The following is a 144,179-nucleotide window of genomic DNA, read 5'->3' on the forward strand; positions in this document are numbered from 1 at the left end:
TTACGGTTATCAATACTAACCCTAGCGGTTAACTACAGTGTCTGTTTGAAAAACGTTAAAGTGATTTAACCATTTAGACACCTCGACGTTCACACCTGTTGGTCCTTTCTTGTTTTTCTTATTTTACCTTTCTCACACTTTAAGTAAAAGGAAAATACTGGTTTATGATTATTAATTGTCAAATTTCGAATTTGTTTTAAAGAACAAGGAAATATTAAACAAAATTGAAATTCTACCTTTTCTAGACAGATCATTTCTAATGATTTCTAGATTTATTTTTGTAATAATTCTAATGACATAATTTTCATAATTTTTACATTTCTCGTTGAGATCTAGTCACTTTAGGTGAATAAGTCTTTGAAACTCAAGAATTCTGAAAGTAAAGTTTGAAAGTTTTTTTTTTTACTATTACAAAAATAGTGTTAGACTCAGACTTGCTCATTATTGTCATTGCGTTTTATCCTTTCGTCCTGTTGGTTATAAACTTAACCACTATATTTGATTAATTCATTTTCGGGACGCTTCAATAGGGGACATTACCATCTCCATACGAGTTTCAAATAAACCAGAGACAATCGTCTTTTACAAAAGTTTATTTGTGTGTTTAGTTGTTCCTCAACTATCAATTCTATACTCGTGGTAGACCTAAAGGTAGCGGGATCCAACCTCCTTGCTTCATTTCTTCCTCATCACGTCTTTCCTGTTCTGTCCTGCTTTATTCCATCTTATTCTTCACATTTGTAGGGAACAAACCTGAAAGAACCATTAATCGACTCTAAAAAGAGACAAAGATAATCTTTCCCAACAAACAGATTATTAGGTATTTGATTTTTAATCAAACCCTTTTGTGTCTTCATACTCTCCCTGCATTTGTAAACGCAATTTAAACTTTGACATCTTATCCAAGATCAAGTAACAGAGACAAGTGCTGAGCAAACTCCGCCTTCAAAGCATCCCTGCTGTAAACTCTGCTGTAAGCGGTCCAACTGAAGGTGTGTGTGTCAATCCTGTCAAACTCAGAAAAGAGGTATCCGCATTATTATTGTTGTATTTTTCATTGCAAACATAAGCAATAATATTGTTTACCTTTCTGGAAACAGATTTTTGTTTTTTGTTTTTCATTGATAAGAAACATCTATGAGAAATTAATACTTCCCCTATTTAATAATTTTCTTTTTGTTTTCCCCTCATTGAAATTGGTTAACTTTTCTCTCTTTTTCCCTTATTCAGTTGAGCGACGAAGTCCTCACATCACGAGTTGAAACCAGCTTTTCAGTGATAGGAAATATTTACAAAAATAATATTTTCCCCCTATAAAAAAAAGCTTTTTCCATTTGAGATTTGTTTTAACCTTTTTTCTTTTTCTTTACTTTACCCAGTTGAGTGACGAGATCTTCGCATCACTAGCCTCACTGTGTACACTTAGACCAACACTTAGTCATCACGACACCTCACTATTGATGTACAATTACTGAAACGACACTTAGCCGTTCAACCACATATAGGCTTATACACACAGATCTGTGTCAGTCTCTTCACCAAGCGTGCCAACATGTCGTGGACGACAAACCCCACTGCCCAACGGGAAGACGTGGACGCCTGGCTCAGAGGCATTACAGACTGCCTCACACCAAAGACAATTGAACTGTTATTATTTTTAATAATAATCATAATTCTGAGAAGATTCCTGACACACGATTCAAGCCAAAACCAAAACCATGTGGAACTAACCAAAATAACCTGTTCCCTAAGCAATGCCTTCACAGCCCAGCTAAACCTAAGCCACCAGCATGTCACCTACCTTCAGGAGGAGCTGACACGTGCCCAAAGCCGCATAGACAAGCTTGAAGTGAAAGTCCAGGATGACTCCAAGACCACCGAGTTCCTGAGAGAGCTGATGCACACTCAGCACTGCAAAGACCAGCTCAAAGGTGAAGCTCAAGACAAACTCAAAGTGTCCGACGAAGCGGAGCAAGAAACAAAGACACAAGTTGACAAGCTCCAAGAAGCCCTTGCAGTCACTGAACGTGACAAACAAGAGTTAAAGACTGTCCAGAAACACCTGGTAAACCAACTCCAGTCTGCTGAACATCAGTTAGAGAAAGCCAAAGCTGACATTGAAAGTAAGAACTCTAAAATCACTGCTCTGAAAGACCACCTGGAAAGGTGCAGCGCTGAAATGGACCATCTGACCCAACAGCGAGACGACGCCAACGATGAGCTCTACGCGGTCAGAGATGAACTCCAGCACATTTTCCAACAGAAACCAGAGCCAAGAAGGGAGAGACCTCCCTCAGCATCACCCCTGCTGAGCAGAACAGAGTCCTCCATCCAAGAACTGGCATACAGTGAAAGAAGTGAATGGCCACAACCCAAAACGTCACCGGCCTTCACCACAGAACTCTTCCCTGCTAACAAACGAAGAGAGCCCATCCAGGCAGACTCCAAAGCTGCACATGGGATGACCTTTAAAGATCTCAACCAGCTGGTTAAGAATATCACTCAGTTCAACCCGAACTCCACAGAGGGTCCCGACATCCAGGCCTACCTCCGAGATATCGACTTCCACCTAGAGGTGAGACCCCATATGACTGACAGAGACAGGTTCTACCTCCTCAGATCCACATCCAGTCCAGAGGTACGAAGCTTTCTAGACCGACAACCTGCTAATGTCATGTCAAACTACCAGCTACTACGTGAGACACTGATTAAAGAATTTACAGGTCCAGAGTCAGAACACGGTGTGTTAATCGCCTTGGAAACCAAACAATGTCGACAAGAGACTCCCCAAGCCTACTACCACCGCTTTCGACAAGCTTACTTAGGTGCACATAGCAAACCTGAACTTGAAGAGGATATGAACTTCAAAACCCTCTTCCTGAGAAACCTGCACCCCGGATTGAGTCATCATCTTGGCATCATGGCCTGCCCAGGCACAATGACAATTCAACAGCTACGTGACCTGACACACAAGGCCTACATCAAACAAAAGATGGCCTCAAAGAAAAGTTTGAAAACATCCACAGTGTTAAACTCCATCAGCCAAGACACAAGCCTTGCACTGGAAGACACCCAGTGGCATGACAACTCCCCAGTCCTTCATAAGGAGCACAGAGGACGTTACTCCCATGCCGATGACAGCTACCACTCCAACCACATGGAAAAGTCATGGGACCCACCAGAAGGAAACAACTGGAATCAACGAGTGCATCCAAAAGCATTCTATGAGGGTAAGCGACAACGAAACACACCTCCGCGCCACTCAGCCAAACACCACACTGAGTGTGCCCAAGAACACGACAGTCTCCCCTCAGAAGACATGGAGCAACTACTGAGGCAACTGCAAGTGTTCATCAAAGACAAGCTGAACACAGAAGACCAGTGATCACCTTGTACACCTTCCCGAGACGACCACCTGTTCTACAACAACCCAGAACAAAGTGGTCTCTCACAGTCAACCACTGACAAACACCCAGAGGTACCAGGAAACACCATCCTGGTTACCGATCACACCACAAGCTCCAAACTCAAGAACCATGTGTGTGCTACAGCAACGACAGTAAGCACAGAAGGTCAGAAATCTGTCACGACCAGAAGGCATCACAAGAGGAAGGCAACAAAGGAGACCACGTTTTGCACTACAGCTTCACGCATCCATGCTAAACCACCTCCCAATGTCTGCCAGAGAACTTCCTGCCTTACTGGACTGACCCCCAGCAGATCACAGAAGATCCCTTTCCAAGGCAAAGATGCAACAAGCCCATCAAAGCTAAGCCATCAAGCAAAGGGGGGAGCAAAACAGACTGAGACAGATCTGACATACATGCAGTACATGCACTACACTACACTGTACCACTAACATACACAAGTTAAACACAGCTACCGTGAAAAACATTCAACAAACATGTTCTTCCCACAGGTAGACACGGAAATCGCAACACTGACTTAGCTATCCTTTCCATAGGAAACATGTAGCAATACACCCAACAAGTATAACCCTCTCATTACATTGTGACACCTGACGCTGCACAACAGTAGCCATACAGGAGTCACTCAACTGCTTGGTTTTGTTTTACCTCTTCCTTTTCTTCTTCCTTTATTAGGTAAAATCCCTGTTACCCCATAAGGGTCAAGGTTACCATATAAGGATTGACGCACCACGCCTGACGAATGTTAGCCTAGAGAACTCCCTGCATCATTCGAATCAAAATGTGAAAGGTAAATTGGTCTAAACCTAGAACAATTTAGAAGAGAATAAAACAAACAAATCAAATTTAGTCACAAAGTTGATCAATCACCGTTTTAAAACAAACTAGAATAACGGTCCTAAAATTGAACTAAACTTTTTCCACATGATTGACTACATTGAGAGAGTGAACCTGTTTTAGGCCTAGATAATCTAATGCCCTGCACCAGTAAAGTGACCAGTCTTGGAGGTGGTTGCCGTGTTGTTTGCTGTGTGTGTTTGCTTCTTCTGTTTCTCCAGCGTTCAATGATGTCTTCTTCTCAACCCATCATCGATCGAAGGGGGGAATATGTAGAGACTTTAAGGATGAACCAAACACGAATTAATCTTTCTAATCTCTCATGGGATTTATTCAAATGTGATTCAGCATTTCGGATCTGAATACCACATTCCAAAGTCACAAGACTGGCTCCAAATTGTCTAGAAAACCCCCCAGAGAAGACTTTTATGGCCCAAGAGATAAGCCTAAACAGGAAGAACGTTGTCACTGTCTCATCCTTAAGCAAGACAAAGCTGCTCAAAAATGGTGAAACAGGCCTGACCACCAAGGGGCCTGACAACCTTTGACCTCCCTCAGCACCACCACTGCTGAGCAGGACAGCGATGTAAAACAGACCACGCTTTCACGGAACGTGAGAGACTTACAGACTTCACATATCAAACCAATTAAAACTCACGCAGAACAATGCTCCGTGGACTTAATCAAACATCATAATTCTTGTTGTTCCTACAATTCATGTTTGTATTATGCGTAGATCACATATAAATCATGTAATTGTGATATAACTGTGTGTATGGATGAAAGAGTATCGTGCTTCCAATCAAAAGAATCGTATGTCTTTAATTCAAAAGGTGGCTTGTTTGAAATCTGTGTAAAATGTTTTGTATGATTATAATAATCTATAATGTTTAAACTGGGGTCTCTTGTTCTCTGCTAAGTGCTGGAACCCAAGCAGATCCCAGATAACGATAACTAGGAACTCGATCCACCTCCCAAAATGATGCCATTGTCTCATTGGTCAGAATTCTCCAAAAGAGGTCGGACTAACTTTAAGTTAAAGACCCGAACAAAGGAGTTAGAGTAAGAGTTAGAAAAAGAAATTCGGTTCAGAGAGCAGTTCAGGGTTTTGAGTTCGGTTCGGTGTTGAACTAAGTTTGCGCCTCTCTCTAGCAACAGCAAGAGAGTGTTCCTGTTCGTGCTTCTCTCTGAAAACACCAAAGAGCGTGTTCGCACGCTTCTACATCGACCAGACCAAATTAGACCAGCAGACAAATAACCCATCAAGATCGGGGTTAAAACAGCTCATTCAAGCCATCTAACTCGTCTTACTTTCATTTCTTCCTTTATTTTCTTGTTTTCGTAAAAGTCTCGGTTCAAAGTTAAGTTGCTGCGAAGTTCGTTTAAACGTCTCTCCTGCAACGCGCTTCAAACTGTAAAGACTCTTATTCGCCTGCCAACCACACGTGACCGGCTGTTCAGAAACTTCCATCCAGGCACTTCAAAGACAACCAGCCACACGGACCCGGTCGGGAAACCCCTTCGACGAAGCACCGCAAAAACGGAACTCCCTGAGCAACACAAAGACAAGCAAGTAACTTACTCCAGACTCTAACTGACTGGTGCTTTAAATGTAAATTGAATAACCTGTCTAAGAAACGAAGGTTTAAATTAATGCTTGGTGGTTCGTTCAGGTCATGTCTTACAAAGTGCATCTCACGTGAAAACTCACTCTCTCTCTCTTCCTCTGCGCCTTGTATGAATGCGTGTGTGTGTGATTGTGTTTAGACCTTAGTTTTATGTGTTTAGAATAGTTAATAAAGTCGTCATTATATTTGAAAAGATATTTGCCTTGTGTTGTGCTTGCACATTTAATGTCTTGTACTGTCGATCTAAAGTTACCTTGCTAATACACAGTGTTTCACTATAGATTGGATATTCATATCTGTTGCCAAGGTTATAATTACGGCCCGTTCAAATGAACTCTAAACGAGTCATTTGCTCGGTTCCATAGTGATTCGGTCAAGATTCATTGCAAATCGATGAATCATTCCTTTTGAGCTAAATTGGCCTTCCGGCCCCCTTAAATACATTTTATGTATATTATTATTGTGTGATTCGTTACACATTATAATCATTTCTTTCTGCAGGACTCAACAACAACAGACAGGCAGCCGCATCATCAGTCAGGCACAGCGCTAACTGCAAGGCTTTATGATTTTCAGGCCAGCCTGCAGCAGTAGCTAACAGTTCAAACTGGGCTTTGAATGCATCCCAATCCGTCTTACCAGAGAACCGCGGTGTTTTAATAGCGATCGTGTTTGAGTCTCTGATGTATTCGCTGCTGGCCTGGGCGCTGCCATGTTTGTTTACATCCCGCGGCTTCACGTCATCGCGAGAGTGTGTCTTGCCGCGCCGCACATGCGCTGTCATGTCGGCGCCAATCTGCTGATGTGCAAACTCACTGTGCGGGGTAAAGGGAGGCGCGAAGCCAGCTTCAGCAGCTTGTAACATGATAGCCTCTCTCATCCTAGCCGCCTCGCTCGAAACCCAGCGCGGATCTGCCGGCGGCCCGTGTGTCCACAAGCACTCGCTTTTCCCCCTTACTGTCTCCTGCATCTCTTGCTTCACTTTCGGCCGCGCCCCGTAGTCCATCTCGGCGGCGAATGCTCAGCTCGTGCGTTGAAGTCCGTCACTTCTGACACCAAATGTAGCGTTTCGCTACTAAGAAGTAAACAGACGGATTCTTCCTCCTTCTAAGGCTTTATTCAAGAACTGCAGGATTACTGTTATGGCCGTAACCCACGCCGTACAACATGAAAGGAGAGATATAACGTGCTGTCTCTGCTCTGCTGTTAAACTCTGTCTGACTCCCCGCTTCCAGCTCTCACTCGCTCTAGTCACTCGACCCCGCTAAACCCCGCCCCTTAAAGAACCAGGGACTAACAGATAGAACCACTTATGAGTCTAACACTGTCGAACAACATAATACTAACTAGTGTCTTCTATTTATACTGACATTACACTGCCCCCCCTTTAATAAGAAGAACCCTCATCCACGAGGGGGCAAACAAAGTCTTTAAGGTGCCCAGGCCGACGTCTCTGCCTCCTTGGCCGCATAGCAGGTTGAATGTCTGAGCTTGCAAGGGAATGAGGGGTTGGGGCATGGGGATCAGCTGAAAGTCCCCGGAAAGTGGCTGCATGTGGGCTGTTTAGGGCAGGGGATTCAGGAGCCACTGGGGTGTGGGGCCCGGGCCTGGGGTCAATGTTGTTTTGAGAGGCAGGGGGGGTGGTCTTTCTCTTTTCAAAAGAGACGGCCAAGTTACCTCTGTACGGGGCCAGCCTGTCTCTATGCAAGGCTACCTTCCTGCCTCTAGGCGGCATCTGCACCCTATACACTACCTCTCCCACCTTCTCTAGAACCAAGCAGGGGCCCACCCAGTGGCAGTCAAGCTTCGGGGAGCGTCCTCTTTTCCTCCTCGGGCTGTACACCCAAACTGACTCATCAGCCTGGAAGTCTCTTCCCTTGCTCCTAACATCATAGTTCCTTTTCTGCCTCATGCCAGCCTTTTCCAATTGATCCCTGGCAAACACATGGGCTGTCTCCATTCGATCCTGCAACCTCCTTGCATACTCTGGTCCGGCAGGTATAGCCGGCATGTCCGGGGGCTTCCCGAACAACAACTCTGTGGGGGTCCGAAGCTCACGCCCCAACATAAGCAAAGCAGGGGTACACAGTGTGGAGTCCTGTACTGCAGATCTGTAGGCCATGAGAATGAAAGGGAGGTGAGTGTCCCAATCCCGCTGATGGTCAGCTGTAAGGATAGCTAGCTGTTGACCCAAGGTCCTATTAAATCTTTCAACCAGGCCATCGCTTTGGGGGTGCAGGGGAGTTGTGCGAGTTTTTTCCATGCCAAGCCGTTCACACAGGGCTGCAAACAGCTTGGATTCAAAATTTCTCCCCTGATCACTATGAATGACCTCTGCCACACCGAACCTGCTGAACATCCCCTCCACCAGTGCATCAGACACCGTCTCTGCTTCCTGGTTCGGTATTGCATAGGCCTCAGGCCATTTTGTGAAGTAGTCCATAGCAGTGAGGACGAACCGGTTACCTCTTACAGTGACAGGGAAGGGACCCATGATGTCCACAGCTACTCTTTCCATTGGTGCTCCTACAGCCTGCTGTTGAAGTCTGGCATGAGATTGATCGAGAGGGCCCTTATAAGCTGCACAGGCATCACATCTGCGGCAGAAATCCTCCACGTCCCTTCTATGCTGGCCCCAGTAGAACCCCTGGCGAAGGCGGCGGAGCGTTTTGGACACCCCGAAATGGCCAGACCCCGTACTCCCATGACAAGCGGTTAACACTGCTTCCCTCAGTGCTTTGGGCACTATTACTTGCCATCTGTCCTCCCCAGTGGCAGGCTCCTTCCATGCTCGCTGGAGCACCCCCTCACTCAGCCTCAGTGTGTTAAATTTGGACCACAGTCCTTTTGTGCCCAGCGAGCAGCCCGTAATATTCCCCCAATCGGGTCTCTGCTGTGCCTCCAACCAACGTAGAACAGGCCTCAGATCCTCATCTTTCTCCTGCTCCAACTTCCACTCTGGTGTATCAAACACCCTTAATGCTCCACATGCAGGCTGCGCTGGCTCGTTCCCCAGACACAGTTCCCTCTCCTGCGTCTCTCTCTTCTCACAGTGGCGGCAGCCCTCGGCGGCACAGGGGCGACGAGACAAGGCATCAGCGTTGGCGTGGTTAGACCCGGGTCTATGAACTACTGAGAAGTCGTATGACTGGAGTTCTTCCAGCCATCGGGCCACTTGACCTTCAGGCTCTTTGAAGGACATCAACCATTGAAGAGCAGCATGGTCTGTCCTTATCGTGAATGGCGTGCCACACAGGTAGTATTTGAAGTGTCTCACTGCCATTACCACTGCAAGGAGCTCGCGTCTGGTTACGCAATAGCGTTTCTCACACTTGTTAAAGACCCTGCTAAAGTATGCCACCACCTTCTCCCCATCTGGTCTGTTCTGTGATAACACTGCCCCCATGCCGACGTTGCTTGCGTCCGTGTCTAAAACAAAAGGCAGCGAGGTGTCAGGTGGAACAAGGACTGGAGCTTCAATCAATGCTTGCCGTAGGGTATCGAATGCCTTCTGGCACTCGTCAGTCCAGACGAAAACATGGTCTTTCTGTTGGAGGCGGAAGAGCGGCGCCCCTATGCATGAAAATCCCCTTACAAACCTCCTATAGTAAGAGGCGAGCCCCAGGAAACTCTTCAGTTGTCTCAGGTCTGTAGGGATTGGCCAGTCTCTAATGGTGTGTATTTTGTCCTCCAGGGTGCCTATGCCCTCCCTCCCCAACTTGTGTCCAAGGAACTCAACCTCCCGCCTCATAAAGTGGCATTTATCTGGATGCAGTTTCAGGCCTGCTGCTGCCACTCTTCCCAGCACCCGTCGGAGGGAATCGAGTGCTACCTCAAACGAATCACCATGGACTAAGAGATCATCCAGGTATACAAGACATTCATGGCGAGGCACTCCTGCTAATACTTTGTCCATGAGCCGTTCGAACGTGGCAGGAGCGTTGCAGAGTCCGAACGGAAGGACCTTGAACTGCCAGAGGCCTCCATTTGAGCGGAACGCGGTTTTGGGAGCAGACTCAGGGGATAATGGCACTTGCCAGTAGCCGCTCCTCAAGTCAAGGGTGGAGAACCACGATGAACCAGCTACCAAGTCGAGACACTCATCCACTCTAGGAAGGGGGTATGAATCCTTTTTCGTGACTTTGTTGAGCTGCCTATAGTCTATGCAGAACCGCCATCTGGAACTGTTTTTCCGTGGTACCATGACGACTGCTGAAGCCCATGGGCTCTCTGAGGGCTCAACTATACCCGCCTGCAGCATTTCTTCCAACTCCTTTTCCGCCGCTTCCTGTCGGGCCAGGGGGAGACGACGTGGCCTTACTCTTATCGGGCGGGCATCTGCAGTGTCAATAACATGGTGCATCAAGTGGGTTAGGCCCACTTCCTTCTCATTGAGAGCAAAAATGTCGATGAAGTCCTCCATGACTTCCCACAAGCACTCTTTTTGTTGCTCACTTAAGCCCTCACAGTTTCTGGACCAAATGTCTCTCACAGCCGATATCCGAGTCTCTCTCTCATCATCGCACACCCCATTGTTCACACAATAGCTATTCCGTGCTAACGGAAAAATGGGGGAAGGGGATGTGGCGTCACAATCGGGGCTGTAGCGTGTGTGACAATTTGAACTAATGGCAGGCGATTTCACTGAGTGAGGTGGTGCCCCAAGGGCTGGGCATTCTGCGCCAAGGGCATGCCTGGATGTGTCTGCTGAAAACACAGATAGGGAAACCTGTGTCAAGTTTGGAGTAGGATGGGTCAGTTGCACCGAACGTCCATCAGGGAGGGTAAGCGAGTCTCTACATAGGTCCAGCACACAGCCAACGGCCCTCAAGAAATCCAGTCCCAGGATGCATGGGTCCTGCACTTTAGCCACCCACGCCTGGAACGACACAGATAGACCCCCTATGTCAAACAGGAAGAGACCTTTCCCTTTTATTGGCGCAAAATCACCAGTCACGGTTTTCAGACGAGCAGACGTCGATTCCAAAGTTGTCCCCACTGGGACCAGATCAGGACGAACAAGGGTTGCATTCGATCCAGTGTCAACAAGGGCTGTGCAAGCGACTCCCGCCACTACAATGGGTATGTGGCAAAAATTTCCAACATAAGACCAGCCCACTACCATAACAGTCTCTTCAGGCTGCAGTTTAACCCCTTTTTCCACCCGCTGTTCCTCATCCTCAGCTTGGGGCGAGGTATGGGAAATGTTATCACGGGCCCGTGTCCCCCTGTCTACACGGGCCCCTGGGCGTTTCCCTGCATTTGACCGATCCTAGGGCAATGTCTGATCAGATGACCTGGCTGGCCACAGCCCCAGCAAACTGAAGGTCGGTGGCGTGGACGGGGCACTGAGGCGGAGCGGCCCGGGCGTATCGTCGCAGCATTTGCATAATTATCCACCCACATGGGTGTCCTGGGACACATTTCAGTCATTTCCACGGCCCTCACTATTGGAGTAACTTCAACTGCATCCATTTCAGTCCCCAGTATCTCCCTTTCAATAGCCAGTTCCAGCGCTTCACTCAGTGTGGTCGGGTGAGCTAGCTGCGTTTGTACACGGAGCTCTCTTGGGCTGAGCGCCTGGATAAATCTGTCTCTAGTGAGCTCATTCTGGACTGACGGTGGCATTTCAGCATAGGCGCGTTTACATAAGCATTCAATGTCATTGGCCAAAATGCGGAGCGGTTCACCTTGTCTTCTACGTCTGTTATGAAATTCTGTCCTTAAAAGGACAGGCTGGCTACAATGTCCAAACCGCCTATGAAGAGCCCCAACCAATGCATTATAATCATTTCTTTCTGCAGGACTCAACAACAACAGACAGGCAGCCGCATCATCAGTCAGGCACAGCGCTAACTGCAAGGCTTTATGATTTTCAGGCCAGCCTGCAGCAGTAGCTAACAGTTCAAACTGGGCTTTGAATGCATCCCAATCCGTCTTACCAGAGAACCGCGGTGTTTTAATAGCGATCGTGTTTGAGTCTCTGATGTATTCGCTGCTGGCCTGGGCGCTGCCATGTTTGTTTACATCCCGCGGCTTCACGTCATCGCGAGAGTGTGTCTTGCCGCGCCGCACATGCGCTGTCATGTCGGCGCCAATCTGCTGATGTGCAAACTCACTGTGCGGGGTAAAGGGAGGCGCGAAGCCAGCTTCAGCAGCTTGTAACATGATAGCCTCTCTCATCCTAGCCGCCTCGCTCGAAACCCAGCGCGGATCTGCCGGCGGCCCGTGTGTCCACAAGCACTCGCTTTTCCCCCTTACTGTCTCCTGCATCTCTTGCTTCACTTTCGGCCGCGCCCCGTAGTCCATCTCGGCGGCGAATGCTCAGCTCGTGCGTTGAAGTCCGTCACTTCTGACACCAAATGTAGCGTTTCGCTACTAAGAAGTAAACAGACGGATTCTTCCTCCTTCTAAGGCTTTATTCAAGAACTGCAGGATTACTGTTATGGCCGTAACCCACGCCGTACAACATGAAAGGAGAGATATAACGTGCTGTCTCTGCTCTGCTGTTAAACTCTGTCTGACTCCCCGCTTCCAGCTCTCACTCGCTCTAGTCACTCGACCCCGCTAAACCCCGCCCCTTAAAGAACCAGGGACTAACAGATAGAACCACTTATGAGTCTAACACTGTCGAACAACATAATACTAACTAGTGTCTTCTATTTATACTGACATTACAATACAATCACTGTAGTCCGATTACAGAAGTGATTATTTTTCAGTTGAACACAATAGTCGGTTTCGTGGATAAATGAATAAATTCAGAGTAAGCTAATTCAACGCTATCTCAAGACCAATTCGTACAAATTCATACGAGTGATTAAAAGGTGGCTAATTCGTATTAATTCATGCGACCTAGGGGTGTGACGAGACGCTTATCTCACGAGACGAGACTAGACACGAGATTGGGTTCACGAGAACGAGACGAGACGAGATTTTTGCACAATTTTTCAGAAATCCTCAATGACAAAATTCATGGCTGGAAAAATAGTATGCAGGTGCATTTTTCAATGTTTTAACTAATAATCTTCTAATGCATGTCATTTCAGGTCTACTTTATGAGTATGAATTATCAAATGCATTGAAAGAAAACAATATTCAAGCACTGTAAAAGGTTTTTATTGACTGGCTTTTCTCCTGTATAATTTCACATTAGTCTCTTCAGACCTTACTGTACATTTAAGAGCTTTCAGAACTTCTGATTGAGGCTGTGTGTGACCTCCTAACTGAACTCCTTTTAACACACATTTAACAGAGAAATAAAAACCGTATAAATAACAAAAATAAATAACTGTTTTCTCTTAGTCTTATTAAGTGCAAACAATAAGTGCGAGTGCAACCATAATCAAAGTTAGCACACAGACTCTTTATAATTGTTGTGAAATTGCGGTTTTATTTTGCACCGGCAGTTATAGGGTTAATGCGGTGAGTTGGGAAAAGGCCGAGAGAAACGAGGCTGTTTGTCTCTACAGTTGTTCTTGCGTTCCGATTATAAGTTCAGAAACGGAGCCTCCCTTGTCTGTTGTCCTTTGTACGTTACAGTGCTCTCTCAATATTCGCAGTGCCAACAGAGACCAGAGCCGCAAATAAACAGTCCAGAGATGGGTATTAGGAGACGGATTATTTTATGTATGCAGCCTAATTTGTGCGCAATGCACATCAGGGAGCTTGTGTTTTACTTTCACTTACAAATTCGTGACCGCGCGTATAGGGAGCAGCGGTGCTGAGCGCGCATTCTACAAGATAAGACATTTACCAGACGTTTAGTCTGTTGCGCAACGAATCCTCCGCCATCGTCACGCGATCAGTGAACTGTGATTCGTGCTGCACTGATTGCAACGGCAACTCGCGCTGGATGAGCAGAGCAGACTTTTGCATTAGTTTATAATGGTTTTTATTTTTTTATAAAAACAACAAAACGATAGTTTAGGCGAATGTGAGTGTAGCGGTGGAATATTAATGGGGATATCGCGAGACAGCTTTTTCACTCGACGAGAAATCTCGTCATATTTAGTCTCGCGAGATCTCGTGGCACGAGATCTCGTCACACCCCTAATGCGACCTCATTCGTACGAATTTGTACGATTTGTCTAAACCCACGTGATGGGTAGGTTTAGGGGCGGGGTCAGGGGTAGGTCATTCGTATTAATTCATACGAATTTGGTAGCTCGTAAAATATGTACGAATTAGCAAAAATTTTACCAATTTGCATGAGTGAGGTCGTATGAATTAGTGCGAATTAGCCACCTCGTAAAATTCGTACGAATTGCCGTGAGATCGGGCTGGCTAATTTTAATGTAAAACGGACCTTTCCAAAACTTGACTCCGGATTCACAAACACTTTATAAACATCAGATTTGATATTTAATGTGTGTATGTTAATGAATTACAAATCATTCGTAAATAGTGTGCACGTTCACTTTACAAATACTTCACAAACTACGCCAATTACATGTCCAGGAATGCTGTGGACTCTTCTGGACTCCCTTCTCGAGACTAATAGGCCATATTTCTAACATGAGTCCACCAAAGCGTTTTAGCCAACTGAAAAAAATCCCAGATGATATTCTGAAAACGGCCAGCTGGTGGCGCAGTGGTTGCTATGATAATGTGTTACTAGTACCTCATTTTGAAGAATATTACTGAATAAAAAAGTAACTAGCAATATTAACTTCTCAATTGTTGTTCAGTCATTGTACAAGAAGTATTGTTGTTGGTCGGTGAACTTGGTTTTGATATAACTATTAGGTCAGTCTCACCATTTTTTTATTTTTGTTTTTTCGATTCTTTTTAACTGTAAAAATAAATTAAAATAAATATACATTTATAAATTAAAGATGTCCTGTAAGCGCTCAGAAACACTTGACCAACTATCGGCTTGCCACTGGTGTTCCCACGGTAGCCCAGCCACGGCAAACCAATGGTGGAGTGCCACCCATAATTCGCTGGTAGACCGACCGCATTTTCAGATTGGTCGGCCGGAGCTCCAACCGTGTCAAGCCACTGACTTTGTGCCTTCCAAAAAAAACCCTGGCAGACCGCCAGGTCATTGTTAGCTGGGGTAGTATTTGTCCCGCCCCTCCTCCACTGTGATAGGACGGCTGGGTAAAAAGTGACAATGACGAGCACTGCGTTTTATGTTTTACCCAAAGTTGAACAGTTTTCAACTCTTAGCTAAAAAAAAAAGACTGGGCAAACAAGCTTGTGATTTATTATTATGTGACATAGTGCATCAAATTCAACACCATAAGTTTGCCTAAAAGAACAAGCGTTCGTCCTAAAAGAACGTTTGAATGTTTTACACACCATTTTCACGTGTATAAATTTATTTCGTACCAACAAACATTTTGAAAATATGAACATTTTCATGAATCCGAAAATTTACATCAGAACGACTTTACAAACGATTTACACAAAAATTTGTTCGGCACGTGAGTGCAATCAGTGTAAAAATGACTGTGATGAGTCAATTCTATTCTAACATAGGCTACAGAGCTACCTGGATAGTAGTAAATTTATCACACTTTGTGGTGGATCAAGCACATACAGTTATGTGTGAGACTTATATCATTGTAGTTACTAGTTGTTCATGTGACAATGTGTAAAGATGCACATTTAAAGGTTTGTTAGCACTATTTAATAAAATAAATAAATACAATTATTACCACATTTGTTTTTGTTCATAGTGTTGTTTAAAATAATTACGGCCAATTAACAGATTGTAAAAAGTATTTAAAAAGTATTTAAACACACCTGAAATAATTTTTAGGGGCCAAGCAACAAATGTGAGATGGCATCTATTGTATTCATTAGTTTTGCTTATTAATATTATCATTCTTTATTATTAATGTTATTAATATTATAATTCTATATGGCAGCCAATAGAACCACATGCAGGAAAGTTATGAAACTTGGCACACAGATAGAGGGCAGTCTCAACATTAAATACAGCAAATTTGGAGTCTCTAACTTAATCCCTCTACCACCACCACCCACTGTCCAAAATTCTACACGTTTATGCTAATGATTTTTAAACTTATGGCATTTTGAATAAAAAAACATTAAAAAAAAACATTTTACAAACTCATCCTAGATGGTTTGTCCGATTTTCACCAAACTGGCTTGCTTGGATCATCTTCAGGCCATATCTTCTTCTTCTTCTACGCCTTATCAGCACTCAGCTGGTGAGTCCGACGTGGGCTCCAATACGTTCACCTAGTTCTTTCCAAATATTTCTGTCCCGTGCCACAATTGATGCCTGATGTAAACTCATACTTGTCCGATATTCGATCGATCTTATCCATGTGGCCTTCGGTTTTCCTTGTTTTCGTTTACCATCTACTTTTACTTGTAGTACCGTTCTTGCTATACGGTCTTCGTTCATTCTCAGCACATGCCCTAGCCACCTATGCTGCCTCTCATGTACTACTTGTACAATCGTTTGATGGCACCCTGTACGCTGTCGTATTATCTCGTTATGGATTTTGTTTAATCTGCTAACTCTGAGTATCTTCCTTAGGGCAGCCATTTCGAATACAAGGAGTTTTTTCTCTTCTGCTTTTTAAGGGTCCAAGTTTCAAGGCCATATAGCGCTATCAGGCCATATATGCTGGCAAAAAGTTATTAAAAGCTCTTTATTAATATTTATATGTATCATTTGGCAATGGTATAGCATTTCTTTTTTGCCAGTTTCAATTTCTTAATTTTTTTTTAATTTAATTTCTAAAATAATTGTTAATGGTACCATTAAGGGACTGGCATTATTTAATTCTATAAAATTCCTGTCCCTACATATATTGATAGACGGATAACAAGGTAAGTAGAAAGACAGACGATCACTCTCACAGTTAATACTCAGAGCGTTCAATAGCTGACCAAAGGAGGGCTGGAAAACTCACTTTATAAACTCTAAATTTGCAAGTTCCATTGCAGACATCCTATATGGATGGAGGAAAATTTGCCTTTATATCCCCCAGACTTTAATCTTCTGTTTAAAGCAGCGTAATGCCATGTCTGTCTCCAGAATCCTTCGTCTTTCTTTCATGTTATCATGGCTGTGCGTAACGGGTGGATGAGTGCCAGAGGTTGAAGGATAGAGACAGAGGGCGCAACAGAACCGGAACAGGTCCCTTTCTCGCCAGTCGGCTGATCCCAATTAATATGTAAAAGGCATTTCCCAGTTTGAATACAGATATTCCACAAATCAAAGGCTTTCTTCTCTTTCGGAATGTTAATGTGGGATGTGCGTGTGAGAGAACAAAGGTGACAGAATTACCGTTATTGAACTTATCCACTCTGTGTCAAGCCAGACGCCCCCCCCCCCCCCCCCCCCACCCCCACACATTTTAAAGGGTAAATTAATACGACAGTTCTGTAGCCATTAGAGGATGGGGGAAAAGAGACCGAATAGATTTATGTTCAGAAAGGCTGAATACACACTATTCAAATTTGTCAGCGTTAATTAGGTGCAGAGACCTGTGCCTTGTGTGTTTTTTGAGTCCTTGTGTGCTAACTTGATTCCAATTTACTTTTGATGCTTTAATTAGATAGATTTGTAGTCCATTTAAATGTACAGATCATGGTTAAAGCATTTTCATTTGTAATTCATTTCTCACAATTCCACGCTGCCAAAAGTACTTCTGCTATTGTAGCAAATGTCTTTGCTTCAAATGAAACCAGGGTTCTGCAAACTTAAGCCCTATTCGGACAGGATTAGTTTTACGACATCTGTCAAAGTGCGCAGAAGTCGCCAACTCTCTGCAGCTACAGACCTCCAAACTTTGTGTGGCCTTCAGAATAGCTCAAGAACAGTGCGTAGAGCTTCATGGTATGGGTTTCCATGGCCGAGCAGCTGCATCCAAGCCTTACATCACCAAGTGCAATGCAAAGCATCGGATGCAGTGGTGTAAAGCACGCCGCCACTGGACTCTAGAGCAGTGGAGACGTGTTTTCTGGAGTTACGAATCACTCTTTTCTGTCTGGCAATCCGATGGACGAGTCTGGGTTTGGGCGGTGGCCAGGAGAAAGGTACTTGTCTGACTGCATTGTGCCAAGTGTAAAGTTTGGTGGAGGGGGGATTAATGCTTCGGTATACCAAGACATTTTGGACAATTTCATGCTCCCAACTTGGTGGGAACAGTTTGGGGATGGCCCCTTCCTGTTCCAACATGACTGCGCACCAGTGCACAAAGCAAGGTCCATAAAGACATGGATGAGCGAGTTTGGTGTGGAGGAACTTGACTGGCCTGCACAGAGTCCTGACCTCAACCCGATAGACCACCTTTGGGATGAATTAGAGCGAAGACTTTGAGCCAAGCCTTCTCGTCCAACATCAGTTCCTGAACTAACAAATGCGCTTAAAGAAGAATGGTAAAAAATTCCCATAAACACACTCCTAAACCTTGTGGAAAGTTTTCCCAGACGATTTGAAGCTGTTATAGCTGCAAAGGTTGGGCCAACTCCATATTAAACCCTACGGATAAGGAATGGGATGTCATTAAAGTTCATGTGCATATAAAGGCAGACGTCCCAAAACATTAGGCAATATAGTGTATATAAAACAGTTGTTAGCATTTCTGTTATTTCCTCTTAATTTTATTATAAATTATTTTCTAATCTTTATATATATATTTTTTTTTATTGTACATAACTTTGCTTCAACCTCTGTTGTTTTGAAATGTGCTAAATAATAAAACATATTTTGCTCCAAAATCAGAATGTTACTTTTTAATCCAATGGAAGTTAATTGCCACTAGGGGCTGACAATCTTGCGGAGCAGGTTAGTTTAGTCAACCTGTTTACTAAACTAGTTGTAACTAGTAAACTAGCCTTAGTTTAGTTAGTTTAATTGTCGACATTACTCATCTTAATAATAATACTGTCACAAGAAACAAGAAAATGCATAAAAAAAATCAGTTATTTACTCTCGTTCATGTGTTTCCAAACTTGTATGAATCTGTGGAACATGAATTAAGATATTTTCAAGAATATGCAGTCCAGTGTTGTTTGGACCCCATGGTTCTTACACATATCTTCAGTCATTCAAGTTTGGAATGACATAAGGGTGAGTAAATTACATAATTAAAAATTTTGGGTGATCTATCCCATGACCATACACTGGCAATTCTCTGTCCAAGCATTTGTATTTGCATTTGTACATTTGTGTAGAGTATGTTTCAATTAATCAATGATGTTTTTAGAGGTAGCCTACTTCACGTGCTGTCCCAAGGAATCTTATACTAAGCAATTTTACCTCGCCAGTATGATCATAATTTAGTCATAGAAAATAAGATGATGCTTTACAAAAGTAGCCCTCTGAAGAGCAGCTCAGAAAATCTACCTCCATTGGAAGCTCCATTGGGATGGGAAGTCATGGTGGGGGAAATTAAATTAATAGACGACACTAGTGAAACTAGAGTAGCCCACAGCTCAGCGGGGGCCCAGCACCATTTTATTGCTCATAAATAGCTACACTCTGCAAATGGTTCAATAAAAAGCAGGCCGGCCTCAGGGCTGTGTCAAATTAAAACATGGCTGCCATGCCATCAGCTTCAGGTAGGCCTATGCGTTCCGATTGCCCAATCAGCAAAGCCTTTCGTAGTTTTATAGTGGAGAAAAGGTAAACATAAAAGTAAGTTGACCATCAAACTCTTGGCCCCAGCCTCTGTGCACCATTTAAGAACTTTATAAAGCTTTGTTGGTTAATGGTGAACCCTCTCGTTCCTGTCAATGCACCCGCGATGATGAAAAACAACTTTAATCCACTTCAATTTATGCCCTTCCAGTTTGTCCAGCAGGCTCTGAGATTTACAGCACCGTGTCTTTCCTGCATGTATGTTCAACGAAGAAATGGTGTGGAGCAATTTGATAAGTTACGACATCGTACATCACTTCCCCGCGAACTGTTAGCTTCTGTTTCTTTAGCCAAGAGGCACCAGGGCATGCAGAATCTGATGTATAATTTCTGTATGCATACAATGTAAGTGGGCGGAACTCCTTCTTGCCTTTTATGGCTGATTGATGGCATGAAACGGCAAGTCATATGCTCAATTCTGCTTGCTCCTCCTCCACTTGAAAGCACATGTAATAGTTGTCCTCGTTTGATGCTTGCCATAAACCATCTTTACGTGTTGTGCGGACAGCATCCGGTAATAGCTTCAGAGTGGTGCTGTCATGTTCAGAGTGGTTTCTTCTTTAAATAGCAGAATTTAATTTACAGTGTAAACTGGGTTTGTGTACACATTATTCATATTAGAGCTTTTTGAGTTCATATGCAAAGCCTCTCTGGTTTTATAGACTTGGTAGTGGCTGAACACATAATATATTCACAATTGTGTAAGGTTTTGTTTATTATGCAGTCATGAACTGGTTCATAACTGCATATTATTTCCTTTTGTTGTGCCATTATTGAAATGGCATGTTGATTATGTGGAAACATGGTTGGTTACATGATATGAGATCACTTCCCTTTTATGGGCAAGTTAGATGAAGTGTAGTGTAGTAAGACGTTTGACTATAGCAGAAAGTCTAGTTCGTTTATTCTGGCCAATAACTGCTCACAATGGAAGAGATTGCTTGACTGATATGTAAAGCGACCAAACATAATTTGTTTTGTTTTACATGCTAATTTTTACATGCTTTTACAATTCAGCACAGAAAACTATGTAAAAAATTGTTGTGTATCAAATCAAGCTTAACATCTGCTAGTGGGGGTAAGAAAAATTCTTAGTTCAAAGGGATTTTTTTTAAGCGTAATCTAAATTTTTATACGTTTTTCAGAAAACAACACTTATTATCTTGAAATTTTGCTTCTCGATTTAAGAATGTTTTGTACTGGAAAGCAAGACATACTGAGTAAGAAAATCATTTTTTTAAGTGTTCTGATAATGTATATATGCAGTTTACTTGCTAATAAGTGCCTCAAACACAACCCTCTAAACATCATTTGATGCCAGTAACCAGGCAAACTTGTGACATAGGTTTATGGTTGCAAAACCAAAATTTGTATCATATTGTATCATAGTGCTTACTGGATTGCGTAAGTGCTTGCCTTTATTTTTTTTATTTTTTTTGCATTTTTGTCTCATATGGTTTGTGAACAGACTGGACCGTCTGGGTGTGTCTCTTTAAGGGTGAGACTTGTTGAAGTGATGAGATCAAATACAATTCCTTACCGAAACAAGTAAATAAATAACATGCCTTAAAGTACCTTCCTTACCAATTCCTGTGAAATAGTAAGCATAAAAATAGAACTATTATTTTATATTTACCTCTCTGATGATGGTTTAATTTTTAGGAATGTACAGGCTGTAATTTAGACACTTTGGAAAATCTTGCATGCTTTTTTGTATCTCTGAACTTGCTAATTTGCTTACACATAATTGGAGAGCTTAGGGAGGTAATATTTCTTTTTGAGAGTGCCATAATAGCAGTAGAACAACAAAAATATGTCATTGTTCAGTGTATGGGTGGATCATGATTATGTTTCTTCAGCAGAATATTCAGGAGGTGCAGCACAGGATATGGAGATGTGGCCACTCTCCAAAGGAGGCCTTTGAAATAATGGATCAATTTCCGCTTCTCTAATGACTGTGGTGGTAAGGATTTATTGAGTTGATGCAGGACCTTGAGTAACCCTATTAAAGAAAAAATAAATAAAACTAAATAAACATATCCTCTATTGGCAGACTTTGTTTGTTCCATCCAATAATGACTTCTCTTTCCTGAGCTGTCAAACCTCTCTCTGTTTGCAGTGTCTACTCTTTGTAGACTTTCTCTCTTCCTCTCTCTTTCTCTCTCTCTCTCTCTTTGAGGCATAGAGCAAAACATCCAGGGACATCACCCTAGTGAGTAATGGTGGAAGTGGACATGTAACAGAAACAGCCATCACTAATAATCATTTTCATTTTGGCTCCAAAAAATCTAAAACAGGTATGCATATGCATGAATATATGCATAATGTGGAACAATTCTCTCCCTTCCATATGATTGAAAATCTTTGGTCATTGCATCATGTCTCACTGTTTTTCCTGCACTCCATGAAAAGTTTAAGAATAAAAGATTGTCTCTTACAAGCTTGCAATTCCATTCATTACACTTCATCTAGCTGTTTTTAAATGCAAGAACCAATCCAGTATGTCCATCTCTCACGTTTTGTGCCGCTGCTCTCTTATTTGTCAAGTGACATTCTGTCCACTGGCTCTAACCTCTTTCAGACTGGCCTTAAGCCATTCTTGTCGTTGAAAGCTGCCATCTGACAAAAATGGCAATGTTTTGGCTTCCACATTAATAATATCTACCACTCTTCTATTTTTTTTTACAATTTTGCCAGTTTTCCTAGTCTCGATGAGATTTGTCTTAAATTGCCATTTGAATTTGAATGCAAGGACATATAATTTAAATAAACTGAAATTAATAAATGCTTAACTGTATGTCCATCCTGGCAATGCCTTGTTTGAAAGTTTAGAAAGCCTTGAAATTTGAAGGTTTATTGGCCATAGATAGAAAGATAGATTGATACATACATACATACGTACATGTCATGAACTTAACAATGATGAGAGAAGGCAATATGCAGGTAAAGAATGTTTATTCTATACATGGTCAGGTCCACACTAACACAACACACAGGGCGGGAGAGTGACGCATGGACTTTGATGGACAGCCAGGTTGATGGATGGTAGATGAATCCAGTGTCTGATATACAGAAGTGTGTATGATGAAGGCGAGAGACCAAGACACGACGAGAATCCAGCACGAACGAATATCACGGGAGAACACCAAACAGGACAGGAACCAACACAGGAAACATCACAACGATCTGACAAAGACAAGATGAAAACTGTGAATATAAATAGGCACCGCTGATCAGAAGCAGCTGCCCCCAAGCATAGACACAATAACAAACATACGAGACAAGGAAGAGACAGCGAATTCAGGAACCGTGACAGTACCCCCCCTCCTAGGAACGCCACCTGGCGTTCCCAGACACCCTTACCTGTCGATTGTAATCATCGATAAGGGTGATCCAGGATGTCCCTAGCAGGTACCCAACTTCTCTCCTCCAGACCGTAAGCTTCCCAGTCCAGCAGATACTGAAATCCGCATCCCCTCTGTCTCGAAAACAGAATCCAGTTGACCGAATATGTAGGTTCCCCATCTACGAGGGGGGGGGATTAATGCGAGAATAAAACACGGGTTTTAATTTGGATACATGAAAGACGGAATTAATTCTCCTGTACACAGGAGGAAGTTTGAGACGGACTTCCACCGTACTAAGGATCTTGGTGACAGTAAACGGGCCGATAAATTTGGGAGCTAGTTTGTTAGAGATGGAATGGAGTTGAATGTTCTTGGTTGAAAGCAACACTTTTTGACTAACGACGTATACGGGAGGCTTCGACCGGTGCCGATCGGCCTTAGCCTTGGTGCGTGCCCCCACCCGGAGCAGAGTCTCACAGGCTCTGGTCCACATGTGGTGACATCTCTGGACGAAGGCGTGGGTGAAGGGGCCCCCTACTTCGGATTCCAGGCTAGGAAAAACTGGTGGCTGATAACCTATGCTACACTCAAACAGAGACAGGCCTGTGGATGACACTGGTAACGAGTTATGAGCCTACTCAACCATTGAGAGCTGCTGACTCCAGGAGGAAGGATTCTTGGATACCAAACATCACAACACTCTTTCCAGATCCTGGTTGGCTCTCTCGGTTTTGCCATTGCTCTGGGGATGAAACCCAGTGGACAGACTGACAGTCGCTCCCAGTAATTTACAAAATTCTTGCCAAAATTTGGACACAAACTGGGGACCCCTGTCGGAAACCACATCTATCGGGAGGCCATGTAAGCGAAAAACGTGGTCTACTACAGTCACCGCTGTCTCCTTGGCAGAAGGTAATTTAGGCAAGGGAATAAAATGAGCCGTCTTCGAGAACCGGTCCACCATGGTCAAAACAACCGTCTTGCCCTGGGAGGGCGGTGATAAAATCTAGCGCAATGTGGGACTAGGGTCTCGAAGGGACAGACAGCGGTTGGAGTAACCCATCTGGGGGTCGATTGGAAGTCTTACCAGTGGCTCAAACCAAGCAAGCCAAAACAAAATTGCGAATGTCCCGAGCCATTAGTGGCCACCAGAATCGTTGCCTGACCAAAAAACTGGTGCGATTAACTCCTGGATGATAAGCCACGTTAGAACATTTCCCCGCCTGAATGACGTCAGACCATAATCCCTCCGGTACAAATAAACGGTTCGGTGGGCCACCGGGCGGAGGCGTTACCCCTTCTAAGGCCGTCTTGACCTTCGACTCGATCTCCCATGTGAGTGTGGAGACAAATAGGGTCTCTGGTAAAAAGCACTCGGAATGGTCAAAAATATGTGATAAAGAACCGGGTTTGATGTTCTTGGAACCCGGGCGGTACGAGAGAAAGGTCAAAACGACCGAAAAAAAGAGCCCACCGAGCCTGCCTGGAGTTGAGTCTTTTGGCGGTTCTGATATATTCTAAGTTCTTGTGATCGGTCCAGACGATAAAAGGTACCCCCGACCCTTCTAACCAATGATGCCATTCCTCTAACACTAACTTGACTGCCAACAACTCTCTGTTACCAATGTCAAAGTTTCGCTCGGAAGGAGATAGACGATGGGAGAAAAACGCGCACAGATGCATCTTGTTGTCTGTGGGAGAACGTTGGGAAAGCACTGCGCCTACCCCCACCTCTGACGCGTCGACCTCCACCACAAACTGACGTGAGGGATCAGGGGCTATCAAGATGGGAGCCAAAACAAAGCGACCTTTCAGTTTGGCAAATACAGCCTCAGCTGTATCGAACCACCTGAATGTAGTTCTGGGGGAGGTCAAGGCAGTCAGAGGACCGGCTAGTTGGCTGAAATTGCGAATGAAACGCGGATAGAAATTGGCGAAACCCAGAAACCTCTGTAGGGCCTTACGGGAATCTGGACTTGGCCAATCTACCACAGCCTTAACCTTATCAGGATCCATACATACTCCCTCAGATGAGACAATGTAACCTAGAAAAGAAACTGTGCATGAAAATCGCATTTATCCGCCATGACAAAAAGCCCATTCTCTAGCAACCGTTGAAGTACTCGTCGGACGTGCTGCACGTGTTCCTGGAGAGAAGATGAAAAAATCAATATGTCATCCAGGTAGACATATATGAACTGATCTACCATATCTCGCAGCACGTCGTTGATGAGTGCCTGGAAGACCGCTGGGGAGTTGGATAGACCGAAAGGCATGACCAAATATTCAAAGTTGCCCCCTGGGGGTGTTAAAAGCGATCTTCCATTCATCCCCCTTACTAACACTGCATGAAAAGACTCAAATCCGGCAATATCCGGGCATGGTAAACTCCTGTGTAATTTGATGTTTGCCGGATGTATGTGGGAAAAAGCGGATCAGAGTAACACGGAACAGTATATTTCCAGACAAACCCGGAAACCTCACCTATGCGGACATATACAGCTGAAACACTGCTGGGTGTGAGAGGTGTGAAGACCTTTCATATGTTAATGACTGACACTAAGGTGCTGGCTGTTCTCAGAGGGAGGGGTGGCAGGGGAGGACTTCAGGATTGAGAATTATCTCTGGTCTACTATAGTCTACAGCAAACAAGCTTTTTGTACAGAAAAATAAATACATTCGTAAGGCCCTGAAACACAAAACCGACGTCAAAGAACTAGCAATGACTAAAGCCGACTCTAGGGTTGGGTCACGTCGCCTGTGTCAGGGCCTTAAAACCACTGCATGAAAAAAAGTATCTAAAGCAAATATTTTTTATAAAAACAGGACAAAATAAACACCAAGTCTGAACATATGTCTTCACAAAAACGTCTGAATATTTAATGAAATAAACAAAGGAATTTAATGGAACAACTAAAGGAAAATAAACCAAACATTTCAGAATATCTCAAATTTTATTGTGAAGTTTTACAAATTGCAGACAACAACATTTGTCGCCTTTGCTTATTTGGGGACATTTAATTTAATATTCAACAATACTATTGATCTGCCTGCATTGACACCATTATAAATCTGAACTGAGATGGACAATGACATCCCGGTTTTCTCCAAAGTGACTAGCTATAAATATTTTTGTCGCAGCTTTAATCCATGCTTCATTGGAAAAAAAACTTTTTTTGTGACGATAAAAAATGCATGTGAAACGTTGCAGTGGTCGCAAAACCGCCGAGCTCTCTTTCTCGTGTTATTGTCAGCAGCTGGTTGTCCTTCCATGTTGAAAGGTAATATGTCCAGCTGCATCATATTTATTCACAAAATTAAATACACTTGCAACGCGTCATACCGAGGGCGTGGTTTGAGTGAAAAAGTAGCCTACTTCCGAAACCAAACAAGCTGCAAGAAAAGGGGGCGTTTTGAGGTTTGAAATTCACCACTCACAACAGATGTGGTGATGTAATGGAGGTGCAACCAATAACGTTAGTGTATTGCTTCAAGCACGCGAAAAATACAGTACTTTAAAATGACAGCATTCTTTCCGGAAGCACAGAGATATGGCCCAGAGATATAAGCACAGAGATATTTCCCCATTCATTTTAATGTATGTTTATAATGCTCTCTGGAATGTTCTATTTATTTATATTGTTTACTTGGAATATCTACGTATATTTTATATACACTAATTTTTTTCTATATTTCTTATACATTTATTGTTCTCATTTTATATTGTTTACTTTGTATATATATCTTTAGATGTTCCTTTTTTATATACACTGTGTACTTTATTCCTTTACATCTCTGTCCTTTAAATAAATTGTTAACTTTTTTTCTTTCAATTCTTTTACCCAATCATTTTAATGTATATTTATAATTTTCTTTGGAATGTCCATGATATATTTTTTCTTCCTTTGAGATGGCGTTGTTACTTCATAATTTTTTATTTTTATTTTTTTACTTTTCATCCCTTTTATGTACTTTTTTTCTTGTTTTTGTTCCCCCATTCCTTTTTAATGCTTGTTTATAATGCTATTTGGAATGTTTTATATACCTTAATAAAAATGTCAGACTTTCTCCCACTGTGTGTGTGTGTTTTTTTTTTTCATCAATTTTATTTTAATAAATGTATTAAAATTGGGGGAGAGAGGTTTGGTATATATTTGAGCAATATCTGCATTGCTGGTGTATAACCAATCAAATCACTATGCTATAAGGCCTAGGGTGGGCTATGTTTAAAAGTAACCAATAAAGTCCCTTTACTGGGTTTTCAATGTGTCTTGTCCTCCAATAGTGGTCTGGGTGTAGGGAGTGGTTTTAAAAGAACAACCAATGGTTGGAAGGCAAAAAGGTGTGAAAATGTCTCCTGCAAAAAACTTTAATGGGATTACTTGCCATAGCAACAATTGGCTCTAGCACGGAAGTATACGTCCACAACATACATCCGATTTGGTATCATTCTGGATGTATACGGATACGGACCCATGGAATTTGACCTATCCGGCAACTATACTCCTGGATTCTTCCGAATTTCAGCAGTGTATACAGGAGTATAATGGTCCGGATACACCTATTTTCATGCAGTGTAATGCGAACCAAATGATAGACATTACGTAAATCCAATTTTGTGAAGACTGATGCTCCCTGCAACCTCTCGAGAGCTGAAGACATCAACGGCAAAGGATAAGTATTCTTTACCGTGATGTTGTTCAACCCCCGGTAATCAATACAAGGTCGCAGAGAACCATCCATCTTGCCCACAAAAAAGAACCCCGCCCCCACAGGAGAAGAGGAAGGCTGGATGAAGCCTGTTGCTAGAGAATCAGAAATATATTTCTCCATGGCCTCCCTTTCTGGAACAGAAAGCGAGTATAATTTGCCCTTAGGCGGAGACTTACCTGGCAGTAAATCTGTAGCACAGTCATAGGGACGGTGTGGAGGACGAGAAGCAGCAAGACTTACTAAACACTTCCTTCAGGTCGAGGTACTCAACGGGCACGTTTGATAAATCCACTGCCTCCTCCTGAAACACAGAAACAGGTACAGACGGACAAGCAGATGCAAGACAAGAATTATAACACTGATTACTCCATGCGGAGATGGAGTGCTGGCTCCAGTCTACCCTGGGGTTGTGTGATGTGAGCCAGGGGTGACCAAGGACTACGGGTGCCAGGGGTGAGTCCATGAGGAGAAATGACAGAGTTTCTGTATGGTTGCCTGATGTGGTGAGTGTTATGGGTCCAGTAGTGAGTGCAATATTGGGGAGTCTTTGACCATTGAGAGCGTTGACAGGTATGTTATGAGTGAGTGAGGTGACAGGGATGTGAAGACTATGGGCGAGCTCACGGTCGATAAAGTTGCCCTCCGCTCCCGAGTCCAGTAAGGAGTGGCAGTCGTGAGTACCGGCTGCCCATCTCAGTCTTACCGGGAGGAGCGTGGATGATGATGATGAGGTCTTCTCTGCGGATCCCACCCGATAGTAGCCTCAGGTTTACTACCGGGCTTGGCCTTTTACTGGACAGGCGTGTAGGAAGTGGCCCGCTCCCCCACAGTAAAGGCAGAGTCCCTGGGACCTCCGCCTCTCCTTCTCCTTCCGGGAAAGCTGAGCTCTACCAACCTGCATGGGCTCGTGATCAATGACTGGGCTGACCATGTCACCGCCACTGGGCAGTGGACTCTCCGTGCCTCCTGGTGGTCGGTTCGGATAAACGCGACGCTCCATCCTGGAGAGCCGTGCGTCCACTCTGAGAGCCCGTTCAATGAGTCCATTCAAACTTGTGGGAAGGTCCAGCGCGTAGATCTCTCTCTGGACGCGGTCAGCCAGCCCACGCAGGAACATTGCACCTCCTCGTTCCAATGGCACTCGGCCGCCAGCGTGCGGAATTCGATGGAGTAGTCAGACATAGATTGATCTCCTTGTTGCAAGTCGGCGAGAATTCTGGCCGCTTCTCTACCTGCCATCGACCGGTCAAATACCATCTTCATCTCTTTTCAACGAGTGCCTGGAACGAGGCGCAGCATGGATCCTGGTTTTCCCACACCGCCGTTCCCCAAAACGCCGCTCTCCCTGTCAGCAGCGTCAAAACGAAGGCAACCTTGGACCTTTCGTTGTTGAAGGTTCGGGGCTGTAGTGAGAAATGCATAGAACACCTAGTCAGGAACACTCTGCAAAAACTAGGTTCACCTGAGTATGCCTCCGGAACAGGAAGACGAGGCTCTGACTGGAAGGGCGACTCCGGAGGTGTGGGCTGAACGGGCGGTGTGGGCGACACCTGCGCCACTAAAGCTTGTACCGCCCGCCCCGTGTTTGGGATACTCTCCTCTTCCGTGTCCATCCGAGTGATACTGCGAGCGATGAATTCCTCAAGGCTGATCGCAGAACCACCTGCTGCCTCCGTGAGATGGTCAGATCGTTCTGTCAAGAACTTGAGAGAAGGCAATATGCAGGTAAATGATGTATATTCTATATAAACAGAGAATGGTCAGGTCCACAATAACACAACCCACAGGGCGGGAGAGTGACGCAGAGACTTTGATGGACAGCTGGGTTGAAGGTGGATGGTATGAATCCAGTGTCCGATATCCAGAAGTGTGTATGATGAAGACGAGAGACCAAGACACGACGAGAATCTAGCACGAACGAAGATCACGAGAGAACACCAAACAGGACAGGAACCAACACAGGAAACATCACAACGATCTGACAAAGACAAGACGAAAACTGTGAATATAAATAGGCACCGCTGATCAGAAGCAGCTAACGCCGCTGATCTGCGGTAGTGATCAGTGACCACGCCCCCAAGCACAGACACAATAACAAACACACGAGACAAGGAAGAGACAGCGAATTCAGGAACCATGACAGTACATGCATGCATACCACCTATAGAATTAGGGGCCAAGCCCCGAAGGGGCTGAGGCACCTATTGTATCCGTTAGTTTTCTTATTAGGGGCCAAGCCCCGAAGGGGTTGAGGCACCTATTGTATCTGTTGGTTTTTAGGGGCCAAGCCCCAAAGGGGCTGAGGCACCTATTGTATCTGTTAGTTTTCTTATTATTAGGGGCCAAGCCCCAAAGGGGCTGAGGCACCTATTGTATCTGTTAGTTTTCTTATTATTATTCTTCCGCAAATGGGAATCTATGGCAGCCCTATGAACCGTACATAGGAAAATGATTCAATTTGGCACACTTCTAGTGATGGTCATGAATACCAATTTGACCAAATTTTAAATCTCTAGAACCAAATCTATAGCGCCACTTACAGTTCAAAAATTCAACATTGAAATGGTTATAACTTTTGAACCATTTGATCTAGAGACATGAAACTTAGTACACCTGATTCCACTCATCATGCTGATCACAACCAATACCAATTACATTAAGACCCCACCCATTACAGTAGTGGCCATTTTGAAATGTATAGTATTCAGTTTTTTCGCTACTCCTCCTTCAACTTTTATTCCAATTTTCTCCAAACATGTGTTCAAATGATCTTCGGACTGAGCTGCATAGAAATGACTGAACAGATCTTTTTTATTCATCTTTGTTAAAAAGTTATGATGTCGCAAACTTAACGAGGTCGACCCAAAATTGGTTCAGAAGTTATGGCTCGGCCAAAGTTTGATCAATCGAAACGAAAATTGGTACGCTTCATCGGAAGCATGGTCTGAGGGTCCATGCCAAAGTTGGGAACATAAATGTGGTATCTATGGATTTCTTGTGTCATGTCGATTCTGTGGATATCAATTTTGCCAGGATTGGATGTACCACGTGTCCGCCATTTTGAATTTTGTCATAATTTGCCATATCTTTTAAAATATTTGACATATCTTCACAAAATTTAGTATGGATCATCATTTGCATGGCCTTAAGGTACCTAAGAAGTTTGAACACAGCGCCACCTAGTGTTCCAGAGGTATAAGGTTTTTTGCAAAAATGCAACAATGTGACTGCCCGCGATATTGGGGCAAATGAAAAACTGTTTTTTCGCTACTCCTCCAAATTTTGCTCAATTTTGTCCAGAATTTTATCAGATGATCTCTGGACCGAGCCGCACAGAAATGACTGAACAGATTTTTGATATTCACTACCGTTTTTGAGATATTTGTCTCCAAAGTTGACCTAGCCTGTGTTTGTTGCCTTATGCTAGTTAGCTTAGCAAACTAAACGGTTAGCATGCTAACCAGTTGCCATTCTTTCTAATGTGGGTCTTCAGCTATCAAGTTAATCATAAGCTACATTAGCATAGCATGCTAATCCGGTTAACATGTTATAGAACTTTTTGTGAACTCATTCTCACACTGAAACCTCTCCTCAGCAGGCTGGTGGACATGCATGAGTGATTAGCTCAACGTGTTGCACCATGGATCCCGATGCTCAGCGTAGTGGGTTCGCCACTCAGTGTGACATGTGCCCAGACCGCATGAGGTACTGTGGCAGGAAAAGATGCAGAAGTTGCATCTGTTCCAGACATTGTGCCTAAGAATGATCTCATCTGAAGCTGTCACATACAACATGCAGTGCTTATACGTCAAATTAATTGTTCTTCTTCACCCAGAATGGTTGTCAGTGTCAGCCCTATGAACCACAAGTAGGAAAATTTGCACACATGTAATGGTAATGAGTAGTAATCTGACCAATTTTGGATGATTTAATCAAAGTTTTTAAATACAATATGCTCTGCATTTTCTTCAAAATTCTTCATTTTGACCTGATTCTCTCTTGAAACTATTGATTTTCGGCAGCTGTGTAGATGCGTGTCTGCCAAGTGGCGCAATGTGATGAGTGAGGGTTTGAGTCCCGAGTGGGACAACTTTACAAAATTGTATGTAATATTGTGTAATTTCAGTTCCTTTATTATCCAAGTAAGTGCTGTACCAATCTTTCTTCCTCTTGGATTACAAATAAGTATATTTTGTTCATACTGTGTTCATTTTCATCTAAAAAAAACATGCTGAGCCGGGGTCAAACCTGATCGCTGAACAGGGCGGGGGAGGGCAAGGGACGGAAGAGGAGGGCAAGGGACGGAAGAGGAGGGCAAGGGACAGAAGAGGAGGGCAAGGGACGGAAGAGGAGGGCAAGGGACAGAAGAGGAGGGCAAGGTAGAATTGCTGCTGCTTCAGGGCTTGGCCCCTGTATCGCTGCTTGCAGCTATATTTTGTATTGAGTTTATAAATTTCATCTTTAATAATTTAACTTTTGTGGATCCGGATGGAAGAACCCTCCATTTCCAAGATCGCATTACCTTTGAATTTCAGTTCAGTAAGTTCTCATCCTGTCATTCTAACAAGAATTCCAATTCAACTTCCTTAACTTTGCCCAGGATTTTGTGACCTCTTTGACGTGATCCATAAAATAATATGACAATATTGCCTATCAAAATGTAATTACTGCCCATGATTAATCTACACGGGTACAGTAGGAAAAAGGGAAATGTTGGAGTCATTATTGTCATTATCACTGGGCTCTGGGTCAGGTTTCAGCTGATAGGCACTTGAACCGCTTGATGTTTTCCGTTGATATGCGCTCTCATCTGAGGGCTTGAATCAATATCAACTCTTGCCCTCCAAATTGCGCAAATGACTGTTAGATAAAGGCAACTCATAGAACCCCCCACCCCACCTCTGCACCGCCAAAAGCCATAAGAGCAGAATAATCCATTATGTCTTCCCTTGTGGTGGTTATTATCCAGTGCTGTGCAATGTTAACAATCAGAATCCCATAACCACACACACGTAGACACACATTCATTCCCACTTACACAACACCGGCTTTTGTTCTGTGTACAAAGAAATAACAGGTAGTTGCAATTGACTCGAGAGATTACTGTAATGTGCATGTGTGTTTTTACTGCTGTGGTTTGTGATGTATAGGTATTAGGAAGCATCAAGGCGATAAATGTCATGCTGAGTTGCTTGCTGTCTTAGGATTGTCTTCAGGATACTTGCAGTACTCAGTTAAAAAAAGGGTCCAAATTGTCCCATTATTTGAAGGGATAGTGAAACCTCTATGTAGCTCTCAAATCTCAAAACTTCGGCATATTCAAACTTGCCATGCTCCATATTTTAGATTTGAAAGTGGAAACAGGGGAGAAAGATTTTACAGAAAATAATGACTTAAATTTGTGCCCTATTCCAATTGTATTCTTTCAGAAGACTTATAGCATAAAAGCTTTACAGACTACTTTTATGATGTTTTGTGGTGTTCTTTTGTCATTGTTGGAGCATAACAGCATCTGTTTCTCCTTTCTATTTTATTGAATGAAAAAGAGCACCATAAAAATAATATCTAACATCCACTTTTTTTGTGTCCCACAAAAAAAAAAAAAAGTGTGACAAGCAGAACGAGGACGAGGGCCATGAGAATAGGCAACGCATTCTCATCCTTTGACGTCATATAGGTGACGCCATATGACATTTCGTCGAAATCTTACGCACATGGCATCCTTTAGCGTCAATATAACACGCACTGTTATGGGTAGGTTTAGGTCTGGGGTAGGGTACGGTTATGACGCCTTGGGATCTGCGTCTCATATTCACGCTAAACGATGCCATGTGCGTTGGATTTAGACGAGCGTCACCTGTACGACGCCTTGGGTTCTGCGTCTCATATTGATGCTAAAGGATGCCATGTGCGTAAGATTTCAACGAAATGTCCAAAGCGTCACATGTATGACGCCAAAGGATGAGAACGGGCTGGAATAGGGCAAGGCTGGTGACGTGATTGACAACAAGTGTCACCTGCGCGCCACACCGTTCTTTCTTGAGTTTCTCACGGAGGAGCTTCGGAAGCATAAAAGGAGGAGCGACAACAGTGAAGGACAAGAGATGACCAGGCCTGGACTATTTTAAGTTATGTCTTGTTTATGTGTGTGCGGCAGTCGTCCGTGAGGGGCTGCCAATTTTACTTTTGTTTTGTGTTTGTTTATTTATTAAAGTGTGTTGACCGTTCTCCGGTTCCCGCCTCCTTCTACCCTTATCAACGGACTTTGTTCGTTACATTGGTGCCGAAACCCAGGAGGAAGGCGCTGTCATGGAGCTCTTGCCGCTTTTGGGAATCCGCTGTGCCATCGAGCATGGCTGAGCAGAGTCCAAGGCGGTGGGTTGGAGTGAGTTGCCGGGGGGACAGACGAACTCGCCGCCAACCGGCTGGGTTGTGGAGGGGCGGCTGCCTTCCGCGAGGGAGCGGAGGCGTCGCCGCCGTTTGCCTGAGGCCGGATCCTGCTGCCGTCCACCATTATGGGGAGGAGCAGGGAACGGGGAACTCCTGCCGACTGCTTCCACCTACCGAGGGTTATCCACCGCCAGGTATCGCAGAGAAGTTCACCCAGCTGGTGAGGGATCGGATGGCAGTGCGCTTTGGGAAATGCTTCCGTCTCCTTTTGTCTGCCTTGTAGACAGACAGCCACCAAGTTCCAAAAAACAACAACAGCTGCCTTTTAGGGGCTGTTTACACTGTTTACTGGCCACTTCATGCATTTTCTGTGATCGGATAGCTATCCGATCGTGAAAAGACCAGGGCCCGTATGTATAAAGCCACTCAGAGTAAAATTTTAGTCTCAAGTCTGTCAAAATTCTAAGAATTACATAATTTTACTCTTATTCCTAAACTTAAGAATAAGCGTGATTCATAAAGGTTCCTAAGTGTTAAGACTTGGTCTCAGCTCCTAAATTATTTAAGAGAGCTGGAGAGGTCTCCTAACCTAGTTAAGAGTAACACGATGGCAGCAGAGAGGACGCGGCCATGCAGTTTCAACGAAAATATGATGTATTGCAGTTAAATGAGTTGATCAAACGATAAAAAAGTTTAATCAGCAAGGTATTCTTTTTGTAACTTACCTTTAAGAAATTTTATAGCAATGAAATAAAAGTAATAATTATATTTTTGGCGACTGGAAAAATGCAGCAGTGCACCTGTGATGACTCGGGCCCTTCAGTCCACAGTTAGCAGGCTATTAAATAGCACTATTGTGACACTGACCACACCAAATATACAGTGGTGGCCAAAAACAGTGGTGGAGTTTTTTTTTTATTATTATTACCCTACAAGTTTGCTTAAACCATCAAATTATGAGGAAAATATTTTTATATTTATATATTTTAAATATTTTAAAATATGAGGGAAGAACAAAACACTAAACTTAGTGAAGGTATTAATCTGACAAAATTATTTGAATACAATACAGATTGTTTCAAAGCAGCTTTACAGAGATTAGGAAAATAATGCAACAAAGATAGTCTTGGCTGTACAGCAGCTCTAGAAGAAAATAGTGTCATTGCAGCTTAAGTAAGTTCAGTGTTGATTCATTTCTACCAGAAAGACTCGGGAGGCAAAATTACGTGACAAAGTATAGGCTACATTTATTAACAGCCCACCAAGAAAGTATTGTGTTATAAAGTTCTTTGGCGTAGGCCATCCAGGTGGTGGTGGGGAGGATGGAGGGGAATGAAAGCGCCAGGATCTGCGAACTCAGATGTGTCGTGTGTAAGTACCAATCTTTTATACTACAAGTATTAGAACACGATTAGATAGAGGTAAGTAATAACCCAGCAAACAAGGGACGTCCCCCGCACTTTTCGAACGTCCCCTTAGGTCCTCTCTTGTTTTTTCATGTGTTCATAATTTCTTTGTATGATAGCCTGGCTAAAAATTATGTCTGTACAATTTGGAATGTTTCATTGTGTTATCACAAATAAACAATGGACTCAGGCACAACTACACAATACGCTTACAAAATCTTTAACACATTTTTTATATTATTTGAATAAAGGGTGAATCTGACAATTTTCCTTTGCTTCACTTTTCCACAGGGGATTCCACAGCATCAGTACTAATTTGTGATCATTTTGCACAATGCAAAGCAATTAAATTTTTTTTTTTTAAATATTAAAGTTTCAGTGTCATAATTAAGTGATTTTATTATAATTACATTACATGATTGGTGTCATGCTGCTGTGACCTCACCATTGCAGGCTCACTATTGGCTGATTCAGAGGTTGAGGGCGGCCATTTTGGGTTAACATCATTGTAGTCCTTAGTTCACAGCACTGAAGTCCCACTTCAGTCAGCACTTAAGAATCAGTCTTATACTTTACTGAAAGTTGCTTTTAGCTGCTTTATAAAAGTATCCTACTCTTAGAGAAGACCTACTTTTTACTAAGTATTTTTTGACACTAAAGTCAAAGCTTAAGACTATTCTTAAGAGCATTTCTTAGAAGTTTTATACATACGGGCCCAGGTGCCCTCCGAAACGCCTTCGAGACAGATTTAAATCTGATTGCTCAAACCACATCAAGAAGTGGTCTGGGCCGCATTCCAGACAAAACTGGACAAGTCTAAATGCATCTGGTTGTTGAAACCACATATGTAAATTTTACTCCTCCCAACAATGCTAAAAAATTAACGTGTGAGAGGGTGTTATAGGTTATATGTCATGTTAAAGCCAGATATGACAGCGCTACGGCAGCAAGCATCACCGCAGATGAGCAGCTGAGCAGCTGAGCATCTATTCATCAAGCCAACGTGCAAATTATTGCAAATCAAAGTGAAAGTAAGTCGCAGACACAGCACAGTCGCAACACAGAACCATCTTCATTAAAAGTAAAGAAACGAAGTGATTTTATCAGTGTTGTTGCCGCTTTCTCCTATTGCAGTCTTTGATTTTGAAATTAGCTGATATCAATAAAATGCAGCTCATATCTGTTGCTTTCAGTGACGTGAACTCCATTAAATCTGCATATAGCACGGGAATTGAAAATCGGATTTACCCGTTTTGCAAAAACACATTTATGTGATCAGGTGTAAATGGAATCGTTTTGATAAATCAGATAGCTATCTGATCAGTAACAATGCATAAAGTGATCGGGTGTAAACAGGCCCTTACAGTTTCTCCTGCACCAAAACAATGAGCTTATGCTGCGTTCACGCCATGTAACCGTTATTGCGAGATGGCAACCTGTGATGTTCTGCAGCAGTCAAGTGGTACAACTAGAGCTCTGGAAGTTGTTTACGTTCATTATTATTATAATGTTAGTAATAAATAGGCCACCCTACCTTTAAGTTTTATTTTGAATTAAGGTTATTTGATTTACCCCATTGCCAGATTGTCTGATCTTTTTGTTAGATTATTGCTTAAAATATGTGAATGGTTTTAAACACAGGCCACATTAGGCCATTGCCACATAAACAATTAGTTTTTTCCCTAAAACGATTTGGGTGGTATTTTGCCATATATTTGCCTTATTTAGTCCCAATGTGATGATCTCATGTATATGTTTGGTTTCCTTTTATTCATTCAGTACGAGAATTTAGTTTAAAACTCATTACTACCGGTAAATGAGAACGCTGTGACCGTTTCACCAGTAATAAAATAAATGAGAAACTGAAGAGAAGTAAAATGCTCATGTGGATTGTTATTGGATTTGTAAACACAGAAAAATAAAACTACACTTACTGAACATCTTGCAGTCAAATACTATAAAAAATTATTTTTACAAGATTTAAGAGTAATTTTGTACAGTAAAATACTGTATTTGTTGACAATGGTTTAATGTATTGCAGCTCCTTAAGTGGCATCAGATGTAAGGCAGTGCCTTTGTGAGCAAGCTAATGAAATCCACAGAGGTCAGAGACAATATCTACCATTGATATTCTTCAAAGTTCTTTCATTTTGCCAGTTTTCCCAGTCTTTATGAGACCATTTTGTCTTAAAGTTCCCGAGGGTGAGTTAAACTCCAGCTGATGGAAGGCAGTCGTTTGGTTAAAGCATGAGGAAAGACATTGATTTTGACCTCTACTGCCGTACAGCTCTAGGTGTAATTAAGGCTCATTATGGTGCAGTGTTGTACACGCTGGCTGCTGCCGCTGCTGATGAGACAGATGGCATATTTCAGGCTCACAGTGGCATCGGGCTGAGCTGTGCCCACACACTGACTATTGAACCATTCATCTGAAACTCTGGAACTGTGAGCCACGGTCAGACCACCAGCTTACGTTAAGTTATTTGGCAGAGGCTTTTATAAAAAGTGACTTACAGTCTGCCCACAGTATGCATTTGCCGCATGAAGTACTTTTAGTTGTGCAAATTAAGATATATTCATGATTTCAGTGTTTTAATTTTGGATTGTTTTTCTTTGCCAGTTATTCCCGTAATATAATAACATTATAGAGCGCTAAACACTCAAATAATCTCCAATTCATAGTAATATGAGTGCACCGTCTTTCTTAAGTCTTTGACTTGATGTGGCGCTATGCAGACCGATCGGCAGCTTTGTATGAAAGCTGAAAAATGCTGGCTTCGGAGGATGCATTCAAAGGTAAGAAGGCATCAAGGCATAACCGAATCCAATTTTAACTTCGCTTCCTGTCTCCTGAGATACCTTCATCTGATCGATTTTCGAAGGCAGCAAATCAGTTTCGTGAGGAACTTTCGTGCGCAAACGCTGCCTGCAAAGTCAATAGGCGAGTTTGACTTAATGTAGTGCTGCTCAGACCAATTAGTGCCTGGCAAACGCAATGCATTCTGGTAAGAAAGTTTGTCCGACTTTGATCCACGCCACTGTTGCGTCATGATCATGTGAGCCATCAAAGTACCTCGAGAGCAAGACAAGACCAGCTGCCTGGATCAGGCGCTGCAGTTGACACTACTTACTCCTTATTGGCTAAACTCTCTGATGACAACGATGATGTGTGTTTCATGTTTATTCTGTTGTGAGCTCACACACAATAACAGCAACTCTATAGCGAGCAGTTGACAGAGCTGTATAGAACTAAAATGCTGCCCTTCTTCTGGGCCGGCCAAAACTAAACTGTCAATCATCAACATCAAATCACAAAATACTATGGACAATACTGTGCCTTTTAAAGACTTTTCAATGTTGATCTAAAAAAAGCCCCCCACATCCAAATCAACGCCTGTGCGTATAACTGTGCATATAAGCACACAACGCATTCTCATCCTTTGGCGTCATATACTGTAGGTGACGCCATATGACATTTCGTCGAAATCTTACGCACATGGCATCCTTTAGCGTCAATATAACACGCACTGTTATGGGTAGGTTTAGGTCTGGGGTAGGGTACGGTTATGACGCCTTGGGATCTGCGTCTCATATTCGCGCTAAACGATGCCATGTGCGTTGGATTTAGACGAGTGTCACCGGTATGACGCCTTGGGTTCTGCGTCTCATATTGATGCTAAAGGATGCCATGTGCGTAAGATTTCAACGAAATGTACAAAGCGTCACATGTATGACGCCAAAGGATGAGAACGGGCTGAAGCACACATGACAAGTGTTTGAATGTGTTTCTGAGCGCAGAGAACAGGTTTTTTTCCCCCCTGCTTTTGCCCGAGGTATCATGTCAGTCAAACTTAGAATCCAACTCCCACTGAATGTGTCTCAAATCTTCTGATGCAAATGAAGCCGCTTTATTTCACTAGCTCTCTCGCTCTTTTTTCCCTTTGTCTCAAGGTGGATGTGAGTATCAGAAATAACAATCTTCCAATTCATTAATAAAGTGCCTTGGAGAGAGTAGAAATGACAGAGGAAGCCAAAAAGAAAATAGAGCGTTTGAAAACAATGAACAAGACAGGACCGCGAGCGGCGAGGGCCGTGATCCCCCTGCGAGATCCGAGGAGAAAATAAATTTGCTCTAATTTCCTAATGGAGAACAAGCTTGTTAACTATCGTTCTGCTAATTTCCTTACCTCCCTTTTGCCTCACTCGGTGTGTGCTCTTTGTAATCTCTGAGGTCACTTGGCTTTACCCAGAATTCTTAGAATCTACACACCATGGGATCCATACTGCAGAGAAGAAACACACAAAGAGGTTGTGTGGCATTACAGGCAAATGAAAGTCTCGCACAGCAGTGGTACATAAAGAAACGAAGTACACAGTGCACTGGGTTTCGGCAGGGACTTAAAGAAAGTTTTTCAGGGTCAGACGCATTACTTGCCTCAGTAATTAATCAGTTTTTTGCAGCTTCTGTTCCATACTGAATATCAAATACAGAAGCGGTTATCCATTCTCTTTGCTCTCATTCAAGACACTTTTTTTTTGTTGAGTTTATCGTCTAAGCTGGACAGAATCTGATGTTGGCATGCAGAGAATAAAGCTATATCTAAAATTTGATCTTGGGACAATTGGATGAGAAAAGTTTATATTTAAAGGCCGTGTTGCAGGGTTACTTTTTCAACGAATTTGTGCAATTTGCTTGTTGGTAATAAACATTTAAACTGTTATCCATTGTATTTTATGTTGTTGGGTATCACAAAACGGAATATAATACGAAAAAGTAGGTACTATCTTACAGCGGTTTGCAACGATTCTCCTTTCCCCCACAATGCATTGCATTACGTCACCTTGGGGAGAGAATTTACCAAAGCCCGCCTTGAGAGCACTGAGAGTGACTAGAGAGACGAGTAGTAGACGAGAGTATTCAGATTATAGATAAATAGATACATACATAGATATAGATAGACTAGATAGGCCTATATAGATAGACAGACAGATAGATAGATATAGATAGATAGGCTAGTATAGAGAGAGATAGGCAGACAGCCAGATAGCATAACATTAGCATAGATAGCTAGCAGCTAGATATATAAATAGATAGAAATATATAGTAGTTAGATTGACAATGGTGAGGCCCGGGGTGAGCTCCTCGACCAGCGACCAAAACGCACTCACTTCCCTACAGCACAAGCTTTCCAACGCAGTTTCCATAGGACTGCACCGCCCACACAAGCACCTGTCAAACACAGTGACAGACACGCGGCGGCTACGTTTGCAACAACATTTTCACTGGAGGAAGAGATAAACGCTTAGAAACGCCCATATAGCTAGCATGATGCCTTCTATTTCAAGATGACAAAGACTAAGTTTACCAGTACTACGACACTATGACAAAGGTTACCGGTACTTATCTGAACTAATGTCATGATCACTGCCACTAGATATAAAGAAAACGTTGATTTTTTACTCGGTGCTATTCAATGTAAAAAAAAAAAAGTGTCGTTATTGTGCACTGCTGCTCGTAGACTAGCTCCAGTGCTCATTGCTGCGTTGCTAAATGATAGCAACTCACCAGGACACTTCACCATCTCTCCACTCATTCTCCTCGGACCATGCATTTAGTTGGATTTGACGGCCATCAGTTTTTGGCAATTCCTCATTTGCCCTCTCACGTCTGGCAGGTGCGAAATTATACGGCTGCGGGCCATATAATACGGCCCCTAACCCTCCTCATCTCAGTCAGTCGCCATAGTTCTAATACTAGGCTGAGGCTACCTTTCCTCCACTTCTCCCCAATGTGACGTCATCACGAATTGCGTAAAAACCCCCCAGTTAATACCAAAAACGTAAAAAAATGGTCTTTAAGACCATTTTTGAGACATTTTAAAAATGATATACATATCTTGAGTGATTTATGTACCCATTAATCGACAGTGGTGGTTAACCTGCAACACGGCCTTTAAGTTTATATTGAGATATTACATTTTTGATTGAAGACTATGGTGTCATGTCAAATCCGAGCACGGTTTGAGACATGTTTGATATCTTTTCAGAAGGAGATGAGAAAAATCTGCAAAGCAAAATTATTATTTGCTCTTTGTTTAATCTCATTGCTTTCTAAAATAAAATAATGAGATCTCCTTTGTGATTTTTTTTTTTCAGAGAGAAATTCATGTCTTTATTGTCATGTGTTATGCTTGAAGCCGAAAGAGCAGACATGAAGGGAACACAGAACATGGTGTTTAGACGCAGTGGGATGTCATGGCTTAAAGCTCCTCTGACCGCGGGTTAGTGATTCAGCTATGAAGTCTGTGCAGCAGGGGAATATCACTGTAAATGTAGAGCAGCTTTTAGTCACATATATAAATCCATGTTTGAGATTCAGAGGGATTAAAGTCTAACGAAAACTTCCACTGTTCCTCCCTGACCAGAACCAGCTCACTTTTGAAAGATACCATACATAATTTACCTTCTAAATGTACCTTTACAAGATGTACTTGAGGTAAATTAAATAGGTCATTGCAGAGAAATGATGTGTACAGGTGTAATAACCTCTTTTTATCTGGAAAATGGCCAAAAAAAGGTCACTTTACTTAAAAGCCTATATAGACTAGACTAATGTTCAAAAGTTTGTGGTCGGTACAATTTATTTGATGTTTTAAAAGAAGTCTCACAAAGGCTGCATTCATTTGATAAAAAAAAATAAAGTAAAAGCAGTATTGTGAAATATTTCATACATATTTTCTGGTTTAATATATTTTAAAATGTCATTTATTCTTTGACAGCAAAGCTGAATTTTCAGCATCATTACTCCAGTCTTCAGTCCACATGATCCTTCAGAAATCGTTCTAATTTGGTGCTCAAACAAATATGTCTTATTATTATCATTGAAAACAGTTTTGCAGCTAATATCAGTATATCAGTATCAATATAAATCTTTTATATTTTTCTTGCATCTTTGATGAATAAAATATTTTCTTAAAAAAACAAAAACAAATGGTATTCTTATGCATGCACTTTTTAAAATGTTTAAAATGGATTTAAAAAAAGAGATCTCTAAGGTATTCTGGTTGCTAAAAATGTCTTTAGTTCCTTCAGTGTAACTGTGTGGCAATTTGAATTACTAAAACAGTATGAGAATTTATCATTTATTTTACCTGTAAGTCAGGTTGCAAACATCTAAGATATAATGCATTCCAGTGCTTATTAAAAAGCATCGTCCTAATGCATGTACAGGCTTTAAGTACATCATGATTGAACAGGAATCATCAGAAATCATATCTTTGAAGGATGAACAATTTAGGACACTCTGTATTAGAGCAACAGCAAGTTTATTACGTCCGTGTCCTTTTGAAGTTGTTTTTAGCAGCTCGAGAGCAAAGTGTCAGCCTGATAACAGCAGCTGTCTCTCCCTGAGGGGTGTGATGCAGATTAAGGGTGGATTAGTTGCTCTGGGCCATGTTGCATGTGTTGTAATTGCAGGGATGATAGTGGCCAGGCACCAGAGGCGCCGTCCTGCTTGTTCAAAAGGGCCCTTGTGTCTCCAGAGTTCGGCCCTCTTAAGCACCTTGCAAATTAAATCGGCCTTTCTCGGCTACATGCAGCTTAGTTTGCTGCTGATTGCTTGAGGCTTCTTTTAAAGATTAAAAAAGAGAAACAGACAGTTCAGACTCTGAATTCTGATTGGATAAGCCACAATTGATATGTTGTAAAATAGGTGATATGTACTCTATACTGTTCAAAAGTTTGGAGTAGGTACTTTTTTTTCCTGAAAGAAGCCTCTTATGTTCACCAAAGCTATGTATGTATAGTATGGATACTATGGAAGTCAGTGGGTCCCATCAACTGTTTGGTTACCAACATTCTTCAAAATATCTTCTTTTGTGTTCAGCAGAATAAATCAATTTATACAGGTTTGGAACAACTTGAGGGTGAGTAAATGATGACAGAATTGTCGTTTTTGTGTGAACTATCCCAAGTCAAAATGTGTGTTTGACATCAGCTGTGGCTGGATGTAATCGATCGGAGAGAGTTGCCGCGTGTAGGCGAGGTGGAGCTGAAAACGGAGACGGACACTTTCTGCTTCCCATAGTGACTGTCGTGCTGCGTTTGCATACTTTACCACAGCTGAAATTAAATAAATGCAAAATTTGTCAAATACACAGACTTTTCAGAGACATTTTTATTCAATACTATATGCACTGCTGAATACAGTGTCTGTTTGTACAAGAATAAAGTTCAACATAAGCTTAGGCCTATACTATCAATAAAGTGGGGTCTACATTTTTTATCAGTTTTATTTTGATAAACATGACACAATATAACATCGCAACTACATGAGCATTTACTGTTATAAAAAAAGATTTGTGAGCTTTAATGGAACTTTTTTTTTTATATTTTTTTTTTTATTATTATTATATTTAAATTCATTTTACAAAGACGATACAAAGCACTGCATTACATTAACAACAACAAAACAAAAAAGACAAAACAACAAAAAAAAAATATTAAGAAAGAAACAAATAAAACAAACAAAAAAAGAGGTTCATCAACAAGTAAGAAAAAAACGTACATAGTTCTTAAGAAACGTATTGTTCTTGCTGTTATCAATGAGTTTAAGAGATTTAACTATAATGGAAATCTCAGCAACAAATACATCAAATCTAGGCAAAGTCTTGAGAAATTTGTTTTTGTGAATAAAAAATTTACAATGCAACACAAAGAAATTAACAACATTATCAATGGCATAGTCACTCCCAGAAAAATAAAAAAATATATCTTTCAATGAAAAGTTTAAATCACATTTGATAAAATAAGAAAGATAACAACCCAAGCGCTCCCAAAGAGGCTTAATCACATTGCAGTGGTAGAATAAATGAAGCAAAGTTTCTTTCTCAACCTTACAAAATACACACAGGTCAGAGATATCAACAAAAGAGGCAATTTGTGAGTTGGTTGGGTAAACATTATGAAGAATCTTAAAGTGAACCTCTCTAATTTTATTAGACATACAATATTTCTCTGGGAGTAACCACGCCCTTTTCCATTGAATACTGTCAAACAAATTATTCCAGAAAAATTTACATCGAGGGGATGTGTAAACTTTGTAATGTAACAATAGTTTTATAAGTTTACCATTACATTTTTTATCAATAAATCTAACTCCATCCAATAAAAGCTTGGGCATAATTATTTTTCTCTCATTAAAGAAAAGGTGTGTTTTAAATAAATGCACATAACTCGGAGACAAAGCTTTGATGACAGAGTTGAAAGTTCTAGCAGGGAGAGGAAAATTATACAAAGTCATAAATTCTTCATATTCCAGTATACTGCCATCATTTTTAAATAAATCCAAAACAAAAACAATACCTCTATCATACCACTTATCAATAAAAAATGATTTGTTTCGGATTAAAATGTTCAAATTATTCCACAGAATTTCCTTATGGGGAGAAAAGTTGTGCACATAACACAATTTCCAAGCAAGTAAAGCCTGTTGGTGAAATTTGGAGAGAGAAACAGGTAATTTAGAAGGGGCGAAATTACATTTCAACAGAAATTCTAGACCACCTGATCTACGAAATATGGCATTGGGGATATAGTACCAAATCGAGCCATTACTGCAAAGACATTTTTTCAACCAACTAATTCTAAAAGAGCTGACTAATTCTTTAAAGTTTAAAACTTCCAGTCCACCCTCAGAACGTCTATTAGACAAAACAGATTTCCTAACTTTGTGAAGTCTGTTCTTCCAAATAAAATTCAATAAGATTTTGTCAATATCATCACAGATTTTATCACTAACAAATAAAGATAAAGAAGGGTAAACACAACGAGACAAACCCTCTGCTTTAGAAATAAGTACTCTCCCATAGATTGACAGATCTCGTTGCAGCCAACAATTAAATATGGTTCTTGTTTTCTGTATTTTATGTGAGAAATTAAGTTGTTGGCGGAGCAATCTATCTTTAGTTAGGAAAATCCCCAGGTACTTGACACAGTCTTTTACCGGAATTTCATGCATCAATGGTTGTTGAGTGTCGTAAAGACAGAATAATTCACACTTTGAAACATTTAAATATAAGCCTGAGGCAGCAGAAAAAGAATTAATAATATTGATACACAAGGGAATTTGACTTTGATCTTTAAGAAATATGGTTGTATCATCAGCCAATTGAGATATTTTAAATTCTTTACCAAATAAAGAAATACCTTCTAAACTGGGATTTTGTAAAATTACAATTGATAACAGTTCAACAGCTAACAGAAAAAGAAATGGAGAAATGGGGCAACCTTGGCGCACTCCTCTATCGCAATTAAAACGTTTAGTAGTTTGAAAGCCAACCAGCACTGAAGAGTTAATGTCATTATAAAGCATGCTCACCATGTTGATAAAGTTACTTCCAAAACCAAAAAGGCTAAGAGATTTAAGCAAAAATTGGTGCTCTAAAGAGTCAAATGCTTTATAAAAATCCAAAAACATTATAATAGCTTCGGAATCAATATTCTCTGAATAATCAATAAGATCAAGAACTAATCTTATGTTGGAGCTAATATGCCTATTTTTCATAAATCCATTTTGTGTTTCGCCAATTATACTATTAAGGCCAGATTTTAAGCGAACTGCCAAAATTAAAGCAAGTAATTTATAATCAACATTTAACAGTGATATAGGTCTCCAGTTTTCAATTAAAAGTGGGTCTTTATCCGTTTTGGGGATCAAGGAAATAAGACCCTGCTTCATTGAGGGAGTCATCTCTCCTTTTTTAATACAGTCTTTAAACAAACTATGTAGAGGATGCTTTAAAATGTCCCAGAAATGTAAATAAAATTCAACAGACAAGCCATCAGTACCTGGAGATTTTCCCCTCTTCATAGATTTCAGTGCATCCTCCATTTCAACAATAGAAATATCAGAATCACAAAGTTGCTTAAAATCTTCCTTAATACCCGAAATCTTATGAATACTCAAAAGGAAGTCGTCCGATTTCCGATAAGAAAACTGAGAAGTATACAATTTTTTATAAAAGGAATATACAAAGGTTGAAATCAATCCTGGATCTGTACATACAACACTATCAATGTTTAAGGCAGAGAGGGATGTCTTTTTACGATTTCTTTTTTCAAGAGCAAAAAAGTAATTAGTGTTTTTTTCACCCTTCTCGATCCATTTTGCTCTAGAGCGTATAAAAGCACCTTTAACAATCTCTGTGTACATATCTTCAATTTGCAACTGACATGTGCTCAATTCTACCTCATCCTCTTCACTGGGCTTTTCCTTCTGCATTAACACACTTAATCTTTGAATCAGTTCTAATTCTTTAATGTTTTTTTCTCTTTTAATTTGCTTACTTCTATTAACAGCAATGGCTCTAACCCTAAATTTAAAAAACTCCCAGCTAGAGCCAGGGTCGCTTTCAGTATTAGGCTACTAAACATAGAGTTAGCTAGCTGAATTACACTTTCATTAAATTTGTCATCTTCCAAAAGACAACAGTTAAATTTCCAGTAACCCCTTGTTCTGTTTAACTTACTGCCTTGAGCAAGATTCAAAGAAATTAACATGTGGTCAGTAAACGGGGCAAATTGATGATTAACAGAATGTACATCTTTCAAAATAGCGTGAGAAATTAGAAAAAGATCAATTCTAGCTTTAAGCGATCCAGCTTTGTTGGACCAAGTAAAGCCTCTACAGCCATCGTTAAAGAAACGCCAAGCATCCGCCACTGAAAGATTTTCACACAACCATAAAATAATATTATCAGGTGAATTAGAAGTAGGCCTAGTTCTTATAGGAAATCTATCTTGCGCGTCGTCAGGGGTTTCATTAAAATCTCCGGCTATAATAAAATAAGCATTAATAAAACGATTTTGTATACTTGTAAGCTTAGCTCCCAATTCTTTAAACATGGATGCATTAGCATTTCGGGAATTGTGCCCATAAACATTACATAAAATAAATACCACATTTTCGATCTTGCATACCAAAATGATCCATCTACCCTCATCGGATGAAAAAGTTTCTAAAATGTCTCCCCTAAATTTATGCATCAAAATTAGAGTACCAGCAGAACGATTGGATCCGTGACTCATAAAGATTGAATTACCCCACTGAGTTTTCCAAAAATTGTTGTCTGATTCACAAGAATGACTTTCTTGAACAAAAATAAAATCGGCATTACAGCGTTTAGGCTACAATACAGAAATAACGCTTTCCTTTTCGAATGATCTCTTAAAGGGACACTGTGTAGGTTTTTAGGTATTTTATTATCTGAAATCAATATTTTTATTCTTAAATATGTCCTCAATGGTGTACAAATACCTCTGCAAATTATCTGACTTATCCTCGTAAATTAAGAATTTATTATCTTTATGTACATGGGACGGGTAGGTTCACGGAGGCTTCCATGTCGTTCCGCCATCTTGAAAAACTATAATAGCAGAGAGGGTCAAAAAGTACCAACCAAACGCGTTTCCACAACGCGTTTTCGTTCAGAGCCAGCGTCATGTAACTGAAAGCAGCAGAACCGGAGGAGCAGAGCTGAGAGGCGCTGGTCACTGCCCCGGCAAGTTTAAAAGGCTGCATTGCTTCTCTTCTCTGCCTTGGAAACTTTCAATTCTATCAAGATCGTCTCTTGTAGCTGCCGCGGGCATCTTTGTCGTCGTGGTATTGACTCTCGCTCTCCTCCTCTTCCTCGTCGTCCACCTCTACTAGACGACAGCGCCGGGTGATTCTGTCAGCAGTAAATAGGCTACTTTTAAAATAATGTAACTCACGTTTGAATGCCTTTTGTTTGTGATCCGATGTGGATTCTGATCACCATATAAGGTAGAAATATTTATACGCGAGTAAAATACTATATTGCACGCTAACCATTAACGTTACCATAGTAAACAAAATAAACGCTTGAAGATACGCATAGTAAAAAAAACATAGTGAACGTTTGAAGAAATCAGACCAATCATAAAGGTTATCACAATAATGTTTTTATTTTATCTGTCAGATAGCCTACGTCTCGTCTCTTTATACCGGACTATCATAAAATAAAGCACATTTTTTTTCCCGGGAGCTTCCTCTGTTTCTCTGACTGAAAATATCTGTAACGTTAGCCTACTGGGAGTCGAGAGAGTGCTAAAGCTCCTCAGGTCGTATTATTGGTGGCATATATTTGTAGAAATTATCATTCTTTTTAAATGTGATATATGTCCTGTTACTACCAAATAAACAGAAACAGACGCGATTGAAGTAAGTGTGTCCTATTTCTTTTGTGAAACCTAACGGTAATTTATTTCTGTGTGACTAATGTGCAATTTTGACATACATTAATTCATGATCAATGTATCGCCTTTTATTGTAGACCTGGTAAAACATCGATGCTTGGGTTTTAAATAGTCAAGTAAACAACAAAAATGCCAGCAAACGGTCGCTTTTATCATATTTGTTTTGCAATGCTGTTTCCATTTCTTTCTGATTAGTTTTCTGATAACACGGGCGTGTTTTATTGAAGCACCGCGGAGCTTCTGGCCTGACAGTGGAAACGTTCTTCTGATCCACTGCCTCTCTGTCCTCTCCCTCTACTGTTGAATCATCTGATGATGATGATGATGATGATATCTAATCTAACAATGCACGTACTTAAGAAAATATAACGAATAAATAAGCATAAATACTAATTACAATGGTTCATGTTTTTCACAGTCAGTAATTCATACTGTAAAGTTGCAGTTTGTTTGAAATAACAAACCTGTTCACCCAAAGGAAAACTCGACGAAGTGCTATTAGAAGACGTCCTGTCAATAGCTTTTTGGTACATAACGGCTACCGTAGATGCAATACACATTTGAAAAAGCGAGGCGCTGGAGAGCACAATTCGTTTGAATGCAAAATACAATTTCACCGCTAGATGGGAGTAATTCCTACACAATGTCCCTTTAAACCTCTAACATTAAGAGAGACTAAATTAAAAGAAGAAAACTCAAAAGAATGCATGAACACAGATTAAAACAAATGCAGTGCAACAAAACCAGCTAAACAGCTGGTAAACACAAGAACCTAACTTACTTTGGCTAAAGAAGTTGACTTCTTTCCCTTGAACAGGGTAGGTGGTGATCGATCAGAAATGTCTTCTATATGGCACCAAAAGAACATTCAAGGTGCATTATTGCGAAAGAGACACATAAAAAAAATAGTTTTTATGAATAATAATAAATAAAAATAGTTAGACTCAGAAGATCTGATTACACACACAAAAAAAAGAAAAAAAGTAATAATAATAATCAAATTAAATTTCCCTTTTCTTTTCTCTTCTCCTTCTCCATTTTTCCTTCCTTTTTCTCCCCTCCTTTTCTCAGAAGAATGTTAGGCCACAATTTTCCGACCATCAATGAACGCAAAGGGCCCCGAAAAGGATGCCTTCTTACCCTCCTCTCTTGCTTTTTTAACAAGCGGCCATAACTTTGCTCTCGCAGCAGCATCTGCAGGAATCAGAGCTTCCGAAATGCGCAGACGAGACTCCCTCAGGTATGGGTTATCCTTCGCCGCTTTCCAGACGAGGTCTCGGAATGACCGTGTAGAAAATCGTATGATGATGTTTCGATGAGCGTCATCCTGATCCCGTCTCCCGACTCGGTGCATCACGTCAAGAGCGTCGTTAAGCTTACCAGCGATGTCAGGTGCCACGTGTTCGATAATGCTCTTAACAACCGACCGTATATCCTCACTCTTGGTTTCAGGAACCCCGTGCAACTTTAAACACCAACGCCGACTATATCGCTCAAGCTGCTCAATCCGTGATTGGGCATCCTTGTCTGAAGATTGAAGCTCTGTAATATCTCTGGCCACTTTACACAACTTCTCCGAGTGCTCATTAACATCAGAGGCAAGCTTCTGCACTACCACAGACAAGTTGTCAACGGCTTTCGACGTAGCATCAGTCGAGTTCTCAATGGAGATTAGCTTTTGGAAAGTAGCATCTTGTTTTGCAGACAATGCTTGAATGGTAGCGTCTTGTTTCGCAGACAAAGCTTGAATAGCATTCAAAATGTCGACGAAATCCCCACTTGTTTCCGACTTCTTTTTCAATTTTTTAGAAGGAGGACTTTTTGCAGGAGACGCTGGAAAGGGTGCTGCTAAACAAAAATTTAAATCCTGTTTAGTATCACCCGACACAGGAGGATCAGAGAGCACAGCGAACCTATTACTCAGGCAAGCTGCATCAGAGATTAGCTCAACTTCGGCGCCAACCTCGACATCCATAGCTTTCGGAAGAATTCGTCTCCTTCTGCCCATTTAACGAATGCCAACACACAAAAAAAGTTCAAATAGAAGACCACAAAATATAAATGGAGAATAAAAATGATTGATCGATCACATTTCTACCGCAACCGCCAGAGCTCAACTTTACACGTCCACCAACCACGACGCCATCTTGGCCCCTCCTTTAATGGAACTAAAGGTGTGAGTTTAAACACGAAACACGTGTTAGCCGCCGATTGGTCTGCGCAGAGCTGCATGAAGTCGAACAAGCCTAAAAATACTAATGACTAACAAGATACACCTGAGAGTAATCAAGACAATAAACTCAAACCGGTGCGCAACGTTTTGCTACGGTTTCCGGGCTGAATGACATGTTTCCTGGAAACGGTGTGCAATGGGGTTTGAGATGTTTTTGCTTGTTTGGTGCGTGTGTCAAAAATGTCAGCCCAATCAGCAGCAACATTTATATAAACCACGCAGTATTAAAGAGACAGCTTGCACAATGGGTCCAAGTAAAGTTGTTTACAAATGTGTCCACTGCAGCTCGGTATACGCAACAATTGAAGATATTAGAAGACATGTTTGTCATAAGACTTTTATAGTAAAAATATAGCATATCAACAGTGATCAGCAATAATTATAAGCCTAATACTCCCAATAAAAATAATAAGGTCATATATTGTAGATCATAACAGTCTCGGAGGTAAGAAATAGATTATCCTTCACCTGAATTGTTTGTCTTTTCATCCTGAAATGCGAGGCAAATGTTGGATCACAATAATTAGGAACCACAGTTTCCACAAATCCCTTCACTCGATTGGGATGTTCTCTTTTATTCTGGACGGCAAGGGCAGTGACTGTAACATCGAGTGTATTTTGCAGTATTAAACACGTATTTATACCGATTTCATCAGGCTCCGAAAATTCTTCAAAAAGAACACAAAGAATGGCTTTTTCACCTGCCATAGTTGCAACTATTGCATCATCAGAACAGGGTGTTCAACACACCACCGTTTCCATTAAAAAAACGTTGTGTAACTTTTTGTCGGGGATCAACGCAGCCCAGATCACATGAAGGGGAATAGGAAATAACAGGAAACATGACAATATATATATTTTTATTATTATCAATATTGAAAACATTTATGCTGCTTAATAATTTTGCATAAACTCACATTTGTTTTTAGGACTTTCTATAAATAGAAAGTTCAAAGAACAATATTTCTTTGAAATAGAAATGTTTTGTAACATTATAATAGACTTTACTGTAACTTGCTGAATAAAAGTATTAATTTATTTTAAAACAGTTTAGTGTAGGTAGTGTATATGTAATCATGCATCAGTTAAATTAAATATTAATGCTACATCTAAACTGTAAACAGTGTGCAGACTAACGCACAAATAAGCACTATTAGGTTAATACTTAATTTATTAGATTTATAGCCTTTTCTCACAGCACTTGATATAATTAAACTTTTCAATTTGATGGCGGATCCAGAAAGGTTCAAACGACAATCACCAGTGACAACTGGAGATTCACCCGTTTTTTTGCACGGTTTGACGTGATATGATAAGCGATCGTTAATCAGCGCGATTTACTGCAATGCTTTTTTCCCTTAGTTGATCAGAAAAAAGTGGATGTTACTTACTTGTTCAGAGGATATTTCCGATGAAAATTCTTATGTTGGTCATACTTCCAAAAAGTATAATCTGTGATTCCGAATGACAGTATCCACACCGGCGTGGCGACTGACAGCCGCACATTCTCCTCAAACATTGGATTCATCCGTGCTGTGCCGTGCCGAGGCACAACCCACGTAAAGTTGATAATTCAGCGAATAACTGCAATTGCAGATTTCGAACAGAGATGGTGACAAAGAGGAAAAACTACGGACTGCAGCTTTAAGGTTAAGTGTTTATCAAATCTAACCCTAAATATGAGCATTTTTAAAAGTGCTTTACTTATATTCGTAGTCACACCTTTAAGGGTATTAAACTGCTGTAGTGTGTTTATGATGCCGTAAACACGTCCTCCCACACGAGCACATTTTGAAGTGTAGGAAAGCCTCCTTCCTCATGTAATAGCTCTCAGTGATCAGACATGCTGCTGTGTTCTCATCTGAAGCCGGAAGACTGCTTATGAAACCTCAGCAGGCATATCTGGGATGTTTCTCTGAAGAAAAGCTTCTCCCAGAGCCATTGTGTGGCTCATTATTTAAAATAACGTAGAGAGAAGTCCCTTTCAGCCTGGTAATTATCCTGCGTGGATGAGTGAGAGCGGATTAGAAAATACTGTGATCCGGGCGAAGCTGGCGTTTCGTCTCTGTTTACGCAAAAGCACCGGCACACTGGCTTACCATTGCAATTGTACAATGTTTTCCTCTAAATGAATTACATGCTCTATTTGAGGAGTAGAATCAAATTAGAGAATGGTGGGAAAACAAACGTTGCTGCAAGTCTTCTAATGATTCCTATGTTTTCAGCGAGCGGCAAAATAGATTAGATCCTAAACAAATGGGTTTTTACCACTTCCAAAAGCCACTTTGTAAAAAGAGACTTAAAAAGACAGAATGAGAAAATGAGTGAACGAGTTATGCTGGAAGGGAATGACACAGCTGGAGTGTCAATGGCAGGGCATCATGCACCTCTCTGTGTGACTGCAGTGGGTGTCTATGTGTCAAGAAGTCCTGTTTTCTGAGATGAACAATATTAGGGAAGCTACTTAGAGACTGAAATTACAAAGTGAGTTAGACTACAGTCAGAAAAAAACAAAAAAAAACATTAAATCAATTTAGAAGGGAAATATCTTTTGAATTGCATATCTATATAAATGTAGTACCTGAGACAGACCAGACACACAATTATTTGATATATTTAACAGATAACCAAACAAGCAAACCATGAGTTAGAGTTCTATCGAAATTCCCCCAGATTGGAGCTAATACCCAAATACCCAGATGCAGAATTAGGCCTCTGGTTACCATAGTAGCAAAGGCACATCAACAAGATTTTACAACACAAAGGATTTTAGAGAAAGTTTTACTCTCACTTCATTCACTTTTAAACAAAAAAACAAACCATTTTAATCCCTATACATTCTATATATACACTTGAAATATGGGTAACACTTTAGAATAATGGTCCGTAGTTAACAAGTAGCTATGCAGGAAGTAATAGGTAGTACTGCATTAACACCGAACTTAATACTATTAACTAATATGGAAGCAATATTAACTAAGCAGTAAGTAATATCTAATTTAGTACAAAGGTAGTTCCTTGGTAGGTATTTGATTATTACTAAAGAAATATATCCTCATTGAGAACTACTTGTGAACTAAGAAAGAATAACCAATTAATTACTAATCACAAAAGTAACATGTCTAAAAAGTGAACAATTGTGTTTTTTTTTACTCTTAACATGGTCATAACATTTCAGAAGCTTGTGCCTTAAATGGGTTCTTTGTGGCAACCAGTTTATGCATATTATATCACCCCAAATACATTAGCTACAGGTTGAGAATTGTGACTACTACTCTTACCAAAGGATGGACGTATGTTCTCTGTTTAATTCAAACTTAAACATAGAATAATACTAATAATGATAATATGTTTAAAATTGTAAATAATTAGGAAGTGATGCTGACATGATTGGATTAGTTCACTATTATGAGCTCTTTTGAGTGTCAGTTCAATATGTCTCAGACTCCAACGACCTACCTTTATGTTACAGTAGCCGCCTGAGGAGGACTTCTCATTAGGATATAAACATTGATGTTCTCTTGTCAAAAACAATTTGCATCCTTAATGAAGAAATTTCCTGCATTTATGTTGCGATAATCGCAAAACCACATCTTCCAGATTACAATGTTTGTTTGAATATTACTAGTGCCTCACAGAAATGTATGCCTGTACAGTATGTGTCAAATATAAAATTAAATAACTTGTATTACTTGTGAAAAACATGCTAACTCCTCACTAATTACTCAAGCGTTACCATGTCATCACGCAGGAACTACTAGTGATGTGGTCCATTATTTTAAATCCATTATTTTAAAGTGTAAAACATGCTAACTCCTCACTAATTACTCAAGCGTTACCTTGTCATCCTGCAGGAACTACTAGTGATGTGGCCCATTATTTTAAAGTGTAAAACATGCTAACTCCTCACTAATTACTCAAGCGTTACCTTGTCATCCTGCAGGAACTACTAGTGATGTGGCCCATAGAGTTGTGACGTTCGCGAACGAACCGATTCTTTTGAACGGCTCATAAACATGAACGATGGGAGCCGAGTCGCGGCTGGAGGGGAGCCGTTCTTTCTGTCGTTCTTTTTTCATGCGTGTTTCACACAGATGCACACAAATTAGCTCCTCAGTTATAGGGGAAGGGGCGCACCCAGCGCAGGGGTGCTACTGCCTAACAGCATGATGATAGTTGTGCACGCGCGCGCATCCTTTAGTGAGTACTCCAGTGGGAAAAAACCCTACGTGCTGTCATTGGGTAGGAGCAGAGCCAATGACTTATGCCGTCACATGGTTACTCCAGTAAAAAAAAAAAAAAAAAAAAAAACACTAAAGTAACACTAAGTTCCTTTGTAAATAAATACAAAGGAACTGCTTTGTATTTATTTACATTGCATTTTGTGTTCATGTTATTGTATCTACAGTATATATTTACAACTTTAAATAGTTTTTGTTTTTTATCAAAATGTTCTTGTGGTATTGTATGAATAACATAAGTCAACGTAGCTTTACACATACACATACTTTGTACTAAAGGTAAATCCAAAATAGTGATATCAGTTTCTAAGCAGAGGGATGTTGTGCAACCCTATGGAATATAGTCCACACATGACAAATGAGGTAATAATCAATATTTCAGAATAATTCAAACTCAGATATTGGTGTGTGATATCTGAGTTTTAAGTAATTGACTACAAATCTCACCTCATCATTCCTCCCAGTGATTATTTCCAGGATAAACTGAGATGCCCCCAAGCTGGCTTCTTAAAACTGACTAAATATTTAAAAAGAGCCAAAAGAGCCGTTCTTTTGAACGGCTCTTTGAAAGGAACGGATCGCAAAGATCCGGATCTCCTCAAAGAGCCATAAATCCCATCTCTAGTGGCCCATTATTTTAAAGTGTAAAACATGCTAACTCCTCACTAATTACTCAAGCGTTACCTTGTCATCCTGCAGGAACTACTAGTGATGTGGCCCATTATTTTAAAGTGTAAAACATGCTAACTCCTCACTAATTACTCAAGCGTTACCTTGTCATCCTGCAGGAACTACTAGTGATGTGGCCCATTATTTTAAAGTGTAAAACATGCTAACTCCTCACTAATTACTCAAGCGTTACCTTGTCATCCTGCAGGAACTATTAGTGATGTGGCCCATTATTTTAAAGTGTAAAACATGCTAACTCCTCACTAATTACTCAAGCGTTACCTTGTCATCCCACAGGATCTACTAATGCAGCCTGGTCTCATTGTTAATACGTAACGTTAGGTATTAATACGTAATTTTCAAAGATAGAAAACGTACTTTTTTGTACGTTTCGATATGTTGAAACGTATAATATGGAAGCATCTGCAATGTTGAAACGTATAATATGGACGCATCTGCAACGTTTAAACGTAATATTATTACGATTTTACAGCTAAAAAACGTAAACTTTTTACGAATACTTCATATTATAAAGATAACTGTATAATTTCTCTTTACCATTTTATAGATTATATGTAAGATCTCTTAACCCTACTCCCACACCTAAACACAACTTAGCGCTACCCGTTTTATAGACAATATTAAAAGGATAAAACGTAATGGACAGATATGTGTAGGGAAATGGCAGTTTTATTAACAATATAGCATTAAAACATAGTTTGAACCACTAATCCTACCCCGAAATTACCCCGAAGTTACCCCTAAACCTAAGAATTTCTTAAAACTACGTAGGCTACAATTATAAAGAAAAACAACAGACAAACACGTAGCTATCACAATAATTTATTTATTGAGAAAATCTCAAAACTGTACCAAAAGTCGTTCACATGACGATGTGTCACAGTCCTCTCTGGCAGTATAGTTTTGTATGAGGTAACGTTACAGAGCAGAATTTAAATTATTAATCCATGAAAATGTTAATCCAGTTTCGGTTTGCTGTTCGCTCTGTGAAGGCGCGCACGCTTCTCCAATTCAAATGTAGTACACCAACTTGAACACGGCATGTTGTAATCTGTGACGATGCATGCGAGAGCCAATGAGCGTCTGATATCACTGCCGTAAAACATGTCGTAACGCTTCGGGTGCAACACCAGCGCGGGATTTGACGTTTACGGTCTCTGCTGAGTGATGAAGATCACTGGATGTTTCTTGCTAACAACGTATGGATTATAAAGATTTGGATTACATCAAGCTAATAAAATTGATGTCTTTTTTGAATTTATGTTATGTTAAATAAACCAAGTAAGTTATTACAAAATGGTTAAACGATTAAAGAAGGTATTTTTAAGGTTTAAAGTGCATTCTTGTTTATATAGGCTTATATTGCAGCAGAAGTCACGAACAGAGCGAAATGTTATTATTTATGAGTAACGTTAAACTGTATTAATAAATGCGACTGAACATTTAATTGATAAGACAATTGAATACAATAGAGTCAAAACATTAATGTCACAATTTTAATATGCATAAGTTAAATAGCAATACGTACACATTTGTACGTCGGTAAAGTTGTTTATACGTAAATAAATAACATTTTTGTGCTGTCAATACGTAAATGTTATACGTTTTAGTGCTGTAAATACATCAGTATTATATGTTTCTGTGTGTATAAAACATAAATAAATGTACGTATGGTAGAACTACACTTTTTCTCATGAGATCACGTTGACTAGTAATGTGGCCATTTTAAAGTGAGAAACATGCTAACTCCTCACTAATTACTCAAGCGTTAACTTGTCATCACGCAGGAACTACTAGTGATTCACTAGTAGTATAATAGTGAAGTGTTTAAAAACTATAAGTTTTATTAAGTGTTTTTCACTTTAAAATAATGGGCCACATCACTAGTAGTTCTTGCGGGATGACAAGGTAACGCTTGAGTAATTAGTGAGGAGTTAGCATGTTTTACACTTTAAAATAATGGGCCACATCACTAGTAGTTCCTGTGGGATGACAAGGTAACGCTTGAGTAATTAGTGAGGAGTTAGCATGTTTTTCACTTTAAAATAATGGGCCACATCACTAGTAGTTCCTGCAGGATGACATGGTAACGCTTGAGTAATTAGTGAGGAGTTAGCATGTTTTACACTTTAAAATAATGGGCCACATCACTAGTAGTTCCTGCGGGATGACAAGGTAACGCTTGAGTAATTAGTGAGGAGTTAGCATGTTTTACACTTTAAAATAATGGACCACATCACTAGTAGTTCCTGCGGGATGACATGGTAACGCTTGAGTAATTAGTGAGGGGTTAGCATGTTTTTCACAAGTAATACAAGTTATTTAATTTTATATTTGACACATACTGTACAGGCATACATTTCTGTGAGGCACTAGTAATATTCAAACAAACATTGTAATCTGGAAGATGTGGTTTTGCGATTATCGCAACATAAATGCAGGAAATTTCTTCATTAAGGATGCAAATTGTTTTTGACAAGAGAACAATGTTTAATGTTTATATCCTAATGAGAAGTCCTCCTCAGGCGGCTACTGTAACATAAAGGTAGGTCGTTGGAGTCTGAGACATATTGAACTGACACTCAAAAGAGCTCATAATAGTGAACTAATCCAATCATGTCAGCATCACTTCCTAATTATTTACAATTTTAAACATATTATCATTATTAGTATTATTCTATGTTTAAGTTTGAATTAAACAGAGAACATACGTCCATCCTTTGGTAAGAGTAGTAGTCACAATCTCAACCTGTAGCTAATGTATTTGGGGGGATATAATATTCATAAACTGGTTTCCACAAAGAACCCATTTGAGGCACAAGCTTCTGAAATGTTATGACCATGTTAAGAGTAAAAAAAAACACAATTGTTCACTTTTTAGACATGTTACTTTTGTGATTAGTAATTAATTGGTTATTCTTTCTTAGTTCACAAGTAGTTCTCAATGAGGATATATTTCTTTAGTAATAATCAAATACCTACCAAGGAACTACCTTTGTACTAAATTAGATATTACTTACTGCTTAGTTAATATTGCTTCCATATTAGTTAATAGTATTAAGTTCGGTGTTAATGCAGTACTACCTATTACTTCCTGCATAGCTACTTGTTAACTACGGACCATTATTCTAAAGTGTTACCGAAATATGTATAAACCTGTATTGCGTAGCTATACGCAGTGGGGAAACTCCTTTCCTCAGATTTATTGAAGCTTATATATATAATTACAATATAACATATTATGTAAAACGCATTGCAACTGAACAGCGAGCACAGTGAGTGACTGACTCTATCATTGGATGTGCTGCAGCAACTGCACATCCAATGGCGAAGGCGCCTCCGACGTGTGCGCCAATCCGCTATCGGCGCGTCGACACACCTCAGAGCGCCTATAAAAGGAACCCGAATTCGCCATTAAAGCAGATTTTCTCTACTTCAGTGACACTTTACGTCTTGACACTTGAAGCTATCGCAGTTGAAACATGCCTTTTTTGCTAGAACGAGCCTTCACACAGCGGACTGCGCCTTCACTCTCCTGGAAGCCGCTTTCTTCTGTCGCCGTTCTCCTGTGGCCATCCGGCGATCAACGATATATACTTTCACTCAAAACTGTTACGTTATACAGTCTGAAAGAGCTGCGAGCGTTGTTGCAAATGCCTCGCTCAACATGTGCCACGTGCGGATCCCATCTGCACGAGTGCGACAGGCATTCGGAGTGTGTTTCATGCCTGGGTCCTTCCCATGCTGAATCTGCTTTTCCTTTTCCCACGCTACTTCTGCCGAAGAGGAAGAAGCGCCTCAGCCAGCGGCAGCCCAAGAGTATGGAGGTAAGCCATGATCCCGCGTGCCTTGCTTTCTCCTGCTCGAACACCGTCACCGGTCCTGTTCTCGCAGGAGGACCAGCACCCCCCCAGCCACGTGGTGGGCCTGGTCTCATTCGGTGCGTCGGACGACGAACACAACGACCACCTCTCCACACAATGGCCGCGCTGCAGGTTTACCAGGCCAAACTCCTCCAGGTGATGGACGAGGCTGGCCTGGATCCTGAGGCCTTCCACGATCTCAGGAGCGCCAAGGACCTAGCTTTGCGTGCTACCAAAGCTACAGCACAGGCTATCGGGAGGAGCATGGCTAGCCTGATCGTGCTCGAGCGCCACTTGTGGCTTAATCTCACTGAGATTAAGGAGGCAAACAGGACTGTTTTCCTCGACGCGCCCATCTCCAGCTCCGGTCTCTTCGGCTCGGCGATGAAGGGTTTTTCAGAGAGGTTCACTGAGGCCCCATCCACACTACTGCGTTTTAGTTTAGAAACGGAGAATTAAAACGAATACGATCTCCGTCCACACCAGCGTTTTAGCTGCGTATTAGAATTGATCTCCGTCCACATTAAAACGACTGAAAACGCGGATCACGTGACCATTCACCAACACTGGGCATGCGCGTGCCGGTGTAAACACAACTTTATTGATAAAATTATCCCACCATGCTCTGGGTTAACCCCAAACCGACGCTCCATGTACGGTCAACGCCGCCGCTGCACACGGGAATTGTCACAGACCGCTCGAATAATAGCTTGACTCCGGCGCATGTAGGCAGTTATAGCGTTGTAAAATGCAGAATTTACTTGTACAACAGCTGCTAGCAAAGATATACGCCATGACTGATGACACCCAATCATAGAGCCGAGCGTGAGCCTCTACTACGTCATCGTTTCTAAAGTCCTCTGTCTTGACCCGTCTACACTAAACCGCCCTCCGGAGTTTCAAAACGAAAAACGGATCGGCAGCGTTTCTAAACTTCTCCGTTTTGTGTCTCCGTTTTTGCCGTTTTAGTGTGGACGGGAGGTGCAAACGTAGCAAAAGGTCTCCGTTTTTAAACGAAAACGCAGTAGTGTGGACGGGGCCTGAAGCACAGAAGTCGTCCCAAGCTATGAGACACTTTCTGCCAAAGCGCTCGAGCTCCGCGTCGAGTAGGCCCAGAACCACGCCACCTTCTCCCCAGCCTAAGAAGACAGCGAAGCAGGTCCCTCAGCCCCACCCTGCGGTTGATACCCACCGCCACTCGCAGCCAGCTAAGCACTACCCACTGCCTCAGCACAAGGGCCCCCGACCCAGCATTGCGCTGGACCCTAGGTCTCCGAAGACCTCCTAGCAACAGGAGTGAAAAGAGAGGGCACGAGTCTCGCGCTAGCCGGACCACCTTTGAAGAAAACAGCAAATCTTACAGCTCCCTGTTCAGCTCAGGCGGCTGGAGAATTTTATATTGTAGAAAATGGGCCAGCTGCGCTGCGCGCGTCCCTACACACAAACGCTGTTTTCACAGCGACCCCAATAAAGCACATAAAGAGCATGTTTAAAGCACACAACACACGGGTTCCCGGCCCCCTTCCACTAGGTGGCCCCCTACCAGTTGTCACTCTGACTTCACCTGGTGCGAAAGCCCCTCAAGTCAGTCCAACTTGTATGTGCACAAATCACAATATAAGGGTATCTGGTCCCCCTGGTTTAGGCGGCCCATCCCCTAAATTGTGTCAAACCCTAGCCACAAAGGCTCTGGCCTGGCAAGCCATTCCCAGTGTGTCGAGTTGGGTTATACACACAACAAAGCGAGGCTACTCGCTACAGTTCGCTCGCAGATCCCCAAAGTTTCAAAGGCATCTGAACAAAGCTCTCATGAGACGGCCGTTCAGAATGTTGACTATCCCGAGGGTGTCCTGTCTATTAGTATATTATTTTGGGGTACGTGCTAAGTGACATCACTATATATATGATTTAGACCCGACGGTGTCCAGTCTTATCAGTATACACATATATATATATATATATATATATATATATATATATATATATATTAGTGCTGTCAAACGATTAAAATATTTAATCGCGATTAATCGCATTAATGTTATAGTTAACTTGCGATTAATCGCATTTAATCGCACATTTTGATCTATTCTAAATGTCTCTTGATTTCTTTTTGTCCCATTATTTTTTCTCATTTTAATGCTCTTATCAACATGGAAAAGTGGATCGGCTTGCTTTGTGCAAATGTTTTTTATTTAAAAAAAAACATTGGCATATATTGTGTTCAATTTCACACTAAAACATTCTCACTTGGAGCAAATAATCTCTCACACAATGTAACACTGTCCATCACTAAAAGGGTGAAAGAAATACTGACGAGGTCCTGATATTGACGAGGGAATTCGCATCAGCTGTGTGTGTGTGTGTGTGTTTTTGGCCATCATCAAGTGGTATTTCAGACTGGACGTGCTGCGATGACGATAGCTCAGTTCACAACGACAAAACACACAAATCACTTTGGTCTCTCGTCAATGGAACTATTTGGCAACTTTTTAAAAGTAAACGTTCCATTCAGAATCTTATTGGCATCTATTTCGGTGTCTCGCGCTCGTCATCCACTCAAAACTGGACGTTTTGAACGTTCCTATAACATTCAGAAATAACGTTTTTATAACTTAATGGGAACGTTATGAAAACGTTCTTATAACCTAAAATTGTTAGCTGGGGAAGAGGAGAGATTCGCGATTGCACTGAACACGTTTTAAGTGCAGGCATATTCTCTGAGCGAGCCCAGAGAAAATTCTTACAAGAGCAGCGTGTATCTGAGAGCGCGCGACTCGAGCAGAGAGATTCGCGCTCGCGCATCCGGCTCGCAAGCCCAAGCAAGTGTGTGCGGCGTGCCTGTTGTTTTGTTTCCGGTCTAGCTAGATCCGCTTGCGCTTTCAAAACGTCCATGCCGCGTCCTGTTGCAAAAGCATGTGAAAAAAACCTACAAAGTTTGCTAGGCCAAAAAGACCGTTAATCGCGCGATAAAAAAATTAACGCCGTTAAAATGGGTTTGCGTTAACGCCGTTAATAATGCGTTTAACTGACAGCCCTAATATACAATACTGTTCAAAAGTTTGGGGTCAGTGAGAATTTTATTTTTATTTTTTGGTGGAAAGAAATCAATACTTAATTTGATCGAAAGTGACAGTAAAGACATTTATAATGTTACAAAAGATTCTATTTCAAACAAATGCTGTTCTTTTGAACTTCCTATTCATCAAAGAATCCAAAAAAAAAAAAAAAACTGTACAACTGACAGACCAACAACTGTTTCAACATTGATAATAATAATAAATGTTTCTTGAGCATCAAATCCTCATATTATACTGATTTGTGAAGGATCATTTGACACTGAAGACACTGACACTGGTGATGCTGAAAATTCAGCTTTGATCACAGGAATAAATTACACTTTACTATATATTCACACAGAAAACAGCTGATTTACACTGGAATAATATTTAATACTATAACTGATTTTTGTTGTATTTTTAATCAAATAAGCGCAGCCATGGTTAGCAGAAGAGAATTCTTTTAAAAGTATTTAAAATCGTACCGACCCCAAACTTTTGAACGGTAGTATATATATATATATATATATATATATATATATATATATATATATATATATATATACTGTATATATATATATATATATTGAATTCTGGCTTGTTTCTGTGAGCCCAGGGGTCCTGGGCTTCAGTTGCTGCCAGTTACTTATGTTGCGGCGTTTTACATTGCGTCCCCAGCTCCCCACTGCGTATAGCTACGCAATACGAAGTGACTGTTCTCGAAAGGGAACGTACTCGGTTACTAACGTAACCTTGGTTCCCTGAGAGTAGGGAAAGAGTATTGCGTAGCCTGCCGCACTGTAGTAACATGGCAAGTTGTCGCTTCAGACGATTTAACCCTCTGGGGCCGGCTATCGCGCCGGCGCGACGGGCTCACTTTTTTTATTATCAGTGCAAAAGAGACTCAAAATACTCTGTTGATTTTTATCTTACATATAAGTGTTGTACATCATTAGATCCTGTTAAGTTTCTATTGTTTTGTGGATACTCACCAAAAAAAAAAAAAAAAGTGTTGTGCTTTTCACCAAATAAAGAAAAGAAAAAAACATGATGCGAGTTCTGCTTTCTCTCTGTCAGTGAAGTCCATTCTGAAACGCGTCCGAAAATGAACTGTAACTCAGCGAATACTCAGTCACGCAGGAATACAGGGACACAGGCATGAAGCTTGAATTCTCTTCTTTTAAATAAAGTAATTTTTATTAAAAAAACAAATATTTTCAGTTTATGTAATCTGTACGAAAAGAGAGAGATGTCAGTCGTTTTCTTTTCAGCTCATTATAGCCAATTCAGTGTTAATGTGACCACGCCCACTGAGAGCGCGCGCTATTCAAACACAAACAATCTGAGGCAAGCCACGCATACGTGTCAACGCCCACAACAGCTGGATAAAACACATCAAGTTTAATAAGAATCATTTACTTTACATCGTCTTGCTAAGCTGTGAGGAATAATACTATCTAATAATCCTGGAAAAACTTACCTCAGAAGTGCTGGTAGTTTCATTTCGAGGAGCAACGAATCAAGCTGATGTGAAAGTAAGTTATTTATTCTTAAATGCTTTGTTCTAATCGCGATATGGAATAGTGTCTGTAAACTGCAAAAGACTGTTTAAATATAAATCGCATGTCTGTGTGTGATGAATGAATGAACAGCACAGACGCGTGCTGTTGTTTACTACAGCTGTACAGCGCATCTGTACAGTTCATTCACACTCGCACCTACATTAGTAAACATGTTATTTTTACATGAACACATCTGCTAGTTTAGCTTTGACCAAACTATATTGATATAGCCTACTGAGATGAGTAAAAATAGACTGAAATATGTTGAAATAAAATGTCTTTGTATAAGCAACAAACTGCAAATTAACATTTATATACTAATATATCATACACACGATATGTTACAGACTTAAATATGAATGTTTAGACAAATTACATTGATTAGTTTTTACTGTTTTTACTTATTAACGGCGTTAACTCAAACACATTTTAACGCGATTACATTTTTTTATTGCGAGATTAACAGTCTTTTTGGCCTAGCAAACTTTGTAGGCGTGGTGCAGCCTGCGCTATGAAACCCATTGATTTCAATGGCTTGCGCTGCGCGAGGACATTTTGTTGCTTCGTCGACCAAAGCGCAAGAGCAGCGGCGTGCACACCGTGGTCAAAATTCAAAATAGTTCAACTTTTGCTGCTGTGACGATTACCAGCGCGGCCAATAGAAACTTTTTGGCATCCAAAAAGTTTTGAAAACTGGCGTAGTGCTGCGCATTCCGCGTCCTGTCTGAAAGCACCGGATCTAAACACACTTGTTGCGAGCCGGCCAAATAGCAGGTTAACGTTAAGTTTTGAGTGGATGACGAGCGCGAGACGCCGAAATTGATGCCAATAAGATTCTGAATTAAAAAAGTTTACTTTTGAAAAGTTGCCAAATGGTCCCATTGAAAAGACCAAAGTGATCTGTGTGTTTTGTCGTTGTGAACTGAGCTATCATCGCAGCACATCCAGTCTGAAATACCACTTGATGGCCAAGCACACACTCACAGCTGATGCGAATTCTCCGCCCCCTCGTCAATATCAGGACCACGTCAGTATTTCTTTCACCCTTTTATTGATGGACAGTGTTACATTGTGTGAGAGATTATTTGCTCCAAGTGAGAATGTTTTAGTGTGAAATTGAACACAGTATTGTCAATGTTGTTTTAAAAAAAAAAACATTTGCACAAAGCAAGCCGATCCACTTTTTCATGTTGATAAGAGCATTAAAATTTGAAAAAATAATGGGACAAAAAGAAATCAAGAGACATTTAGAATAGATAAAAATGTGCGATTAATTGAGATTAATCGCGAGTTAACTGACATTAATGCGATTAATCGCGATTAAATATTTTAATCGTTTGACAGCACTAATATACACTCACCTAAAGGATTATTAGGAACACCATACTAATACTGTGTTAGACCCCCTTTCGCCTTCAGAAATGCCTTAATTCTACGTGGCATTGATTCAACAAGGTGCTTAACCCTCTGGGGTCCTTCATTTAACAGTCACAGTCGGGGCCTTCGGGTAGGGCGGGATTAATATTTATGAAAAAAAATCATAATGTTTTTTTTTACTTGTTTTTTATAATATTTTTTCTTTTCTTTTTTGGTGTTTTGAGATAATTTTATGATTTATAATTAATATTTATGCAATTATTATGACCTCTTTTTTCTCCTATTGAATATAATAGAATTTTTTAATATATATTTTTTAATTTATTTTTTTATTAAAGCTGCATTTCATTTTAGAGTCAAGCCTAGGCCTCATGAAAGTAATTTTTGAAATGAGATGGATGCCATCTGGTGGACACACTAAGCATTTTAAAATTTCAAAACAGATATATGTAATCTGAATTTATTAGTGTGTATGTGTATAAAAGTGTGTTTGTGTGTGTGTGGATGTGTCTGTTTTGCACTCTTGATGTTTTATAGATTCACCCCTTCACTGTTGTGTGCTTTTTTTCTGGATCGTGGCTGATTTGTAGATTGTACGCGCAAAAAAACATTCACATTTTTGCCAATTTCCTATTCATTTCCTATGGGGGTCCATTTGGACCCGAAGGTCCTGAGTGTTACTATTTTTTTTACAACCAATTAGACTATTCAAATCCTGTCCCCAATTTTTTTGGGTGTTCATATACCAAGTACCAACAAAGTCACCAAATTTCAGACCATTCCGATGAAGCTATGATTTTTAATTTTTAATTTAAATGCTTCGGGTCCATTTGGGCCGAAGGACCCCAGAGGGAAGCATTCTTTAGAAATGTTGGCCCAAATTGATAGGATAGCATCTTGCAGTTGATGGAGATTTGTGGGATGCACATCCAGGGCGCGAAGCTCCCATTCCACCACATCCCAAAGATGTTCGGAGCATTGTCATGTTCAAGAAACCAATTTGAAATGATTCGAGCTTTGTGACATGGTGCATTATCCTGCTGGAAGTAGCCATCAGAGGATGGGTACATGGTGGCCATAAAGGGATGGACATGGTCAGAAACAATGCTCAGGTAGGTGGTGGCATTTAAACGATGCCCAATTGGCACTAAGGGGCCTAAAGTGTGCCAAGAAAACATCCCCCACACCATTACACCACCACCACCAGCCTGCACAGTGGTAACAAGGCATGATGGATCCATGTTCTCATTCTGTTTATGCCAAATTCTGACTCTACCATCTGAATGTCTCAACAGAAATCAAGTCTCATCAGACCAGGCAACATTTTTCCAGTCTTCAACTGTCCAATTTTGGTGAGCTCTTGCAAATTGTAGCCTCTTTTTTCTATTTGTAGTGGAGATAAGTGGTACCCGGTGGGGTCTTCTGCTGTTGTAGCCCATCCGCCTCAAGGTTGTATGTGTTGTGGCTTCACAAATGCCACATGCACACCTCGGTTGTAACGAGTGGTTATTTCAGTCAAAGTTGCTCTTCTATCAGCTTGAATCAGTCGGCCCATTCTCTTCTGACCTCTAGCATCAACAAGGCATTTTCGCCCACAGGACTGCCGCATACTGGATGTTTTTCCCTTTTCACACCATTCTTTGTAAACCCTAGAAATGGTTGTGCGTGAAAATCCCAGTAACTGAGCAGATTGTGAAATACTCAGACCGGCCCGTCTGGCACCAACAACCATGCCATGCTCAAAATTGCTTAAATCACCTTTCTTTCCCATTCTGACATTCAGTTTGGAGTTCAGGAAATTGTCTTGACCAGGACCACACCCCTAAATGCATTGAAGCAACTGCAATGTGATTGGTTGATTAGATAATTGCATTAATGATAAATTGAACATGTGTTCCTAATAATCCTTTAGGTGAGTGTATATACCAATTCTACAGAATTAAAATTAGAATTGGTATATTATACCAATTCTACAGTTCTACAGAATTGGTTAAAAGTCAGATTTTGAAACATCTTGAAAAAATGTGTCTTTTTCCACTGGGTACCACAAGAAAGAATGCGAGGACTAAATATATATATATATATATATATATATATTAGGGGTGTCGCAATATACCGGTATTGACGATAATCGTGATATTCAAAGCTTGAAATATCGACATCGTGTTAATTTAAAGTGTGGCAATATACCGGTATTGGCGATAACCACGATGTTTAAAATGAATAGGACTTTTATGATAACATGACACGTATACTCCAGCGCCAGTTGAGGTGGCAGTATTGCACCCGCTGACATCTATCAAATGAGAAGACGCAGCGCGCGCCCGCGCAGCCACTCTGGTATGGGAGTTCTTCGGCTTCAAAGAAAACAGCACTTTAAAGGGGGTCGCACACCGGACGAGAAGCGCAGAGAATTCTTTAAAATTCGAACACATTATTTTCTAGGAGTTTACACACACCACCGGCACCATTCGGCGTCTGTCCGCGACGCCCAGCAATGGCTCGGATTTTCAGGTGAGATTCTCAAATCATTCAGTTAACGGATGCGCTCTGACTGAGGTAAAGTGTTCAGACTGCAGACTTAGCAACGATTGTATTTAATTGTACAGTACAATCATAACATAGTACAGACATGATCTTAAGTTCATAATGTCCTTAAACATATCAATATTGCTGGCCATGAACTGAGAAAGTGCGCGTCAGGTGTGCTACACGCGACGCGGCGCGGAGTTGCGCTTCTCGTCCGGTGTCCGATGTGTAGCCACCAACCTTTGTACCCATCTCTATTTGACTGATTTGACATTTTTTCCCCCAAGGTTTCTATAGATATCGCGATATATCGATATCGTGAATTATTTTGGCCACAATAACCGTGGTGTGAAAAATCTAACATCGTGACAGCCCTAATATATATATATATATATATATATATATATATATATATACATTTCTTTTGTCTTCGCATTCTTTGGTACCCAGTGACACACCTGTGTGAAAGGCTCATTATGCGGCTCATTATGCAGGTCATTGTCTTCTCAGGTGTGAATCAGGGCATTATTCATGATCCTCACAATCATTCACGCCGATCAGCGGCGCCAGCTGCATCTCATCAGCGGCGCCAGCTGCTGCTCATCAGTGCCGCCAGCTGCTTCTGATCAGCGGTGCCTATATATGCCCACAGTTTCGTCTTGTCTATGTCAGATCGTTGTGGTATGTTCCTGGTTGTGTTCCTGTTCCCGTTTGGCGTTTTCCAGTGGTCTTCGTTCCTGTTGGATGTGTCTCGTCGTGTCTTCGTTTCCTGTCACCATCACAACACTTCGGACTCATGGATATTCACCTCATCAGTCATCCATCAACAGCCCGGTTGCCCGTCGAAGTTCCTGTGTCACTCTCCCTCCGTGTGTGTGGTGTTTGTGTGAACCTGACCTCCTCTGTTTATTCAATTAACCTATTCTTACCTGCCTTTGCCTTCTCTAGCGGAGGCAGCAGGTGGTTCCGCGATCAGCTTGGAGGATTTCATAGCTCGCAGCATCACTCGAATGGACACGCAAGAGGAGAGCATCTCCAACACGGGGAGGGCGGTACAAGCTCTAGTGGTGCAGGTGTCCGAGCTCACCCAGCAATTCTAACATCTGAGGGGTCCCGCTGCACTACCCACAACGCCCGTTCAACCCACACCTCCTGAGTCGACTCCCCAGTCAGAGCCTCGTCTTCCTGTCCCGGAAGCGTATTCCGAAGAACCCACTTTCTGCAGGGAATTCTTGACTAGATGTTCCATGCACTTCTGCTGACTGGGAGAGCGGCGCTATGGGGAACGGCAGTGTGGGAGAACCAGGATCCATGCTGTGACTCGTTCCAGGCACTCGCCGAAGAGATGAAGAGGGTCTTCGACCGGTCGATGGCAGGTAGAGAAGCGGCCAGAGTTCTCGCTGAACTGCGAAAAGGAGATCGATCGGTATCAGATTACTCCATAGAATTCCGCACGCTGGCGGTCGAGTGCCAATGGAATGAGAAAGTGTTCCTGCGTGGACTGGCTGACCGTGTCCAAAGAGAGATCTACGCTCTGGACCTTCCCACTAGTTTGAATGGGCTCATCAAACTGGCTCTTAGAGTGGATGCACGGCTCTCCAGGATGGAACGTCGTGGGTTCCCTAGCCGATCACCTGGAGGCACGGAGAGCCTACGGACCAGCGGCGGGGACACAGTCAGCCCTGTCGTCTATCACGAGCCCATGCAGGTGGGTAGAGCTCGGCTTTCCCGGGAGGAGAAGGAGAGGAGGAGGTCCCAGGGACTCTGCCTTTACTGTGGGGGAGCGGGCCATTTCCTACATGCCTGTCCAGTAAAAGGCCAAGCCCGATAGTAAACCGGAGCCTACTATCGGGTGGGATCTCCGCCGAGAAGACCTCATCATCATCATCGTCCACGCTCCTCCTGGTAAAACTGAGATGGGCAGCCGGCACTCACGACTGCCACCCCTTATTGGACTCGGGAGCGGAGGGCAACTTTATGGACCGTAAGCTCGCTCATGGACTTCACATCCCCATCACCCCACTGACGCCCTTAATGGTCAAAGGCTCCCCAATATTGCACTCACTACCGGACCCATGACACTTACCACATCTGGCAACCATACTGAAACCCTGTCATTTCTCATCATGGACTCACCCCTGGCGCCCTTAGTCCTTGGTCACCCCTGGTTCATTTTACACAACCCCAGGGTGGACTGGCGCCAGCATTCAATCTCCGCTTGGAGCACTCAGTGTTATAAGTCTTGTCTTGCGTCTGCTGTTCCATCTGTACCTGTTTCTGTGTTTCAGGAGGAGAAAGTGGATTTATCAAACGTGCCCATTGAATACCTCGACCTGATGGAAGTGTTCAGTAAGTCCCATGCTGCTTCTCTTCCTCCACACCGTCCCTACGACTGTGCTATAGATTTACTGCCAGGTAAGTCTCCGCCAAAAGGCAAGTTATACTCGCTTTCTGTCCCAGAGAGGGAGGCCATGGAGAAATATATTTCTGATTCTCTAGCAACAGGGTTCATCCGGCCTTCCTCTTCACCTGCCAGGGCGGGGTTCTTTTTTGTGGGTAAGAAGGATAGTACTCTGCAACCTTGCATTGATTACTGGGGGTTGAACAACATCACGGTAAAGAATACTTATCCTTTACCGTTGATGTCTTCAGCTTTCGAGAGGTTGCAGGGAGCATCAGTATTCACAAAATTGGATTTATGTAATGCCTATCATTTGGTTTGCATTAGGAAGGGGGGTGAATGGAAGACCGCTTTTAACACCCCCAGGGGGCACTTTGAATATTTTGTCATGCCGTTTGGGCTGTCCAACTCCCCAGCGGTCTTTCAGGCACTCGTCAACGACGTGCTGCGAGATATGGTAGGTCAGTTCATATATGTCTACCTGGATGACATATTGATTTTTTCATCTTCTCTCAAGGAACACGTGCAGCACGTCCGACGAGTACTTCAAAGGTTGCTAGAGAATGAGCTTTTTGTCAAGGCGGAGAAATGCGATTTTCATGCACAGTTTCTTTTCTAGGTTACATTGTCTCATCTGAGGGAGTACGTATGGATCCTGATAAGGTTAAGGCTGTGGTAGATTGGCCAAGTCCAGATTCCCGTAAGGCCCTACAGAGGTTTCTGGGTTTCACCAATTTCTATAGGCGTTTCATTCGCAAATTCAGCCAACTAGCCGCTCCTCTGACTGCCTTGACCTCCCCCAGAACTACGTTCAGGTGGTCCGATACAGCTGAGGCTGTATTTGCCAAACGGAAAGGTCGCTTCATTTCGGCTCCCATCTTGATAGCCCCTGATCCCTCACGTCAGTTTGTGGTGGAGGTCAACGCTTCAGAGGTGGGGGTAGGTGCAGTTCTTTCCCAACGTTCTTCCACAGGCGACAAGATGCATCCATGCGCGTTTCTTTCCCATCGTCTATCTCCCGCCGAACGTAATTATGATATTGGTAACAGAGAGTTGTTGGCGGTCAAGCTAGCATTAGAGGAATGGCGTCATTGTTTAGAAGGGTCGGGGGTAGACATGTGCCGGTTTTCGGTAATGCGATAAATCGCGGTAATGAATATGCACAATATTGTTATAGCGGGCACTTCAAAATACCGTGAAAAATAATTGATCCGAATTTAGATTTTTAGAACGTGCATTAGCTTATTTACCATCAACCGCTTAAAAAAACACTGCGTATATGCTGCGCAAAACTCGTGCGCACTCTGATGTAAACAATCCCCACAAGTAGCACTGTGTGCATGCGCGCAGTGCGCACTCTAGTCTAATGTAAACAATCATTACATGGAGAAGCAGCATGGCGGAAGAAGGAACGCTGCCGACGATTTATCCCCCTTCTAAAAGCAGGGCTGCCAACTCTCACGCATTCAGCTTGAGACTCGCGCAATTGACACTTTTCAAACGCTCTCACGCCACCCATCCATTTTCTCGCGCAGAGAAAAATCCTTACTGTCTATGGAAAAATCGCGGAGCAAAGAGGACACTGACACCGACGGACTAGACAGAGCAGGTTACTTTTGATATGAAAATATATCAGCTCTCAGGTTCTGTCCATTTTGATAAAAATTAACATGCTCGCTATCTACTGTAGCCTATATTTATCCAAATGAGTCAATAGTCGAGTCGATTATTTGTACCGGAGGGATTAAGGTCCGACGTTATTCGATGGGGGCATTGTTCTAAAGTGGCTTGTCATCCAGGGGTTAATCGCACCAGTTTTTTGGTTGAGCAACGATTCTGGTGGTCGTTAATGGCTCGCGACATTCGCAGTTTTGTCTTGGCTTGATCGGTTTGTGCCACTGGTAAGACTTCCAATCGACCCCCAGATGGGTTACTCCACCCGCTGTCTGTCCCTTCGAGACCCTGGTCCCCCATTGCGCTAGATTTTATCACCGCCCTCCCAGGGCAAGATGGTCGTTTTGACTGTAGTGGACCGATTCTCGAAGGCAGCTCATTGTATTGCCTTGCCTAAATTACCCTCTGCCAAGGAGACAGCAGTGACTGTCGTTGACCACGTCTTTCGTCTTCATGGCCTCCCGATGGACGTGGTTTCTGACAGGGGGAATTTGTGTCCAAATTTTGGCGAGAGTTTTGTAGATTACTGGGAGCGAGTGTCAGTCTGTCTTCTGGGTTTCATCCCCAAAGCAATGGCCAAACCGAGAGAGCCAACCAGGATTTGGAAAGAGTGTTGCGATGTTTGGTATCCAAGAATCCTTCCTCCTGGAGTCAGCATCTCTCAATGGTTGAGTACGCTCATAACTCGTTATCAGTGTCATCCACGGGCCTTTCTCCGTTTGAATGTAGCTTAGGTTACCAGCCACCTATTTTTCCTAATTTGGATTGGACAGAGGACCAGGACTCTCCAATGAAGAGCGGCAGACAACAGTAAGTGGTGGGCAGGACACAGGGGACTACAGTTAGGTAGCGGCAGACAGTGGACTTTCTCTTTTCAAAGGACAGCATCAGACAACTGAATGTCACCTTTATTTCACAGGGCAGCAGCAGGCGGAATGCAGCAGCGGATGACATGATCTCTCTGTTCACAGAACAGCAATGGTGAGTACAGAATCCAGCAGTTAATAACTGAGTCTTCTCTTACCACAGGACAGCAATGGCAGAATGCAGCGGCGGGTGACAGGATCTCCCTGTTCACAGAACAGCAATGGTGAGTATGGAATCCAGCAGTTAATAACTGAGTCTTCTCTTCCCACAAGACAGTAATGGCAGCATGCTGCGGCGGATGACAGGATCTCTCTGTTCACAGAACAGCAAGGGTGAGTACAGAATCCAGCAGTTAATAACTGAGTCTTCTCTTACCACAGGACAGCAATGGCAGAATGCAGCGGCAGATGACAGGATCTCTGTGTTCACAGAACAGCAATGGTGAGTACAGAATCCAGCAGTTAATAACTGAGTCTTCTCTTCCCACAGGACAGTAATGGCAGCATGCAGCGGCAGATGACAGGATCTCTCTGTTCACAGAACAGCAAGGGTGAGTACAGAATCCAGCAGTTAATAACTGAGTCTTCTCTTACCACAGGACAGCAAGGGGCAGATGCAGATCTTCACAACGACACAGAGCTGAACTTCTCCTTTCTTTACCACAGCGGCATGAACTGGGACACCTGTACAAAGCTTTACCCCTAGCAGTTCAAATTATTTCCTGACGCACCGCCGGGCTAGACGATCCCCGACAAAGATTTCAGAGTGCTGGTAGCATTTAATTTTCCCATACTCGTGCATGCATCAAACCACTGTAAATCTTCACACATGCTCACTTCAATCTTCAGACACTGCAATGACACACCACCTCACAGTGAAAAGTATACCTTCACTCCACCTCGTCGGGGCCGGCCAATCCACCGTCGTGATCTTCAAAAGTGGGACATCAGGTTTGACGAACGATCCGAAGATCGGGGCCCACTCGTTTCTCTCACGATAACAACCTGTACATCCAACAATCCTTTCACTCACTCCGTTCTCAATCTCAATCATGCCCCACGCCTCGACCGCACTTTATCCTTCCCGTCTCTGCTTCTGTTGCTGCCCCACCGCTTTTGCCTCTCTTGCTCTCGTGCCTCACACTTTGATCGCGACCGCTCTGCTCTTCTAGCCTCTTCAAGCCGCCGCTTTTAAATCCCCGTTGGCTCCAAATGGCTGCTTGATTAGCCGCTGCAGCTGCCGCTTGTCAACGCGGTCGGCTATGACAGGCCGCCAGAACCGGCCTGGTGTCGCACCGGAAGTCTCCCCAGGGCAACTTGTTCCGCTCCCAAAGTTCCTTCTATGTCACCCGGTGACAAATGCTCTTTTCATTAACTCTTCATAACTTTCTGGGTCTTTTCTCATTACCTATCTGCATTTCTGTCATCTTGCTGTAGATTAATTTGGTTTCATCTAGGGTTGCAAAAATGGCATGTTTATATTTAGTTTACAATAGACTTAATATTTGCAATATACACTGATCAACCACAACATTAAAATCACCTGCCTAATATCATGTAGGTCCCCCTCATGCTGCCAAATCAGCTTTGATGCATCAAGGCAATGACTCAACAAGGCCTCTGAATGTGTTCTGTGGTATCAGGTTGCGAGCTGGGGTCTCCATGGATCAGATTTTTTCATCAAGCACATCCCATAGATGCTCAGTCGGATTGAGATATGGGGAATCTGGAGGCAGAGGCAATGCCTTTAACTCTTTGTCATGTTCCTCAAACCATTCCTGAACAGTTTTTGCAGTGTGGCAGGGTTCATTAGCCTTAGCCATGAACACCATTTCTATGGCCTGAAACAATCTGTAGGTACGTGTCAAAGTAACATTCACATGAATCCTAGGACCCAAGGTTTCCCAGCAGAACATTACCCTGATTTTTCAAACTGCGTTTTTAAGACTTTCTTTGGTGCACTGCAGTTTTAAGGAGACAATTGGCTTTAGGCCACAGCTTCACTACTTCCTGAACTTCAGCCAGCCCTTTGTTTCCTGTCTGTCATTATTGGACAAACTGATTAATCCAGGTGTGCCTGGCCTCAGTAACAATAATCAGGCACACCTGGATTAATCAGTTTGTCCAATAATGACAGACAGGAAACAAAGGGCTGGCTGAAGTTCAGGAAGTAGTGAAGCTGTGCATAAAGCCTATTCTCAGCAATGGTGTTGACTTATGCATTTGTACATGGTTTGTCTTAAAGCATATTAAAAACACCACATAGACATACAAACAACATTTAAAGCTTGATTTTCACCACAGGGGGACATTAAGTAAATGAGCATAACAACACACACCTGAACTAAATGAGAACTAATCAGAAACAATGTCAACTTACTCAACAGTGGAAAACGGTGCAAAACACAAACAGAGTCCATGCGGTGTGACAATATTGTAAAATAATTAGCTCATTTTACGTATCTTAGCATTGAGACCACAGTTGTGGGGCATGAACAAAAATGGTGTTTGGTCCTATAAATGCTTCATAATCTTTCATTTAATTTTAATTTCATTCACATTAATTAGTAACTATTTTTTAAGTCAATGTGTGTAATGACACCATTTATATTTATCAAGCATCTTGTGATTTCACTGCTGGGACTTAAAAGTGCCCATAGTTGCAAAAACACAAGGATATAGTCGGCCATTTGAAACTGCTGCATCCAACAGCAGGTTTGCTATAACATTAACTGACTATTACAGAAAATGGCCTGAGGTCTCCTTTTCTCACACTGTCAATATGGATTTTGTTGTTTCATTTCTGTCATCAGTCTTCAGCCACCATTGCAATCCACTGAGTATTTTTACTGATGACAGAGTTTAGTTTACGTCTGCTGCTTTTGCGGAAGGAAGGAATATTCATCACCATTGTTCCTCTCTCTACTACCCGGCAGCTAATGGTGCTGTAAAGAGGTCCAACCGTGTACTCAAACACACTGTCCAAATAGCCATCCAGCAACATAAGCCATGGAAACCTGTGGTAACTGACTTCTTGCAGGTGTACTGTGCCACTCTATGCTGCAACTGGTACTTCATCCTTTTAGCTCCTCCATGCCAGGCAAATGCGCACAAGACTATTTCGCTATTTGGTTACGTGGCTGCAACCCAAAATGAAAAGTACTCTGATGCTAAGCAGGGTGCTCATTCTCCTTGTTTCCAGGAGGGCAATAAAGTGAGGCTACGGGACCCCTTGCATGTTCCTAAGGGACACAGAAAGTATACTGACCCACTCACGATTGCCAAAAGACTTGGGGTGGGTTCTTAGTGATAGAAAGACATGGAATGTTTCCCATATCACTGTATTTCCATTAGGGGTGGAACGGTACATGTATTCGTATTGAACTGAAATGGTACAGGCGTCACGATTCGGTGCGTGAATTTACACAGAGAATACACGGTATCAAAATAAATAAAACTCGTGTGCAAATTAATTAATGTAATGCGGAACTACGGTTAGATACACGGGTTCTTTAGGGACACATAATCTATAGCCCCGCCTTAGGCGAGCTCTGCCTATGTATGCAGTTTTTATCAGGTCGACGACGGTCCAGTGAGTGAGTCAGAGATAGCAGCACTAAGGACGAGTACGACCCGCCGGCCTCATTAAAGGGACACTCCACCCATTTCAACATGAATCTTTATTGAAAGTGGGTCATATATGTAGTCGAAATGTAAAAAAAAAATTGAATTTGGTGCCCTCTTGACCGAGAAAAGACAGAAAATAACTTTAGGGCGCATTTGTATGTAATGGTGCGTTCACACCGGACGCGAATAGCGCGTCAGGCGCGAGTGATTTCAATGTTAAGTCAATGCAAAGACGCGTTACGCGCGTAAAAAATTCCTGCGGCGCGAATGAGGCGTAGAGCGCGGCGCGGTAGACGCGAATACGCCTCATTCGCGCGTCAAGTTAGCGCGAATGGCGCGAATTGAGCGTCTGGCGCGTTAAGCGCGAATGATTTAGTTAGTGCTATTTGTGCATTCACGCGTTTGACGCGAATTCGCGTCTGCCGCCCGAGTTGAAAAATCTGAACTTCTGCATCAATTCGCGCCGCGTTAACCAATCAGGAGCCTAGCTGCTGTCACGTGGTGAAGTATCTGGATGCTTCAATAAATTATTTTGTAATATATGACTGTGGTTCTAATGCACAACAAAGCAAATATTTTATCACATAAAACTTGATTTCAATATATGAGACATATTCATTTTGTATTGAATGCTATTTATTCCATATCTAGATTATATGAAATATTATTATAATGTAAAGACAACCAACATATAAGTTAGTGTCTGGACAGTGATGTGTGAGAGAGAGAAAAAAATCACAGGACAGATTAATCACTTTTGGAGGCTGGCTTCGTTTATTATCAAAACAAAAATAAATGACAGATTAGGTGGATGCGGATGAGGGTGAACCTCGCGCCGGGCTGTAGAGAGCGGGCTCGACAGGCATAGACCACTCGAGGCCGAGGGCTTATACGGCCTACGCTGTCCTCGTCGGCGTCCTCACCATTAGGTCCACCAAACCTGGCTCCTGGAGCAAATTGTGAAACTCTTGAAACCCTCCGGAGGTTCTGGTGGACCCGAGTACAGCGACGATGTCCCCTACGCAGCTGTTTCTGCTCTCCAGAGCATATACGAGCGGTGACTCTCTCGAATAATGCTAATGCTAATGCTCGATAAACATCTAAAAAGATGGCCGCCAACGGGTTTCGAAACTTTCGCCTCCGGATTTCGCCTCTGACGCGCGTAAATTTCGCTTCAAACTTTTGTTGTTACGCGCGTCAATTTCGCCATTGACACGCGAATTAACACAAAGTGGTCAAGCGTCAAACTAGACGCGGTAGACGCGAATTTGACGCGCTATTCGCGTCCGGTGTGAACGCACAGTAAGACAACAACTCCCAAAATGCACCACATTGCACAGCTCCGCAAGCCACTCCCACTAATCCAGAACAGCGCAAACATCAGATAAATCACTCTTCCGTCTACAAGGCTAGCTGCCAAAAGAGTTTGAAATTCATTTCACACAAAATGTCTAGTTAGTTGGCTGTGGCGAGCAGGATGAGGGCGAGGGACGTGAGAGGACGGCGCTAGTGATAATGAATGACACCTGTGAGACGCAGCGGTCTCATATCTCTCACGGAGGAGCGGAAGCACAAAAGGAACAGGCCTGATTTTATGTTGTGTTTTGTTTCTGTTGTGTGTGGCCAACTGGCTTATACTTTTGTTTTGTATTTGTTTATTTTACTATTAAAATGTTTAAATGTTCGCCGGTTCCTGCCTCCTTCTTCCCACAACAACGAACCCCGTTACATTGGCAAACTCATTAGCGAATTACTCCTCGTTTGTATTTCTTTCTATATGTCGAATTATTGCATGATACCTGGATGTACATTCAGAACATATGCGGTGCGAAACTAGGATGGTTCACATCACAACACAAACGTCCGTGTGCTCGTCTGATTCAGAGATTTCGTCCAGGAGAAATTGTCATCGTTGAAATTATCTGCAGCAGACGGACTCTATCTGTGTCCGTAGCGCACAGTGAGAGCACAGGCACCAGCAGTCCGCCCAGCTTGAGCCAGCCCGGGCTCCTCGTCCGCGACAGGCAGCCGCCTCCTGTTTCTCCATCAGCCTCAGCTGCTCTTCATTATATTGCGGCTCGTAAAGATAGCCACGAACATCGGATTCGAGCAGCAGAATTTCAAAATCCTCTTCTTCCATATCATGTTTAGTTTCTTCCGTCATTGTCGTAACTTCCTATCTCCACAGCGCTTGTTAGCTTAGCTTATAAACAAGATGGCTGATATTGATTTCAGTATCTGCAAGTGAAGTCCCACCCCCTGATCTGCAGTGATGGGAATAACGGCGTTATAAATAACGCCGTTACTAACGGCATTACTTTTTCCAGTAACGAGTAATCTAATTGATTACTCTTCTCATCTTAATAACGCCGTTACCGTTACTGCCAAAAAATGCGGCGCGTTACTATAACTGATGAAGCTGTTTTTTTTTTCATCAGACCAACTAGATCTCTGAGCGAGAGGCAAATACTTTTTTTACTGTTCTTCCTTGGTTAGTGGGCAGAGCACGAGACAAGCGCATAAATGCTGACGATTGGCTGAGGTAGAGTAAAATGTCATTGTAAGCCAATCAGAGGTAGAGTTGGGCGGGTGTTCGAAAGCACGCATAGTTGTGATGGGCATTCGGCTCTTTTGACTCAGCTCACTGAAAAGAGCCGTCTCTTTTGGCTCACAAACGGCTCTTTAAATGACTTTGACTATAATATTTAAATTTTTATTACATAATTATTTAATTTCTATAGGCTAAATTTGTAAAAATAGAGTCGGCTCTTCAGATATGCAAGATATGGCTCATAGAGTCGGCTCATTCGGGAATCGCGAACGACCCATAAAAAGCTCATTCGCGAACGAGTCGATCCATCATCACTAACGCTCATTCGCGAACGACCCATCATCACTAACGGCTAACGCTCATGAATTGCGAACGACCCATCATCATAACGCATAGTCGGACAGGACAGGACACACAAGGAACAACACAAGCCAGTCAGTCTTTTTGGTATATTGCTTAACAAGCTTAATTAAATTTTGCCCAGTTGTGGCCTGTTGAGGGGCAACAAATATCAAAAGTTCCAAAACATCTATTGTGTTATTTGCATTGATCCACAATATAAACATAATATCTACATACATGGCATTTGATTGGAGGCTAGTCTCACTTTGTCCCACAGCAACATAATTTTTTTTAAATGTGTGTACAATGTTTCTGTTAATAATGTATTGTATTAAGTGTCCATTTCATTATAATATTCAGATTTATCATAAATAATTGAACATGCACATGTATTTTAAGTTCCGTTAAAGAGGGGTAGAGGTGGGGTCACATTTGAGCATTTAAAATTTATTTTTACTTGAAAGTAACGCAAAAGTTACTTTCTTAAGTAACTAGTTACTTTTAAAATGTGTAACTGAGTAACTAATTTAGTTACTTTTTGGAAGAAGTAACTAGTAACTGTAACTAATTACTTTTTAAAAGTAATTTGCCCAACACTGCTGATCTGTGATAGCTCTGTTAGCGCATTAGGTCCAACCCCCTATGGGCGGGTTTGAAAGGGTGGGAACTAGTGCTTGTATTCTTTACAGAAATCCCCCCCTCTTTACACTTCCTTCTACAATGACGTAAAATGACGATATTTGCGTCATTGTAGGAGGAAGTGAAAAAGGTAAATAGCGGATTCCTCTCGTCTCAGGGGAAAATGAAAATGAGTGTTGCACGACAATTCAATAGTATGACTGGGTTTCTAACAATGGAAAGCTTAATGCAAATGGGTGGATTGTCCCTTTAAGATCGCAAGTTTGGGAAAACTTCGGTTTCCCAGTCAGTTACAATTAATTAAACCAACAAGCTTCAATATTATATTACTAACTTGTGCGCGCACACTCTCTCTCTCTCTTTCTCTTGCTCTGGTATTCATAAAAAAAGGATTACAGCGCTACTTTATTTCACTTCAGAATTCTAGATCTGAACTGTAGATAAACGGGAGGGGAAAAAAATCTGAACTATATTATCTTTTGCGTTTGACTAGCAAAACATTCATGAGTCATGATGACTATCTTATCTATTTATCCAACCCATTTAAAAACAGTCTGTGGGTGCCATCTTTTGGACATTCATCATATTGCATTGGTTTTCATTTATTGTCCTAAAACAGAGCACTAATCTGTTTATTTTTAAGTTACACATTCTACATTGATTAAAAAAGAAAATCAAATGTGTTTTTTAATGGTAGTATTATTTTATACAGAAATACATTTATAGTTCAGATGAGAATAAAGTTAGTGTTAATTAAAATTTTAAGGAAAACAAATATATTGATCTGAAATATAGCAAATTAATTTTAAATTCATTCAGGTACAATTACCAAACATATCTCAAGGTCTTTTTGTCTTTTTATTAATTTAATTAATAAACTAATTATATAAAACTATTGTCAATGCACTACAAATAAACTGATTCTATACTTTTACTTTATTAATAAAACCCATTTAAAAAATACAAGGCTTAAGCCATTTATATTCCTTTAATCCAGGAATTAAAACTATTTTATTGATTTTATTGTTAGGGTTAGTATAGGTTAGGGTTCAGGTTTAGGTTAGGGTTAGGGTTAAGGTATTATCAGTATATCATTATATACTTTAAATTTAATTAAAAAATAACGTCTGAAAGATATCAGTTCTCCTGTTGTTTAAAAATACCACTAGGGATGTTGTACAATGAAAACATTACTGCCACGGTGTCACCTGGGGGGTATTCCAGAAAGCAAGGTTATCTTACTGTCAAACATACCCAGAACTCTCGTTTGATTAAACCAAACCTTGCTTACTCGAGGTATGCTGGTTCCAAAAATACGTCCGGGAGTAAGTTCATCCAACTCAGAGTATGTTCATTGGATACACACCATAGTGCCAATCGACGAGTCACCATGGAAACAGACGCTAAGAAAAAGCGCACCATACTACTTCTTTCTTCTTCTTTTGATAAATGCTGATTTACATCAACATGGCTTGGCTTTGCGAACAAAGATTTAGGAAGGACATCCACATTTTATACAGGCACGCTGGTGGCTGACGAGGCCTATGCGGGACAGGCAGGTCCTGCCAAAATGGCTGCAGGTAAAGGTCTGGTCCAGGATGAGTGCTGAGGGGACACGGTTTTTCGTCCTTCTCCTTTTGTCCTCCATACTGGCCCTGCGGGTACCTTCAAAGAGGGATGTGGCCTGATGGACTGTGCGCCGCCAGGAGTCGCGATCAGCTGCTTGTGTTGCCCACTGACGGTGATCGATGCAGCAAGCAGTGAGGGACTTCTTCATGGAGTCTTTTTACCGCTTTCATGGTGCCCCGATGTTGCGGTAGCCAGAGGGTGGTGGTTCTCCATCCTGGAGACGTGTCCTGCCCAGCGAAGTTGTACCTTGAGGACCATGGCCTCGATGCTAGTAACCTCCGCTGAGGTTCTTTGACTCAAATCTTTGACTCGAGGACTTCAGTGTTGGCGACGAAGTCACTCCAAAGAATTTTGAGGATTGTGTGGAGGCAGCGATGATGGAAACGCTTGAGGAGTCTCAGGTGATGACGATACGTGACCCAGGACTCAGCGCCATACAGGAGAGTGGTCAGCACAACAGCTTTGTAGACACTGACCTTTGTGTCTTTTTTGAGGTTGTTGTTCCAGACACGTCCATATAGTCTGCTGAATGCTCTGTTTGCCTTGGCCACCCTGTTGTCAACTTCTTTGTCGATCTTGGCGTCAGACGAGATCACGCACCCCAAGTAGCTGAAATGGTGGACAACCTTCAGTTCTGTTTATACTTAGTGCATATCACAACCTATTTGGTGGTTGTGCAATTTTTCAATCTTTTCGTTTAACAATCTTTAATCACTGTGACTAAGAACTTTATCGTTGGTTTGATGCTAATTATATAATAAAAAGAAAGACTGATTAAACTAAATACAGTTTTTGCTTGCAAAGATGACATGGCTGTATAAGATTATTTTTTGTTTAGTCATTTTGCTTCCACATTGCTTGAAAGGTGAGATATATCATACATCATATCATATATGTCTTTTATTATAGAATATTATAGCATAAAAAACATCCTGTTGCAAAAAAAAAACGTCTGAATGTAGATCAACGATGTGTGAGTTAAGAATTATATAGCTATATACTATAAAAAATTATAGCGCTTTATATATCGATATAACTATATATAAATATATATAAATATATATATAATATTGTGCGCAATCTGTCATGCCCACAGGAGCCTCATCAATAGGGCATGCATGCACTGAACACGTCTGAAGTAAACAAACCCTGGAACAGAACCTGCTCCAGATGGCCCCATTCGGACGGTTATTGTTTCACATGGGGTTGTAAGGGAATTTCAACATTTATTTGAATCCGAATCCAGAATGTCAGTGTTTTCTCCCACGTAAAAATCCCCACCTGAATTACCTACTGTTTTTGTGACAAATACTACGGTCGTGTGTTAAATTCTAATCGAATCCACACCACTGAGTTTACAAGAAGAGATCAATTAAAAATTCACTGTCGAATTTCCTTTTTGACCACTGCCGAGAACCGTACGATAACTGTTGCACTTTGGATGCATTTTAAAGATCTAGCCTACATTTTTATTAGGACTACTGAAATGCTGGAAGAACAGTATTATTTCATATCACCACTTAAAGGAGAAAGAGAAGAAAAGCACACACTGTACAACATTGTGCAGTAAAATAACAGTATTCTACTGGCAGCTGTGGTTGACAGCAATGTACTGTTAATTTACAGCCCTTTACAGTTAATTTACAGCTCTCCTTTTTTACAGGTTGTTACCGTAAAAATACCATGGAAGGTAACTCATATCATTTGGGAAACCGATTGCTTCAAACAGTTTGAGTTCAAAAACTAGTATTTATACTGATAGTACTGTGAGCAAACTTCATTTGAGTCCACTGAAAATTCATATCTCTTAACATTAAACTGCAAAAACCTAATGTGTAAAAGTGAATTCATTAAAAACACAACTTTAACTAAAATCTTTGCAGTTCATATTTAGTGAAATATAGCACACATGTTTGTGCTAAAGTACTTAGCAAGGAGATTGTCACTGCATCAGCAACTACACAGTTACTGCTTTTAAATAAAGCAACAGACAGCATAACACCAGTGTTTCTCTGCTCATCTTTGACTGAGGCACAGGCTCTATGTAACAGACGTACCAGGTTCAATCAGCAACCAATCACAAAGAGCACCTTCTCCAGAGTACTGATCACGCACACCTGATTCCAGTCTAGTCATTCATCAACCCCAGTATTTAAGCACACACCTCGAGCTGCATTATTGTCTGGTCTCGTTTGAGTAAAGACTTCTATACTGTGTTACAGATAATTGGATTTTCGCTTACTTGCGTTCCTGCATCTCCCCTGTCATCTCCCGGAGTGTTTCCTGGTTCGTCTGTGTCTGCCAACGCTATTCCAATCAACCCAACGTGTGTGCTCACCACTTCCACTCCACATATTCGCTGCTGCTTCGCATCTGTTTAGGATTTCTCTACCATCTACATCCTTCTCTTCATTTGCCAGCAGTTTCCAATAAATCACCTTATCACTTGAATCATCTGTCTGTGTCATTCCATAACACTCTACTCTCCAGCACAATGGTGACCAACAAAACGAATTAATTAAACTAACAGATCTCTCCTATATCATCTTGTGCAAAAAAAAACATAAAACACCTCAGTTTAATATTTCCTCTCCTTATCAGTTATTGACTTCGTGTAACTTTTTTCTATGGACTTTTACTAATATTTCAGTGAAATGAATTTCTTTTGTTTAATAAATCTGACTGTTACATTTTACCGTATATTACTGTTTTTCCTTAATTTTACAGTAATCTACTGGCAGCTGGGTTGCCAGTAAATTGCTGTTTTTCTACAGTTTTATACCGTAAATTAATTTACAGTTGATTACTGTTAAGTTATGCTTCACTCTTTTTTATTTTTTAATTAACCCTTTTAACCCCACTGCAAAATCTTCAGTTTTAAATGAACACCTGTCCACACTACAGAGTTTTGGAGTAACACTGAAGCAGTGTTGAAGTTAATGATATAATTCAGTGATTAATTAACTGATGATTGAGCATCAGTGATGAACACCTGATGTTAACAAGCAGAATCACTGAAGGGCAGAGGAACAACAAGAAGATAACAAAGCGAAACACAAGAACTACAACTGACTTCAGCCACAGAAGACATTAAATCTCTCAAGATCTCAGCAGAGGAGGATTAAACAACTCCAAAAAATAGCATTACCAGCTTCACTTATTACTCACCAGATTGACTTTGTTAATGTCTATTATTCATACGTCTACAGAAATTCCTATTGAGAATTAACAGAAGTTTAGATGTTGTTTTGTTTCATTTGACGTTACCATTATGGAGATCAGTGTTTGCTTTAGTTGGACTCTTGACCCTTGACTTTAACATTAGTTTTTCTTTGGCTGCTGTGTGTTTTTAAGACACATTTGTTGCAGCAGAAACAAAGCCAACAAAAATGAGATCAGGTGTTGCTGATTATGATGTCGTCACATAATGTTTATATCACTGATCTCATCCCATGTCTAACCCCTTATGAAAAATGTGTTGTTTTAATACAGATTAATTTTTTATTACTACTCGATGAAACTGAACAAAAATTCAAGCAGTGCTGCACAATCAGTTATGAAGGATTTTTAAACTCATCATTCACTCAAAAATGTTGAACTATGGCTTCAGTTAGACACACACACAGACATCAATAATCAGCCAATGAATCTCAACAATGGTGACAATCAACAAAAAAGATAACATAAAATCTGAACATCACAAAACACGTTACTAAAAGTCAACACAAAACCAACAGTAAAAGTAAAAATTAAAGAAAATAACCAGACAATTCAGCTGCAAAATTGATTCATGCTGCAATGCATGCTGGGAGTCATGGATTTTTTTTTTACTATGCTGGTACCCAACATGCATTGCAGCATTAAACTTTTGATTGTCACCATTGTTGAAATTCATACACAGATTATTATTCCTGTAAGCTATTTTCTCGAAAACGCCAAATATAGGTATATAACTGTTTTAATGGAAAACAGCATGTTACTGTAAAAATGTGGCCCTTTTTTAACAGCAATTTTTACATTTGAAATGGGCAGCAATAAAGTACGTTAAATATATGACCTAAGCAGCTTTATGTTTACCTCATGCAAATAAGAGTCTGTATTAACTTTATTTCTGCTAATTTCCACATTTTTAAAATGACATCCATCATTTTGAGATAAAATACACCACAGAATTTTTAAACAAAAGATTAAATAATCAAATAATAAATAGGATATTATTTTCATATTAAATATAAATTTATTCTTATTAATCCAAGCATATGAAATTGTATTTACAGCAGACTATGTGAGCAGCGCGTTCCCGGGTTTGTAGAATCACAAAACTCGCTCCTCCACCAGGAATAAATCACCATCCGAATGCATGAGTTTTATCACTGAGGGGCCATGCAAATATATTTTTACAGAGATCCACATGAGAAACAATTGCCGTCCGAATAGGGCTTTAGCCTGGTTGCTGTCCAGCCTGTGCGTAACACTGCATCTTCGACAGTAAAATCTGAGTGCCCGCATAGCTAGAATAACCTTTTTTAACCTGTAAGTTGATAACTTAATGCAATGCATTTACTGCCCCAGATGAAACTGACAAAACACAAATCTCTGACATTTGCAGGTGAAAAACCTCGTAACTCATTTTGAGCTTGATTTAAAAAAATAAAAAAAAACTATTAATTATTAAATATTAATTATGTATGGTCAGACACATGCAACTGTCTGACCATACATAAAGCCACAATACTAACTTTGACAACAAAGTGTTTAATCATTTAAAATATATATTTTTTAAAAAATAAGATTTTCTGAATAGTAGCTGTTCTAATCTAACCTGCAATTTTTGCAAACACACCACGCTGAATATAATCTGCCATGGTAACATATCCTCGGATAAACTCCTGCAATCCAATTTGCTAATACCATGGACAGTAAAAGAAATGGACACAGCGACCCCATAGACTTCAACTGAGAAAAGTGAAGTCAATTAGACGCACTCACTTCCTGATGGCTGAAGGCACTGCGCATGTTCAAACTGATCTTGACGACATAGATGTGACGTGAGCAACCTGTCTGACAGTTGTAAGTCTTCTAGTAGCTGTGCCAAGAGGAATCTGAATCATTCCCTTCCGAATCTTGCAGAGCCGGAGAGTAGGAGCTGTCCATGAGCTAGCAGCAGGAGCAACTTTATGACTCTCTATGGGCTTCTCTCTTGACTTTATGCCTCCACATCCCCCCGATTGCGCGCAAGCTTCTACTTCTGTCTATACGGTAATTTCTCTACTGTGCGACAGAGAGTCGCATTTTATGATGCAATCGTTAGCCTATTTTTACAAAAACGCCATAACGCCATAACATTACAAGGTAATGGAGCCTTTTATACATTGTCGTGTTTCTTTAGAAATAAACAATGGACAAATGGAGTCTTTAAACTCCTCAGATGTAAAGTTATTCGCTGTCAAAGTGACGCCAAAATGAATGGGAGTCAATGGAATGCTAACAGCAGGTGAAGGCTTACTAGCCAATGGCGGCCCCCTAGCTTCAGTTTCCGGCTGATGGATTATCCCCCTTGGCTAATACCAGTACATTCCATAGGACGACTTGACAACTGAGCGCGGGCATTTCGACGTTGGATGCGCCAACGTCACATTTGCATAGGCCATACTTTTTGAATTCATGATTGGTTGACTGCCATATTAAAAGCTTAAACAGAACAATAAAATAACATTATTAACCAGTTAATGGAAATAAGTGTTTCTGTTCAGAAGGTTTAAACTTTTCATTTTCGTTTTTGTTTATGTTCCTGTTAAAATTTTGTTCGTTCGTTTTTTGTTCCTTGAATCAGTTCAGAGCCCTGCTAATAACACGCTTCAATAAACTTCTTTTGTCTGTTTTTTTTTCAGTCAATGTTTGCTGTTGCATGTAGATGGTGTGCGTTCTTTTGTTCCCTAGCTCTTTGTTTATGTTTTGTTTGTTTCCACTAATAAACCCTGCACATGTCAGCTCTACGCCTGCCATCTCTTTTATTCCTGCCAGCGTTACAGTCTGTGTGTGTATGTTAGAATAGCTTGAGTATTTATTGTAGTTAATAAAACCTTGTTTGTGTCACACATGAAGTTGCTCTTTTTTTCTTCTCATAACCAGAGTCCCTAATCATGCTGATCACAGCTACATATATTACATATTCTATGGCCAATAGAGTATTATCCTGCTATAGTCTAGAGAGGTTCTGACTAAACTTTGCTGGACGATTGTTGACAGGACGTCTAATCCCCCACTCCCAAATCAGTTACTTGGAGTCAGTTTTGGAGAGGTTTTTTCTATCTACTTCCGTGAGGAGGGTCCGCGTTAGTGTCCCTGTTTTATGTTTTTCAAAATGCAAGTTTTGAAGTCAATAAATATTTTTTATTGACTGCAAGCCATGTCTCCTGCATTTGCTCTGGTCATGTCTCCACAGTTTAATTATATATATATAAAGAAAGGGATTTCATTATTGATCATAAGTAAATATACATATTTCCCCTTTGGACTAATTTGCTACATCACTATAGAGCAGCAGGGAACAGTAAGGATTTTAGTTTGGGTGACAACAAAACTTTAGCTCTTCATGCATTCCCTGGTAACCAAACCCATATACTTGGATCCTAGCTCCATGCACTACAGTTTGCACTACAGGAATGTGTTACTAAAACAATAACAATTTACTTCCAAAATGTGACTTAAAGGATGAGGAATCTATTGAATCTGTGGTATTTAATGGCAAAATGGAGTCAGACCAGGGGCCTGTTCCATAAATGAAGCTTAGAAAAGCGGGGATTAAACTCCAAAACCGGACTTGAATGACCCTAACAAATAAGTTGGGGCTAAAGTGGTTCCATAAAAGGTAATTGAAGTTCACGCAATCTCACTAATTTGATCCAGGTTTATCTAGTCTAGATATTTGCGTGTGCACGCGTTTCTGAAGCAGTCCTAGAGGTCAATCGTGGATCAAATCGATCCACCATCAAACAGCGTATATTTTGTGCTGTTTTATGCTGTTTTATGCGTTCCCCCCACGACTTAGAAAGTCGTGCAAATGTATCCATTTTGCTGCTAATCTTCATATTGAACGAGCGCTGCTGCGCGCTAAATAGGAGCGCAATAATTCTGACTAAAATATACATTTTGCTTGGAAAATTAATATGCAATATTTTATAACACTAGAAATATCTTCTCATTATAATAATTTATCTTATGTTGGATAAGTTGCAGTGAACATCTAGCTCATTACACTTATATTTTATACTTCTAATAAAATAAAGAAATTGAACAGAAGTAGCCTAATTCAGGGAAGATTTTTTTTAAGAAACTAAATATATAAAGATACAAAATATAGTTTTGGGTATAGGACCTATGCTACTTTATAAAGATGATATATACTTATTTAGAATGCTGAGAATTACAGCTTTTAATGCAATAATTTTTTTGAGAAAGCAAGAATCCCCAGTTTTAAATGAGTGGTTAGATTTAGTTTCTAAAGTACATTATGGAGAGGATAACATTAAATTAAGAACAAATGTATACATTTTGAAAAGATATGTGCAACTCTAAAATCAAAGAATATTCCATAAAATAAAGGAATATATATTGGCCTACATTAACTACATTTTTATGTAACCTTCCCTTTTATTTCTAAGGGGCGGCAGTGGCTCAGTGGTTCATGTGGGTTGTCTACAAACCGGAAGGTTGGTGGTTCAATCCTCGGTTCCACCTGACCAAGTGTCGAGGTGTCCATGAGCAAGACACCTAACCCCAGCTGCTCCTGACGAGCTGGATGGCGCCTTGCATGGCTGCCGTCGCCCGTCGGTGTATGAATGAGTGAGTGAATGGGTGAATGTGAGGCAAATTTGTAAAGCGCTTTGGTGGCCATTGGGTCTGTCAAAGCGCTATATAAATGCAGTCCATTTACCATTTAGTTATTTGTTATTTTATTTATTTACTTATTTAATATTGAATATTTGATATTTAAATAATATTACTTGAATAACTATTAGGAATTATGTGTCATTCATTATAAGAGTTTGATATATGTGAATGTTATATTTTTATTAATATTTATTTATTGTTTTATTTATATGTAGGCCTATGTGTTGGTACTTGAATATTTGATATTTAAATAATATTACTTGAATAACTATTAGGAATTATGTGTCATTCATTATAAGAGTTTGATATATGTGAATGTTATATTTTTATTAATATTTATTTATTGTTTTATTTATATGTAGGCCTATGTGTTGGTATTATCACAAAAGAAAAAAAGTAGAAGGAAAAATAAGGAATATTTATTGGGGGAAAATATGATGTCTTTAAAGGAACTGTCCATTTGTATAATTGTGTTAAATGTGTTTTAATTGAAAGACATAATAAAGTACATAATATATATATATATTGTAGAGACAGTGTAGAGAAAGAATTCTCTGATAACCGAGGCATTACTTAATTAAAATGTCTTTATTACAAAAATGACATGTCCTAAACGGACAACTTTAAAACGCCTTATATATGTGTCTATATTGTCTATATTGTAGCCTTATTTAAGTTGATTTTCTGTATACTGTGTATTTATAAAGTCCAATAATGGTATTAGAGACTGTCAGTGGTAATATCATTGTGTTCTTGTCGGTCAGTGTTGAGGATCTGCGTAACAACTGAGGCTTAGCCTGACAGTTAGCCTGCCCTGGACCAGGCTAGTTTCCCAGCATAAGTTGCCAGGGTAACTGAGTTTGAACTTTTTTAAGTTTGATTTATGAAACCGAATCTACCAAAAATAAGCCTGACTAACCGAAATAAGCCTGGCTTATACTCTAATCTTGGTTTATGGAACAGCCCCCGGAAAGAAAGTTCTCTGTGCATTGTGGATGGCCACTCATTTCCGTAAATAAATTAATTCGTATAAATTAAGTCATGAATCAAGATTGGTTGGTTGGTTGGTTGGTTGGTTGGTTGATTGTCAGTGTGATTTTTGTCATTACAAATGATTGACAGAAACCAGCCTAAAACATGACAAAATATTTAGCTATTGATTCCCATTATTTCTGCCCTACTTTCTGTATGTACTCTCAGCCAAATAATGTAATTTTAGAAGTGGAACATAGTTATTAAATGTCAGTGAAAAATTAAAAAGACAAACATTTGATCACTGATGAACTGTGCTCAGGTCTGTGTATTGAGAAAGTAAAGTGGGTTGGTTTTGATTACATGCTGACATCAATTTAGTTTTGCTACTTTTAGTTAGTTACTCCCAAACCCTGGACATAAGCTGTATGTTACTGTAATTCCTGTCCTTAAATAAAGATAACGGTTCACTCTTAAAACACTAACTCATGTCACACACACTGTCACACTCCCCATATCTCTCTTTCGTTGTCCACGCAATGGTCTTTTGATCTTCAGTGCCATTATGTCTTCCCATAATCCACTTCTTGTTCTCTCTACACTCATTGGGTCTCATTCATGAAACATTCGTAAATATACGAGTAAATATGAGAGTGATTTGCGCGTAAAGAGACCTTACCGAAAACTCATCTCCTGATTCACAAATACTTCGTAAACATCAGATGTGATAGTGAAATGTGTGTGTGTCAGTGGCGTAACTATCGGTAAGCAGGGTACGCGGTTGCTTACGGGCCCGGACCAATCAGGGGCCCGCTTGACTGGAAGATATTGATTGACAGCCGGGGCCCCCTATCGCATAACTACTTTTAGTTTGATCGCATTTTACTTTATCACGATTTTGTTTTAAATAAATAATGACAACAACAACAACATATTTTACAGATCATTAAATACATGTGTGAAACGAACAATCATGGATTTTGGTGTAATTTGTTTTGAGCTGGGACTGGGGAATCCCCGGGTCGGCTGTTTAACGTTACACGCGCGCGCCACTTCATGCGTTTTCTCAGATCGGATAGCTACTGATTTATCAAAACGATTCCATTTACAGCTGGTCACATAAATGTGTTTTTGCAAAACAGATATAAATCCGATCTTCAATTTCCGCGCTATATGCAGATTTAATAGAGTTCACGTCACCGAAAGCAACAGATAAGCTGCATTTTATTGATCATCAGCTAAATTTCTAAATCGAAGACCGCAATTAGAGAGAGCGGCAACAGTAGGCCTACTGGTAAGATCATTTCGTTACTTTACTTTTAATGAAGATGATTGTGTGTTAAGCGAGCGTCTGCGACTTACTTTCACTTTGATTTGCGATAGTTTGTGCGTTGGCTTGATGAATAGATGTTCATCTGCGGTGATGTTGCAGAAGCGTCGTCATATCTGACTATGACATATAGCCTATAACACGCTCTCACACGTTTATTTTTTAGCATTTTTAGAGGAGTAAAATTGACATATGTGGTTTCAACAACCAGATGCATTTACACTTGTCCAGTGTCGTCTGGAATGCGGCCCAGACCACCTCCTGAAGTGGTTTGAGCGACCGGATTCAAATCCGTCTCGAATGCGTTTCGAAGGGAATTTACACCTGGTCTTTTCACGATCGGATAGCTATACGATCACAGAAAAAGCATGAAGTGGCCAGGTGTAAACAGTTCCTTGCGTATTGCATGCAAAAGCCTACTCGTGGACATTGCGTCATCACGTGTTGTAGTAGGGGGCCCGCCTTGACAATCCTGCATAAGGGCCCGGTGTTGGCTCGTTACGCCACTGGTGTGTGTGTTAATAAATTCCAATCAGTCGTAAATGGGACGCGCGTGCACGCTCATTCTCAATTACCATAAATCCCGCCCATTAAATCCGACTGACAACTATATATGGGCATCATATTATGACACCAAACGAAGGATTTCAACGTGTCTTCTCAAAAGCGAATGAAAAAGAAAAATTTCTCAGATGCAGAAATCGAAGTTTTATTATCAGAAGTTCATTCAAAACACCACATTTTATTTTCAAGCGTAGGCTACATAGTGGCGTATCAGGTCCTAAAAAAAAGGAAGCTTAGCAGCATATTAGCTACAGATGCAGTTAATGGAGTTTCATCTGTTAATCAAACAGTCCCAGAAGTAAAAAGAAAAACCGTATGTAATTACTATACATAATATTTTTTCAAAATGCTGTGTAAATATGTACCCGATTAAGGTGAATTAAAATGCAGCCTTAGTTATTAATGAGCAAAACGTTCGGATGTTAAACTCACTATTTACGCGTGGCTGGGAGGCCGTGCCTTTTATTGGCCATGAGGCTTAATACTCTTGGTTTTTAATACCCAAAAATATGCTTAAATTTGTATATTTCACTTTGTTATTCCAATCTGTCTGTCTGTCTGTCTTTCTATCTATAAATTCGTAGCACATATACACAAGTCAACGGAATAAAAATCCTTTTTAAATTCAACCACTGCAAATTAAAAGAAAATTATGTTTGTCTTTGTAACTTTCCATCACAATGTAAAAACTTGATCTGCCTCTGATACAATTTTTGATCTTTGACTGATGTAACCAAGTTGTCTTATTTTTCAACCCCTTGCCATCCAATCATCTGGCTCCATTCTGCATCGGAACAACCACTTCATGGTACAATTGATTTTCCAGTGCAAACAACCAACCAACCACTGTACATGTTTCAATCTCTCATTCACTACATTATGGAAATAAAATGGGTTGCGAATGCTGTTTCATGTTGTGTATTTAAATTATGAATTTAAAAGTAAGAAAGAGTGACACCTCATGGATGTTGTCCATTATGTGCTCTATTTTATTATTTTATTGCTCTGAGTATAATACATAAACAAGGTGGTAGCTCCAGGAAGCTCTTCTGTGGTGGTGTGACTGCTGTCATCAGCCTTATACCTCCATAAACTGGGTTGTAACAGACCAACCTCACAGGCACTAGCTGCCGCACTCCATCTTCCTGGTGTGCGCTGGCATTTCTCATTACTTTCACTAACAACCAGTCAGGTTCTGTGGTGGACTCCCTGATCCACCTGGGTAAATTTGCCTCCACTTCTACACAACAGCAAAGGGTTATGGCGAACTCCCGACAGAAGGAAGAAGTGGCAAAAACTTGGATGAACATGACCAATATCTCCTCACCTACAGTGGACTGTGAGAGGATCATGCGGAAACTCGGTCAGGGGTGAAATGAGCTCCAGCTCTGGTGGAAGAAAGACTGTTATGTGGCACAAGGGGTCCACAGCTGAGCACACGAGGAAAATAGAAAGGAGCGAGGTATCGGTACACTCTCAGAAAAAAAAAGGTACAAAAGCTGTCACTGTGGTGGTACCTTTTCAAAAGGTACACATTTGTACCTAAAGAGTGCATATTAGTCCCTCAAAGGTAAATATTGGTACCAAAAGTGTACATATTAGTACATAAATGATACATATTAGAACCCCTTTGAAGGGTACTGTCCCAGTGACAGCTCTTGTACCTTTTTTTCTTAGTGTGATTGGGACACAGAAAGGAAGAATTACTTTGATGTGTAAAAGACAAGTGCGGTTTAATGTTATAAAAAGTGATGTTCTTTTGAGGAAAAAAGACAAACAATAGCATGTGTGTGGGTATTGGACGTATTTTGAATTCAGTGAGAAAGAGAAAAAAAAACACAATTAAAGATATCTCACAATTGAATCTCATATCTTAGAAAATCTCTTATCCAGTAATGAGATTAAATGTAGACATTAGCTTAAGCCTCCTGCTTCTTGGATGTTTAAGAACAAGAACCCGGTAATCTCCAGTTGTTATTAACTAAGACTATTAAAACTGTTTTCGGTAATTGAAATAATACTAAAGAAAAAGAAAATAAATATTAGATGAAAAGCCTTTTTTTTTAAGAATGAAACTGTGTGTGGAGACATGACCAGAGCAAAGGCAGGAGACAATAAAAAATATTTATTGACTTCAAAACTTGCATTTTGCAAAAAAAAAAAAAAAAAGTCTCTCCAAAATTGACTCCAGACAGACAATATGAAATTATTTTATACACATACATAAACACATAAATAAACTTAACCATTGACAAAAAAATTCAATATAAATTAACATCACCATTACCAGAAAAAAACAAATAATGAACAATACATTTAACGTACTATCAAAATAAACACAATGAAACAATGACCCCCCTGCTCACAATGGGAAATAGACAATGCCTACACTACCCAGAATCCCCCAGGATGGCATAAAATGGGGAACAGGAATACGGCATTCTTCTTAAGCCTCCACCCCGGAAACCATGCTGCAGCCATGAACCCAGAGACAAGTAAGTAAGTTGATATAAATTCTAAATAAAATAAAGTAAGACAACTTTTGGTGTCCTTGTCTGTCAAATGTTCACTTTAAACTAGAAAAAGTGAACAAAATTATATTTAAACAAACAATATGAAACATAAACTAACATTTATACAAGTAATATAAACCAAAAAAACACAGGGCATATACATAAATTAGGGGTAACTAATGACATCGTCACAGAAACAATTAAACAAGTTTGTTGAAGTATTAAAATCACTCAAATTAAAGCTAATTACAGCTATCTAGAAAAAAAAAACAAAAAACAATAAAACTAGTAAAAATTAATGAGAAAAAAATTAATATGAATAAATATATTTTATATAATGTAATACTAGTATATAAAACTAAAATGACTGGTAATCTAATGGCTGTCTCTGCTACAGTTTGAGAAGAGATCTCAATAATGTCTCAAACTGTGCTCAGATTTGATGATATGCCATGTCTGTCAGAATTATTAACTTTATAGCAATATTCTAGCTTCATAATTTTGCTGTATGTCATCACATAGGAATTTGGACAAACTTTCAACTCTGGCAATCTATACAATTAGTAAAAAACTGCAATGAATACATTTCTAGGGAGTAAACTATAATCGAGACATACATTTTAGCTTTTGGCACCCCCCTTTTTTTTGCATAGACATAAAAATCACTATCCAAACTTAAATGGTTGTAATTCAGGAATGCTTTGGAATATAGACCTATGGCTGGTCTTGTTTTAAAGAAGACATTTTCCAGATTATTGTAGAAGTCCAGAAATTGTAAAAAATGAAACAGAAAAAAAGTTATATAAGTTTGAGTTTATGAAATTGTGTAATGTAAAAATATAATGATTAATATTTTATATAAAATATATATATTACAAAATATATTTTACTCTAAAACTGCAAGAAAATTAAAGTCAAATATCTGAACAAGTTGTATTCCAAATTTTAGGTTGATATCTCAAAAAATGAGCTTTCAGTAAGATTTTATTCGGGCGCAGTACCCAACTTTTTTTACTAGGTGAACACCAGACTCCATTACTGCCCATATAAGGGCGCCTCCATTTTCATATGTTTTGAGTGATCTGAACCATGTATTTCCATAATTTTCATACAATTTATGAAGTAGACATCCTATTCAGAAGTAGTAGGGGTGGTTTGGCAGTATTTGATTTGAATTAAACCTCTAATAAATGCATAAAGACTACGTTATAGCGTTATAGCTCGCAGCCGCATTACAAATCGAGAATCCATACATTTTTCTTTATATTTAAAACATTTTCAGAACTTTTTTTCTCATAAAATGGAATTGGTGTTATCTTTTGAACTCATGGCATGAAAACAAACTGAGGTTTCTACCAATCTTTCATGATTTTTCATGTTTATTGTTATTTCAAAATAAAGGCCTAAATACTCCTAATGAATATGAAATATTCTTGTTGCAAATTGATAAATTTCTGCTCCTCTGTAATATATTTTAGATAACAGCCACCAAATATGAAAACTAGAGATTTTAAGCTTTCAAATGATATATAGTTTGGCAATATTACTTTAGGTTTTTACTAAGATATTATTGTTTTAAACATGCAATTGCAAATGGGCCCGCCGGCGGGGTTAAAGCCCATGCAGGGTTAAGAGGTTAGTAAAAAAATGCATTGAATACATTTCTAGGGAGTAAACTATAATCGAGACATACATTTTAGCTTTTTTTAAATTTATTTGGACTAATTAGCAACCACCCAGAATTATTATAGCAACATGTTTTACACCATTCAAAACGCCTTAGCGACAAACTAGCAATGCCGCGGCAATCAATCTCAGCATTCTTGCCTCATCAAGGTGACTTTTACACAATCAGGCAACCACACAGATCTAATTTTTATTCAAATTTTTCCTGTTTCAGATCTAAGCCCAAGCTGATACTGAAGTTCCTCATTACCGAGAACTCCATTACATGTCCTGAGCTGTGAAAGAGCGACCTCTGAGCAACGAGTCCACAAGCCAGAAGTACTCCACACCCCGCGTACCCATTCGACACATGCTGTGGAGGTAATTCACTCTGCCAAAGAGAGTGAGCTGTATTCACCTTCCAGACACATTGAGCTTTCAGCCTCTTCACACACACAGAGTTTGATATGCTGCCCGCTTATCTGCATCCACAACCACATAAACATGCACCCCGGCATCCTCCCCTTCACTCGGCTGCTGCTCTCTCCCTGGATTCACACTCAAATTGATTTACTGCTGGAGCTAATAGGATCTGCACAAGCATGCCATTACCAATGACGAGAAAGACTCGCATGTTGTGGCCACATCAAAGGGAGGTCACATGTCATTTGGATTCAAGGCGGTGATTCTGTTTTAAAACAGAGATTCAGGAGATTCAGTGTTGTCGAGTTCTTTTATAACACTGTATAGCCGCGTTTCCACCGCAGGAATTTTCCCCAGGAACTTCTTTTTTTACAGTTAAGGGGTTAAAACAATAAAAGAAAAATGTCGTAGGCATAAAACTCTCCAGACCACAGAGGTAGAAAAAAAAAAAGTAAAAATAAATGGTCAAGTAATCAGTTTCATGTTAATGTCTTCTGTTTGCTCACCTTTAGGTCACTTGGACTGAGGACAGGTTTCTGTGACAGAGGACAACACGATGAACACATGTCCTCCAAACCCTAGAGAGAACGAGAATGAAGCCAGTGAGAGCCGAAAAAAAAAAGAAAAGGGATCTGTAGAAACGACTCTCCCAAGGTAAACTGAAAACATAAAAGCATTGGTATATGAAAAGTGTGTGAGCTGAGGGTCCTGCTGGGCTTTTGTGGCTTTATTCTAGTCTCTCTCTCTCTCTCTCTCTCTCTCTCTCTCTCTCTCTCTCTCTCTCTCTCTCTCTCTCTCTCTCTCTCTCTCTCTCTCTCTCTCTCTCTCTCTCTCTCTCTCTCTCTCTCTCTCTCTCTCTCTCTCTCTCTCTCTCCTCTCTCTCTCTCTCTCTCTCTCTCTCTCTCTCTCTCCATCTCACTAGCTGCTAGTATGATGGATGTTGCAGTCTCTTTGTATTACCTTCTTACCCAAAGTCTCTCTCCTATAGGCTTCTCTCTGACCGCACAACTCTAAAAAAGGACAATGTGTGTGTGTGTTTTAGTGTTTCTTTTTCTTTCCTCTAGATGGGTGAATCTCATGAAACCGGTCAAAAATATATGACTCAGTCAACCCCCCCCCCATTGAATAATGAAAAATTCAATGGTTGAAGTATGACCTGGATATGTTTTTGTGATAATGTGTCAGACACATTATCCTCCAGCATGATTCAAGAGCTTCCTCCTCAAGTTCATTTCTACTTTGTCAGTATTCTTCCTCCATCCATCTCTCACCTCTTCAGTCCTCTCAAACATAAAAAGGGCAAAGATGGTGAGAAATCCATTGTGCATCTGATGGATCTTTCACTTGGGCCAGAGAAGATATGCGGTTACATGTGTGCCCTTTCTCCCGGGTGTCTAAATTCAACCCAAGGCCATTAATACACGCATGCCTGTGTGAGCACAGGAAAGGGCATCGTTCGTATGATCTATGCCTGCTGCTTCCTGCTGGGCTTAATCACACTTCCTGCCACCTTTTGATCTGACGCAGAGAACTTAAAACTCTCTCCTGTTAACTGTGTTCGGTTATCTGACACGTGATGTCGGGAAAAGGGCACATCTCGTTTAAAGTGTTCTTAATCTAATTTAGAAAGACGATTCGTTTTCAGCCTTGATGAGGCTTCATCAAAGTGAGCCAAAAAGAGGGTGAGCAAATGAGGGAGAAAAAGAAAAAGGAAAAAAAGAGCAAGGAGAGAAATCATGTTAAGAAATGAAGAAAGCACTAAATAGAGCATTAATGGTTTTATAAACTAAAAAAAAAAAAAAATCCCATGTTCCTGCTGGAAAACCAGGCTATACCATCTTAAATGGACAATTCACCCAAATATGAAAAATATGTAATTTACTAACCCATGTCAAGTCAAGCCAAGTCAAATATATTTATATAGCGCTTTTCACAATACAGATTGTATCAAAGCTGCTTCACAGTATCAATGTGTCTTTCCAAATCCGAGAACAAAAGGAAAGTTTAGCAGAATGTCTTAACAGGTTAATCTCAGCTCCTAGTGTGGCTATCGAATCATCTAGAGTAGACCACTTTGAATAAACTAATGACTATAAATGACAATCAAAGCTGTTTTAGCTATAGATCAAGCAGGATGCTTTTATTCCATGTGTATATATCATTATATGTATTTTATTATTAATTATTTGAAAAATTATTTACCTGCCTCATTGTTTACAGCTGAATAAAGCTAATACTTTTATTATATATATTTTTTCAGCTAAAATATTAACTTTATCTGCCACAGATTTCATAGACATACAGGCTGACAGTGGTGGTACAACAGTGGGATGATCGATGCATTTTACCCATATGAAGCAGGTGTGAATGTGATGCTAGTTTACGGTTTGTGACCGAAATAATTATGAATGACTTTTCCTAAAGGTAACTGCGCTCACTTAGAGTGAGTGAAAGACTGCTGATCACTGCAGAATGAAGACTTTGAGAATCTGTGGTCTCCATACCTGCCACTGTTCATCTTGTGTTTTTTGTCCTGGTAAACCCTACGTTATGGGTAAAACAATTATAAATTAAAATTACTTATTGTTTATTTCAGATTTTCATGGACTGTTTTCATTTTCGGTTTAGTTAAAAATTAAAATAAATAGATACAATGATTTAAACTAATAGTAGTTTTAGCATACAGTATTAACCCTGTTACTTGCATGGGAACTTGAAGATGATGAGGAGGGGGGTGGACAGGAGAAGGTTACAGGGCCTTAATCCATTTTAATGAGTTTTGGGAGAATGTGGAGTCTGCAGAGACAACCAGAGCCCTCCACAGCGACTAACTGCTCACACGGTAATTGACAGCAACTCCTGGTTTATCTTTTACTTTCTATTTCATGCTCTCACATCCCCTCTCTTATTATTTCACGTTAGTTTTGTCTGTTTTCCACTAAAAATTCTGAACCCTCATATTCTGTGTAGTGTCTGAGAGACCCCAAGGCTCTTTTGCTGGCTCAGAAAACATACTTAACATTTAAGCATCAGGTTGATGCTTCATGATAATTATTTTTTCCCATAAAAACTAAATTATTTAATAAGATGTTAACCACCCTCCATGAAAAATGTCAGTTATTGAATTAATTTCAGGAAGAGTGAACCCATCTAATCTTTCAATTAACTGCTGGAGCATCGAAGCAGCCGCTCATCTTCCTCCAGCATCAGCTGTTTTGGCATTGTGCCCCACCCACTTACCCACGACAATCTAATAGCTCAACAACACACTGCTCACTACCATTCTCCTCCACCTTCAGGGTTCCGTGGCCATCTATAGAAAAAGACGCAAAAGCCCATCTTTTAACATTGACTATAATGGCAACCGAACCGCCCTTTATGGCTTTACTTTTATCGAAGTACTAGAGGCTACAGCTCCCAATCAGCTAAATCGAGATCTCAAACAATATCAAATCAATGGCTGTATATATTTCAGAAAAGTGTCTCTGTGCTAATCTGGTAGAACGTGCAGGTGTGCCAGATGCATTTACTACTAACAAACTAGCAGTCTGAGTTCACTTTAAATTTAGATTTTTATCGGTTTTATGCTATTTAAGTTATACAATTTTTAAGTGAATTTGTTTAATTTAAGAAATATTCTCTTTGTGTATTATATTAATGTCAGTCGGCTCCCACAGGAGCTTTATTTCTGTCTAACCTTTTTTTCACTGCCACAGCAGTGATTTCTCGCTTCCGCATGAGCTCCGTTTCTCCGTCTAACCTTTCCCTAACTGCCACATCAGTGATATCTCCTCCGCTCCATCAGGAGCTCCGTTTCTCCGTCTAACCTTTCCTTAACTGCCACATCAGTGATCTCTCCTCTGCTCCATCAGGAGCTCCGTTTCTCCGTCTAACCTTTCCTTAACTGCCACATCAGTGATATCTCCTCCGCTCCAGCAGGAGCTCCGTTTCTCCATCTAACCTTTCCTTAACTGCCACATCAGTGATATCTCCTCCGCTCCAGCAGGAGCTCCGTTTCTCCGTCTAACCTTTCCTTAACTGCCACATCAGTGATATCTCCTCCGCTCCAGCAGGAGCTCCGTTTTTCCGTCTAACCTTTCCTTAACTGCCACATCAGTGATATCTCCTCCGCTCCAGCAAGAGCTCCGTTTCTCCGTCTAACCTTTCCTTAACTGCCACATCAGTGATATCTCCTCCGCTCCAGCAAGAGCTCCGTTTCTCCGTCTAACCTTTCCTTAACTGCCACATCAGTGATATCTCCTCCGCTCCAGCAAGAGCTCCGTTTCTCCGTCTAACCTTTCCTTAACTGCCACATCAGTGATATCTCCTCCGCTCCAGCAGGAGCTCCGTTTCTCCGTCTAACCTTTCCTTAACTGCCACATCAGTGATATCTCCTCCGCTCCAGCAAGAGCTCCGTTTCTCCGTCTAACCTTTCCTTAACTGCCACATCAGTGATATCTCCTCCGCTCCAGCAAGAGCTCCGTTTCTCCGTCTAACCTTTCCTTAACTGCCACATCAGTGATATCTCCTCCGCTCCAGCAAGAGCTCCGTTTCTCCGTCTAACCTTTCCTTAACTGCCACATCAGTGATATCTCCTCCGCTCCAGCAAGAGCTCCGTTTCTCCGTCTAACCTTTCCTTAACTGCCACATCAGTGATATCTCCTCCGCTCCAGCAGGAGCTCCGTTTCTCCGTCTAACCTTTCCTTAACTGCCACATCAGTGATATCTCCTCCGCTCCAGCAAGAGCTCCGTTTCTCCGTCTAACCTTTCCTTAACTGCCACATCAGTGATATCTCCTCCGCTCCAGCAGGAGCTCCGTTTCTCCGTCTAACCTTTCCTTAACTGCCACATCAGTGATATGTCCTCCGCTCCAGCAGGAGCTCCGTTTCTCCGTCTAACCTTTCCTTAACTGCCACATCAGTGATATCTCCTCCGCTCCAGCAGGAGCTCCGTTTCTCCGTCTAACCTTTCCTTAACTGCCACATCAGTGATATCTCCTCCGCTCCAGCAGGAGCTCCGTTTCTCCGTCTAACCTTTCCTTAACTGCCACATCAGTGATATCTCCTCCGCTCCAGCAGGAGCTCCGTTTCTCCGTCTAACCTTTCCTTAACTGCCACATCAGTGATATCTCCTCCGCTCCATCAGGAGCTCCGTTTCTCCCTCTAACCTTTCATTAACTGCCACATCAGTGATATCTCCTCCGCTCCAGCAGGAGCTCCGTTTCTCCGTCTAACCTTTCCTTAACTGCCACATCAGTGATTTCTCCTCCGCTCCAGCAGGAGCTCCGTTTCTCCCTCTAACCTTTCCTTAACTGCCACATCAGTGATATCTCCTCCGCTCCAGCAGGAGCTCCGTTTCTCCCTCTAACCTTTCCTTAACTGCCACATCAGTGATATCTCCTCTGCTACATCAGGAGCTCCGTTTCTCCGTCTAACCTTTCCTTAACTGCCACATCAGTGATATCTCCTCCGCTCCAGCAGGAGCTCCGTTTCTCCCTCTAACCTTTCCTTAACTGCCACATCAGTGATATCTCCTCTGCTACATCAGGAGCTCCGTTTCTCCGTCTAACCTTTCCTTAACTGCCACATCAGTGATATCTCCTCCGCTCCATCAGGAGCTCTGTTTCTCCCTCTAACCTTTCCTTAACTGCCACATCAGTGATATCTCCTCCGCTCCAGCAGGAGCTCCGTTTCTCCGTCTAACCTTTCCTTAACTGCCACATCAGTGATATCTCCTCCGCTTCAGCAGGAGCTCCGTTTCTCTGTCTAACCTTTCCTTAACTGCCACATCAGTGATATCTCCTCCGCTCCATCAGGAGCTCCGTTTCTCCCTCTAACCTTTCCTTAACTGCCATGGATAGTGATATCTCCTCTGTTCCCACAACAGCTGCACGACCGTCCCCCTCCAACTACCTGCGAGGCTTACCCATCCGATGCTGTGAGTATTGAACTCCCGTTGAATGCTGCGAAAGCCCTCCTGGCCAAATGTTTTATCCCCATTTCGACTGCCAGCGGGCTTACCCATCGGATGCTATGAATATTGAACTCCCACCCGATTATGCAAGAGCACTAATAAATAAATAAATAAGTGCAACAGCAGTGCCCATTCATAGCTATTTATCATGAACAAATTACTAGGTCATGCTTTTCAAACGTAGCTCCCGCAGGAGCAACTCCAGAGAGTCTCTTCTGCAGCAGTGCCCGCTCACGACTCCACATGTGGACATAGCTGGGGGATGTAGTCCACCTTCAGCTCAGTCAGGAATAGGGTTGGGTATCGGTTGGGTTTTATCCGATACCAGTACCTACTCGGTATTTTTTAAACGGTTCCGGTGCCTAAACGGTTCTTGAAACGGTACTTAAGAAAACGAAACCGCACACACTTTATCAAAAAATAATACCCTTTTATTTACAGGGCCAAACTGGACACAATATTAGCTTAAATCTTTCAACAATATAAATACAAATAATAATAAAACCAATATCAAATAAAAATTAACATTTACATAATATAAAATAAAACAATATTGTATCAAACAATGTAATAATATTGGAGATTAATAGAGATTACTAGCAGGCAGAGCTGCCAACTCTCACGCATTGACCGTGAGACTCACGCAATTGACCCTTTTTACACGCTCTCACGCACGCCACACACATCCAATTTCTCACGCACGCAGAGAAAAATCGCGGACAAAGAGGACACTGACACCGACAGACAAGGTTACTTTTGATATGGAACAAATCCACAGCTGTCAGATTCTGTCAATATTTTCACGAGATTCACACAATAAATAACGTTTTGGCTCTTTGAAATGTGACAGATCGCTGTAGCGCGTCAGTTCAAACGGCACGTGATACAGCAGCCTACAAATACAAATCCACTGCTTCTTAGCTACGCAGCGTTGAGTGAACCTATGAAAGAGAACATCTCTGGTTACTGGTGTAACCTATGTTCTCTCAATAGGGAACGAGACGCTGCCAAGCTCCTTGCGCTGCCGACCAGCTTCCTTTTTCGGCAAAGAAATCTGAGGAGCAGATGGTGTGCGCGCGCCAACATAATAGTCGAGGCGGCGCCCGCGCCATCAGCCAATGAACTGGCTTGATTATATATGGATTCAGACTATCGGCACACCCAGAGGGCGTTCTGACGCGTAATTTTACACGTGAAATGCAGCCAAACCTTGCGAGCAAGAGCGCGCATGCGAGACAGAAGAGACTGTGCGTGTGTGTGTGTGCGTGTGTGCCTAATTAAGTCAGGCACCGAAATCAGGCACCGAAATTGTCGTTCTTATTCGGTCTGGTTACTACCGTTTACGTCGGAACCGGTTCCCTATTGGCACCGAGTTTCGGTACCCAACCCTAGTCAGGAACAACTCCTGAGTGTCACTACCGCAGTAGAGACTCTCGCTCATGACTCCAAGTTAGTAAACGCAAAAGCAAAATGTGTAAAGCACCTGCAATTCTCCAACAGCACACCAACTTGTACAACATTCATTTCACCCCATGGATCTTAATAAAGTAATCAATTGATCAAACTCAATTACATTTTATTTGACACAAGGCTGCCCTCTTACCTTGGGCACTCTATGAAATTAAGAGATATAAATATTGAATTACTAGAGCAAAGACAATTGAAAGAGCTCTACCCTGATTTATGGATCCAATTCACACTTTTCTGGAAGTTTGATTGACAGGCGATGTGACCAATCATAACGCTGAATCCGCCATTTTGTCCAACAAACAAATCAGACATTAAGTTAGTACATTAACGTCGGTGGACTTGAACTTGAAAATGGTGTGTATAAGTCTTTCTGTGGTTGAAAAAAGCATACCTTCTAATGTTCATTCATGTTTATTTCAAGCTATTAGTAGTAGGTAAAGATGATCGGTTCACTTGCCGCTTGAACTGAGACGCTACAGAAATCTGTCACGACACATTAAAGAGCCAATAAACTATTTATTTTGGCTGTATTATTATTGGGGCGGGTCTTTGCGAAGAGTTAATAGACGGTATGATCCTGAGTGGCAGCGTTGGTGTACAGCTTGAATGCCACAAAAACATCTAAAATGGGAAAGATCTGTGCAAGTTACTGTACAAATAAATTCAACAAGAAATCTGAGCTGTCTTTTTATGGTCTGCTGAAAGTTCCAGAAAAAGAATCAAATGTATCGCTGCAATTTGCAGAAATAACTGGAAGCTATGCAGTGAAATGTGGATTTGCAGTGACCATTTTGTGTCAGTTACAGTATGTTGAATTTGGGGGTAAAACCATACCCTAGGTCATATATTGTATTGACAACTCATCAATTGAACATTTAACATCTTATATTCTGCATAACTGTAAAGTTTTGTCAGTGTTTATTTAAAAAGTTAATGCATACCCTCTATTACGGGTGCGTCTTGATTTTGCAGAGTTAGACACGTTATTGGATCAACCTATTTTCTGATCCTTGAACAACATTCCTGTCTGAAAATTTAATCCCAACCATATCCCTACCTCTAATCCTAACCCTAACCATAAGTTATGCTTAAAATCAGAGGGAAATTATAGGTGAATAACACTGATATAGAAGCACCTAACTTTGGTTACAAGCCTAAACGTGACTAACTGTAAACTTGTCCCTCAAATCTGATTGGTTGATTGGAATGTTGTTCCAGGATCAACAACGATGTTGATCAAGGAACATGTTGCACTTGGTGAAATCAGGTTCTACCTATTACAGCATACACCTTCACATCCCTCTCACTCTCTTTCTTTTGAATTCCTCTGTTCCAAAACCTAGTGAGCTACCTTGCTGACTTCTGCCTACATTTAGTAAAGATGTTAGGCATATTGCAATAAAAGCTATCGCCACAATACTCTTGCATTAAAATAGAGCATAACAGTATTTGGTAAAACCGTGCTTTTTTTAACAAGCTAGTAATAATTTACAAATCTTTTTTTTCCACTTTGGCAGCCATCTTACTCTCCATCCTGTCTCAGCTGGCTGACTCTTCAACGTAATTCCCACATACATCTGTTCTGAATGTCAATATATGTCCCATAGGCCACAATAGACAGGTTTTGCAAGCAAAGGTTATAACCATTCTGTGCTAAACGATTATTTAAAAAAGTGTGTTAATATTTCATCCCCATGTAATCTTTTTTATTGCGGTGTACCATTTTCTTTGTGTAATAGATCAGTCAAAACACTTGCCAAACCTGTTGCACTGACTTGCAAAACACGGAACTGATACAAGAAATGTTTATTACTAAATTAAACAGGGTACCTGCTGTGTAAATTCAAGGCAGTATATGTGCTATAAAACTGTTTGATCTTAATGTGAATTGTTTACAAGCTCAGTTTTTGGGCCCTGCCAATTGCCCAGCACTGTAGTGTAAACCACCTGTCCAATATATATGCCTGTAACCTTGTGGTAGCAGATCGATGCCTTTCACAGTAGGACCAGAATAACAGTGTGCATAACAATATTGTATTTATCTTGTTACTGTAAAAGTATAATACTAGATTTTTAGAAGAACTAACTAGGATTTGTATGAAAGAAATACAAGGGGGTCCAAGCCGCCTTGCCATTGTCATGACATGACTATCATTGGGTAGGACAATGCAATTTTATTGTAATTTATATATTGCATATATATTTTTCATTTTTTCGAATTAATTTAAATTAAATGAAAGACCAATCACAATTGATAAATATCACTATGCTGGCACCACAGGTGGCAACATTTTGACCAGCCAACCAATATTCCCTCTAAGCTGCGCACGTCTGATGCCTCGGCCGCGCACTTCTGAAGCGGCGGCCGCGCAGAAAAGAATAAAATGCCACGCAGAGGACTGACGCGAAATGTGTGGGGAAATCCATTTGATTGTAGTTTAAGTGAGAAATAATTTCAGTGTTCTGGTCAACCGCTATAGAGTGAAAACTGGTGAATGCAGTTTACAGCTTTCATAGAAAGAGAATGATGTGAGCGCGTGTGATTGGCAGTGAGTCGTGTGTGCAGACCAAATAGTTCAATACGAGAGGCAACAAGAAACGCATAGACATGTGAAATAAAATCACATCATAATGTTTTAAAGAAGAGTGGTTTGATTAAAGTGGTGGAAATAACGGTTGATGGACACAGAACGGTAACAATTACACACCCACCCGCGTGCAAACTCAAAATACATCATTAGTTTAAATAGATGTTTTTGTGTGTGTGGGAGTTTCAGGGATGGTTAGATTATAAAAGAGTTCACATTCACTTTTCTTGAAAATATTTAGCTATTAGATCGTTTTTAAATGCTTCAGTTTGTTTTCATATTATAATAATATAATATGTAAACAAATTGAAGCATTTAAACTGATATATTATATCACTTCAAATACTTCAATTCGTTTTTTTATATTATATTCTATTATGCCTATATTTTATTATATTATAAGCCTAAATAAAGAATCTCACCAGGGTATTGTTTAGGTTATATTAGGCCTATATTTTATATTATAAGCCTAAATAAAGAATCTCACAAGGGTATTGTTTAGGGCTCCTAAAAAGTTTGACACCCCCTGCTAAAGAAAATATTGGAAATTCATAATTTAACTTTGATGGTTTAATGCTTCCTGTTTTCCCAAACCAGTGTAACAGCTTACTTTTCTTTCATACTATATTCTATTATTGTAAAGAATTGAACTGTCCAGCAGAAGATTTTGTAAAATATTTTTCATAGGATTTCTTGGTAAAGACTGTACAGTTAACAGCACTGTAAATAAAAAATATCAGGTAACCTAAAATGTGCTTCATTTAGTGACTTCTTAATTAACTGCTTGTTTTTCGAAAATATGATTTAATACCAAAGTTACATCAAGGGTAAAATAAAATAGAAATGGCACATTCAAGGTAAAAGTTACAACTGAATGTTGAAACCATTGTGTTTCTACGTATGCTGTACAGCTCAGGTATAAAAAATATTTTTGCTCAGGTGGCGAAAAATGTCCGCCCAATAGAAAAAAGTTTTGCTCAGCAAGAAAAAAAATATTAGAGGGAACATTGCAGCCAACATTTTTAATCAATCGATTTTCCACATTTTTTTTTTCCAGACTTTATAAAGTATTTTAACTTTGGATAAACGACATGCTTCACCTATAGCTTATGAAATGACTCTATATGCCCGACGCAGACAGATAGACTGACAAGAAAACATCTAGGGCGTGTTACCACACCAGGGAGGGGCTATAAGATCTGTCACTCACAGAGGTAACCATGGCAACATTACCATGCCTCTAGTGGGAAGAGCAGTGATGCAGTTTGCAGTAAGATACAATCATGCCGCCAATCACATTTACATATGCATATGCACAGTTAATGGTTGGCTTGCAGATAGATCTTCCTGAAAAAATCAATTTCGTTTGTGCATGTAAGTGATTGTATTTATTTGTGTGCACGTGTGTGTTCACGGTCCCTCTTTCTCTTTGCTCTCTTTCAGTGTTGATTGGATTTTGCCACCTCATCCTTGCTGTGCATATTAATTAGGAAGAAAGGCGACCCACTGTGCCCTGGATCACACTGTGCACTTGTCCTTTTGGGAGATCCAGAGGATGGGAGGGGGAATGAGGTTTTTCTTTGACGTATTACCTCACCTGCAGGTGTCAGTGCTGCACCATGGTCCAGGGGGATTGGATGCAATGCATCATGGGATAGTAGCCCATCACAGGTAGAGATCACTGAAAAGAGAGAGAATTTTTAGTGTGAACACACATACAGACAGCTGTAAGAATAGTTGTTGCTTGCATTGTTCCTTTTTAAAGTGCTTTTTATTCATATTTCTTAAATATTCTGGTTTAGGTTTATTCTACTATTTCTGATTATTAAACTTCTGCAATTAATTCAGCCCGGACAGCTTCATGTACTCCATAGTTTTGTAGATCATTTGAAATTTGTAACTTATATTTGGTTTAATCTTTGTGTATTAAGAAAGTTACAATGATAGAATGTTCATGATTCACAATGTAACCAAAAGTGATGTCATTGTGATTTTTGCACACTGAGTTGTGATTAGTCTTCTTACTTATATCTAGTTGCATACTTGTTTACCCTGCCTATATACATATATATATATATATATATATACACTCACCTAAAGGATTATTAGGAACACCATACTAATATTGTGTTTGACCCCCTTTCACCTTCAGAACTGCCTTAATTCTACGTGGCATTGATTCAACAAGGTGCTGAAAGCATTCTTTAGAAATGTTGGCCCATATTGATAGGATAGCATCTTGCAGTTGATGGAGATTTGTGGGATGCACATCCAGGGCACGAAACTCCTGTTCCACCACATCCCAAAGATGCTCTATTGGGTTGAGATCTGGTGACTGTGGGGGCCATTTTAGTACAGTGAACTCATTGTCATGTTCAAGAAACCAATTTGAAATGATTCGAGCTTTGTGACATGGTGCATTATCCTGCTGGAAGTAGCCATCAGAGGATGGGTACATGGTGGCCATAAAGGGATGGACATGGTCAGAAACAATGCTCAGGTAGGCCGTGGCATTTAAACAATGCCCAATTGGCACTAAGGGGCCTAAAGTGTGCCAAGAAAACATCCCCCACACCATTACACCACCACCACCAGCCTGCACAGTGGTAACAAGGCATGATGGATCCATGTTCTCATTCTGTTTACACCAAATTCTGACTCTAACATCTGAATGTCTCAACAGAAATCGAGACTCATCAGACCAGGCAACATTTGTCCAGTCTTCAACTGTCCAATTTTGGTGAGCTCTTGCAAATTGTAGCCTCTTTTTCCTATTTGTAGTGGAGATGAGTGGTACCCGGTGGGGTCTTCTGCTGTTGTAGCCCATCCGCCTCAAGGTTGTGCGTGTTGTGGCTTCACAAATGCTTTGCTGCACACCTCGGTTGTAACGAGTGGTTATTTCAGTCAAAGTTGCTCTTCTATCAGCTTGAATCAGTCGGCCCATTCTCCTCTGACCTCTAGCATCAAGGCATTTTCGCCCACAGGACTGCCGCATACTGGATGTTTTTCCCTTTTCACACCATTCTTTGTAAACCCTAGAAATGGTTGTGCGTGAAAATCCCAGTAACTGAGCAGATTGTGAAATACTCAGACACCAACAATCATGCCACGCTCAAAATTGCTTAAATCACCTTTCTTTCCCATTCTGACATTCAGTTTGGAGTTCAGGAGATTGTCTTGACCAGGACCACACCCCTAAATGCATTGAAGCAACTGCCATGTGATTGGTTGATTAGATAATTGCATTGAGAAATTGAACAGGTGTTCAATATATATATATATTTAATCGTTTATAGTTACCTTTATTCTGCATATTGACTGTGTTGGTTGTCAATGGAAATTGGAAAAGCATCAATGATCCGAAAAAAGAAGAAAAAAAAACCTTACTGTGAACCTTTGACTCTCTTTTGCTGCCTCGCAAGTGCTGCTGTTTTCTTTGAGCAAATGCAAATCTAGTTTTTCGCTCTAATTTAATTTCTCTTCTCTTAAAAATTCTCCTTAAATCATAAGACATTTTTTATTCTACGTTTAATCTGGGATTAGCTTTAATTGTCCATGGAAATGAGTTAAATAGGGAAAATGCACATAATTGGAGAGTCACTGAAGGTTTTTTTCCCCGCTGCAGGTGCACATACTAGTTAAGCAGAAAACGTATAGCTGCTCCGTGGGAGATTGTGAAAAAGCACGACACGTACACACTCACAGATGCTTAATGACGTACATGCGGCCCTTCGTCATGGAACAGGCATTGTGAATGTTATGTAAAAAGACATCCTGAGAGCTGATGGATTGTGTTAAAGGGGAAACACTGTAAAAAAGGGAAGATAAATGTGTGCAGAAAGGATGAGCTCCCCATTGGAAGGAGAGAAAAGAGGTAAGAGAGCTGGAGTGATAAATGAGAGGTGCGGGATAAAGCCACAGCAACTACCGTGAAACGACCAGGTGCACAGAGGGAGGAGAAAGAGAGAAGGATCATGAAAGAATAGATGCATGGGAGAAATTAGCCATTTAGCACAATTTACTGAGGGACACAGCACAAAATTTGAGTGTATTTGAAAGTCAATGACATCCAAAGACAGAAAGAGGAATTATGGCTGCAAACAATAGATACAAATAATAAACTTGACATGTTAAAAGAAAAATGAATAGCGTGGAAAACAGTAGAGGGGATTAATGAAAAGAACCACATGCATCTATTAATCACACAAACATTTTTTTTTTTTTTTTTTTTTTTTTTTTTTTTTCGGTTTTGCTTTCCATTGTTTGAAATTTTGACTTCTTTGTCTTTCATTCTACTGTTTGTGTTTGACTGAATCTCATGAAAACTGTCAAGAAATGTATTTCCCCTCCCCCCCAAACAAAATTCATGTTCATTACTTGAAATAAAATGTAAAAAACTTAAACTTATTTCAGCTAGTTGTCAAGGCGACATTTCTCTAGTTATCTCTAGTTTATTTAGTTATACAAAAGTTTGAAAAAAAAGTAGACTATAAAAAAAAGTGTAATAACATTACATTCTAATAATTAAAAATAGTAATGCAGTGCATCCGGAAAGTATTCACAGCACTTCACTTTTTCCCCATTTTGTTATGTTACAGCCTTATTCCAAAATGGATTAAATTCATTATATTCCTCAATTCTACAAACAATACCCCATAATGACAACGCAACGTGAAAGAAGTTTGTTTGAAATCTTTGCAAAAAAACAAAAAAAACAAAACACATGTGCATAAGAATTCACAGCCTTTGCTCAATACTTTGTTAAAGTACCTTTGGCACCAATTACAGCCTCAAGTCTTTTTGAGGATGATGCTACAAGCTTGGCACACCTATTTTTGGGCAGTTTCTCCCATTCTTCTTTGCAGGTTGGATGGGGACGGTGCACATACTTTTTTAGATCTCTCCAGAGGTGTTCAATCGGGTTCAAGTCTAGGCTCTGGCCACTCAAGGACATTCACGAAGTTGTCCCATAGCCACTACTTTGTTATCTTGGCTGTATGCTTAGGGTCATTGTCCTGTTGGAAGATGAACCGTCACCCCAGCCTGAGGTCCAGAGCAGGTTTTCATGATGTCTCTATACATTGCTGCATTCATCTTTCCCTCGATCCTGTCTAGTCTCCCAGTTCCTGCCGCTGAAAAACATCCCCACAGCATGATGCTGCCACCACCATGCTTCACAGTAGGGATGGGTATTGGCCAGGTGATGAGCAGTGCCTGGTTTCCTCCAGACATGACGCTTGCCATTCAGGCCAAAGAGTTCAATCTTTGTTTCATCAGACCAGAGAATTTTGTTTCTCATGGTCTGAGGGTCCTTCAGGTGCCTTTTGGCAAACTCCAGGCGGGCTGTCATGTTCCTTTTTACCGAGGAGTGGCTTGCGTCTGGCCACTCTACCATACAGGCCTGATTGGTGGAGTGCTGCAGAGATGGTTGTTTTTTCTGGAAGGTCCTCCTCTCTCAACAGAGAAATGAAAACTTCGGACAAGTTTTCTTGCGTGTGTCCGTTTTTAATGCGTCTTGATTGTCTCGTACAGTCTGACATTAATGACAACTGAGATCTTACAGTGTGACACGGCTTACAGGGATGATCATGTTCGTACAGTCTGACAAGCAACAATCGCAAAGGACTATTATAAATCGCACAGTGTACACCCGGCTTAAGTCATTTGTAGAAGTTTTATTGACATTATGCCAGAGCTGCCTTTGTCGGTGTCTGCAATTGTCTGTGAAACTTAAATATGAATAAAAACAAAAAAATATGATAATAATTTCTATTAAATGTTTTGTTTTCCACAAATTCTGTGTTTTGAATTTTCTAGTAATCAAATGAAGACAAAACATTAATTGAATTGATCTTTTATATGAAATTAAACTTTTTTGTCAAACAACATGCGGCACAACTGAGCTATACTGTTAAAATTAACATAGAAGAAAAAGTGTGATTATTCCATAAAAAAATAAATGTTTTATAATAATTTATTATTATTAGTGTTATTATTAAATCGAGATATCAAAATTCTACTGTACAACAGTTAAGCTGAACTTTTATTTTGACAGGTTGTGGTGAGTTTCCATGTGTTAATGATTTAACGCTAGTTTTTCTTAAATTAAACTGTAAAATGCCGATGAACTTTGGTGACTCTCAGAGCGGCTCTGGAAATGCATTCATGTTCTCATATAGTGAGTCTGCAGAGGCTGAAAAACACAGCGAGCGCATACCTGTCAACATTTGGGTGCCAAAATACGGAGACCTGGGGTGGAGGGGGAGACTTTAATGTTAGTCATTAATGTGACTAAATACACATTAATTGTGCAACTCCCCATCACTGATAATATTTATATATTTTCGTCCTGTGTTGATTCATTTCCTTTTGAAACAGAAATTTGGTGTGGTACATGTCGCTATCAGCTAACATGTACTATTCCGATTCTTATTTTATGGGCCTTTTAAGTTGGTCTTTAGGATGAAATACGATTTCTTATTTTGACCTGGAGATTTCTTCATGCGATTTACACATTTATATAGGATGTGAGGTAGAATTGCTAGAGTCTGTGATGGATACCTCTAATAATATATTCTGCTGGGAGCCACTGGCCACAATGTAAGGTAGACATGACATAGTCCAGGATAGTAGAGCCTATTACAATGAAGGAATACACCCTTGAGTCCTGACATGTGGAACACACTCTCCATAGCTGTGTCCCAATGTGAAGGCTGCGTCCTCCGAAGGCCGCATTTGAAGGCCGATTGGCCGCATTTGAAGGCCGATTGCGTCACAGCGGCGCGACGAAGGCTGTCCCAATTCAAAGGCTGCATCTTCGAAGGACGCATTTGAAGGCCGATTGCGTCACCGCGGCGCGATGAAGGCTGGCCCAATCCCAAATGGCACACTTCATGTGCACTTTCGGTATTGTGGACTTACAATGGCTGCCGCGTGCGCGTGTCCGTTAAGTCCGTGAGACCGTAGTGTGTCCCATTTGTCATTTTTAGATCTCAGAAGGGTGCTCGCGAGCGCCCCGTGTGGTCGATCTGCGCCCTTGATGCGCCACTTTTGCCGAGCCCGTGCTGATCCGGACTCCACAGCAGACTTCTTCCCGGCAGTCAAAGCGGCATTACGTTACGAAAGTGCGGACTCAGGGGAAGACCGCGAGTGCTTAGGGTTCCATTTGGGACAGGGCCGCTGTCCCAATTCAATTCCGCATCCTTCGAAGGCCGTATTCGAAGGCCGGTTGCGTCATCGCGGCACGACGAAGGCTACCCTGATTTAAAAGCGACGCCAAATTCACCCTTCGTTTCCCCGTGAAAGGAAGGATACATAAATGGACACTTAGCGGCCTATCCTACCCTGATCCTACCCCATAATTCATTGCGGTGACGACAGCATTTTTGGTGCAGCATTTGGTGTGTAGCCTACAGTTCAAATTCAAATGTTGGTGTTCAACTATGCCTTTTAAAACCGTTCATTTTTCGTTTTTCAATTACGGGTTAAAAAATTAAAAACGAATGGATGCACATTTACACAGACTATTAAACTAAAGATAGTTTAGTGATAGTTTTTTAGATTAAAGTCTTTGATTTTACTAGTATTTTGATTGACTATCAAACCCTTCTACAAATACATTATTTTAAATATTTAATAATATAAGGTAGCCTACTTTTGCGTCCATTTGTTTTTCTTTTTTTTTTTACCCGTAATTGAAAAACTAAAAATGAAAGGTTGTTGTATTTTTAAAAGCCAAAGTTGAACACCACAATTTGAACTGTAGGCTACACAAATGCTGCGCAAAATGCTTTGTGCCCCTTCATTAAACATTTAAAATATTCACAAATTACTATGGGACAAATGTCGATTTTACTGGTTTTCTAAGGCCAGATTAGAACCTGAAAATTATATTTTTCCCGCAATGCTGAATGAGAAGAGCCATGTCTCTGGAACCATGATTTAGGCTATAGGCTAATGATAATAAATGTGTCTGAATAAATAACGAGGCATTTTAATTGTTCGTTTAAAAGTGAACATTTCAAGCTTTAGGCAAGGTATATTTTGTTTCAGTTCATTTATGAGACGCGCTCCAGTTCACGGAGATCATGAAAGCACAACGTTTTCTTGTTATGTGAGTTTGGACAAATAAAAGTAGTTACGAATGATGTATTATTCTTTTCTGTATGACCAGAAATTATAGAGTATTTTTTAAGTTGTTTCCACTGTTTATGGGAAAATGCAAGTGTTCGCGGCCGCGCCTCCGTGCCATGCAGTGCGCGCTCACACTCCCACACACATTTGCGTCAAAATCTTGTGTTTATTTGTGATAATCTTATCCCTGTATTATGACTGACATTTGACGAATTTCTTTGTTCCTTTTTTGGATAAAACCGCCTTCTAAATATGTAGCCTAAATGTAGGCTAATAATAATAATATTATTATCATTTGCGTTGAGTTCACTGAAGACAGTAATGTTAATCATAAAATAATTTATGAATGTTTTATTTTTATATAACCTAACCTTGTGTTTGTGTTATATTTATTTTTTATATGTGAAGTCTTTTTTTGCTTATTCTATTATACTGAGCTTTTTCCTCCTAAAAAAATGACTTTAAAGACAAGTGGCCTAAATGTCGTTTAGAAAATTCATGTATTTAACATCCTCAGTAAAATATAAAACATAAAAATGACAATAGCCAATTCTGGCTTTTACTCAATTATAACAAATTAATGATCAGGACGGCAGCTCCATCTCGCACTGTTGCTTGGCGCCATGGAGCGGTAATCGGGAACACCTGGATGCGCAATTAGGAAATCATTTGAAGGCTACAAGGTGCGTCCTTCGAAGGACGAATAGGCTGCATCCTTCGAAGTCCGCGGCCTTCGGAGGATGCAGCCTTCACATTGGGACACAGCTCATATGTCAAACCCTGCAGTAGTGATGTGTTCCTCCTCAGGGGATCCCGGTGGATCTCACATATGTAAACGTGAGTAAATCTTTCTTTGCATGGCAAGGACGTTCCCCATATAGATGCAGAGTCATTGAATAAAAATCACTGTTTATGCATAAAATAAATATAACCTTATAAAAATCTTAACAGCAACCTAGAAAAAGGCTATTCCAGATACTTATAGTTGTGGGAAATTGCTGTTGCCTGAGCAAGCACAGCTATTGCGCTCATACTTTGGGGTTGGGATTTGAAAAAAAAACCCTAACACTAAATATTATATTCATTTGTGAAACAGACATGATTGATATCTCAAATCATGCAGCTTGTTGACAGGAAGTGTGATATGTCTCTAAGCGACCAGAGGTAGGCTACCATAGACTTGAGGCCCTGTTTACACCTGGTATTGAGATGTGTTGCGGTTGATCAGATAACAAGTAGACAAGTAGAGGGAGATACTCCTGTTTACACCTGGTGTTTTAATCCATCTCTTGTGTCCACTTTCAACCACTTCTGACCTGATTTCTTCGAGGGATGGTCAATTGGCAGGTAAATTTATGGGCTTTTTCATTGATATCTCAAATAAAGCTTGTTGGCGAGAAGTCAAGTGTGATATAAGGTACATGTATGGGGTTTTGCAGATCTTTTGATCCAATTGGGTGAACTAAGGTCATACAATTTACATATGAACGTGACCGGAGACAACGGAAAAACTTGGAGAGAAGCAGTTTTTGTTTCTGCTCTGACAGCTGCAAGACTATGCCGAACGCAGTGAGTGTGTGTTTGAAATCAAGAATGGTGAGAGAACATTGCGCTTGATACGACTTTTGTCTTCAAACCAAACTTGCGTCGTCTTCTTGTGTTGTTTATTAGCGGTTGGCAAACCAGCTTATGGTGCATTACCGCCACCTACTGGACAAGAGTGAGGAGCGTCAATGCTTAGGGAAAAGTAACGTAAAAATAATAATAGATAACATATTCTTATATAATTTCCTGTTTCTTGTAGATAATTCATCAGAGCAATTCAAATGTTTATTACCTTGCTGCTTACCCATAAAGGGACAGATTTACTAACAGCTTTTGGTGTTAAAAAACTACTGTCAGGATTTACTAAAGACACGCAGTGAAAAAATTTGCGCTGAAAAGGCATAGACACTTATTTTTGCAGCTGACCTTATTGCATATGCATTTGTAGGAGTTTCCCATTCAGACGCAAAATTTATGGGAGGAGTGTATTTAAATGAATCACGCAAGGTGATTTACCAAGGTTTTCGCTCGTAAATATACTGGTGTTTGCGCCAATTATTTACCGCCCCAAAAAAGCATGTCTTAAACCATACGCTACCTGGTAGATTGCGTTGGCCATTATGGAAATGATCTGACAGTGTCTGTGTTCTTTAATTTGCGCGTCGTCAGTAGATCACGCGCAGAACTTTCCACTCCCATCGGCACTGTTTTGGAATTGCGCTCTCACGCTAATTTGCCCTGTTTAGTAAATCTGCCCCTAAATGGTCTAAAAGCATATTGTTTGCACCTTCTTCCTTTACCAATATTTGTGGTTCATTGTTATATGCATATGCTCTGCAATGCAGAAGGACATTTTTGACAGTTTCATACATTCCGCATATTTATTAGAGCTTTCCTAATAATTGATTTTCCTTCTGTTTTGCTGATTTTTATATTTCTATATTCATGTCCATTGATTTTTGGCATCCTTATCTGCCATCTTGTTTCCTTCTACTCCAACATGCACTGGAAGCTAAATAAAATGGCTGAACCCTGGATTATTAATCCTATATGCTGCATTATTTCAAGGATACGATCTTGTCTGTGGCTAGATTGGCCAGATTGAATGATCTTTAATACTGCCAATGAATCTGAGCATATTATTGCTTTCTTCATACGTTCTTTCTCTACCCACTGAAGGGCCATGGCAACAGCTACCAACTCTGCTGTAAAGTTCTTTTTTAATATCTGTTTTATGTTGCAATACCGCTACTCTTTTTTTCCTTCAATTCTGGATACTTTGATCCATCAGTGAATAATTGAGATTTCACCATATTTCTGGTCAAAATATTGATTAACTTTATTGGGTCACAATTCAGTTTCTTCACTTCTTTTATTATAGGCATTATAAACATCCAAGGTAGAATTACTGAGATTTGGACTGTTTTACTATAGTTTCAATATTTTTATTATTACTTATTCCATGTTCCCTACATTTTGAGAATATTGACTTAGTAGAATAGTTGGATGTTCATTATTGTGTCCCTTCAAGGGACCATACAATTTTCTGCTAATGGCATTTCTCCCATTTTTACTTGTAGGGCAGCTCTGGGGGAAGTTCTAAAAGCCCCACAACATAATCTCAAAGCATACGTCTGCACCACCTCTATTTTTTTCAGCATGTTCCCACTCTAACTTCAATTTTCCGCTCAAATAAAAAATCTCATATTCTCATATTCCCATATTCTTGAGTTTTATTAGTAATCCCTCCTTCCATGTCACATGTTTTTTACACATCAGTGAAAACATGACCTCTTTATTTATTTGTGCCTTTCTTGTCTCTGATTCAAAACATAATATTGAATCCATTGTTTTTCTACCCTTGTGGAAGCCACTTTGATGAGGTGAAAACGGAGCTCTACTTTCTATCACGGATAGGCCTATGTAATCCTATTTGTAATCATTCTTTCCATAATTTTACACGTTTGATGTTAGTGCTATCGGCCTATAATTTGTTGCTTCAGATCTAGCTCTACCTGCATGATTTTATATAGGGGTGACTATTAAATGTTTCCATGATGATGGAAGTTTGCCCTCTGCCCATATTTTGTTGTGACTTCAGTATCTTCAAAAATGACAATTTTCCTATCATACAGTAAGAAATCTAATCCTCCCCAGAAGTTTCTTTTACATTAGCATTTGCTCTATTTAGTTCATATAGAGAAAAATCTATATCTAGAAGGTTTCCACTTGTTTCACACTTCTTAAGAGTATCTGGGTATTCTTTACTTTCTCTCTCCCAATGTTTACACTATGAAAGAAATCCGGTTGAATGCGTTTTTGACGGAAGTGGTCAAAAGTGGACAAGTTCAAATCGTTTTAGGCCCTGTTTACACCTGGTATTAAGATGCTTTTTTGGTTGATCGGATCACAAGTGGAGGATGCTAAATACAGGTGTAAACAGGGTCTAAAACTTTTGAGCTTGTCCACTTTTGACCACTTCCAGAGGGGCCCTGTTTATACCTGGTGTTAAGATGTGTTTTTGTCGATCGGATCACAAGTGGATAACACTAAATTCACGTGTCAAAGGGGTCTAAAACGTCCACTTTGAAAGAGCTTGTCCACTTTCGACCACTTCCAGAGGTAGTCGAAACACATTCGACCGGATTGATTTCATAATGTAATCAATCCGCAACCTCATGTGGTTTGTGTTCGAACGGCCACAAAAGACTTAATGACTTAATGCGTAATCATTATGGGAGGCGCTCCAGTCAGATAGGTTTTATACTTTGTCGGCTGAAGACTCAAGTTTGGTCTGACGATGAAAAATGTACCAAGCACAATGTTCTCTCACCATTCCTGATTTCTAACACACACTCACGGCGTTCAGCGTGGTCTTGCGGCTGTCAGAGGAGAAACTAAATCTGCTGCTCTCTGTGTGTTTTTCCGTCGTCTCTGGTAGTGTTCATATGTAAATTGCGTGAGCTTATTCCATCCATTCGGATGTCATCAAATCAGGACAGAAGTGGTTGAAAGTGGACAGAAAATATGGATTAAAAAACATCAGGTGTAAACAAGAATGTGTTTCCTTCGTCTACATGTGATCCGATCGACCAAACCGTATCTTAATGCTAGGTGTAAACAGGGCCTTAGACTTGTATTTAGCATCATCCACTTGTGATCTGATCGACTAAAACGCATCTTAATAGGCGTAAACATTGTTGTTGTTATTTTTTTTATGTAATATTTATTCATATTTGAACTAGGTTTTATTTTTATGTTACTGTACGATTATTAGCCTATATCATTATGGGCTTTTGATATTTTTTTCTATCTATATAGCTTTTTATTTTTATTTCAGTTTTAATTTTAGTAATTTTAGTAGGCTACTCCAACTTAAACAGAAATTAGAAATGTTGCCAATTGGCAACTAACTGAAACAAATAAGTTGAAGGTTTTCATCTAATATTTATATTTATTTTAGCTTTATTTCAATTACCAAAAATTAATTTAACAGTTTTAGTTAACAATAACAAATCTGATCTAGAGGCTAGAATCAACATAGAAACAGCCTAGCAACCATAGCAACATTCATTTAGAAAACCTTAGCAACTACATACCGTCCTGGAAAACCAGTTTAAACGAGTCTAAGGTGGTGACCTGGTCCCCCTGGGACAAGTCAGATCTGTTTGCTGGTTTTAGAATGTTTTTTGAACACTTGACAGGCTGGGTACACATAGGTATGACTGGGAGACCAGCTAGACCAGCAAAGCACCCTTAAGATTAATTATTTTTCAGCAGGGTAGCAGTGTCTTGGACATCACCCACAACACAAAGCATCAGTTTGTATGTCTAGTTTTGTTTGTTCTCCATATGCTTGCATCTCCCACTCCCTAACTGTTCTGTACTGTGTGCCGCTCTTTTTCTGTCTTTTATTTTCTCTGCACAGTATGGCACAGTGTTTAACACGATGGCAGAGCAGATAGTTCCTGGCGCTTCATTAATCGTAAAAGGAATATTTTGTGCCAATTACCGTTGCTTTAGCTGCAGCACAAGGTGCCTGCAAGATTATGAAAGAGAAATGCATAAAGAGTAGGGGGAAAAGAGGAAGAAATATTAATGTGATCAAAGAGTGACAGGAAAGTAGAGCTGCAGGTGGCAGTCGTATTACATGTCATATTTTCACACATGAGAGGCATACAAAACTGAAGTATCCTGATGATATTTGAGTGACATGGAACTAAATTGGTTGCCAGGTCTTACAAGGACTATACTGATGTTTAGCAGGCAACGTGTGTGGCAGGAGATGACTGTCAGCACACAATGAGCAACAAAAACAAACTCAAAAGAAGAAAGGAACACCGTAATGAGTCTCTCTGTTGCTGAGCACATATATGGCAAATGATGATGGTGTAGGATGAAAAGGTAAGATGAAAAGGAGAAAGAAAATGCATGACTCTAAAACAAGGATGGATAATATTCTTTATGCATGCTAACACAAACCTATATCTTAGAAAGGCAAGCAGATAAAACACATTTGAATGAATGTAGACTCGGGTGTGTCTTTATGAATAGCAAAACATGTTTGTACTACACAGATGCACATGTTGCAAAACCTACAAATTTTGGTTCAACTTGTAGCCTTAAGAATTGGTGTAAAACTAGGCATAAGTCTGTCAAATACTCCCAAAAGAGTCAGATGCTCTGTAAATCCAACGAGTGACGCACAAGAAAAAAGCTGTCTGTTACTACAGTAGACAGGAAAGATACATCAAGACAAATTACACCTTCAGAAAGTTGAAGATGACAAACCTTTGCTCCTCTTTTGGACCCCTTGATACAGCTATAAAAAGCTCAGAAAGAGGTCGGCTAGTTGTACAAGCTCAAATATAGTGTTTCAAAAGAGTGTTATTTCGTGGGCTTGAATCAGCACAATATGATTGTTTTTATGTTTGTGGGCATGAAACAGCGAAAGACGGCACAGTGTGGACAGTTATACAGTCAGGTGAAAATAGAGGAAGGCGACAAAGTCAAAATGTCAGCAGCTCCAGGCCCCACAGCGCACGTCAAGCGCAACATTGAAGATCCCCTCACCTCTTTTCTGTGTTTGGTTGATGATGGTATGTTGGAGCACATCAGGGACTGCACCGTGGCTGAGGCACACAGAGTCAAGGAGGACAGCTCATGGGATATGACAGTGGATGAACTAAAGGCCTTCATTGCTCTAGTCTACATTCGTGGGGCGCAGGGTGGAAAAAGCATGGACTTGGCAAGCTTTTGGTCAGCCGACTGGGGCTATGCATTTTTCAAGGAGACCATGTCCCGAAATAGATTCCAAGAAATCATGTGATTTCTGCGTTTCGACAAAAAGGAGACCAGACGCACACGCCTGCAAGAGAACCAGTTTGCCCTAATGACCAAGGTTTGGGAGAGATTCGTCCAGAACAGCATCGCTTGCTACCAGCCCGGTGCCGACATAACTGTTGATGAGCAGCTCTTCCCGACAAAAGCAAGGTGTAGCTTCATCCAGTATATAGCAAGCAAACCTGATAAATTTGGTATAAAGTTCTGACTCGCTGCTGACGTCGATACCAAATATATGGTGAACGGTGCGCCATATCTGGGTAAAGACGAGACGCGGAGGCCAGGTCAGCGACTAGGAGACAGTGTGGTGTTGAAAATGGTTGATCCTTACCTGGGGAAGGGGAGGAACATCACCACTGACAACATTTTTACTTCCCTCAAACTGGCCAAGGCACTACTACTAATAATAATAATTATACAAAGCAAAAAGGCAGTAACTACGCAGAGTGCAGAACAGAGAAAAATGACTTTAAAGTTATCCTGGCATCCAGCCTAAGTAGTTGTAGGTAGATTATTGGACATGTGGCTGTTTTGTTACTTTATCTTAGCTTATTCTTTGTACATATCAATCCTCATATTTAATTTGATATTTTACCCCTATTTTGCAGTTACTGTATTCTTGCTTTGTATTACTTACCAAAATTGTGGCACCATACCAAGGAAAAAGGCAGTAACTACAGATTCTCCAAAAACTATTTTGCCACAACTTGGGCTTTGGGTGTGTTAGATACACTGTATTTGAAATAATTGGAACCATTTGGACAACTTTTTTGCGAAACTAGTGTTGCGTAGCGGGTGTGTTACGGATACGTGGTGTAAATTTTTTTGTAATCAAAAATCATGTCTAATTAATTGAAATCATGAAACTTTTATTACAAACTATTAATAAACTTATACAATATTTTTTAAATATTCTATGAATATTAAAAATAAAATATACAAAATTCGAATATATTATTAATTACATTTCTTTTAATCATATAAAATTAAATAAACATTTTTGGTCCAACAACATGCAGCACAATGAGCTTTAATGTTAAAATTAAAACATTGAACAAAAATTACGTTTTAATCTTAATTTATTTGTATTAGTGTTAGTATTATTATTACATTGAGACGTTTCTAAATTCTACAACAGTAATATATTTCTGTCATGTTAAACCCAGAGGTGGGTAGTAACGAAGTACATTTACTTCGTTACATTTACTTGAGTATTTTTTGGGAAAATTTTTACTTTTAAGAGTAGATTTAATTGTGGGTACTTTTACTTTAACTCGAGTACATTTCTAATGAAAAAACGGTACTTTTACTTCGTTACGTTGGGCGACGTTCCTCTCGTTACTTTATTTTAATGCAATATGTTGTTAAAAGCGTAGTTTATTCCAAGCGCGCGCTCTCTCTTTTTTTCTGGGCATGAGCGATGCTCAATTCACAAATGAATCACTCTTTTGAGTCGATTCTGTTCAAAGACTTCATCAAACAAGTTGGGCAGATCTGTCTAAATCGGTTCGCGAATCAGTTTGAATGATCTGTTCAGTTTCCTGCACGCACTGAATCGTCTCGGAGTCGTAACAGGAAGATTACATCAACATCAAGATTACATCAAGAGCGTTGTATGAAGTGGCGGTCCACAGTCTACAGTACAGTCTAGAAAGTAAATCTGCAAATGCATCATATTTTTTGCCAGCGATGAAGATCTTTATTAGTTGAACATCTTCGTATGTTACTTCGTAAGCTGTCTGTGAATGAATTATTCCACACGACGATACATTCGATTTCATTTCATTCAGGTAATACATTTTACAACCAAACAGATTATTACGCCATATAGCACTACTACAAAGTATGACATTACCCTTTTTTGGACATATACATTAATTTATACATAAAATAAGCTATCATCCAGTTTATGAATGTGTGTACACACACAATGTGTGTATTGCGCAGTGGCGTGCGAACTCGACTTGAAAACGAATGCCTTTGCCTGCCTTATTAGACACAGTTAACCAGTTTAAAGATGCTTTCACAAATATAGCCTACATTTAAATACATTTTGGAGAACAGACAGAAGAAGATCCGTGCATTTGATCGTTGGTTGTGTTTGGCATGACATGACTGCGAGCACATGTGCAGAGTTTTAACACTTTCTAATCTGTGTCAATGGTTCCCACCCCTTTACATGAATGCAAAACTCCATAGAGTCACTTTATTCCGACATTGTCTAATAATCCAAATGTAGTTGTATAAGTTATTATACTATTATACAAACCAAAGGACAGGCAATGGTTTTCGGGCTATAGATATAATATACAGATATACAGAAATAATGTTTGTCTCTTCTTGTTTTTGTTGCAAAGATAGCTTATCTAATTATGATAATTTTAGTCATTAAAATAAAAAAATATCTAAATAATGTCATGTTATATATATATATATATATATATATATATATATATATAGGCCTATGTGATCCAAAGTAACTACCCAGCAAACACGTAACGTTTTTACAACGTTTCACAACGTTGTTTTTTGGTTGCTATTAGGTAATGTTGCAGTGCAACGTTTTAAAAACGTTTAATAAACCACACCTAAATATAAAAAAATAATGTAACCAAAATAAAACGTTTTAGAAACGTTGTGAAAATACCCAGCAAACACGTAACGTTTTTAAAACATTTCACAACGTTGTTTTTTGGTTGCAATTAGGTAATGTTGCAGTGCAACGTTTTAAAAACGTTTAAGAAACCACACCTAAAAAATATTATAATAATGTACCAAAATAAAACGTTTTAGAAACGTTGTGAAAATACCAACCAGGTATGTTTTCTTTGGGTAGTCAAAAAACGTAAATATCACGTCTGTCTACTACGAAAACAAAACCCGACCAAAATGCAACTTTGGCGAGACGTTTTATTTAGGTGTTAAAATAACGTAGTCTGCACGTTGAAATAGGTTTTAAAAGAAACGTCACGTCAGTAGGCCAACCATGCCAAATCTCCAATGGTACGTTCTGTTTGTGTATAAAATATATAGACTAGACGGATTTCAGAAAAATGGCCTTCTATAAGAAGTGAGGAGCATTTATTGGTACAAGTCGGGAACCGGCCTACTTTACATATTTCAAGGGTGCTGAGTCCCAAAAAAACTGGTACCCAAGCGAAATTTTGAGTTTTTTACCTTCTAATTTGCATATCAAAATGGCCGCCAAATTGCCTATCTTGCTCAGTCGTTGGACCATTTTCCCCTAGTTTTTTTGTAAGTAGGCAATCAAGATGAGGAAATTAAGTTTCTAGATCGATAGTCAAGGGTCAGAGCAAAGATATAATGGAGGCAACTCATGATTGGCCACTCTCTAGCAACCAGACAGAGTACCCTAGCAACCATTTTGCAAAACCTATATCTCTGCATCAGAACATCGTATAGAGATGGGGGTTGGTTTATATCATTCACACTGACAAGCAGCCTTTGGAGTTTCATGATTGGCAGCTGTTAAGCCACTCCCTAGCAACCAAACAGAGTACCATAGCAACCATTTTGCAAGACCTATATCTCTGCATCAGAACATCATATAGAGATAGGGGTTGGGTTATATCATTCATACTGACAAGCAGCCTTTGGTGTTTCATGATTAGCCACTCCCTAGCAACCAAACAGAGTACCCTAGCAACCATTTTGCAAGACCTATATCTCTGCATCAGAACATCGTATAGAGTTGGGGGTTGGTTTATATCATTCACACTGACAAGCAGCCTTTGGAGATTCATCATTGGCAGCTTCCAAGCCACTCCCTAGCAACCAAACAGAGTACCCTAGCAACCATTTTGCAAGACCTATATCTCTGCATCAGAACATCATATAGAGATAGGGGTTGGTTTATATAATTCACACTGAAATGCAGCCTTTGGCATTTCATGATTATCCACTCCCTAGCAACCAAACAGAGTACCCTAGCAACCATTTTGAAAGACCTACACTCACCTAAAGGATTATTAGGAACACCATACTAATACTGTGTTTGACCCCCTTTCGCCTTCAGAACTGCCTTAATTCTACGTGGCATTGATTCAACAAGGTGCTTAAAGCATTCTTTAGAAATGTTGGCCCATATTGATAGGATAGCATCTTGCAGTTGATGGAGACTTGTGGGATGCACATCCAGGACACGAAGCTCCCGTTCCACCACATCCCAAAGATGCTCTATTGGGTTGAGATGTGGTGGGGGCCATTTTAGTACAGTGAACTCATTGTCATGTTCAAGAAACCCATTTGAAATGGTTCGAGCTTTGTGACATGGTGCATTATCCTGCTGGAAGTAGCCATCAGAGGATGGGTACATGGTGGCCATAAAGGGATGGACATGGTCAGAAACAATGCTCTGGTAGGCCGTGGCATTTAAACGATGCCCAATTGGCACTAAGGGGCCTAAAGTGTGCCAAGTAAACATCCCCCACACCATTACACCACCACCACCAGCCTGCACAGTGGTAACAAGGCATGATGGATCCATGTTCTCATTCTGTTTACGCCAAATTCTGACTCTACCATCTGAATGTCTCAACAGAAATCGAGACTCATCAGACCAGGCAACATTTTTCCAGTCTTCAACTGTCCAATTTTGGTAAGCTCTTGCAAATTGTAGCCTCTTTTTCCTATTTGTAGTGGAGATGAGTGGTACCCGGTGGGGTCTTCTGCTGTTGTAGCCCATCCGCCTCAAGGTTGTGCGTGTTGTGGCTTCACAAATGCTTTGCTGCATACCTCGGTTGTAACGAGTGGTTATTTCAGTCAAAGTTGCTCTTCTATCAGCTTGAATCAGTCGGCCCATTCTCCTCTGACCTCTAGCATCAACAAGGCATTTTCGCCCACAGGACTGCCGCATACTGGATGTTTTTCCCTTTTCACACCATTCTTTGTAAACCCTAGAAATGGTTGTGCGTGAAAATCCCAGTAACTGAGCAGATTGTGAAATACTCAGACCGGCCCGTCTGGCACCAACAACCATGCCACGCTCAAAATTGCTTAAATCACCTTTCTTTCCCATTCTGACATTCAGTTTGGAGTTCAGGAGATTGTCTTGACCAGGACCACACCCCTAAATGCATTGAAGCAACTGCCATGTGATTGGTTGATTAGATAATTGCATTAATGAGAAATTAGCCTTTCGCCGAGCCCCGACCCCCTTAGTTACTGTTGCTACGTCCGACAAACAAATGGTCAAACACGACCAGCGCGACAGATTGCCATGACGAGAAGAGGTATACCCGTGCGTGTCAGTGACCTTTTTTGGAGCAATACCTCCGCGATATCCTCCAGATCGAGGCAAAAGGGGTTACAGTATGCAGTGAAGGGATATATTCAAAATATAAAAAAAAAAAAAAAAGGCTATAATGCTTACTGTAACGACCTGTACCTCAAATGCAACCAGCACGGCCTTGAAGAAGATTTTATAAGCTGGTTCAGTGGCCAATTGTTTGGAGTTAGAAATATATAACTTGCGCTGCATATTTAACTTAGTAATTTTGCCTCAGATACAGGATTATACATTCGCTTTAACAAGCAGGTTGTTCATTACCACAACAACCACTTGCGTGTCATGCTGAATGTGATTTTTGTGTTTAAAAAGTAACTAACGTTATACATAAGAGACGGAAAGATGCAGATAACCATACATTATTTAAGGTTATTTCTATTTGTTACGATATTGATATATGAACTGATGTTGTCAAGTAAGCTTCATGCTTTCCCCGTTGCGAACTTGCTCTCCTCTAAACTGTAGTCTACAGGTGCTGCACTGCTAGTTGACTGCTGCTCATTTCCCCCCGAAAATATCATGTTAACAACAACCCTTTAGAAAACGTAATTCCTTCGTGGATCCTCTTGATCTGCTTTCTCCATGTTTCTTTGACTAATCTCAGTGTCTCAGTCTCACACACGCTGCACGCGAGTTAACCATGTTCGACACATTTAACTGGGAGTGGGGCCGTCCACACTGTTTTATCCATTGTCGGCTTTGGAAACGGAAAGAACACAACTCCTCCAGACAATCTCTCGGAGTACCTAGTGTCCGATTTACAAACGCCGTAGGCACACCGCTTCACCATCTTGCTTGGAGTCAATGTTTGACGGACCTGCTCACATAGTAACGGTTGCTATGATGTGTGATTGGACAATGGCCGTTTTGGGGGAGGGGCCGGCGAGAGGTCAATTGAACAGGTGTTCCTAATAATCCTTTAGGTGAGTGTATATCTCTGCATCAGAACATCATAGAGAAATGGGGGTTGGCTCTTTTGACTCATGCTAGCAAAGAGGACTTCCAACATGCTACACATGCTAGCTGTGAATAGCTACATGCTATTAGTGATTAGGTAAGTGCTAAATCATGCCTAGAACATGCTAAGAACTCTATAAAAACTCCATAGTAACCATCTGTGACAACTACCAACCACCTGGTAACACCATAGCAACCACCCATAACACCCTAGCAACCACCCATAACACCCTAGCAACCACCCAGAATACCTTAGCAACCGCCTAGCAACACCTTAGCAACCACCCAGAACACCCTGGGAACACCATATCAACCACCCAGAACACCCTAGCAACATGCTAGCAACCACCCAGAATACCCTAGCAACCACCCAGAATACCCTAGCAACTGCCTATCAACACCATAGCAACCACCTAGAACACCCTAACAACTGCCTAGTAACGCCCTAGCAACCACCCAGAATACCCTAGAAACCGCCTAGAAACACCATAGCAACCACCCAGAACACCCTAGCAACTGCCTAGCAACCACCTGAACAACATGAATAAGCCATATCTCAGCACCAGAACATCGTACAGACATGTTTGTTGGCTCGTATGCAATTTTGCCACTGCAAGCACCACTTCACATTTTCTTCAGGAAATGTACAGTCTAGGGAATGCTTTGTTTGCATAAAAAAAATGAAATCTCAGACAACTTGCAATGGTGTTTTTCTTAGTTATTATGTAATATGGAATACATCACATATCATATATACACTGGGAACATTTAAGAGTGATATTGATTGAATATTTATGTCGGCCTTAAAAAATGACACAAATAATGCCTAATTTCACCTTAAAAGTTGGTATTTTGCATATATACTGTACATAAAAAAGACAGTGATCCTCCATTATATCTTTGCTCTGACCCTTGACTATCGATCTAGAAACTTAATTTCCTCATCTTGATTGCCTACTTACAAAAAAACTAGTGGAAAATGGTCCAACGACTGAGCAAGATAGGCAATTTGGCGGCCATTTTGATATGCAAATTAGAAGGTCAAAAACTCACAATTTCGCTTGGGTACCAGTTTTTTTGGATTCAGCACCCTTAAAATATGTAAAGTAGGCCGGTTCCCGACTTGTACCCACAAATGCTCCTCACTTTCACTTTTTGGGTACATCCCATCTAGACTATATAATAACATTTTAAAATCAAAGCGATTCTTCATTGACCGAGTAGACGAGACCGCTGTAGGCATGGATGATTATCAAGTATCAAAAGGACTTAGAGGTGATACTCTCCCAGCAAACATTTGGAGGTTTAATGACCGTTGAAAAGATGTCCGATCTGACCGTGAACTCCACGTTTCTTCTGCGCGTCCCTGCGTCGTCATTCGTGTGGGGTTCTTCGTTTTCCAGTCACACTCAGGACCTTCGCGGTCAAAAGTGACCGGACCCCTGAAATCAATGTTTATTTTTTTTCAGTAAAATCAATTAAATTCATTTTTGTTCAATAATATTTTTTCTCTCTTTTTTTTGGTGTTTTGAGAGAATTTTATGAAAATAATTAATATTTAGGCAATAATTATGATCAATTTTTTCCCATTGAATATAATAGAAATTATATATATATATATATTATTTTTATTATTTTTTAATTAATGCTGTATTTCAGGTTAAAGTGGATCCTTGGCCTATAGAAAACATTCTTTTAAATCACATTGGAGCCATCTGGTGGATGTAGTGAGCATAATTATCATGCAATATCATATTTTAACCACTAGATGGATTTACAGCCTCTGTAGAAAGGCTTGTGAATTCTAGTTGTTTTTGCACATATTTGCCTATTTTTTTCAGGTTGTGGATTTTAATTTATAATAAGTGATTCTCAAAAGACTATTTTTGTCAAGTTTTTTGTTTGTTTGGTTGTTTTATTTTATTTTATTTTAAATAAAATAAAAATTCTATTATTTTCGCATAGACATGAAAATCACTATCCAAACTTAAATGGTTGTAAGTCAAGAATGCTTTGGAATATAGACCTATGGTTGGTCTTGTTTTAAAGAAGACATTTGCCAGATTATTGTAGAAGTGAAATAAATTATGAAAGTGAAACAGAAAAAAGTTATGTAAGTTTGAGGTAATGAAAATGAACAATGTAAAAATGTTATTATTTATATTTTATCTATTAATAGAAAAAATCTATTGCATTGCATTGGATTGTGTCTACAAGACAACACATGATCCCTTAAAAACTCTCTTTGGATAATAGTGCTATTTTTCATGTAATTTATAGGCTCTTTATTAACTTATAAAAATTAATATAACCATTTTGATAAAGGATGTGATAAAAATATGAGAAATGGGCACAAATGGCTGGTCTTTTTGGGCATAGGGCTAGTAGAGCTGTAGCCTGTAGGCTGCACAATTTAAAATTCTCCATCTCATACATGATCGATCAGCACTATTTATCGTTCGTTTTAAAGGGATGAATGGCTGCACGCGATGAATTAAAGTGACAGCGCATGGTTCGTGGTTAAAATGAACATGAAAATGTAATCTCACCATAAATGCATTAAATTAAATTAAACTATTTTTCACAGACATCTTTTTAATTTTAGCCCGGAGTAAAAGCAATTTACACTTACCAGAAGTAGGCCTATACTTTAGAAAAAATAACTAATGAATAACTAATGCGGTCAAAAGTTTTTATTTTATTTTTATTATTCTTGTGACCGCAGTATATTATGTGTGGGCATAGGCCATTGCACCTATGAACTAGTCATAGATCTCCGAAATCAGTTCTACATTCATAATGTAATATTAATTAGATTTGTATTAAAGTGCTGCACGATTTTAACGTGGTGGTAATCAATGGTCGTGCGCGTGAACTTTCGAGTCGCTCTCAAACACTGGAGCGGCCGCGGCGCAGAGTTGCCATGGAAACGGCGGGGGACCACTGCTACTGGCAGACAGCAAAACTCCCTCTCTCGCTGTTGTTTTCACTGCTTTCAGGTGAGATTAGTCTCTAAAAACACACGAATAATACACACAACTGTTTTTGACATTTCTCTTACTTGTAATTGACACGCTTCTGTTGAATATTTACTTTATAGACACGGTTTAGTGTCTTCGGGAAAAGTCCGTTAGCATCTCAACCGTTTTCAGAAGAGGTAGCTACGTTAAGCTAACGTTAACGTTAACTCGGTTGAGCTTTTATATATGAAAGTTTGGGCTTTTAATCATCTCATATGTGTAATGTTATTTAACAAAAACGTAAACATAAACGTATGTAACGTTAACAGTTAATCGGTGTGATGTTCTTAACGTTACACGGAGCGAGAAAATTGGCTGAAACTAGCTCAATGGTAAACAAATATTGATAAAAAAACATTTTTCTGTGATTTCAGTAGTAACAAAATAACCCATAACAGAGAGAAAGAAAGCTGCTGAAAGAAATTTCTGAAGAAAGCTGCTGTCAGAGAAGTAGCGCTAGGAAACACAGGTGAACCGAGGAAGCTCAATAAATAACCTCATATCCATTTTATCACAATGTTTCACCTATATCACCATGCATCTGTTATTTTCTTATTTTTTTTATTTCTCAAATTTACATTTTTTATTTGTTTAATTTATTTTAAGAAGGTTTTGATATTCAAACGTAAGTTACACTGTATGATCAATATTAAATGAATAAGTAAACCCAAAAACAAATTCTGTTATCCTAATTAAGAAATTATTTTCTGTATATTCTTTTCATTCTTTCTCTTTTCTGCATTTCACCTCTGCTGTAGCTTCTTTCCTTTTAATTAACCTGGCATTGTATAATAATATTGTTGGCTCTGTGACAAATGGTTTGTTGTGTTCCTAGATCCTTCCATGCTGATGCCCTGCACCGTAGCAGAGTGGAGCTGATCATCATCTCTAAAGCACTATTGATCAACCATATGATTAAATATTACTAATTTGTATATAATTTGTATATAATTCTTTAAAAATGTCCATGTGTTTTATCAAATGATTTATCAAAATTGTTGTTTTGTTTCTTATAATAATAATAATAATTTATATATATATATATTAGGGGTGGAACGGTACATGTATTCGTATTGAACCGAACCGAAACGGTACGGGCGTCACGGTTCGGTGCACGAATTTACACGGAGAATACATGGTATAAAAATAAATAAAACTGCATTACATTAATTAATGTAATGCAGAACTACTGTTAGATACGCGGGTTCTTTAGGGACACAATCTGTACCATCGGCTTAGCTCTGAACGCGCGTCCTATTCGCTTTGGACTAGCGTCGAACTAGACGCGATAGACGCGAATTTGGCGCTCTATTCGCGTTTGGTGTGACCGCAATGAACAGGCTGCGATGTCAAGATTGCAATGCTGGAGTGTGTGCGCGCGCGAGAGAGAGAGATGCGCGGGCGCGATCGAACTGTGTGTGAACTGTTTACTTATATTTGTGTACACTCGCAATAAAACACAACATTGTGCTTTTGTCACACTGTAAACTCTTGTCAAACTGAAACCTACAACTGTCACCCAACCAAAATCACACACACTGTTTTAAAAGCAAAACATATTTATCCAACTCCATTTCAAAACAGTCTGTGGGTCCCATCTTTTGGACATTCGTCATATTGCATTGGTTTTCATTTCTTGTCCTCAGAGCACTAATCTTACACATTCTACATTGATTAAAAAAGAAAATCGAATGTGTTTTTATTATTTTACAGAAATCAATTATTTATAATTCAGATTAGAATAATGTTACATTGTTAATTAATAATGTTAATTAAAATTAAGGAAAACAAATATAGTGATCTGAAATATAGCAAATTAATTTTAAATTAATTTAGGTACAATTACCAAACATATTGCAAGGTCTTTTTGTCTTTTTATTAATTTAATTAATAAACTAATTATATTAAACTATTGTCAGTGCACTACAAATAAACTGGTTCTATGACTTTATTAATAAAACTTATTTTAATAATACAATGCCTTCTGCATTTTTGTTTTGCTTTTCCCTCCACTGTACCGAAATCGTACCGAACCGTGATGTCTGAACCGAGTTATGAACCGAACCGTGACTGTGTACCGTTCCACCCCTAATATATATATATATATATATATATATATATATATATATATACACTATATACTGTAGCATTATTTATTCTAAAATTAGTAATATATCAATCATATTCTGTTATTAATCAATAAATTCTAAAGAATTTGCTTACCTTTTATGTTTTGTGTCCAGTGATTTCTCTAAGTTTTTAACGGGTCCCAGAAAGAATTGTGTTAAAGATGAGTTTATAGCCCACTGGATCGATTACTCTTCACACTGGAATCTTGGAAGACGGACGTAGCAGCAGTTGCAGAACATAGTCTGCTGCTACAAACGCTTGTAGACTACATCCAAGGATGGAAACATCTCAGGTTTTGATTAACATGTTCTTTCCGTGAATTTCTCGAGTTTCGGGTGAACGTTGTAAAAACCAATAGGAAAAAAGTACCACATAAGACGTGATATTGACGTTTTTAAAACGTCACAGGGGTGACGCATATCGTCGAAGCAACGTTAAAAAAATGTTTCAACCACGTTGTGAAAATACGTATTTATAACGTTAAGAAAATGTTTCAACCACGTTGTGAAAATACGTATTTATAACGTTAAGAAAATGTTTCAACCACGTTGTGAAAATACGTATTTATAACGTTAAAAAAATGTTTCAACCACGTTGTGAAAATACGTATTTATAACGTCTAAAAAACCCGACATCTGTCGTATTAAATACGTCGGATAAAAACGTTGTGACAACTTTTTCACGACGTGAAAAAAACGTTTTTGCAACGTTTTTGTGTTTGCTGGGTAGTAACTAACTACTTGAGTAGTTTTTTCATTGGATACTTTTTTACTCTTACTCAAGTAACTTTTAAGATTATTACTTTTACTTTTACTTTGAGTAAATATTTCTATAAGTACTTGTACTTTTACTTGAGTACAGTTTTTGGATACTCTACCCACCTCTGGTTAAACCGAACTTTTATTTTGACGGGTTGCCGTGAAGACATTTGAGTTTCTGTGTTTATGACATGACGATAGTTTTTCTCAAATGTAGCGGTTAAATGCTCACAAAGTGACTTTAAGAGCGGATCTAGAGTCTGGAGAGTAAGTTCATGCAGTCGTGTCCTCATATAGGCAAAAAACATCTCGAGCGTCACACGTGCTTCAGCGCGCGCGCGTGTGTGTGTGTTAAATGACTGCACCATTTATTCACAGAACATGTAGGATTTGTATTTAAATAGTACTATCATTGCGGTTTAATATTCACACAGTAGCCTATCAGGATTTTATTTCAAGTCTACTGAACTGCTATATCGCGAAAATCATAGTAACCGCTAAAGTTACTACATGGGGAGCTCTTGCACCTTATTTTCTTTCTAGAATATTTTTATCATTCTTTCAGGGGAGGGGGGTAGTTTGGTAGAGGAACAATTAGGGGAAGTTAGAAGGGTGAAATCACAAATGTTAAAATCGTCCCGTGAGGATGCCGCGATTTCAGCTGTGTTCACCATGGCAACAGTAACTACACTGCGCAGCAACACGGTTCTTTTTTGTTAGGTAAAACATAGCAAGAATACAGTAATGGATGTTACTGTACTCTTGCTTTGTTTCACTAGGGCTTTTTGCAGTTACTGTACAAACGACTACCATTTTTCTCCAAAACGACACACATTTGAGAAGATGTTTTGTCACATAACAAAGGATGCCTTGAATGTCATGAAAATGATAACTAATTTTTGACCAAACATGCAGTTACTGCCTTTTTGCTTTGTAGGGCACTGTAAGTAAATGATCCACAAGCGTCAGTGAAATTGATGCACGCTGTTTGCCCCCAATAGAACCCAAGTTAGCACGCTTAGTGGAGAATACTTTTATAATGCTTTTACAGCATGATATTTTTGCTCACTAAAACAAAATTGGTTACTAAATCAGTTTGTTTTCTCGCAGTTTATAATATTTTCATATTCTTTTCCCGTGACGGTCAGAATGACTGTTTTGGACTGTTTGGGGCATATGCATATCATATGTGCCCATAAAGGTTTTACCTATGCATTGAAATGCATATTGGCAATGTTTTCGCAAGTTATTGTATTCTAATATCCAAGAAATGAATACATTTGTGTATAATTTTACAAATAAAATAATAGAACAGTTATATTTTTTTACGTTGTATTAAAATGTAGTGTTCTGATGTTTATTATTACCTATCCTAACATTACAGATCCATTTATTCTTAGATTTGATAATTGATATAGCTTATTGAAATTATATGCAAATAATGTATGAGCAGTCAGAATGACTGCTGTGGCCATTATAGTAGTTATAGAATTCCGGGAGTCCTAGTGTTAAATAAGTTTCATAATATTGTTAGGTAATGCAGGGTCCAAAGATGAGAAGGCAAGTTTTAAAGTTGAGACACTCACACACAGGTATAACGCATATTTTAAAAACTGTTTTGTATTAAATGTATATATTTATTAACAGCAATAATAAGACATTGCTTTTTTAATAACAATGAGGAAATTAAGTTGTCTTTCGTTGCTCCATTCACCAAGTGCGATCCAAACGGCTACATAATGGCACACAAGTGCCCTGCTCCCTCCAAAGTCCCCACTTCCAAGGGATTTGCTGTCTGCCCTTCGAAGGGAGTAGGGCATAGGGATGCTCACGAGCAATAAGTACGTCCCAGCAGGGTTTGTTACTTATTGGGGTCCCCTAGAAACATTTCCGTTGTGGTCTGTGCTATTTGCAGCGCGTTCCTGTTTGGTTGTGTTGTGAACGTTTGCAGCGCGTTTTTGTATTTGATTGTGTTGTGAGTATTTGGAGCACACATGTGTTGTGAAACTGATGAAGATGTTTTCTTAATTTGAAGGTGTTTTTCTATTTGCGTGTGTTTTCTTCAGTTGCAGCGCGTTGAGCTCTCTCGGCCACCGTAGAAGTCTCTTGAGCTCACCAGGATGTTTTAATGAACAGCATTTATTTGAAATTTAAATCTTTTGTAGCATTATCTCTTTACTGTAAATATCTTTACTGTCACTTTGGAATAATGTAATGCATCCTTGCTGAATAAAAGTAGTAATAATTTTTTTTTTTTAAAGTGTACATAAAAATAAATAACTGGAAAGAGCATAAATCTACACTCTCAGAAAACAAATGGTACAAAAGCTTCTAAGTAAGTCCACGTAAGATCATTTGAATGCTATTTTAAGAAGGGCAAAAGCAAAAAAAAATGTTAAAAAAAAAATGTGCCGGGATACCACTGTTGCAAACTTTTAAGTGCATCTGATTGACTGATAAATCATTTGAACGTCCCGCCCCCAGCGGAACTGGAAGTTTTGATTGGTTTTGCGCCCGAGTCAAACCTGTCTGTTAATGACTGACGCGCAGGGCTCCACCGCAGTAGTTGTGTCTGTCAACTGCCAGCTCGCTCTGTTGCTCCATTGGCACCTTTGACAAAGTACTTTGTACTTTTGGTGAAAAATAAACATAGCGAAGTTGAATACTTGAATACTAGTTGAATACTACATATTTATTCAACTCAATTAAAAGTAAAAGTACAACAATATAGTTAGAAAGTAGAAAAATTAAAAAAATGTGCTAGTTAGTTACTTTCCACCTCTGATGGTAAGTTGTGTAATATTTTTGGAGTAGAACTGTTTGTCTGTTATAAATGGGGGGACTATGAGGACTTAAGTTGTGTGAGAGGGTTGAATATAGGGGCAAATATAGTTGAGATGTTCTATTGCTCCTTCAGATTTTTTATTAGGCCCGACAGTTTAATGTGCTATTCACCTCTTTCATTTGCCCTCTGATCCTCAAAGGGAATTTGGCACTTATGAATCGGCAAGCTTTCATCGAGTGGTGGTCAGGGTCATGGCAGTAACGGGCTTACACAGCACAATACTTCAATGGGACCGTCATTTCTAGCAGTTATAGCATCGGCAGCATCTCCCTAAGGTGAGTGACTGTCAGTTCCAGTAACTTACTGACACTGACTGTTTTCATTTGTATCCAAGATGGAAGTGTCGTTAAGTCATGGCTGAGTGCAAAAGAAACAAAATATAGTTCGATATTTTGTCCCTTGCAGCTGGTTTGTTCATGCCTTGGCAGGCTAGTGATATGGTCTTGCGGCTTGCCCCCGACTTAAGCGCCAGAACAGTCAGGTCCAAAAGAGCAACATCATGAAGATGCTTTCCAGAATTTGAAAAATTCCCATGTAGCTAATAATGTAAGCCAACCTTTCCAGCTGCTATATGAGTGAATTTGCCATCTTGCTAATTTCTTCCAGACTTCACCACTATTAGATCACTCACTCTTGAATTACCTACCCAATATTATATATTGTTATAAAAATTATAACTTCATTCTAACTTTTCACGATTTATTTTGTTTCACATAGAAAATGTCACATTACTGAAGTTATAATGGATAACTTACACATCAGGATAGTTTAAACACATTTTAATATTTCCCTTTTTCTTTTTCTTTTACATTTGCTAGATTCAATACATTTTGAACGTACCAAGATATCCGTTAGGGCTAACTCTTGGTAGTAGTTTTGAAGGGTCATATGAGGCAACATGTCCCTTTGTAACTTAGTGTTAATAAACACTATTATAGCTTTATAAACACTGCTAAGTCACTCGAAAAGTCGTCGAAAAGTGTTTATGAGGGTTACCAGTGTCCAGTTTATTGGCTGTGTTGGCTGGTGGTCAGAGAGTAAGACGTTTCCCTGACTTTAACAAGAGATGAAGACCACCAATGTGCATTTCATTGCTGTTTGGCTGTAAAACACTGTATATATCTGTCTGTGTGTGTAAGTGAAATCCCATTAACAGACTCATGGTTTCACGGGACTACGACTTCATGGTTTTTACTGCAGCTCTTTTATCACCCATCAAGAGAAGCAATGTGCCTTAAAATGTGTACTTTAAACTATCCTGATGTTAAAGTCAACATGAAATGCAAGCGCAATCCATTATCGCTTCAGTAATGTGACATGTTTTTCATGTGAAACAAAATGGATCGTGAAAAGTGAGAATGGAGTCAAATTGGAGTGTTTCAGGGAGGTTTTTGACTGGAACATGGAGGCTGAATGTCAAGTTTATCCTGCAGAACATATCCACATATCCCAATGGATATTTCTTTTCAAAATCTATTCTTATTTGATACCGTTACTTGTAACTTTCACTGTAAAAAATCCTGTTGAATTTAGATTTTAAAAATTGCAGCTGTGGTTCCCAGAAATTAATCCATATATTTCATCAAGTGATGTAATGTTAATACATTAAAATCGAAAAGTAGGTTTGGATGGGGAAGGGGAGTTGTGAAAAAAAAAAATGTTTTCTGCAAAATAAATTAAAATGCCAAAATGCACAAAAAACAAACAAACAAACAAACAAACAAAAGAAAACAGGTCCTTAGGTTTTGTTTGGCGATTTTGTTCCCCCGCGACATTCACTCTTAGGTTTAAAAAAAAAAAAAAAAAGTCCCTGTAAAGGCAATTTCAAAAAAAAATTCTAAACATTATAAATGTTAGAAATGTATTGCTAAAACATATTACAAAGACTGTGAACTGTGAAGTACTGAATTGTGGAGTTAGACCGTTAAACAGTTTTTCACCATTGCTATTTTCCGGATTTTCTGGGCGGGGCTAAAACAGGGCTCGATGACGCACTGGAGCCCTTGAGCTCCTGGACACGCCCCTACTTGATGACACACTGGAGCCGCTGAGGCTGGCCGCTCTAACAATATTATAGAGCACATTCACATCAGTTTGCCGCTCAATCGCGAGTTACTGTCACTATTATTAGTAACACAGCCTACAGATTGCTAGCTAGCTATGCCTTCGTCACGGAAATGCGTACTACCTGGATGCGATCACCGGATCACGTACAAAACACATCGGTGTCCTTATTTAAATTTCCTAAAAACGATTACATCAAGAAGAAGTGGATTAATTTTGTGAAGAGCCAACCTTGATGGAGAGCTGAGGATCACCGCCAAAACCCGCCTCTGTAAGTGATCATTTTACACGGGATAGTTTTATAAACTTTCGTCGGAGATAACTGTCTGGGATTCACTGATAATCCGCTGTTACTGGTGAATGGGGCCGAACCGACTCCCGCCTCAGCCTTCATCCTCCCGTCGCGCCGACAACTGGTGCCATTCGGCAGTGCGTGCCCACCGTGCGAGCATCCATTCCGGCTGTAGAGTTGAGTGTGGCGAGTCGACGGCAGCTTTCCCGCGAGTGGGCGTGGTTTCAGCGCAGCCAGCGGACACGCCCCCAGCGTTTGAGAGCAGAGATTACTGCTCATTTTTTCAAGATTTTGATAGCTTATTTTATGTACTTGCTGGCTTTTTTTATCATTCAAATTTGGCTGGGTGACTAATAACACATTTTTCTGTGGTGTGACAAACTCAAAACACATACTTAATTTTGACTTTACAGGGACTTTAAATAAAGAATTTAAATGTTTTTGGACATTTACATACGTTTATTAAAAATATTTTTATTATAAAGTAGTTTAATATCAATTTAACAGACTGTGTCAAAATGATGACATTTATGTATGATTAGAGTTCAGGCCAAAATCATTATTTTTCATAATTTTCAAAAATTTTAATAGTTCTCACAACAAAAACATGTTAATTGTTCCTCTAATGCTTGAAATTATTTTAAATGAAATGAGCCAGGAACATTTGATGCTCAATAGTTCTGGAAGAGGACAAAGCTTACATCTTCATTAAACCTCTTCCATGGGCGCCTTATGTCCTAGTTTATTCCCTTGTGATGTAACTTGTTTTTGTTTGCTGTTTTTAGTCATCCCATCATTTATTTGACTGAATAGATGGCTTAACTTTAATAATGCTTAATGAGATATGGAGACATGAAGTGTGCGTCTCATTCCTAGTGTCAGTCATGCTTTACATGACTTGACATGCTTATACTTTCAATGTCAAACTCAGTTTGGCGGCTTTTAAATGAGTGTATGTTTGTGTGTGTGTGTGTTATGTGTGGAGTGTTGGGAATTATAGAAGGCCTTCCTCAATTAACTCAACGGACTTCTCTTGCCATCACGTCCTATCTGACAGAACTCGCAACGGACCACCATTTCTCACTTTACCCATCATGCATTTTTATAGGTTTCCGCTTGTGGATAATTCTTCCCATACTTTTATGCTCTCTCTCTCTTTCTCTTTGCTGTTTTTTGCAAACCACTTCAGTTTCTGTTTAAACTCTCTTTAATCGGCTTTTCCAGTAGGGACTATACTATGTTTCCCTTGTTCTCCTGTGCAGTATGGTGGATTAATCCAAGCAGAGAGGTTTTAAATCATATTAAATGCTCATTCTCAAGCTATTGATTGCTCATTGTACATTTTGCTGGTTGCGTCGGTTGGTTTGTTTGTTTGTTTGTGTTATTTCAACCCTCTTCATCCTCTGTGACAATACTGTGACAATCCAGTTATGATGGCTGCCTGCCAGACTGTTGTAAAGGACAGCATGCATGGCACTAGAAAAGTGACAAAAAAAGTCTAAGAGTGAAACTGATGAAAAAAATGTTCGTCACATTTTTTATTTGATTTACACCCCTCAATTTTCATTTCCATTTTTCCCCCATTTTCAGTGGTGATGCTTATGGATAGATATGGAAATTGCATTTCAATTTATTATTATTATTTCCCCTGCTTTTATATTAATATAAATATGCTTCCTTTTCGAGGGAACTCATGCTGCGTCAACATCATTGGGTATGGGAACAGCTATGGGAACGCCTCTACGTGATTGCGCCTGAAGCACGTGTGTAAAATCAGCACGTGTGTGAAATTAGTATGTGTGTGAAATCAGTCCAATGGCATGACGGAACATCATAGGCGGGTGACATCAAGACCAGGAAGCTATAAAGCGTACCCAGACCAAACATTGTCAGCTTCTGTGCCTTAGCAAGCACTCTGTGGGGAATTGTTTGTCTTATGTCTTGTGCTTTGTACTTTAGGAAAAACAACACTAAATATGGCAAACAGGCATTTAAATCATGTGCTCCTCCCTGTCCTCATTACATCAGGGGCGGGGATACTCACGATTTGTGTGTGGTTTGTTTGGGAGCAGAGCATGCACAGTCAGCTCTTGAGGGGGCTGACTATGAGCATTGCGAGAGACTACCGATTCGCACGCTCCGATTCCGCCTGTCACTCTGTCAAGCTCGCGTACCCCGCGGTTCTGGCCCCACTCCTGCTGAGGCAGAATGGCAGTTGAGATCATGGGGTTCGCAGATGGATATCGTGAAGGGGTTGAAGATGGGCTCTGCCTTTTCTCCGCCCTCACCAAGCCCGGTGCCTCAGCTCTCTAGCTGTGTGGAGGTGGATGTCCCCTTACTCGACCATCTGGCAGCATGTAAACTTCTGCCAAATGTGTCGCAATGGGTCCTGCAGACTGTAGAAAGAGGCTACAAAATCCAATTTGGTTGTCATCCGACTCGTTTCAATGGGGTTTTGACCACTGTGGTGGGCCCCGAGCAGGCTCTGGTAATGGAAAAGGAAGAAAAAACTCTCTTGTTGACCTTAAAGCAGATCTTTACTCAAATCAGATCCGAGGACTGGTTTGTCGCGATAGATCTCAAGGATGCATACTTCCACGTATCCATCCTTCTATGGTCGCTTATTCGAGGTCGCTTATTTAAAACAAAGGCGTAGCCTTACATTTATAATTAATTATAAGGAGTTATGCTTAATTATTTATATTTCCCACACTAGAATTCCGGCTCGGGACCTGGGTGTGGTATTAGACTGCTTGTATATGGCTCCTGACAAGCCTATTGAAACCGTAAGTTTCTGACCTTTAAGACAATATTTCTTCCGGCGATTACGTCTCTTAAAAGAGTGGGAGACTTCCAGGCCCTGTCTGTGTCCTGTTTGCACTGGGGATGGCATTCCTGTACCCTAGGGCGGGTTATGTGCCCAAGGTACTTACTAATGTGCCACGTTTTTTTAGAAGGCCTTCTATCCTCCTTTCAGAAGGTCAGACCAGAAAAAGCTTAATTTAATATGTCCAGTGTGAGCACTGGATGCCTACATCCACAGAGCTGCCCTGTGGAGAAAATCGAATCAATTGTGTATGTGCTTTGGTTCGCCCAAGAATGGACTGCCAGCAACCAAGCAGACTCTGAGCAATTTGATAGTCGAGGCTATCTCTCTTGCTTATGAGGCCTCTGGACAGCCCTCACCTTTGGCTGTCAGAGCACACTCAACAATGAGTATGGCAGCCTCTAAGGCCTTATGGTCAGGGGCTTCAGTTCAAGATGTTTGTTATGCGGCAGGGTGGTCCTCTCTGCTCACATTTATGAGATTCTACAACCTGTACCTGGGTGCTGCACCAGGCTTACAGGTGCTTTCGTCTTAGTGTGTTCACAGTGATTCACACAGATATGCAATTTGGGTATTCTCATTCCCAAAGCATCAATGACGATGACGCAGCGCTTCCCTGAGAAGGGAAGTGCGTCATGCCATTGGACTGATTTCACACAATCATACAGAGACGTTCCCAAAGCATCAATGATTGCAATTCAAATCGATATATATACCTGTGTGTGTGTGTGTGTGTGTGTGTGTGTGTGTGTGTGTGTGTGTGTGTGTGTGTGTGTGTGTGTGTGTGTGTTTTTTTGCTGTTTATGTCGTTTATCTATCTATCTATCTATCTATCTATCTATCTATCTATCTATCTATCTATCTATCTATCTATCTATCTATCATGTATTATTATTATGATTATTATTATTATTTTGTGGTGAAATATTGAAACATTTTTGTGGTTCAGTGGAGCTGATAGAAGAAATCATGGAGGGCTGCTGATGATATGATGAAAATATCACTGATGATCAGATTTTATTTTCTTTCCCTTCATTTTCAATCAGAAGTAGTTAAGGACATTCTGATTTAATAAATCTGCCCTGACAAGTATCTGATTGGTGGAGGCGACACACAGGCCACTGTGTGAGAGCCGTCATGTCTGATTACAATCTTCAGGTGCCGCGTTCTTTAAAGAATGGCCCCTGCTGCCATTAAGCGTGATCCCTCTGGTGTCTAATCAGCCACGTGTCTGCGTGCCACGTCGTGCTAGAAAATCCCTGAGATGAAGAATCAATCATCCAATCATTCAGCAGCCTGACAGGAAATGAGACAATTGCACTGGGCGCTGACAAAACACCACTCAGCTGCCTTGAATTCGCCACTACTTCTGCTTTTGAATGAAATGAATGTTAAAAAAGGCAACACATTTTCTTCAATACTCTTTAAGAATAATATATCCAAGGTGCTGATTTTTAGTTCACACTCCATATATCCATAATATACCAATGCATTTTCATGACTTTTCAGTCAATTGTGAAATCTGAATAAGTATTTTACCAAAAAGGATTTTCCCCAAAAGGATTTCCCAAAAAGCAATTTCTAGTGCTAAAAAGAGATTAGTTGTAAAACGTTGATCACTAAAAATAA

Source organism: Rhinichthys klamathensis, unplaced genomic scaffold, assembly GCF_029890125.1.
Source record: "Rhinichthys klamathensis goyatoka isolate OS25496 unplaced genomic scaffold, OSU_Roscu_1.1 h1tg000988l_1, whole genome shotgun sequence".
NCBI lineage: Eukaryota > Metazoa > Chordata > Actinopteri > Cypriniformes > Leuciscidae > Rhinichthys > Rhinichthys klamathensis.